Source organism: Carassius gibelio, chromosome A23, assembly GCF_023724105.1.
Source record: "Carassius gibelio isolate Cgi1373 ecotype wild population from Czech Republic chromosome A23, carGib1.2-hapl.c, whole genome shotgun sequence".
Classification (NCBI taxonomy): Eukaryota; Metazoa; Chordata; class Actinopteri; order Cypriniformes; family Cyprinidae; genus Carassius; species Carassius gibelio.
The window spans coordinates 19,572,535-19,716,713 of NC_068393.1; the positions used below are offsets into that span (position 1 = coordinate 19,572,535).

General features: G+C 36.9%; 5 protein-coding genes across 7 annotated transcripts; 1 reads left to right on the forward strand and 4 right to left on the reverse strand.

Moving 5' to 3' along the window:
• Nucleotides 1–17,538: 17,538 nt before the first annotated feature.
• Nucleotides 17,539–45,428, forward strand: LOC127944908 (interferon-induced very large GTPase 1-like). The gene is made up of 5 exons (XM_052541324.1): nucleotides 17,539–17,710; nucleotides 25,000–25,038; nucleotides 37,399–38,016; nucleotides 38,578–39,752; nucleotides 39,957–45,428. The coding sequence occupies exons 1-5, from the start codon at nucleotides 17,695–17,697 to the stop codon at nucleotides 44,670–44,672; spliced, it is 6,564 nt and encodes a 2,187-aa protein (XP_052397284.1). The 5' UTR covers nucleotides 17,539–17,694; the 3' UTR covers nucleotides 44,673–45,428.
• A 5,900-nt stretch (nucleotides 45,429–51,328) lies between these two features.
• On the reverse strand, nucleotides 51,329–53,187 carry LOC127944340 (uncharacterized). Its single transcript, XM_052540218.1, has 3 exons — nucleotides 52,962–53,187; nucleotides 52,023–52,274; nucleotides 51,329–51,507 (listed from the first exon to the last, which is right to left on the reverse strand). The coding sequence occupies exons 1-3, from the start codon at nucleotides 53,185–53,187 to the stop codon at nucleotides 51,368–51,370; spliced, it is 618 nt and encodes a 205-aa protein (XP_052396178.1). The 3' UTR covers nucleotides 51,329–51,367.
• A 3,864-nt stretch (nucleotides 53,188–57,051) lies between these two features.
• On the reverse strand, nucleotides 57,052–64,743 carry LOC127944341 (protein-glutamine gamma-glutamyltransferase K-like). Its single transcript, XM_052540219.1, has 13 exons — nucleotides 64,660–64,743; nucleotides 64,380–64,590; nucleotides 63,331–63,579; nucleotides 63,140–63,258; nucleotides 62,333–62,440; nucleotides 61,970–62,147; nucleotides 61,747–61,885; nucleotides 60,552–60,744; nucleotides 60,310–60,463; nucleotides 58,218–58,502; nucleotides 57,814–57,974; nucleotides 57,492–57,628; nucleotides 57,052–57,334 (listed from the first exon to the last, which is right to left on the reverse strand). Exons 1-13 carry the CDS (start codon nucleotides 64,741–64,743, stop codon nucleotides 57,190–57,192), a joined length of 2,163 nt encoding a protein of 720 aa, XP_052396179.1. The 3' UTR covers nucleotides 57,052–57,189.
• A 6,093-nt stretch (nucleotides 64,744–70,836) lies between these two features.
• LOC127944912 (cytochrome P450 2J6) lies at nucleotides 70,837–74,028 on the reverse strand. The gene is made up of 7 exons (XM_052541331.1): nucleotides 73,676–74,028; nucleotides 73,365–73,524; nucleotides 73,024–73,176; nucleotides 72,321–72,481; nucleotides 71,560–71,733; nucleotides 71,299–71,440; nucleotides 70,837–71,215 (listed from the first exon to the last, which is right to left on the reverse strand). The coding sequence occupies exons 1-7, from the start codon at nucleotides 73,868–73,870 to the stop codon at nucleotides 71,031–71,033; spliced, it is 1,170 nt and encodes a 389-aa protein (XP_052397291.1). The 5' UTR covers nucleotides 73,871–74,028; the 3' UTR covers nucleotides 70,837–71,030.
• Nucleotides 74,029–82,442: 8,414 nt separating this feature from the next.
• On the reverse strand, nucleotides 82,443–113,081 carry LOC127944909 (terminal uridylyltransferase 4). 3 transcript variants are annotated; one of them, XR_008150473.1, is made up of 30 exons: nucleotides 112,816–113,011; nucleotides 110,939–111,390; nucleotides 108,494–108,630; nucleotides 107,462–107,578; nucleotides 104,413–104,590; nucleotides 104,224–104,312; nucleotides 104,082–104,133; nucleotides 102,723–102,792; nucleotides 102,476–102,602; nucleotides 102,269–102,388; nucleotides 99,690–99,875; nucleotides 99,408–99,582; nucleotides 97,805–98,289; nucleotides 96,434–96,584; nucleotides 96,132–96,218; nucleotides 94,743–94,846; nucleotides 94,436–94,493; nucleotides 94,243–94,346; nucleotides 92,643–92,732; nucleotides 90,833–90,946; nucleotides 90,656–90,733; nucleotides 88,999–89,176; nucleotides 88,135–88,182; nucleotides 87,974–88,056; nucleotides 87,772–87,887; nucleotides 87,526–87,680; nucleotides 86,093–86,196; nucleotides 84,673–84,813; nucleotides 83,771–83,923; nucleotides 82,443–82,987 (listed from the first exon to the last, which is right to left on the reverse strand). XR_008150473.1 is itself a non-coding variant. In XM_052541325.1 (30 exons), the coding sequence occupies exons 2-30, from the start codon at nucleotides 111,330–111,332 to the stop codon at nucleotides 82,905–82,907; spliced, it is 4,392 nt and encodes a 1,463-aa protein (XP_052397285.1). In that variant the 5' UTR covers nucleotides 111,333–111,390; nucleotides 112,816–113,081; the 3' UTR covers nucleotides 82,443–82,904. The 3 variants fall into 3 exon arrangements, 2 of the variants coding, with proteins under 2 accessions (XP_052397285.1, XP_052397286.1); XM_052541325.1 differs by having other exon boundaries at nucleotides 84,258–84,813; nucleotides 112,816–113,081; XM_052541326.1 differs by having other exon boundaries at nucleotides 84,258–84,813; nucleotides 88,999–89,173.
• Nucleotides 113,082–144,179: the final 31,098 nt, after the last annotated feature.

A 144,179-nucleotide genomic window follows, 5' to 3' on the forward strand; every position in this document is an offset into this window, starting at 1 on the left:
GCCATGTTAAAGTGCAGTGTGAGGGCATCTTTTTGATCCACAATGCGGTTAATGCAGTCACCCATCACAAGCCAACGGGTACAGCTTGGACTTATTAATTTCAAGGGGCAGCCCCCGTTATTGATAGTCTCATATATGTTCTTGTACTCATACTGCCGCTTTGCTGAATGTGCGAACCAGTTGTAGGTTTCTCTAAACATGTATTCTATGTTGCTTGGAAGAAGCTGCATTGCTTTATTTGCAACAATGTCAAGCGAATGGCAAACACAGCGAATAAGCTGCAGGTTTGGCTGTATTTGTTTAAGTAGGGTAAAAACCGAGTGGTTTTTTCCAACCATTACGCTAGCACCATCTGTGGCAATGCCCATCATGTTTTTAATCTGGAAACCGTTCTTCGATAGAAAAGCGACAACAGTGTCTGATATGGCTTTAGCATCAGCATCTGTCAGCTCTACAAGTCCAAGATATGTACTTACAAACCTGCTGTGTTTTTTTTGAGTGGTATTTCACACAAATGCAAAGAAGTTTGTTCACGGATATTTCAGTGCTTTCATCGAGATACAGGGAATTTGGAGAATCCCCAATATCCTCCACAAGTTATTCTCTGAAGTGTGGCGCGAGGATAGATTTGATGATGGCTGTACACTTTGTTCGGTGCATTTGGAATGTTCCCATCTCATTTTTCAAAAGGTCTGACAAATCGTCCACCGCATTTATTGAACCGTGACAAGCAATGTAAGCAGCGATTCTAATTTCACGGTGCTTTTGGTCATCTTTGATCGGACACTGCCCTGCTGCTCCCACTGACACAGTAAACGTTTTTATACTTGGTGCACAGCGCGATTTGTGTTTTTTTGTATTAGCATGTTCTTTCAAATCATTTAACTGTGCTCTGATTTCTGATTGACAGCATTTACAAAATGCCTTTGTATCATCACCTACCACAGGTGTATTCCATGTTTTTAAAGACTGGTCACTCTACCATTCCTTTCTGTAGGACTTTTTACATATAAAATTACAGTTAAATATGTTTTCATTGCACTATTAAGATACAAATGATACTTTCTGAAAGGTATGATGTCCCTTTTCTAAATAATAATTTTATGACAAATAAATATTTCAGTGAGTAAAACTGGCTGTGTCTAGACGGTTTCATCGGGCACACGCGCCTGGACCTAAGTTAACTTCCGTTCTGTGTTGTGTATATCGGTCTGGCTGCAGTGCCTTCTACAAACACAGTTAAAGCCAAGGTGAGGAGTAGACTGAAGTTGGGCTCAGTTGGTTGTGCTGTGTGATGTGTTTCCCATACATTTATTTATTTTTGGAGACTCACCACAATTTTAAAACTGATTTTTTTTTTCAAAAAGACTTCATTGAGTAACGTTAAGTATTGCACGTTTAATAATAATAATTCCTTACATTTATATGTTTAAATATCAAAGCGGGGCACAGGTGTTTTTATATCGCTGTATTTCTGAAGGAGGACTTGCATGTTATATGCCTGATAAAGCAGCTTGTGAGCGTACCAGCTCTGCTTCGTTTACAGCTGTTACTGGGGAAACCTCTATTTCTCGCGCTTTATGTCTATGCTTTAAAACATCTACTGTTGGCAAATAATGAATTGCATTTTCATTAAGTCCGCCTGATCCACGCAGCAAACATTTTGTTTGTTATCAAAAAATATCTACTCTAGAGGGACTTGGCTCTTGTTATTGATTCTATTTGGAAGTCTACCGGAAGTTAAGTTAGGTCCACAAAAGCGCTCATGCGCAGTAACGTTTGTTTATGTTGTTGCCGTTGAAACCGTCTATAGTAGGCTGTGTCTATAGTAGCATTTTTTATATTATTTTAAAATATTTTTTAATATAATTTAATAAAATAATCTTTTCAATTATTATTTTAAATTATTGTCCCTTGATCAGTACGATACTCTTGTAATAAAGTAGCGGTGGTAGCAGACATATTTTGAGTATCAGTTCTTGTTGAAAAGAAGCGATTTAGAACTGAGTTAGCGACATACGAAGAACAGGCCCCAGCAATAAAGATAAGACTAATACTCACAATAAAAGTAATAAGATCATATAGCCATAAAACTGTCTCGGAGGAAAGTGGATTATTTTTCACCTGAAAAGTTTGCGAGGCAAACTTATTGAGAATGAGAAGTTGTCGTCATAGCACAAAGCCCCTCCCTCGATATCACGTTCTCCTCCATGTTGGAAGCAGAAAAACAGCGGAAGCACAAACAGGATCTTTACATGTTTTGTTAAGAGGAGGTTCTCGCAATTCTGCACTGTTTTACCATGCCTGGAAGTTACTGCTACGTTAAAAACTGCTGCAGTACCTCACACGATACAAATGGAAAACATAGGAACAATGGAATACAGTTTTTTTTAGGTTACACCAAGCGCAAAACAGCGGTATTTGGAGAAGCTCTCAAGCGGCACAGAGACCTGGACCATTTACCTCCACGCACACATATGGACATTAATGGGAATTATATTTTTTTGGTTTAAGTTACTACACAATGCAGGAGTTTAAAAGCCACAAGTCTTTGGAAAGTTACAAGGCTTTCTGCTATGGCTGGGTCCATCAACAGAAGGTGAAGAAAACAGTGTTGTACTGGCCAAAGTAAGTTTATTCACATGCGTTTTAGTGTATTGTAATTACATTGCATTTAGAATGCACTTCTTGACCAAAATGACAAAGTAATTAACTGCGACTGAACACTAGATTGTAACGAGATGTTCAATGTATACGAACGTTTCCAACATGTTTTGATGTAGGCTAAAGCTGTGTATGTTTAGTTATAATTTGATTTTAACCCAATGACACATACTGTACCAGGTTTTTTTTGTTGGGGGCTGCAAAGTGGACAAACCAGTTCTGGGTTAGCTAGGGTAGTTAAATGTGTGATTGCAAGATGTCCGGGTTAGATTAAAGTCATTAATGGAATGCAAAGTGACTTACATCGTAAACAATATAATTCCCAATATCCATATGTGTGCATGAGGTAAATTGTTCAGGTCTCTGAGCCGCTGCAGGGAGCTGCCTGAGAGCTTCTCCAAACACTGCTGTTTTGCGCTTGGTGTGAGCTTGTTCCTGTAAGGTCCCCTTTCTTTCGCCTTATGTTTTTGCATTGCTTTACTTGCTTCCTTTTCTTTCGCGTATTCGTAGATCCGCCTCGATCTGTTCCGCCGACAAAATAAATGCGCAAAAATGAAAGCGCTCTGAAATGTTTAGTCGCGCTTCTGTGAAGTTCTGAAGGCATTACCCCTGGCAACAGATAACATATCCTGCCATCAGGGCCGACCGGCTCAGACCCCTCCCAAATCAACCCAAATAGGCACGTGACTCCTCAATCTCAATAGGAACCACAGTTTCCACAAATCTCTTCACTTGATTAGGATGTTCACTTTTATTCTGGAAGGCAAGGGCAGTGACTGTAACATTGAGTTTGCAATATTAAACACGTATTCATATCGATTTCATCAGCCTCTGAATATTCTTCAAAAACAACACAGATATTGGCATTCTCAGCTGACACAGTTGCATCATCAGAACACCATCATTTCCGTTTTGGTTTTGCACCGTATTTGTCGGGGATGAACACAGCCCAGGTGAAGTGGTGTGATGTAAAGCAGTTCAACTTGTGTCCCCTTCCTACAAGTTACTCCGTGTGAGTTAGGGAATTCGCACTGGTGACAGACTATGAAGACTAGAGATTATCCGGCTAACAATATGAGGTTGTTTTCCAATATGATGTTCCTCCTTGTATTTCTGTGTTTGAATGGTAAGCATGTGCCGATTGATCAGTTACTTATTTATGCTTGTTACATTTGAGATGGTTGCTTATATTGACATTGAATACTTTCTAAAGGCATTGCTGCTGCTGGTGTTGATGAAGATGAGATTGAGTCGCGAGCTGTGTTTGAAGGAGGAAACCTCACCATCTCTTTTCACATTGAGGAGAGGGGTGATCCTCAGGTTTTGGTGACCCATCTCAGATGCTCCTCACAGGAACCGATAGAGCAGATGATCTGTCATAACAGAGACTGTGATAGGAAGTGCTGGAGATCCGGAGATTCTCTCACATCTGATGGACAGAATATAACTCTGATCCTGATGAACCTCAGCTACAATCAAACCGGGCTTTACAAGGTCCGCCAACTGAGCAACAGACATAAGGAAATCAAGATCTACAACCTCACAGTGTATCGTAAGTATTATTGTGACGCGTCGCGCTGTCTTTGATTTCCTGTCACGCGTGAATTATGAAATCTGTTGTAGTAGTTGCATCAGCATAACTTCGCAGAATAGCAAGAGGACAGCAGCACATATTTTGCCAGTTATGAGAGATATTTGTATGTTTTGATGCATTCTGACGCATGCAGGCATTTAAAAAGTTCGGGAACGCATAATAAATACATATCGCGACGAACAGTTTTTGTTTTGCTTGCGGTGAGCAGAAACACATCTGAACCTAGTGTGCTGTTAAAAAGGTGTCCTGCACGGTCATGCACCCAGGCTGGGGCCAACTCGATCTTCATTCATTTCTGCCCCTGCATCCATCCTTCGACCCTCCTCCAATATGACCTCTTCAACCACCGGAACAAAAGCCTGGACACAGGCATGGACCACTGCAGATGCTACATAGCCACCCTCACCACATGGGGCACTCCCATCCTAAATAGTCGGGGCAGAGGTCTCATTCACAGGCCACCTGGAGAGGGCATCATCATTTCCATTAGTCCGCCCCGGTCTGTATCGCACTTCAAACTGAAATCCTGCAAGCTGAGCTGCCCATCGCTGTTCCACTGCACCCAGATTTGCCGTATTCAGGTGAGCTAATGGATTGTTATCTGTGAAAACAGTAAAGGGAGACACAGCGAGATATTCCCGAAACTTTTCCACTATAGCCCATTTCAACGCCAGCAGTTCTAGTTTGAACGAGCTGTAGTTTTTATCACTTCTTTCTGCTGGACGAAGGCTTCGGCTTGCATAGGAAATCACCCTCTCCTTTCCATCTCACACCTGTGCCAGCAGTGCCCCCAAGCCTGTCTGACTGGCGTCAGTGTACAACAGAAATGGCAACTGAAAGTCTGCATAAGCCAGTATGGGTGCTTGTAGGAGATTCTCCTTTAAGTTTTTAAATGCCATGTCCTGTGCCTCTCCCCATACCCAGCAGTCTTGTTTACTTCTGGCCGGTCGGGTGCGTCGTTTTGATGTCCCCCACATCATAGAGTTCAGGGGTGCTGCAATTTGGGCAAAGTTATTAACAAAACGTCTATAGTAACCAGCTAAGCCCAGGAAAGCACGCAGCTGGGTGATATTCTGAGTAGTTGACCAGGTCTCCACTGCTCGCAATTTCTCTGGGTCTGGGGACACCCCTCCTTCTGCAATCACATGGCCTAGATAATGGACTTCATTCTGGAAGAGAAAACACTTAGTAGGTTTCACTTTCAAGCCAAAGTTCTCCAAGCGGCTGAAAACCAAGTCCAGGTGGGCAATGTGGGCCTCAAAAGAAGGGGAGAAGACAATTATATCATCCAAATAGAGCAACAAGGTTTCAAAATTTTGGTCACCTAAGCAACTTTCAACCAGTCTCTGAAATGTTCCTGGAGCATTGCACAACCCCATCAACATTCGATTAAATTCATATAGCCCCATGGGGGTCACAAAGGCGGTCTTCTCCTTGTCAGCTGGATGCACCCCCACCTGCCAGTACCCATGCGCTAGATCTAATGTTGAAAAAACTCTAGATTTCTTCAATGAAGCCAATGATTCTTCCATTCTGGGGAGAGGGTAAGAATCTTTATGGGTATTCAATCTCCTGTAGTCTACACAGAAACGAAGGGTGCCGTCCTTCTTTCTGATGAGCACTACAGGCGCTGCCCAGGGGCTATAGCTCTCTCTAATAATATCATTTTCAAGCATATTACTCAAAAGCCCCCTCATTTCCTGATACAATTTTGGTGGAATTCTATTATACCGTTCTCTAATTGGGGCTGCATCATCTGTTGGTATCACATGCAACACCCTATTCGTGTACCCATAATCCTCATGTTCTGAGAAGACCTTTTGATGCTTAGATAATAATTTAGCAATCCTCTCTTGTTGTTCAGTACTAAATTGTAGTGGGTCTAAAGGAACAGTCACCGGCCGCAACACCTGTTCTTATTCTACATCCTGCACCGTATTCTGCCTCACCCCCACTTCCACGGTCTCATCATCCAATGGTCTTAGCACTACATCTCCTTGCTACCTTGGACACAACTCAACATCAAAAATCTGCCCTATTAAACAGCGCTGAAAAAAAAAAAGAGTCTGGAGAAAGATTTAGAATTCGGACCATAACTCTTCCCTTTGAAACTGTGCTCAGTGATCTAGCTACCAACAGCTGGCCCGGCAATACATCTTTACAAGGTTCTACTAAGCCCACATAATCCTTCCTGTCAGGTCGTAGACGTGCACATGCTTCTATCACCACCTCTGACTGTGCTGGAATGGTCTTTCGTCTTCCCTGCGGCCAGTAAATTGAACTTATCTGTCCTACCTCATCACCAAACTTTAACAGGTCTTCACAAACCGAAAACATCTGATGCCACACCTTAACCTGCACAACTATCCCCAGCCTGTGTCATCAGAAAGTCTCTACACTCCTTAATCACATCCATGCCGATTAGTCCTGGGTACAAAGTTCCCTTTGAGTCTTTAATAATCAACACTCCCCTTTTTGGTATAACTTTCCTACGTATATTCAAGTCCACCTCAATATATCCTATATATGGAATCATTAACCCATTAGCAACTACCAAATTGAACTTTTGTATTGGTGGGTACACTGTTGGTCCGCTAGTCACAATATTTTTTTAAAATAGCTTTCGGTTAATGTGGTTACTTGTGACCCCCTATCAATTAAACAAGGTGTTTTAACCCCCTGTATCACCACCTCCACCACTGGGCATTGTCCTATTAAATTATCTTTCTTTTCCGATTGGCCACTACCCAATGTACCCACTGATCGGAACTGTACAGTGGGTTCTAAAAGTTTAAAGGCCCCTGTCCTCCCTCTACAGCCCCACACCGTCTTTCAATATGCCCAGCTTGTTTGCACCGTCTGCAAATAGGTCTTCCCTGCTGGTCAAATTGATCTGAGCTTCTTCGACCCCTCCTTAACTCATACCTAGGTCTTGCATTATCACTATTAGGCAATAAGTGCTGTACTCCTTCACGAACTTCTTTAATCATTCCAGCAACCATTTCCTTTATTTCTCCTTTCAACTGCAACACAACTTCTTGTTTAATCTCCTCAACCAATTTTGTTGCATCTGGGGCTGGCTTCAACTGGACTGTTGCAGCTACTGCTTGCCTTACCTCCCCAAACTCCTCTGCTCGTAGAATTGCTTCTTTTTTTACTTCTATAAAAGAACTATCAGGGGCTCCTCTAACCATACCCCGAAGTTCCCTACGCAATCCTGCATCACAAAGTCCCAAAATAAATTGGTCACGTAAAACATTACCCATAATGGTACCATCACCCAGATTATCCAAACGATTACTCAATTCTTGCAGTGCCAAGGCAAACTGCCTGACATTTTCATCTGTCCTTTGTTTACGAGTAAAGAATTGGGCACGAAGGGTTGCAAGGGGGACAGTATCTCCATAAATGCTTTTCAAAAAAGACAATATCTGTTCAGCTGTCATGCGCTGTGCTGCTGGTAACGCTAACACTTCCCTTTTTGCTTCCCCATCAAGATTACTTATTACAGCAGATACTTTTTGCACTTCTGAAAAAGGGTAAATATTGAACATTGATGTCTGCATATTATACCAATACTGAAAATTATTTCCCTGCGGCATTTGATCCCCCATTAAACTTTTGACACCAGGGTGACCCCATCATTAATGGAAACATCACCATATTTGCATTTGTTGCTTGATTCTGAGCCATATCAGGTGCACCATCTATTCTCTGCTGCGCCCCACTAGATGTAGAAGGTAGCTCTACTGCTGGTTGTGTAGTTGACATTCTCCTGGTTATTGCCCACAGTCCAAGACTACGCCAAGTTGTAACCCCCACAAACTCTCTCTACACAGGGTTTACAGGTCCTCTATTGGACTGAATACTTTAAGTGGGACAATATCCAAGAAAACACTCAAATACCCAAAACTCCTTCACTAATAGTTTTATTATTTTACAATCATAATATTAAAAACCCAGGGGCAGCAGGTTAATGCAGTCATAACAGGTTAAAGTTAATTAAGAAACAATGAATGATTTCAACAATGGTGTTACGAATGACTAACTAAAAGGTCTACTCAAAGACCTAATAAAAGTAACCCGTAACAATTAACAGGGATCCCTCTAGGAAAGATCCCTGGGGTCCCCGCTCTCATCCCCATTAATCTCAACCACCACACAGGAATTAAAGAGTAAATTTATTCACTTAGATAAACAAAAGAAACATCATAACTTCGGGAGGGGCAATATGCCAAAGTAAATTACAATAAACAAAACTAATTTTATATTCAAACTAACCTGAAAATCAAATAAGAAATGAAACACAAATGCTTACCTCCCTGCCAACATAAACAGGAGAAAACGAACATAACAAACAGGCAGCCACCTCCCTACCAAGCGCCACTTAAACATGGAGGGGGAGTGAAACACCGGACATAAAGCAATATAACAATCAAGCCACTATTTGAGTGAATGGTTGACAACAAATGTCTACAACAGCGATCTATCGCTAACACGGATCACACCGCAAGATCAACTATGAAAACGCCAGGAGAGCGGGGAGCCAACGTTTCCTTCCGCCGGGTGGCTTAAATACTGCCGCGATCCTTCCAGTCACCAACCAGCTCAGTCCCAATCAGCGACACCTGCAATCAATTAAAGAGACAGCGGGAGAAAGAGAGAGAGACAGGGAAACAACCTACACACAGGCTGCGGGTTACCCTGGCAACATGCGAATCTATTCGTAACATAAAGTAACAACCAACAGGATATACTCAGCACAAGATTTCAGTAGTTAGTCAATACATGCATTAAATATATTCTCGTAATCACCTCTCACACAGAAGTTCATTACACTGCAAAACCTAATAGTCATAAATACCACACCAATAAATGCATATCAAATATTAATCACCGCAAACCGTCAATCATACTCGTGCTAAATATCTAGCCGTCGTCAACTGTATAGGAGGCATATGGGAATGGATAACCTGCCCACCCCCTTACACACGCACTCACTTTACACACAAATAGCGCCGGGGGACCATTGGGTTCATACATCAGGGCCTCCCCGGCAAACACAGCAGGAACAGACATTAACATCCAATACAATAATAAAAACAACATGTACTGCTGGCTTTCTTACCCGCTACCGGACGTGGGTTCCGCGTTCAGTGAACTCAACGGCGGCCGCCAAACGTAAACGGGGAAAACCCCAGCAAAATATCCCTCCCGATCGATTCGCACGGGTCGGATCTTAAACCCACGTCCCGGCACGGCAGCTTTGGCAAGGAACTCAGCAGCAACAACCCTCCCGCAACAACAAACACATCATACATTTATAATGCTTCCCTCTAATTACTAATGCCACACAGGTGTTACTTTTCCCCAGCGCATCATGAGGCCGGGTTCACACCGCAAGTTTCAGCAGAGCAGAAGCAGCGCGTTAGCAGCAGGTAGGCAGAGCAGAAGCAGCGCGAGCCTATTTTGCTTTCACACCGGCAGCGGAAGCAGCGCGCAACTGAACAGCAGATTTTGGTCAGAGTGCTCTATAATGGGTACGTTCGCATTGCTTTATTTCCCATTTAAAATACATTTAAATAAAAAGACTAGGCAAGAAGCTTTTTTAATTAATAATGTAATTGTTACTTTTGTTGGATCTTTGTTTTGCTGTCTTTGTTTTCCGTGCAGTACGTGTTGTTGATAGAAGAAAGGCCATCGCGCTATATTTGTTATTAAGGAGAATAAAAAGACCCAGACTTTGGGTTCATCCCATTAACCGACGTAGGAGAGAACATGGTGCATATTACCATCTTGTCACTGGGTTTGTTTGCAATCAAATTTACCAAAAAACACCCTGAAAACCAATTTAATAAACGGTTTTAAATTATGTGTATTGTAAATGGTTCACAGCCGTGACTTCCTGCTCATCTTGAAATCAGAATTTACTTGTTTATTATAGATGCATGTATCACCTGCTTTTGTTATTTGTGTGCTTATGTGTCATTTAGAAATTGTAAATAAATGGTTCCAATTGAATCAATTTTGAATCAAATATTGAGTTGTTTGCTCGTGTGCCAGCGAAAGCGTCAAAAACACTATAAAATTAATTACCATCTGCAATAAGAGCCGCTGCAACTTCATCCCATGCTTTTTCCTTCTCCTGCAAGTCTTTATAAAGTACATTGTGTGGATCATAAAGAACTTGGTATTTCTCAACTTCCACAATGAGACGAATGTCGTCCATTATTGTCTTTCCAGGTGCACTCTGAAGACCACCGCCTGTGACACCACGTGCTGTTGTTTATGATTGTTAGCACGACATCCGTTCTTCTGCCAATACATAGGCCTAGTTAAAAGAATAGGACAACTACTAATAATAAATAAATCTCCAAGCTAAGCTAGCAACATAAATTATTTAAAGTTGTTTTTGTATTTCGGCAAAAAAGTCTATTTTTGGATAGAACTGTAAGTACTTTAACAGATTTTGTAAAAAAAAAAAAAAAAAAAAATATATATATATATATATATATATATATATATATATATTAAAAATAAAATTATAATAAAAAATAGAAAAATATGTGGTTTTAAATATCATACATTTTTTATGTAATTTGCTAAGAACACAGTAGATATCATTAATGCAAATTTTCGTTTAAGTACATGTGTATTTTGGCCATGATCATGATCATTTTGGCCATGGACACTTTATCTTCTATACATATTTTTTTATATTAATTTCCTTTTCGTAACATACTCTAGTTCTTGTTAAAACACCCTAGATGTGCTTTTTGTGTGCAGTTAGAGCACTTTTTGTGTGAAATCATATTTATTTTGTCCATCAAAGGTGTACTTTCACTTTAACTGAGCGTCAGCAGCGCTGCAAAAATAGACCCAGCGCCGAAACGATCGCGGCACTGCTGCTTCTGCAAGGCTCTGCCGCGCAGCTTCTGCGTGCGGTGTGAACGCTCTCATCTGTTAACATAGGCACCGAAAAAAATACGCGCTGCTTCTGCTCTGCTGCAGCTTGCGGTGTGAACCCGGCCTGAGGAACACAGAGGACGCTCTCAGTATTGCCACTCCCTTTCTTTAAGCATGAGCAGCTTACATCTTACTTGGCAAAATCAAGGCGACCAAATTTCACCATTCCGCTAGACTTCTTCCCTTGTGCATAAATGCATTTTAACTATTACAATTATTTGTAAGTATTCACTCTCAGTTTTTGTTCTGGTTGTTTCTTACAGAGCCTCCACTCAGGAGCATCAGCCCTGAACAAGCAGCATCTGCCGTGAACAGTTCATCAGTAACTGCAGCGGTCCTCGCTTTGCTGCTCATCATGTGCGCTGTTATTGGTCTCATTTATAGGAAACATAGAAGGCAAGTATCATTGCAGAGGTATATATCTTAACCTGTTTTATCCTAATTTGATGCTGCATTCAAAAATATCAATAAAAACTTTCAATCATGTACATTTTACAAAGAATGAAGATAGTAAAAAAAAAAAATACACAAATGTATCAGCTTAAATGCAAAAGAACTGAAGCAATCAAAAGTTTAAAATACAAAAATTATATATATATAAAAAAAAAGTATTTAAAATGTAATATTTAACTTACAATCTGCACAAGTGTGGAACAATGTTCAAGTACTCTGTTTAATTTCAGAGAGCTTAACACGGACACAGGTTTATAAAAAATCTGCAATTTGTTGTTGCTGTTAGGATGCAGTAAAACAGCTGTAACAAATCATCTGGCCCATGTTTCCTTATAGTTGTAGCCTTGAAATCATGATTAGGCATCAAATAATGTCTTCAGGATCATTCATACAAGTGAAAACAGCACAAAGGAAGACAAGAATAATTTTTTCTTTTGTTAGAAGTTAGTAAGGAACCAAGTAGGACTACTGGATTTTATCCAGCAAATAAAAAATCCAGCAGGATTGTGTAATTTTATTGTGCACTGACAATGGATTGGTTAACCCTAAAGTAGTTATAGTTTATATTTTGACATCTACATCTTTCTATATTACTGGATTTGCATTGCGTCCTGTAATTGAGTTTTTCTGTTGACTTACAGGAAGTGCCTTAGCCAACACTCTCTAAGTGATCATGGAAGTTACTTATAGTTACTGCATTACTGCAAGCTCATCCAGTGCAGGACTAAGCTGAATGAAATAACAAGTTGGGTCTACTGTAAGGAATCAAATGTTGTTTCACTCACTCAGGAGTGTAACCACTGTGCCTCTTCTGTTACTCTGGTGCTGTTTTACCAAGAGATCTCAAGTGATTGAGAGGCAGCTACTGACACACAGCTGTTCATTTAAACAATGCTTCTCTTTCCTTGAACTCCACAAGACATTTGGGTGTCATGTTTGGCATTTTATGACTCTTTTAGCATGATGCTCAAAGCACAGGAGATTGTCCATGTACAGTACACAGACAATACCTCTTTGTTTCTCAAACATTTTTTATAGCTCATGTTAAATGTTAAACTCACTTTTATTTCCTAATTATACTCTATATGTCACGATCATTACATGGAGTGCCCATGAACTTTTGTAGAGGGCACTCCAATAAGGACAATTCCACACTCACCACCAGATGTCACTCGGACTCTAGCACCTCTTATCTGTTGCACCACACCCTAACTACATTTCCCATGAGTCTCTTCATCACAATCACCCTGCCACACCTGCACATCATTCCTCAGTCAATCTCCTTGCCACACCTGCACCTCATTTACACACACATATAAGCAGCACACTCACTCTCATTCTCTGCGAAGTCTTGATTTGCTGTGTCTGTTATTTCCGAGCGTTTTCCTTGTTTGATCTCTCTGTACCTTACCTTTGGATTGTTTATACTGACTCTGATTCTCTGCTGCCTGCCCCCGACATCTGCTTGTTTCTGTTTTCGATTCTGGTTATCCCTATATACCTGACGCCGTTGCTGATCATTGCCTGTCTGACCATTCTCATTAAAAGTTCTGCACATGGATCCGAACCTCTCTGTCTCATCATTACACCATACATGTTCATCAAGTGGCCAATCATGGTTTGATATAAAACAATACTATTTGTCTTTTTTCAGTATAATGTACAGAATAACATTTCTACAAAAGCAAATTTTTTTATAAAAAGCATACTCATTTAATTTTAGCTTATAAATGGGTAGCTCAAATAAGCTTTTAAGTATTCATACTGTAGCTTATTCTCTTTCTCTACCTTGTCAACAGCTTATACACTATGATTGCACAAGAGTCAATTGCTTTATCGTAGCTTTTGTAATTAGTATGCTATTTCTATTTTTATACATTCAATTAAAACATTTATTTCATTTATTTATTAATATGAAACCAGCTACAATAATTTTTTTTTATTGGATGAATTGTGAGTAACATTGTAATATTTCTTTACTGTCTATTAATTCTGTTAATTACATGGATTATTTGGATTTATTTTATTGTTGTTGTAAAATATTTATATATTCAAAAAAAGATAAATGTATTATCATACAACACAATGCTTTCATATTCCTACAGGACATGTCAAAACTGATTATTAAATTTGTCAATTGATTGGATTGCAAGAAAAAAAAAAGTTGAAAGATTAAAACACTTTTTAAAAAATGTAAATGCTTTGGCTACGTTTTGTGTGTTGGCTCAAACTGATTCTTGTGATGTAACAACAGGAAGTAAATGTACACAGAGAAAAAAAAACATTTGCATCTTATTAAAGAAATGATCAGATTTACATTATTGTCCTTGATTATGATCAATGGGACAAAAAAATGCCACCACACAAATGTAAAAAAAATAAAATAATTCCCAGTACAACAGCAGCTTAATGAAAAGCTGTTACACATACTACATGGGTCATTATACGAAAACGTGCCATTTTGTGTCCCTCAGGAAAAAAAAGCTCTTTAATACTTAATAAAACATAAAAGAAATAGAATATTTTATATTTTAGTTTCCATAATGTCTCATAATATAAGAATAAATTATTTTCTGTTTCTTTGGTTTTTAAAGGATTTTAATCACATTTTTGTACAAAGCATCTTGAAGAAATGTTGAAAATGGCCTGTCCCTCAGTAAGATTTTTCTACTTCTACTTGCTATCGAGGCCAAAAAAGTAAAACTATCATAAAAAAAACATATACTTGTATAAAGCCTTAAGTGTCAGTTCATTAGTCATAAATGGATTTTATTCTTAACGTGTCAAATAAAATAAAAAAACACACAATTTAGTCGGGTCCCTAGGTTCTCGTCAACCCTGTTACTTTTTATAAAAACACCTCTTTAAAGATAATGGACTGTTCCAAAAGTTGCATCAGTTCCAGGAAGTGACATTATCTGACTTTCATGAAGTTGATGGTAGAAGACAAGTAAGTGTTCTCTTCTTTTTAATGAATTTTCTTTGAGGTTATGTAATGTCTGAAAGACAGGGACACGCTCATTGTGTCAGCCCTGTTACCAGAAAAGCATATGTTAAAAAGTTTTTTGTACATATTTAAAAATTTACATATATGATAATATTTAAGCCTCTCATTAAGGCACATAATGTAGTGTCATTACCTATACCTCATGGCTAGTAATGGCCGGCAATAACCTTTTTCGTCAACCCTGTTACCGTCAACCCTGTAACCATTCCAGGGTAAGAGGGTTGACCCAAGTACGCTTTTGTGTGTCTTACCCATGTTGTATACACAAGAAGGGTTAAATCAAGGGCAACTGGACTAGGTACGTCCATATTTGAAGCTATTGCCTCTCATCCAAGGGGTTTCTTCATTTCTAAATGACTGATGGGGAGTGCCAGGCATTTAACCTCTGTGGGGTTGTCACCCCTGAGCCAACCCTTCTTGGATAACTATGACCTGGATGACTGAGAATTTTAACAGACATACTTTTCTTACAAATAGTATACATAATATACATGTTTTTACAGTGTTTATCCCTAAAAATCATGTTTTTTTATTTATTCTACTGATAGATAGGCTAAAATATGTTGAGGTTACTGATCTATACTGATACACACAAGTGCATTGGGTTTTATAAATGTGCTTTATAAATCAAAAGTCATTATTTTTTTTATTATGAGAAGTCAATAAATTAACAAGCTTTTCAGTTTGCATTTGGGATACTCTCCATACATGCACTCCATCCAAATAGTTTGAAAAAGTTTTCTTGTCAAAAAATAAATCTTTTTATTTACTTACAACTACTTACATTTACAGTATGCTACACAATCATAAATAATCAGGGCTGGGGTGTAACGAAATACATGTAACAGCGTTACGTATGTAAAATACAAAATATGAGTAACTGTATTTCGTTAAAATTACATTTTAAATAAGGGGTAATCAGATTACAGTAACATCTGAAAACTATTTTAGATTACCAGTGATTACTTTTATTTTGATGTAATTTATTAATTTAATATTTAAGTTTGGGGATTTCAAACAATACCGCGACTGATTTTTTCCCGTTACAAGCACATAACGACACAAACATTCTCCTAGAAATCACACTATGCATTCAGTCAACAGATCCATACGAAGCATGCATAAAATAAAGGTTTATGAAGTCAAACCATAGCTTTATGTGGTTTACAGATGAACTTCTTTATTCATTCGAAATGTTCAGTATCATCTTTGGCTCGGTAATGCAAGTTCACGATCCAATTCGTGAACAGATGATTCTTATTCGTGAATCTTTTAAAATAATAATTTCCTTTATTTATTTATTTAATGAAACCAGTGTGGAAACCAATGCTTCACTAACGGGATAGATCTGGGTCAGGGTATATTCTGGCAAACCGTTTACCAATCAAGTTTCTCAATTGGCAAAGCAAACTGTGGTACACGCCACTACCAACACAGAATGGGTAAATCTGTGTTTTCTCAGCACAATATCATAGAAAGTATGAGGTTTGAGAAGTAGAAGGAGGGGCAACAGTTAAAACATTTTAAAGTTAAAGTTCATGCAAACAGATAAGTTTCGGTTTTTCATCATTTTTATGCTAAAATATCTCAATAGAGCCGTCTACATAATATGCTGATTAGTCATGTTGAATTAAAGGTTTATGAATGTCCAATTAAGACTCCATTACAACCATAATTGTAACTCAAACAAGCAGTATAATCAATACGGTAGCTGTTGTCAACCCTGTAACTGATGTGTCAACCCTGTTACTTGTATAATATTCTAATATAACTTAAAAAATGTAAATAAAAATGTAATCAATTAATTGTAAATGTTTAGTAAGAGAGGCTAATAATCCACTCAAAATTGAATTGAGGTGTTTAATTTTTGTTTCCATACATTTTTCTTAAAACAGAAGATGCTGGGGGAGTGTAATTTGGAAATGAACGTATTCATCCCCTTAAAAAAATAAAACTTTCAATATTCTCAATTCACAAACACTCTTAATGTAACAAGGGGGAGTATATCTTCCACAGTATATCAGATTTGTTCTATACATGTATTTAAAACCTTTTCAAAAAGTAATTAATATGTTGGTAACAGGGTTGACCAAAAACACACATTTAAATTAGTTAAATGAAAAAAATGAAAAAAAATAAGATAGCCTGAGATGGCACGGCACATTTTCCTGAGAGGTAAGGATCTACTTGATCCAAAAAGGGGCTTAAAGATTTTCAAAACAGAAATTTGAAAATCAAACATTAAAAGTGGGAAATGGCACGTTTTCGTATAATGACCCACATACTATTACTACTGTAAACTTTGCAAATAGGACATCAGCCCCTTCAAGTCAATGAACAATAACAAAGTGGGCTGCAATGAATGTCTGTGCAAAACAGCTTTTAGTGAAAAATTTCTATACAATAACAGTATCACAAAATAACATTTTTAATCTTTTTAAAAGATCAAGTTTTAAATGAACACAAAGTAAATAAATACAAAGCAGTTCCTTACTTTATGGCTTTTTCTGCCTCTCTTTTTTGTCCTTGGGCAAATTTGCATTAAGGAAGACGAGAGCTCTGACCTTTTTGGGCTTAAGGCGACTTCTCATTTGTGTGCATCTGTGTGAAACACGCATAGGAAAAAAGAACGACAGAAAGAACGGCTCCCCTCCAGCCGCGACTCGGCTCCCATCGTTCATGTTTATGAGCCGTTCAAAAGAATCGGTTCGTTCGCGAACGTCACAACTCTAGTCCAGCCACTTTCCGATGTCCACACACTTCAGAGCTCGACGAACTTCATCTTCTGATACAGTGATTGCGTCACTGAAGCCGCTGTTGTTTTCCTCTGTGCATGTTGGCATACTGTTGATATCACCAGAGCGGTTTGCTTCGAAACGTGCACAAAAGGCGTTCAGCTTGGTGGCTAGTGAAGAGTCCGCACTGACCGCGACGTCGGGTTTACTTTTAAAAGAACTGATAGTTACTTTCATAAAATAAAGCATGTTGTTTGTTAAGATATTGTAGGCTTATGGCGTCTTTTCCAGGTAAGACTCAAATCCGAACAAATAAATATGTTTGCTGACATCATAGGGCAATCATTATTTTATTTTATTTTATTTATTAAGGGACACTAAAGTAAATAGTGCTGCTTTAGGGAAGTGCATTTTTCTTAACCTAATGGAGGAACGCAGTGTGTTTGAGTTCGAAAGTTTCAAGTGAACTGTGGTATAGTAATGTGATATCAGCGTTCTTCTATATATATCAGTGGCGGCTCCTGCCAGTTCTCTCGGGGGGGGGGGGGGGGGGGGGGGGGGGGGGGGGCACATATTTGCTCGATTAATGAGGATAGTTCACCCATTCAAAGGATAAATTAACAGCTAATTAAAGATGTAAAGGGAACTGAACTACTATACTATTAATTAAAAATAAACTGACATTAGGAATCCATATCTAGCTCTCATGTTTTTATATGCATGTTAACAGCAGCAGCAAATGAAGACTGACGACAGGACGTGGTTTTCCAAAAAAAACTTTTTACTTAGATTTCAGTTTAATAAGAAATAATTGAAGTCACATAAATCACTGTTTACACAACTCGCTTATATTACTGCTCATTTTTATCACATTCCTCCCTTACATTACACTGCTTACTTAAATTACTCACTTATATTACACTGCTGCCTACTATCCATATGCATCTTTGCTCTTTCGTGTTTTTTCAATTTCTCCGAGAGATGATGCATTTCGGTGACACCTGTAGTTGTCCATGCAATGTCCGTCATGCTCTCGCGATGTAACAAAATGCAGCTGTAAATTAGCAGAATAAAGCGTCAGCAACTTCGCAGCCTATTAGCATAGACAGTAAAAGAAATGGACACAGCGACCCCATTGGAACTCAATTGAGACAAGTGAAGCCCGTTTTTAGCGTTTTTTAGCACTTCCGTTTCTGACGCGCAGACTCAAACGAAGCTTGACGACGTCAGCAACCTGTCTGACAGATGTAAATCTTCTAGTAGCTGTGCGTGCAAACTGCCATCGTTAATCTTGCAGAGACGGCGAGCTTGAGCGGGGAGTTCTTTGTCGTGAGTGAGCAGGAGTAAGCATTCTGATTAATTATTTTGTATAGTATTTTAAAATGTAATGCCAGTACGCCATATTAAGTTAATTGCCTGCAAGCTTCTCCTCCTGTCTGTACGGTAATGCGACAGAGAGCCGAGTGGTTATGACGCAATCGTTAGCCTATTTTTTGCAAAAACTGTTTATACGGGGCCATAATGTAACATAGAAGGTAATGGAGCCCTTTATACATTGTCTTGTATCTTTAGAAATAAATAATGGACAAATGGAGTCTTTAAACGCCTCAGATGTAAAGTTATTCGCTGTCAAAGTCACGCCAAAATGAATGGGAGTCAATGGGAATGCTAACGCAAGTGAAGTTCTGCTACAAGATGGCAGCACGCAGCCGACTTCAACTTCCGGTCGACTTCCTTCCCTGCCTATTAGCCTTTTTCTAAAAAAAGTGATGTTTATCAACTTCAGCAGACAACTGAATTTGCAAAGCTGTCCCCGTCTCTCTGTTTTTTTTTTTTTTTTTTTCACATTTGATAAAGATATTAAATTAGTTTTTAATTTTTTCCTTGTTGTTAAAATTAAAAATAGTTTTTAAATATTATTGGATGTCACTATTCCCACCAGAAGTTGCACAAGTTAAGGTTACGCATGATGATGAAAGCACGTTAGGGTGAGCCCTCCCGGAACTCATTGAGATTGCATTGCAGTGGCTGAGTATTGAGTATTTAGAGGCAGCAAAAACAGTCTAGCGTAACACTGTGGTGGAATGTAGAAGAAAAAAAATCCCTCCCTTGCCTTTGGTGGTGCGTCGCCCAATCGCCCTAATGGAGAAACCGCCACTGATATATATAATTTTTATTTGATGTGATCTCTGAGAAATGACTGCTGTGCATGGAGTGGCATCGTAAGTCAGCCTCGGCCCCCTATGCAAAAAAATCTGTACGCCCCCAAACGTCATAGGTTAATGTAGGCTCCAAAGCTCCTTACTGTTGTCTTTTCTGACGTAAATAACAACAACAACAACAAAACCCTTTCTCTCTTCTACACCCAACTTCTAGTATATATATAAATTCAATGTGATGTATTTTGAATTTTGCACTGCATTGTGTTTTAGGATTAAAATTAACCATGATTTTATTACACTAACATTTTAACCATATTCATCAGTCCATGGTTACTGCACTTTTATTATGGTAAAATCATTGTTAATTTCTGTATTTCCATATAAGAGGAAATTACATTTAGCTACATTTTACTCTTTTTTTTTTTTTCCTAAGTATTATCAGATGCTACAGTTACACAAATATCCTTAAATGTAAAATGTACTTAAAATATGCCTTGATGAACGAAATATTTTACAGGATAATGGAAGTTTCTGCTGTGAATGTGAATGTTTCTGCTGTGAATGTGACTATACTAAATATGTGCTTCGAAGTAGGTAACACAACTGTTTACATGTAGTAATATTAAAATAAATTAAATTTATGCATTTAGCAGACACTTTTATCCAAAGTAACTTACAGTGCATTCATGCTAACATTTTTTACCTAACATGTGTTCCCTGGGAATCAAACCATGGCTGTCGTCAGGCTTTGAAAATTAGTGAGGTCCAGGGGGTTTCTTTAATAATCCCCTTATTATAGAACTGTGCTATAATAACCCCTATACATACAACTAATTATATACTCTTAACACTTGAAAAGAGACAGAAATGTAGATGTTTTTGGAGGGATAGTCATTTTTAAATCATATCCTATTTATTGCATCAAAGTTAGTTAATAATTTATTTTTGGGGTGGATAATTTTATCAGTTGTTTATTATTCATGCAAACATACATATTGTCAAGATTACAAAAGACAACACTTGACAGTCAGCCCATAGACCAACCCTACTTTTGCGTCATCGAAGGGTAATGCCCCTTTTTTGGGGAAAACAAACGGATTCGTACAGGCCTGTCAGACACAATTTCAAACAGATATTGTTTAGTCCTAGCCTGCGAATAATTCAAACTTAAAATCAGTTAACAGCCAAGGTAGCGTGCCTAATGAGAGCTAACGTTAATCACGTAGCTGCTAGCAGCTTCGTATTTCTAACTACATTAAAAATGTCAATAGCTTAAATCAAGTGAAATATGATCCAAGTAAACCACGACTCCTCTTGACATGGCCTCATCGTCTAGTTTATCATACTGTGAGTATGTTAATGACAAAAATAGGCTACTTGGTGATTCCACGAGATAATGGTAACGTTAGATGTCCATATTTGGCCACTGCGTGGGGTTATTAATCCAGTTTTCGACCATTTCAAAGGGAAACCTCTGTAAACACCGTATCCAGTAGCTTCATTAAATACCTCTCACGGTCCTCGGCTGGCAAAGAGAGTGTGTATGTTTCTGCCATTTTTGCTATCAAGAAATTAGAGCGAGTTCTGTATCAGGGGAATCCGTTTGTTTTCCCCCAAAAAGGGGGCGTTAACCTTCGATGACGCAAAAGTAGCGTTGGTCTATGTAGCGCAGAAGGTAAAGCGTGTCATGCATATTTTGACGTGATCGACACGGGTTCGAATCTGCTTTTCTAATTTCAAATTTCAAATCACATAAGAAAAGCATTCATTTTTAATGAAAATTAAGTAAATAATCTTTATTGTCCCAATAAGGTGGCATCCATTAAATTAGACTCAATAAGTTATTATTACATACTGTTTTACAATGTAATACAATACTGAGGTGCAGATGATTCTCACTATTTGCAGAAAGTAGTATAAATAGCAGAAACCCCTGGTATTTTAAAGTAGTATAAACATATTCTATAAATATTTGCACTTAGTGCAGTGGTTCCCAACCTTTTTCAACTCACGGCCCACACAACCAAACACATATGTTTGCGCGGCCCACTTCAAAAAATTAACTGACCCCGCTATTGTTGGGTTAATAACTTAGTACTCAGAAGCTAGATTTTAAAGTATATTTATTGAATAAACTAGGGCTGTGCGATATGGACAAAAAAAAAAAAAAAAAAAACGATCACGATTTTTTTGATCAATTTTGCAATTGTGCTTTTACAGTCATAAATGCATTCAGGATTAATTTGAAACATATTTGCAAAAGAAAACCAATCAGAGCTTTATCAAAAAGTTGTAACATCTCTAGAACAGACATAAGTCAAAATTATCACTATAGTGAAGATGTAAAAAAATTTATAGACTTGTGGCAAAAAAAAAAAAAAAAAATCCTGTATACAGGGACTTTTTTTCTTTTTTGCCATGCATTGCTCATAGAGCTCATTAATTGTAGCGGTGTCTCAGGTGTTTGCAGTGTGTATACAGTATGTGTTTGCGGTCAGCAGTGAGAGCGCATAAATATAACGCGAAAGCACATTAAAATAATGCACGAGTGCGAATCTCTCAGCAGATTTCCTTTGCTCTGTCACAAAACCGCTCGTGCTTGCTCAGATACACGCTGCTTTGCGAGGAGAGAGTATGCACACTTAAAACGTATCTCCTCTCACTTAAACTGCATCCTGTTCACTAACAAATTCACTCTATGCTCATGTGTTAGACCTGAATTATTTTCGCACGTTTTTATTTCTAGCCTTTTACCGCAGTGAGAACGCTCTGATCAGTCAACATTGGCTCAGAAAAAAGGCGCATCACAGACAGTGTGTGAACCTGGAGTTAGGCATATGCGCACGCTCAAATCGTGATTTTAGGACATTTTCTTTTAATCGCACAGCCCTAGAATGGACTGGAAATGAACAGAAAATAATTGGCGGCCCACCTGCAATACCACCGCGGACCACAGGTTGAAAACCACTGACTTAGTGTAAAGCCGCTGGCTTTTTTCATTACTGCCAGACTAATGCCGGCGATGCAGTGATGGCAGATTTCGGTGACGTCATAACTGACTACGGCCATGAATCGAACCCACAATGTTTTACCCTGCTAACCCAATGCTCTACCACTGAGCCACAGGAACACTGACTATGAAAGATAATAAGCGAAGGAAATGTAATGCCTCTTCATTATGTTATTTGCAGGAAAACACAACGTCTGCAGAGTAATGTTCATGTTGCGCTGTTGTAACTGATCAGTGCCGCACTGGTGAGATTAAGGCCCAATCCCAATTCTATTTTATACCCCTAAGGATTGGGACACCACTACCTTGACGTCACACGTCATCATTCGTCATCAAGCTCTTACTGTGCGTTCACACCGCCGGTACCGCAAAGCAAACAAGCTTGTTGATCTCGTGCAGACTAACCCCAAGGAGGGTAACGTTATAAGTTAACCTCATTAAACCTCATTAATTGTTGTGGACGAAATATTAAGATCCTTTACTTAAAATGAACAAATCTCAGACACCTTGGTCCACGTATCACTTTTAATTACTTTTTTTATGTCGCTGTACGCAAACAGGGGCACCTCATAGATTATTGCAAACTTGAAACAGCAATAATCAACCTGTCCTCCATTGTGCTTGGGAACTAATGGTCGGAGCTGCGTTCTCTGGAATCCTCTCAAGCGGTGGACTTCTACATTCCGATTGGTTGCTGCCCAACCGTGTCATAGCTCATTACCATAAAGTTGCCTTGATTTCAACTCTCCTCGATGCTCTCAACGGCCAAGTCGCGCCGCGCCCCTCCTCGCCGCTGGCTTACATTGAGATGAATGACTTCCGGCCGCTTTGACGTTCTCGACGCCGGCGGTGTGAACGCACAGTTACACACACATATGCTGGTGTGCATTAGAGCTTTTAATTATCGTTCTGTATTAATGAGCTGCTTACTGACACACATATTGCAAATCACGCAGCTCACAAATCCAGGAGAAAATAAACTTGTCAACACTGCCCCGTGACTTTTATTAACTAAAGTTTAAATACTGAATCGCTACATTATATTTTCCAGTGACGAGAGGATACAATTGCTGTTTTTAAGTAAACTCACTCTAAGAAGATAAATGCACAGACGCGAATACACGCAACTTCCATTTCTCTCTCTCTCTCTCTCTCTCTCTCTCTCTTTCTGGAATAGGCAATATTTGAGAAAATGGTTTAGCGATTTATAATTATTTGGGGGATTAGCTCCCATCAATGTCTATGGCAGTTATCGCCCTGATCATTTGCTGTGGCACTATCATGCAGTCTGTAATTACGTTAATGTAATGACGTTAGCAAATATTAGCAATTTATAATAAATACAATTTCTTTGAGTAACCTGACCATTAATATAAACTCACAATTTAATCTAACATAAAACAAATTATTATTTTTCGTTAAAATCTTTATTTATGCCAAAAAAGCTTACATTTATGTGTCTTTTTGTTCGCTGTAGCAGCCATGTTGCCGAGTTAATTCATACCACTTCGTTTGAAGTGTGGTCCCGAAAAATCTTAGTTTGAAGGGCTATCTGGCCCTTCCCCTTACCCCTTCCCCTCCAACCAAAAGAGAATCGAGACACCCCTACCCCTTCACGTGAACGCGCGAAACGGAGGGGTAGGGGAAAGGGGAAGGGCTAAGGGGTAGAATTGGGATTGGGCCTAATTCGCGCCACTTAAAGTTCACAGCGTGAACTCTTTTAATACTGCGCTGTTTCATCCTACTTTAGGGTTATTGTGAACATGCAAATGTTTCTCATAGCACTCGATAGTTTCTGTAGGTTATGTGTGTCGGGGTAAAATAATTTACAGAGATCCACCCATGCACAGGCAGCAAAATGTTTTTTAAATGAAATTCCGACAAGTAATAACCAGTAATAACCAGCATATTTAGGATTGGTGACACACGCTGTCTTCAATAAATATCACAATGAATATTTAGTTAATTTACACCTTTAGCTTGATTCAAGTGCAATGCTTATTCATTGTTTATATAATTTATTTATAGTGTTTTTGTACAATTTTGTACACAGAAGGGCCACCATTCAAGTGGGACTTAAATATGGAATTGAGGGATAATTAGAGAAATTATTTATTTAAATGAAGATAATTTGTTAGCACTTTATTTTACAGTCCTGCTCCTCATGTACATACTATGTACTTATTATAGTAATTACAATAACTATGTAATAACTAGGTACTAACCCTGAACCTAACCCTACCCCATGTAGTTACCTTGTATTACCAAAACTTTCTTAGAACTTTCTTAGATACACTGTAAGTACACTATAAGTACATGTTAGTACACGTACTGTAAAATAAAGTGCAACCGATAATTTGATAAAGAATTTGTGAAATTTGAAATTGTGCATGTTATTTTATTTGCAGTTAGAAGAAGGCAAAGTCCAACTTTTGACCGACCTAAAAGTAAGTCAACAATTCAGTTCATAATATTCAATGCTGCAAATGTTTAAAAGTGCACTATGCAGATACTGTCAGTTATTGTTTGTAAACACAACATTGTGATTGCTTGATTGATTGAAGACTGATTCCTTATTTTATTCTTTAAGAAAAGAGTGCTTATTCTTGTATAAAATAAATGTTTATTTAAGAAAAAAGGGACAGAGTAAGGGACGTTCCAAATATTTGTACTGTAGCTACATTTGAGCCAATGAAAAATAAATAACTTGCCCTTTAACAAAGTTGATTGTTTTTCATTGGCTCAAGATGTAAAATATAGACATGAAACATTACTCAAAATGTTTTTAATTGGATGAACCTATTTATGCACAATTATTCTAAAAATGATTTTAATGTCATAGAAAAATTTAATCGCCCTGAGTAAATTGTACCAGATTTGTGGCTTTACACGGGTAATGTACGAGGCGAAAATACAGTGAAATTATTACTGGCAAGAAATTTGGATGTGTTCCCATGGTTCAGTGGTAGAGCATTGCATTAGCAGCTCAAACGGTTGTGTGTTCAATTCCCAAGGACTAAACACACTGGTAAAATAATGTGCAGCCTGAATGAACTGTAGGTCACTTTGGATGAAAGCGTCTGCTATATGTAAATGTTTTGTGAAATTTGAAAGCAACAACTGAAGCGTCAAACAAGCGTTTGTTTTTTTAACCAATGGCACTTATGTTTTTTTACTAAAATATTATTGCAACTATGGCCTCTGAATGAATGAAAATGCATATTTTTCCATTAAAGAAAACTTAGAGATTGTGGGCCGCTTTTGGTGTTTGGATTTGTACATCAATAATAAGGTCCAAGTTTAAGAGTATACGCTATTCTTCTTCCCACAAGTAGATTAAATGTTTTCCTGTCTTGCTGGATATTGGGCTCATATCATGGTCAATAAGTTGTTTGCATTCGCCCAAACTGATTTTGTAAATAAATAAGCGGACGGTGAAGGGTGCAGTTAGTGCGAGTCCCACTCTCTGTGAAGCAGGAGCAGCCTGCAGAGAATTCCCCTTGGTCTTAAAGCCTTCCACCAATGTCTACATACACAAATAATACAGTGGTTTGTTCAAAAATAGTGATTATTTATCAATTAGGACTTTGTTACCGATATGGTCTAGTGAAAATATAATAAGGGCTGAGAGAAAATAATAAGTAAGAGTGCTGCTGTGAATGTGTTTTTGAACAAATCATGTGAGCCAGTGATTTATTGACCCAAATCCCTCCATTACAAGGTCACAGAAAAAAAATAGTTTATAGTTTGAGGCATTTTTCTTTTCAATAAATAAAAACCTTTTTAGACAAATTTTGTAATCATTTTGTAAAATTAGCTACGGGATAAGCCCAGATCTCAATTGATCTCCAGAGCGCAAACCATAACGCATTGTATAGTTTGTTAAATCTGATATAAAATGCCATTAATACAGCTTCAAAGGGGTCATATGATGCAATTAAAAATTTTCCTTTCTCTTTGGATTGTTAGAAGCTCTTGGAGCATAAAGAAAATTTGTAAAGTTGCAAAGACTTAAGTCTGCAATCCAAAGAGATATTCTTCATCAAAGTTAAGACTCACCTGAAACAGCTTTTCTAAACACGCCCACACATCTACATCACTATGTGGGAAGATTTGCATAACACTGCCCAGATGTTTACGCAAACAAGGCATACCTTTTATTCTCATTGTAGTGTTGTTGCTGCCACCGCCATGTCGTATAGAGGCTGTGTGTTTTACTGTGAAAGTGAAACTACCTTTTTTAGCCTTCAAAAAGAGCACGATATCCGCCTCGTCATGCCTAGAGCTGATCCGTGCTGGTCGCTGAGGAAACAAATCAACCTTGCACTGTGGATCGCCGGATCAGCTTTCAATGTGGACCAAGCAGAGTCCAGCCCGGGGTTGTCACATGTGGTTGGCGTGAGTCCAACAGACGCTTCTTCGTCGATTCAGCCAGCCATGCTGTTCACAAGCCACCTGCCTCTGCTCACTCTGAGAAAGCGAATAGCGAAACTACTTTGTTTGGCCTTCCAAAAGAGGACATGACTAGAAATCATGGGTTTATAATGTGTTTTATGTTTGTGTTTCGTTACTCTAGCCGGACAGGGCATCACAATATGTTAAGGTGCCATTTCCATAAATTTCTTTCGTAAAAAAAAAAAAAAAAAAAAACTATGTTTCAGAAGGCGAAACATAGAGGAAACATAATTTTTTTAACCTGCAACCGCATAAACACCTTTTATTACACCAAATATGGTTATTTTTAGCAGCATCATATGACCCCTTTAACTGAGGGTGCTTTTGATTTCTTTGAGGGTGCTTAGTACCCTTTAGCACTTGTAAAACCGGGCCTTAGTATGTGTGTGAGAAAATATCATATAGGCCTATGTTGTTAAAAAAAGACACAGCGAATGATAAGAGCTCCTATTCCTATACGTTGTGCCTAACAACAGCCTTCGGCCATTATTTATTCAAGAGACAGCACGACTTCTTGTACTTTATTGCTTATATATACTGTAGGCTATGTCAAAGTTTAATTAATGTTAGTGGGTACAGTAGATTATATAAAACATTTAAAAAATATGGATTCTTTACATAAAAACAATGAAGTCATATTCTGAAAAACCAAGCCTGGTTTATTATAGGGAATAATATTCAGAATATTTAATAATAAATATATTATTTATTTATTTATTTTAATAACAATTTTATTATACAGACAAAAAAAGTTTACATTAAATCATTAAAGAGACAAGCATAAAAGAGAAAACATTGTCTGCACACATTCCTTTCCAACATATAAATAAATAAGAAAAAGGATCACAGCAACAGCAGAGTAAAGACAAGTGCAGGAAGAGAAGAAGAAAGACAAGTAGCAGCTTCATGAGTACACCAATCAACCTCCGGTGCTTTACACCACAAGAAAATCTGGCAGAGCTAGACCTCCATCACGTTTAATTCGTTGCAAGATAGTTTTATTAGAATTAAACCAGTTAAAAAACACAACAGTTAAAAAAAGATTTTGGTAAAAAAAAGAGGGAGAGACTGGAAGAAAAATAAAAGTTGCAGCAAAACATTCATTTTCATGTTCTTCACTTTCCCAACAAGAGAAAGGTGAGGGCTGTCCCACCGTTTTAAGTTTAGTTTAATTTGATCAACCAAATTCAGAAAGATATTCTTAAGGAGAGAACTGAAAGGGCGTGAAATAGAGGTCTTCACGGGTCCAAAAATTCTTGCCCGAACCCGACAGAGACCCGTAATGTACTACACCGAACCGACCCGGACCCGTCTATTATTTCAAAAGCTGGACCCGGACCCGTGTAGATCCGAGAAATGCCTACCCGGACCCGACCCGGACCCGTATATTACTTGAAATCTGGACCCGAACCCGCTAGGGAAGACACAGACCCGACTGGACCCGACGTTGACATATTCCACCTTAAATTGCTATTACTAGTCAATAAACCTGTTGCGAAGAATACAGCTTTTTGTCTTACCTAATTTAAAGAGCCGTGGTCTCTCTTCCTTGTACCTGACTGCCTGTGATGCATTACAATCCTCCATCAAGAAAGTTATTCATGTTATTCCTCTCGTTATTCCAAATCCAAGCTGAATCCACTCATTATTTCAGCTTCAAAAGTCCACTTGATGTCACAGTGAAGGATGACAAATGCTACTGTGCACATGTACATTCTGACTCGAGTTAATTCGCATAATAACTTACACTGTTTGCCTTTTGAACTATAATAACGATCGCTCGTGCAATGCCATGGCCGCTGACATTATTTATTTGCTATCATCTGATCTCTGTCTGTGCTCTCTGCTCAGCATCGAGTCTGAATCTGAACCACTAAAACTTTAAGATTAAACGGTTCATTTATAATATTATAAAAATGGGAGAAAATATAAAACGCGGTTTGGCGGTCGAAGTGTCCCTCACTGCTTGCCATAGCAAGTCCCATGTTCTCCGAGTCCGATGACTCCGATCGGCGATCGCACGGGTATTACACACAATGTTAAACAGACCCGGGACCCGAGGTAATAGATTCGGACCCGACCCGAACCGGCTGATGATTTAAAATATAGACCCAAACCCGTATGGGTCCCGGGTCGGGTCCGGGGTCGACGGGTCTCGGGTGCACTGTGAAGACCTCTAGTGTGAAATGCATACCCCTAAATATTGAAACCCTGAAGAAGAAAAATTAAAAGCACTCAAAAAAATGGATTTGTGGCACTGTTCATTTCACACAGATATGTTTTGTTAAAACAACACAAATATATTTAGTTTTCCGCCAAAACACAATTGTACTGTGCTTAATCAACTTAAACTGTTTCATTTTAAATTTTACTTAATTATCAATCGACTAACGTAAAATGTTTAATTTCGTAATTAAAAAAAACCCGGAAGTGACGATTTCCAACGCATTTGATGACGGCGCGAAGGAGAGCAAGAGGTACCAGTCAGGTAAGACAATCTAAGTTTTTCTTGTGTTAAGTCAAAGTCTTTAATTTCTCTTAGAGTTTCTGTTTTGGGGTGCTTTTGTTTTGCAGTCTAGTATTGTGTAATCGGTTTACTGCACCGTTAATAGATGATTTTGAGTGGTTGGGAGATGTGAAAGCGCACGACTCTGTGTAACGTATTGACTTGAGTATGTATGTATGTATGTGTATATATATATATATATATATATATATATATATATATATATATATATATATATATATATATACACACTTGGGCTGAAACAATTAATCGACATTATCAACGTCGACGATAAAAAAAAAATTGTCAGCAAATGTTTTTGAGTAACGTTAGTGGTTTGATCTCGTATGCCTAATGTGAAAGCCTCCAATAATGCAGTTTGACCAGAGTGGCGCTATAGCGCAATATTGTAATACACTCTCCTGATTCATTTCAAAAGAAGATGATAGCACTTTAGTTTGAGGAAACCGAGCCGATCCAAACCTTGGATGAATATGTTAATATATACTGCACGCCTTCCTCTCAATAACTGCATAAACTCAACAAAAACTGACCGCGATGTAAAAGCAGCTCTTAAGAACACATTTGATTACAGCGATGTGAATGTTTGCACCAACTCTGAGGTTCTCCAGGCACTCCAGTAAAGAAAAGTCCAGACAGATTACGTTTATATAACAGTCCTTTATGCAATAGATAGCTTTTTAATATTAAACATGAAAATACAGAGTCAGTGTCGCTAGAATTATCACTTGATTTCCTGTTATAAAGCAGCTTTCCAGTGTGGAGCTAGCTAATCATAAAATTATTTTATAATTGGGGGAAATATTTCATTAAAGTTTTAGTTCTGCTGTCATGATTCTGCCCTCGTGTCCTGATTTTCCTCTAGTCTTGAGGCAGGATCACGACAGGCCCATGTGTTGTGTACAAGCACATGGCCTTGTCTTTGGGCCATGTGCTTGTGTTGTCTCGTTCCCTTGCCCCGCCCCCATTGTTATCCTAGTTTTGTCATTATTGCTTTACCTGTGTCACCTGTTATGTTATAATTAGTCTCGTTATTTCTATCCCCTTGTGTTCACTGTCTTGTGCGGTTCATTGTTACTTTGTTACTCATTGTTACCCTCAGAAGATACGTTGTGAGTCCTGTGATAGTTTCTCTGTAGTAAGTGTTCTTGTGTGAAGAGTCTTTTGTTAACTGTTAGTTCCTAGTCTTGTTAGATCATTTTGTCTTTGCCCTAGTCGCTGTTTTCCCCCTCGTGGGTTTTGTTTTCCCCTTTTGTCTAAAATAAACCCTCTGTGTTGTGCATCCTGTCTGCGCTTGAGTTCATCCCTTACCTCCACGTGACAGAATGAACCGCCAAACTAAGAACTCAGCAGACAGGAAGCCATCCGAACTTCAGCGACAACTGGAGCTCCAAAAGCAATGCTGGTTGTCGTCTCCCACTGACAAGAGGAGGGTCTGTCCTCCATTATCGTCCCAGGGTGAGTGGACCCTGCAGAATTATGCCCGGCTATGGGAGAGTTTCTCCCGGGAAGAGCCGCGGGTTTCCCCCTCGAGATCCCCACCTTCTACCAAGCTGCCTGTGATCCCTGAGGGTCGTCTCCTGGCCGTTGCTACAAAGGGGGATCAGGCACATCCCTCCCCGAATCCTGAGGCACCTCCCACACCCATCAGTCTCCACATGAAGTGAGGGAGACGGTTTTCATGGGAATCTGCCTCGGAATCCTCGGCGTCTGAATCAGCCCTGCCGGAGACTGAACTTCCCCAACCAGTCACCGTCCCAGCTGCGGCCTCTGCACCGCGACCAAGGAGAAAGAGGAGGAAGAGGGGTTCTTCCGGTCCTCCGTCTCTGTCTGATCCCGAGTCAGCCACAGGGAGCGCTGATTCCGAGCCTGCAGCAGTGAGCGCAGACCCCGAGCCTGTAGCAGTGAGCGCTGATTTCGAGCCTGCAGCATTGAGCGCTGATTCCGAACCTGCAGCAGTGAGCGCAGACTACGAGCCTGTAGCAGTGAGCGCTGATTCCAAGCCTGTAGCAGAGAGCGCTGATTCCGAACCTGCAGCAGTGAGCGCAGACTACGAGCCTGTAGCAGTGAGCGCTGATTCCAAGCCTGCAGCAGTGAGCGCTGATTCCGAGCCTGCAGCAGTGAGCGCTGATTCCGAGCCTGCAGCAGTGAGCGCTGATTCCGAGCCTGCAGCAGAGAGCGCTGATTCCGAGCCTGCAGCAGTGAGCGCTGATTCCGAGCCTGTAGCAGAGAGCGCTGATTCCGAGCCTGCAGCATTGAGCGCTGATTCCGAGCCTGTAGCAGGGAGCGCTGATTCCGAGCCTGCAGCAGTGAGCGCTGATTCCGAGCCTGCAGCAGTGAGCGCTGATTCCGAGCCTGCAGCAGAGAGCGCTGATTCCGAGCCTGCAGCAGTGAGCGCTGATTCCGAGCCTGCAGCAGTGAGCGCTGATTCCGAGCCTGCAGCAGTGAGCGCTGATTCCGAGCCTGCAGCAGAGAGCGCTGATTCCGAGCCTGCAGCAGTGAGCGCAGACCCCGAGCCTGCAGCAGTGAGCGCAGACCCCGAGCCTGCAGCATTGAGCGCTGATTCCGAGCCTGCAGCAGAGAGCGCTGATTCCGAGCCTGCAGCAGTGAGCGCAGACCCCGAGCCTGTAGCAGAGAGCGCTGATTCCGAGCCTGCAGCAGTGAGCGCTGATTCCGAGCCTGCAGCAGAGAGCGCTGATTCCGAGCCAGCAGCAATGAGCGCGGTTCCAGAGCCAGTTTCTGTCCACGCCGATGCAGGGTCCAGAGATGTTGCTGAGTGTCCTGAGGTCACTCCTGTCATGTCCACGGGTGTTGTCATGTGTCCCGAAGATGTTGTCATGTGTCCCGAAGATGTTGTCATGTGTCCAGAAGATGTTGTTGTGTGTCCAGAGACCACTCCCCACCCTACAACACCCAGACCTGCCCGGACCGCCCTTCATCCCGTCCACCTAAGACTCCTGTCCCACCCACCCACCCACCCTGGACTTCCCCCCATGAACTTTGTTGTCCCGCTGCCTCCCCTTCCTTGTTTGTTTTTTCTGATTTGCCACCCTAACCCTGTCATAGTGTATTCATGTTTACCTTTATTGTTATTTGTCATGTCTTGTTGGTTTGTGTCTGTGTCTCAGTCAGTCATGTCCCGCGTTTGATGTTCCCTTGAGGAGCGTCTGGAAGCCGCTCCTTAGGGGAGGGGTTCTGTCATGATTCTGCCCTTGTGTCCTGATTTTCCTCTAGTCTTGAGGCAGGATCATGACAGGCCCGTGTTTTGTGTACAAGCACATGGCCTTGTCTTTGGGCCATGTGCTTGTGTTGTCTCGTTCCCTTGCCCCACCCCCCTTGTAATCCTAGTTTTGTCATTATTGCTTTACCTGTGTCACCTGTTATGTTATAATTAGTCTCGTTATTTCTATCCCCTTGTGTTCACTGTCTTGTGCGGTTCATTGTTACTTTGTTACTCATTGTTACCCTCAGAAGATACGTTGTGAGTCTTGTGATAGTTTCTCTGTAGTAAGTGTTCTTTTGTAAAGAGTCTTTTGTTAACTGTTAGTTCCTAGTCTTGTTAGATCATGGTCGCTGTAGGTTTGCCCTAGTCGCTGTTTTCCCCCTCGTGGGTTTTTTTTCCCTTTTGTCTAAAATAAACCCTGTGTTGTGCATCCTGTCTGCGCTTGAGTTCATCCCTTACCTCGAACATGACATCTGCGCTAGATCAAACCAAACTATTTTAAATATCATAACCCAATAAGGTATTTTAAGAGAGATTGTATTTATTAGTAAAATGTTTATCCAAAAATAAAACGTCCTATCACTTACCTTTTACTTTTATTATACATATGGCTTACAATAAGAGATGTTAAGAGGCAGAATGATTCGTCATTCAGCTACTTCCTCTTATAGCTAATCAAATGGCGAATAGGAGTTTCTCTCTTATCTCATTTTGTGTGCCAAATATATTTATTAGTATAAATTAATTGTATACTAGTAATACATAATGACTTTCAAAAGCGGAAGTAATTACCTTTATTTGTTAGAATATGTATATTTTAACTAATTGCAAAAGCTAAATAATCAATAAATGTCTAACCATGAGATGCCGACCGAGTTTGGAGAGCCCTGGCTCAGCACAGTGGAAGTATTTGAAGCTTTGTTTATGAACATGGCGTTGTGGTCATACAATGACTTTAAACCGGACACTACTCTGAGCAATTCACATTGTACAAATGCTCCAGATAATGTAATCAGGTCCTCTCTTTAGGAATGGTAAACATGACACTATTCATCACTCACACAAATAAATCACTTAATATTTTGATAATTGGTTTTTGTTTTGTTTCTGTTAAACCTTTTTTTTTTTTTTCATTGCACTTCATGTGTTTACAGATCTGTGCACAATTTGAGACATACAGAATTACCATAGGCCCATTAGAATCAACAATCTTTGCCAAACTGGATCCGCACTACAAAACTTATGAAGATGTTTGCATACTGAAGAAGAGTCCTTGGACCAATAATGAAACCCTCTTGGTGCCCACTACACAGGTAAGAACAACTGCACTCAACACAACCTCGTATTAAAACATTATTCTCTCACTGGCCATTGGAAATTGACAAAAAAAGACAGATAGAATAAGATTAGGTTTATTAATACAATAAATACAAAATATGTGGTATTACTATAAACTGACAGATTATGAATGCATTTGCCTCCCAAAATCCATTCATTTTGATGCAAGGCAGGGGTGTCCAGTTCTGATCTAGGAAAGCCAGTGTTCTGTGGAGTTTAGCTCAACACACCTGCCTGGAACTTCAGGTAAGACTTTATTGCTTTAAAATTCCCAGAGTCATAGTAAGGACATCAGTAAAACAGTTCATGTGGCATCAATGCTTCAACCACACTTTTACAAAGCTACAAGAATACGTTTTTGTGCAAAGAAAACAAAAATAGCGTTTTATTCAATTCTTTTCCAAATCACATATGCCGCCATTATGAAGAGTAACAAGAGGCATGAACATTGCTTTCCTCTGCATGTAATCAAGGCTTAGCTCATGCGTGTTCTAGGTCAGCAGCACCATGTGCATTAATTATATACCTGCTGTTGATAATGGTGGAAGATGCGATTTGGAGAAGAACTGTTGAATAAAGTCGCTGTTTTGGTTTTGTTTGCACAAAAAAGTAGCCTTGTAGCTTTGTAAAATTATGGTTGAACCACCGATGTCACATGACTGTTTAACTGATGTCCTTACTATGTTTCTGGGTCTGGGAACGTTCCAGTTCTGTTGCTTACCGTACAGGGTCCAGATGTGTGTACCATTTTCCACTGTAATGTTTGTGAGAATCTCATCTTGACTGCCTGCCTGTATTTCCCATAAGATGAATGACTGACTTTTTTTTCATGTAATTTTTTTTGTTGTTTTCATCTTCAGACTAATGAAATTCAAGTATCCAAATGAAGACCCTAGCAGTATGGAGTATATGGTGAGTTTTTTGTTTGTTCTCCATCCTTTTAAATACTTTTAGGATACAGAGGTTGGCAGCAATCAGGAGGTGATCCGGAAGACTCGTGGGAATCTATTTGAAGCTGCAGTCATTGAAGACAGTCCAGCAGAAGTTGTAGTTTTAAAGGAAACAGTTCTTCAGGACCTATAGCAGTTTACAGTCTGCAAAACCATGTTGCTGGGACTGATATATGGACTGAACTTGATCAACCCTCCTGATCTCAGGTACACATTTGGAGTACTGAAGAAGTTATTTCTGGAGCCAGTTCCTGTTCCTGGAATAAGGTTTGATTGGTTACCCATGAATGCCAATTAGAAAATGAGTAGTGTGATATTTCTGCTATTTTGTGTAATTTTTGTTATGTGGTTTAAACTGTATTTCACTGTGTGTAATTATTTATTGCTTGTTTAACAAATACACTTTGATCATTTGTGACATCTTGTCTTTTGTCTCATTACAAGACAAATCACACAAAAAATGCATTGTTGAAGTGAGTAACTTTAAATAGAAAATATTTAGTTAAAGTAACTAGAACTAATTGTGTGGAACCACTGTTCATAATTGAAATGAGTAATTTGAAACAAACCTCCATAAGTTGATAGAGTGAAACAAATTTGGCTAGATTGTAATAAACCAAAACATGTTGAGTTAACTTAACCAGTTTAAGTTGAAGCAAAGTGAATAAATTTATTTGCTTGGACATTACTATTTCACATGGATTCTACCTCATTCTATTGTGTTGTCACAACACAAGGAGTTTGCATAGATTAAAAAAATTCCATTAATGTTATCAAAACACAAATTGTGACCAGTCACGGAAACCAGTGACACAAGTCGGCAGCACAACTTTCGGGCAAAATGAGAAAGAAGCGGTTTTTTTTTGCAGAATCTGTTAGTTGAAATCACAAAGAAGCCTCTCCGTGTTTGGTATATTTAAAACCGTACATTTTGAGGTTGAAATCAGGTTGTTTGTCGGAGATTCTAGCACACAGTAGGGGCGTTTGATTGTCTGTGTATTTCCATACTGGATAAGCCGGCTTTTGTTTCTTTTGTTATTGCCCCCGCCCTCCGAGGGACGCGTGGCTACTTATTATGCAGCGCTCTGGCCGGCTCTAGCTGATATCAAAATTCAATGAAGATGTACGCCGCAAAGATGAACGCAGACGAGCTGAACCGTGGCCGTTACACCGAAAATGTTTTGAAGTACCTTTGATAATCCGGATGCTTATGAACAAGTGCTCACTGATTCTGAAGATGATCTGAGCGACGATGAAAGCGGCATAATAAGACTGTATAATATCCCTAATCTACAACTGAGCGAAGATGACGACGAGGAAGAATGTATTGGACTGGCGTCAGACGAGTTGGACCGTAAGATATCAGAGGCTATATCAATAGTAACATTTGATGGGGATAAAGACATAGAAATGGGGAAAATCCGTAACATGTAGAGGCAAACAGACGCACAGTGCAAACTTCGGAGATTTTTTTGAGTGAGGTAGGGTGCTTTAAAAAATTTTTTAGCTGCGTCATTTATGGGGAAACATTCACATCTGGTAAAGTTTAATTTGTAACCTGAAAAAGAGCCAAAGGTGTCGAGCAAGTGCAGAATCTCGTTTCCACAGTCAACTGGATCCTGTACATACAACAACAAGTCGTCAGCATAGAGAGAAAAACAATGTTCTGTGCCTCCCCTCTGGATCCCGTGTATAGACAAAGATGCTTTAAAGGCGATAGAAAGTGGCTCAATAGTTAAAGCAAAGAGCAGAGGAGACAGAGGGCAACCCTGCCATGTTCCACAGGAGAGAGGAAATAATGATGAACTATCAGCATTAGTTTAACACTTGCAGAGGGAGCCGAATATAAGAGGCAAATCCATAAGATAATATTTTGCCCAAAGGCAAACTTTTCTAATACAGTAAATAATTAATTCCATTCTACATGGTCAAATGCTTTTTCAGCATCAAGAGAAATAATAATTTCAGAAGTCTTAGACAGAGATGGACTAAAAAGTATATTTAGCAATCGCCGGATATTAGACATAAAATAAATAACATAAAATAAATTGCATTTCCCATCCTCTCAGGATACCTGATATTAGTGTACATGGGCACATTTTTTTTTTTTTCATTTTTGTAACATTAACACCATCAAACCGATGAAAGCTTCAGATCTTCCAGTGTTTCTCTATGACGCTGAAACCTAAAGATGCCTGAGTACTGGTCCCCATGTAACTGATACTCAACTGCCATTGGCTCATCTGCGTTCAAGGGGAGGGGCTTACCGATAAGTCAATTGACCCACCAAACTAATCTCATGTTTGTTTTTCAGTGGCAGAGGGTTTCAACATCTTGCCAAAGCTGAATGTGGTTCTGTGTGGGAATGACAGATCATTAAAATCCTTCATATCAAACCTCATCCTGAATCAGAGAGACAGAAGTTCAGAGCTCAGAGAGTGTGTGAAGATGGACGGGGAAGTTCATGGACATCTGATCACTCTGGTGGAGCTTCCAGCTCTTGCTCAGATATCAGAGAAGGAAGTGATGCGTCAGACTCTCCGCTGTGTGTCTCTCTGTGATCCTGGAGTTCATGTTTTTCTTTTCATTGTTTCTGATAGTCCACTTACTGATGAAGACAAAAAAGAAACAGAGGAGATCCAGAAAATATTCAGCTCAAAGATCAACAACCACACCATGACCCTCATAATCCAGAAGTCAGATAATGAGACAGAAGAACTAAATGAAGAACTGAAGTCTGTCATTAAGTGTTTTGGCGGAAGACATCATGTTCTTGGTCCAAACACACACACATCTACATTGGTTTCTAAACTGGAGCAGATGGTGGATGAAAATTGTAGAATTTTTTTTACCACAGAAACATTTTTGGATGCACAAATAGAGAAAATTGAAGAAACAAGGACAAAAGTAGTCACACAGATTCAGCAACAAGGTAATGATCAGAAATTGTATGTTTCACATCCACTTAAAAAGATAAAACGTGGACCATGGAGTAGATATGGGGACATTCATCACTGGAAGAGGGGCACACAATCTCAAGCTGACCATTGCACAGACAATCTCCAAAAAGACCAGGATAGGCTGTTGCATTCTCAGACCTAAACACATTATGCTTTTTCTTCTTTTCTGCAGTTACTTTATAGCTTTTAATGCAGAATCTTACAGCATAATTTGGATATGGTCCACCTAAGTTATGATGCTCACCAAAGATAACCCTACACAGTTGGTGAAAAGGTAGATACATTAGAAATGGTTTTGGAAACAAATTGCAACACCCACCAAACAGAGTTTAAAACCAGTTTCAGGAATTATGTGTTAAATATATTTTCTTCATGGCACACAATTAAACATTCACATAATAATTCACATATAATTAAAAATTTCAGTTTGTTTTTAGTTATAATTCAGTCAAATTGTTCCTAAATGTTAGTGGGAAATTACTTTAAAATACTCCTTTCCTAGCAGCAGGACTAATGCAGTTTTCTCTTTTCAGATTTAAGAAAGATTTCAAATGAATTGAGGATTGTCCTGCTGGGAAAAACTGGAGTTGGGAAGAGTGCAACAGGAAACACCATCTTAGGGAGTGAAGTATTTAAAGAAGAAATGTCTCAAGAGTTAGTTACTACAGAGTGTCAGAGAGAGATGTCTGAAATCAATGGTAGACACATTACTGTGATTGACACTCCTGGATTGTTTGATACTAAACTCAGTCCTGAAGAGATCCAGAGAGAAATCACTGAGTGCCTCTCCATGATTCTGCCGGGACCACATGTGTTTCTGTTACTGATACAAGTGGGACGCTTCACTCAGGAGGAGGAAAACACAGTGAAGAGAATTCAACAGACTTTTGGTGAAAACTCATTAAAGTACACCATGGTGCTCTTCACCAGAGGAGATGATCTGAAGAAGAAGACTATTGAAGAATATCTGGGAAATCCTGAATCTGCTTTGATGAAGGTCATTGGACAGTGTGGAAACAGATACCATGTGTTCAACAATGGTGAGACTGAAGATCGAACGCAGGTGTCTGAATTACTGCAGAAAATTAGTGACATGGTGGAAGCAAATGGAGGGAGTTATTACACATGTAAGATGTTCAGAGAGATGGAAAGAGAAAAACATGAAGCAAAAATGAAGAAACTAATGGATAAAGTGGAACAACTGAACAAAGAGAAAGAAGATCTGCTGGCCAAACATGAAGACGAAAAAAAGAAAATGAAGATGGAGATGGAGGAAGAAAGACAGGTTCATGACACAGAAAAGAGGAAGAGAGAAGAAGAGTTTCAGAAATTCGAGACAAAGTTACAAGAGGAAAAACAAAGGAGAGAAGAAGAGTTTGAGAAATGGAGGCAAAAAGAACAAAACATGAGAGATGAATGTGATCAGAAACTTAAGAAAGAGAGAGATGAATTCAAAAGAGAAAAGGAGAAAATAGAAAAAGAAAAAGAGACAGAAACAGAAAAGATTAAGAAAAAGATGGATGAAGAAAGACAGGTTCAGGACACAGAGAAGAGGAGGAGAGAAGAAGAGTTTAGAAAAAGTGAAGAACAATACAAAACAGACATAAAAAGAGAACGAGAGAAATTGACAACAGTGTATGAAGAAGACAGAAGTAAAGAAATGGAGAAGATGAAAATGTGCTGCTTCCAGACAGACTCTTCTCTACAGGTAAGTGATCAATAAATAATGTCAAGGGACAATGGCTTTTGGAGGTTTAGGGACATCGTACTTCACACACAAATTTAGTTTGATCCTGTATATGTGCAATTATTCAGATTTTTTATATCCTCAAATGTTTTAGTCTCTGCTAATATGACACAATAACAAATTATCTTTTGATTTTATTAAGTGTGAACATGTTTCTGCTTACAGAACGAGAACACTGGTCAAAACCCAAATCTTGGACCAAAAACCAACCAACAGGTCAACAAACTCTACCGCAGACTAGATTTGGCAAAATACCTTCAAGATAAAATGAGTACAAAAGACATTCTTGAAATCAGTAAGTCTTCATTTCAGTCTCAGGAACCACAGGAAGAGAATGAACTTGTAAATTCATTCCTACAAAAGTTGCTAAACATGGACTACAGAGCAAGATACGCCATCATAAAACACAGAAAGAAAAATAGCCAAAAAACACCTGCCACTAAAACGGAAGGTGAGGATCACAGTGCAAACTACAACGCTGAAGTCAGTAACAATGAGATTCACCCGATGGATGTTCAGATGGCTGTGTTTCATTGTGCTGATGGTTTCCTGAAGCAGCTGATGGTGACTAAACTCTCACAGTGTCAGTATGCACTGCCTCTGCTTGTTCCTGATCCATTCACACAACAGATTGAGTTTCCTCTCTGGACATTCAGACAAATCAACAAGAGCTGGAAGATGAAGAACAGCAACAATGAGATCATCAGTCAAACCCAGCCGGTCTACAAGGCTGAGACTCCAATGGTGTCTTTCTTCAGGTTTGGCTCTGTGTCTTCATCTAAGTCTCAGCTGATGAACAGCCTCATCAACGAGAAACACAACACGTTCTTCCACAGGAACTGCTCAGGCGGCAGCAGAACCAGATTACTGATGGATGGAGTGGTAGAGATCGCCTGGTACTGTCCTTCTGGGAAACAGACTGACACATTTGATGACTGTGTGGCTTTCTGTAATCTTCACGGCGATGCAGCAGACAATGAGAAACAATATGAGATTCTGACCAGTATGGCTTCAGTAAATGTCCTCTTCTTGCCAGATTTTGGACAGAAGAACTACTACAAGGGTTTGGTAACATCACTCTTCAAATCTCCTCAGCCTCTCATTTGTCTGCTCACCGACAGTGACTCTGCTCTAACTGAACTGGGGAATGGGAAATTCATATTTGGCATTCTGAACAAAAACCAATCTGATGTATCAGAGCAAATAAGAGAGAATATCAGAGAGAGTTTGACCAAGCAAAAAAAGAGCTTCAAGCTTGAAGATGTGGCCAAACACACAGGAATCAGAGTAGATGAGGATGATCAGGAGTGCAAGAGAGGGAAAGAGGCAGCAGATCAGATCATGTGTTTACTGAGAGCCAACGATCCTTCAACAGTGAAAGAAACAAGCCTGCCCTGTCAGGGGAAACTGTGGCATGACAGGTGTAAAATGAACAAAAATCTGCATCGGCTAAGAGGAGAAAATCTAGAGGAAGATAAAAGTACCAAACTGAGGAAAATGAGAGAAATAAGAGAAAAACAGGTGTCACAGGGACTGAGTGACTTTATGAAGACATTTATTGAAAAAATTAAATTGCAGAAAGACGATGAAAAAAAGTATTTCCTTAAATGGATGATGAACCTGTTGAAAGACTTCACTTCAGATGAGCTCTGCAGACTTCATAAGGAGTATGACAAGAAATGGAATAAAGTTTTAGAACTGAAGAAGATGTCTAATAAACTAGACCAACTACAGACTGAACGAACAAGCCTGGAAAACATATCAGACAAAATTAATAGGACCGGTTTTGGCTTGGAGCATATCCTGAGAGAGTTTGGTCAGATATTTGAATCATGGTCATCTTTGAAGAAGAACAAGGAAGATCATCTGCAGTTTGACGTCTGTTCTCTCCCGAGACTTGCAGCAGAGATGATGATCTCAGGTTTCCCCATGGAGCTGATGGATGGAGATGCTGCTCATGTTCCTCTCACCTGGGTCACTGCTGTTCTAGATCAACTTGTTCAGAAACTGGGAGACCAGAAACTCTTTGTGCTGTCAGTTTTAGGGATTCAGAGCTCTGGGAAATCCACCATGCTGAATGCTATGTTTGGACTGCAGTTTGCCGTCAGTGCTGGAAGGTGCACCAGGGGAGCTTTCATGCAGCTGATCAAAGTGTCAGAAGAGATGAAAGAACAACTGAAGTTTGACTACATTCTGGTTGTTGATACTGAAGGACTTCGTGCACCAGAACGGTCTGAAACCTCAACAATGGACCGTGACAATGAATTGGCTACATTTGTTGTTGGTCTAGGAAATATGACCCTGATCAACATCTTTGGAGAAAACCCATCTGAGATGCAGGACATTCTTCAGATTGTGGTTCAAGCTTTCATGAGGATGAAGACGGTCAGACTGAATCCCAGCTGCATGTTTGTGCATCAGAATGTCTCAGATATCACAGCTGGAGAGAAAAACATGGAGGGAAGGAGACGACTGCAGGAGAAGCTGGATGAAATGACAAAACTTGCTGCTAAAGAGGAAGTCTGTGATGCAGAGGGATTCAGTGATGTCATTGGTTTTGATGTTCAGAAAGATGTGAAGTATTTTGCTCAGCTCTGGGAGGGCAGCCCACCCATGGCTCCACCAAACCCAAACTACTGCGAGAAAATTCAAGAACTCAAGCAAACTATTGTAACACATGCTTCAAAATCAGACGGCATAATGCTGAAACACCTAAAAGACCGTATTCAAGATCTCTGGGAAGCTTTGCTTAATGAAAAATTTGTGTTCAGCTTCAAAAATTCTCTGGAAATCGCAACATACAAGAAACTTGAGACCGAATACAGCAAGTGGACCTGGAGCCTTCGGAGTGCCATGCTGGAAATTGAAAACAAACTTCAAAACAAAATAGAAAATGAAGAAATTCATAATGCTGAGCAAGTTGATATTCAAACAGAACTAAAAGCAAAAAGTGAAGAAGTGAAAAAGACAATGTCTGATTTCTTTGAGAAAGACAGAGATGCAAATATACTGAATCAGTGGAAAGCTTCATTTGAGATAAAAATCAAAGTGGTTCAAGAAAACATTGCGAGGGAAGCTAAGAGAAAATTAAATGAGGTTCTTCAGCAGCGTGAACTGAAGAAAGACATTGATGCTGAGAGGACAAAACATGAAAACACTCTGTTTGAAAACAGCAAAGAACTTGCTTTAAAATGTAAAGGCCAAGCAAATTATGAAAATGTCATGAAAACACAGTTTGATTCCTTTTGGGAACAACAGACAGAAAAGATCATCAAAGACACTCCTAAGGTTGAAGCTATAGACATATTAAGAGATGTGGAGAAAATCCTCAGTGAGAACTATGAAAGTCTCCCTTTAGGCCGTACGAGTCAGTGCAAAGATATGCCCTGTTTGCCAAACTATTCAGAATATGTAAAAATAAAGGAATCTGAAGGATTTAGAGGACGTTGTAAAACTATTTACCTAAAAGGTAAAACAATTTTCGTTAATACTTTATCTGAAGATGATGTAGCTCAGATAAAAGCCTTAATCATAGACATCGCTGAGAACACAGATAAAATGATCCAGTCGTATAACATTGCAAAAATGGGCTACAACATTAGCCACATTCAACATCTTGTGGATTACATACAAGCAAGGATAATCCAGCATCAGGAAGAACCAAAAGTGAACTATGTGTTCAAGAGTGAATTCTTCATGGATTTGGTACTTTACACCTTCCATAAAGCAAACCAGACATTCACTGATCAATACAAAACATTCAGGGAAACAAATGACCCTGTTTTCTATTTTGAGAAGAAGAAGAAAGATTACTACAGAATTTTCCAAAAAAACTGTCAAGGAGCTTCATCAACTGCTATTTTTGGTGAATTTGTTTGTGATAAACTTAAAGAGCCCATTCAGCAGAATGTCTACAAAAAAACTGCCAGAGATTTAGCAGATGAAATGAGGACAAACTGTGAATCGCTAAACGGAAACCGATCAAACCTGGAGAAACACATCCTGAGGAAGCTGGCAGAAAAACATGATTTCAAATCATACATGACCTACATTAAAAATCCTAAAGAACACTTCAAGAATTTCATCAGAGATGAAGTTAGTCAGTACATCACAGAAAAATTTGAAGATAGTGTTCGACCGAAGATGAAAGACAGTGTTAAACTGCTGGAGCAGAAGATCATAAACGCAGCTCATGAATCTGCCAAACAGACTAATGCTGATTTGTGGTTGCATCTTTTCACTCAACAGCTCTCTGATGTGCTTGTTTTCTCTAAAAAAGACCTCACTGGAGTAAATCAGGATGACGTTGAAGTCAGCTTCCTTGAAGAAGTGATAAGAAAAGAACTTCCTTCTATAATGTCTGACATACACAGTAAATCCAGCACAGAAACTTTTCCAGTAAAGCTGGAAGAGAAAGACAGACCAGATGAGATTCTGTTCAATCACTTCAGTCAGTGCTGTTGGGTTCAGTGTCCTTTCTGTGCAGCCATCTGCACCAACACCATAGAGAATCATCCGGGAGATCACAGTGTGCCTTTCCATCGAAATATTGGACTGAATGGGTGGCACTACATAGGAACAACAAACCTATCTATCAACATATGCACATCAGCTGTAGCCAGTGATCATTATTTTTATCCAAATAGCTCAGATGATAAATTCAAAGTCCTGTGGAAGAAATACAGAACGGGAGGTCCTGAATACGCTTCATGGAGCATCACCCCAGATCTCTCTGAGCTGCCGTACTGGAAGTGGTTTGTGTGCACATTCCAAAAAGATCTGGAAAATTACTATGAAAAAACCTATGAGGGGAGTGGCAAGATTCCAGATGAATGGAGAGAATACTCTCAAGAAGATGCTATTGAGAGTCTGGATAAATAATAAATACATTTAAGGAAAAAATAAAGACTCTGATACAAAGAAGGTTTAAATGAATATCTTTACCACAGACATTGTTCAGGGACATGCAGCTATGAGAAAGCAATTTACTTTTAAACATATGACCGGAAAGTTGAATACTGCACTTCAAGAGTGGTTGACTTCCATGATTTAGAGAGGATTACAGTCAAACTGCTCCAGGGTTTACATGAACCGAACCCCAGCCCAGCGTTTCAAGCGCACTTGATGGTGAGCACGGAGTTTGGAAGATTACATTCAAAGCATATAAACCAAACTCTTGACAACAGAAAAACAGACTGATGTCTGAACCAAAAGCACCTAATGTAAGAAATGCTGTTTGCCTGGTTTAAACTAAAAACAGATCAAAATAATGCTCTATTTGTGACATAAAATGCCATATAAATAAATGTTTAAATGCTACTGGCTTGGTTTGGACACTGCCTGCAGAATTTTTCTTTTTCTGCAGAACACTGTTGATTATGTAGAATATTTAACAGGTAAATGTTATTAATATAAAACAAATAAAAAAAAAAAAAATAGTGCAAGGTTAACAATCTCCAATACTGTTGGTTAGTGTTATTTAAGGTATTTGGCATATGGTATTTGTACAACCATCAAAGATGTACATCTCTCCACTGAAATGATTTTCGATGTTTTAATAATCAAGCAATGAGTGAATTTGTAGGATGCTTTCATTATCAAAGAAACTTGTAAAATAAATAAATAAATATAAAGAAAATGAAAATTGTGTTATCATTTACTCTTCGTCAAGTTGTTCCAAAGTATGGAAGTGAATAGGTATCAGAAATGATTGATAATCCACATTTTTCAATACACTGTTTAGCAGAAAGGATGAAATTCAATGATGACAGTATTGTAGTTTTTGGGTGAACTATGCATTTATGCACCATGCAAAAAAAAAAGAAGAAAAGTAAACCCTTTCTTTTATGTCTGTTTATTAAATGAGAAGTTATTTATTTACATATAATGTTTCATTTAATAAATTATTAATTCATATAATATATTTTTAAGTGGCTCATCTAGTCCTCTGTTTGTAAGATTGCAGCACTAAAGTGTAGGTGAGTGAAACAATGAACACAAAATTAAACAGAAATAGAAAGGTGACGCTCATTTAGTTAAACATGTTACAGTGTGTCAGGCTCATTAGACATACTGATCATTTTATTATTTTAATGCTACCATTTTTTATTTTTGCAAGATAATAAATTACTCACCACCAGATGTTAGTGTTTGAACATTCCAATGCTCTCAAAAACATTCATTTTTTTTATTTTTATAAATAATATGGTTTTGTTTTCGTCATTTGTAGAATATTTCTGGTCAAGCAAATAGTACAATAACCCATGGGAAATGAAATCGAAGTTTAAGTTGTGTAAATAAATAAATAGTCAGAAAACAGTTTGAGGAAACACCAAACTGAAAAATTTATTTATTTAAAACCAAATGTTGCTAACATTTTTCAGAATAAATATTTTATAACAATCATTTAGGAGTTTTGGGTACCAAATGTATTATATCCAGTCAGCAACTAAAAAATTTTTTCTGAAGCGTAATATTCTTGGAAGCAGACCAAGGGCCTGCACCACATATATAAACCGGCTACATGGTACAGGCCCAAGGTTAAGTGTCTGTGGTGTGTTAGTGTGATGCTTGTGGGCTTGGTTGGGTGGAAGCAGTTCCAGCTTGTCATACTTATCGGTGTTGTGCCGAGTTTTGATTCCCTGCCGGAATCTTGCATTGTCCCAAAGCTAAATGTGCACATTCCAGGCCTCTGAAGTGCATGAAGGATGCTCCGCCTTCCCTATTTGCTCACCAAAGGTTCCCAATTAGCACTCTGCTGCATAGCAACGGTGCAAGAAAAGCTGATGAGAGGACAATCCTGCCAGGATAGGTGTAGCCAGATTTGCTCTTTTTTATTTTTATGTTTTACATCATAATGGAGAAGACAGTGATGTACCTCAGGCTTAGCCAAGACCGAGTCCAGGTAAGTTACACTGGTTTGCTGCGTCCTTTTTCAGATTAAAACATTAAATGCAGGAATTTGTTTGGAGCTTACTTGAATAATATTATGATGCATATGAAAAACTACAAAACACAGACACACGCAGCCTTTGATATAGTTAGTAAAAAATATATATATTCTGAGAAAATGTTGATAATGTCCTTTTCAAAATAATAAGAGGTGGACTGTAAGGAACTACATTTGTTAAGTATATTCCTACAAATATGAAGTACTAAGTTTTCTTTTTTTTCCTCACAGGACAGCAGAAATACAAAAAATGTTTTATTTTACAACATGATGCATTGTTGTAGATTAAACTACCCAATCTAGTAGGCACTTTAATTTAATCATCTTCAACATATTCGGAATTAGGGGTCCCCTAAAATGTAATTATTAAAGGTTCTGAAGACTGCCTTGCTACACGATATATTGTAGGCAAAATTATATGGACCAGTGTTGAAGGTGGGATAATGGTCTCTGGATGTTTTCCCTTGCCCTGCTGCAAATATCTAAATACTTACATTGCCATCAACCCCTGCCATCCCACCCCTACAGGCACATAGAGTAAAATGAAATTCTGAAAAACTATCACTTCTTCTTGCTTTACTACTCTTTACTACTACCTCTTCTTCCTGAAAACCATTTCACCTGATGATTTGATTAGCTTTTTTTGTAAAATTCTAAGATGATTGGGGTAATTTTGTAGGGTAGGCCAAGTGCCTCTGCATAGAAAATAATAAACAAAGTACAAGCATATATAAATGCAATAGAACAAAAATATATGTGAAATAAAGCAGTGCTTTTTGTTTCTCGGGTAAATTAACTGTATTAAGTTACAGAAACCGAATAATCAAATGTAAAATAACACTGCCTTCACTGTATACATTAAATATGGTTCATACTATTAATACAGTTTACCTTTAGCTACAAAAATATGTTTTTTTTCTCTTTCTCTTTTGTTTTTTGATAAACTATGGGGTCACAAACAGCTGCAGGTATATTGGGTTGCTGTCCCTTTAAGACGAATGCATGTATCTAATACTGGTAATGGCACGCATCTGTTTTCTTTCTCTGACTGCGTTTACGAGGAAACTCGTTGAAACAGACACTTTGACTAATTTTTTCGAGCACATCGTGTTTTGTTCAAACACAAATTGATAAGAAAGACAAGGGTATTCGGTATTCACGAACTTCACGTGCTGTCTGCGACTGCGTGGCTCTGTGCGCCGACAGACAGACCAGTCTACATTTGGATGTTTAACATAAATATATAACCTACTGATACAGCAAAGACAACGTCGGCAGTATTGAAGGCAAAATTGGCCAAAATTGGCATATTTCGTTCTGTATTGACAGGGAGTTTCTTTAAGCAGAATTTCATGAGAATTTGATTCAGACACCATAGAGAGTAAAAGAAACACTAGGCGGGAAGCGCCGAAAAGCGCGCTCTTTTTGCATCCCTGATATCTACAATCTCCCCCAACAACAGCCATGTTATCACATAAGCACAATTTACCCTATAAAAAAAGTCGGTGATATTTCTTTTTCCTCTTTTTCTCTCCATGTGCAGGATTCCAAATTAAGAAAAATAATATTAGATTATTTACCAAGCTCTCATGTACATTCATGATCACATTCACTTCAATCAACTCACAGACTTCAATTAAGTCCTGGTTATCTTTCGTAATCACTGACCGGACAAGTAGATTGTTAAGCTAGCTTCGAATAACTTGTCTAGCTGCTCGTTCTGCTGTTAGCTGGCAGATCTTTTGGCTTCATACACATAAGTTACAGCTAGCAAGAAACGTTGACAAACGTACTCTTCTAATCATTACACTGGGTATCTCTAGTTAATGCAACTTTTGATATAGGAACTCGAACTCCTAATATTTTACTATAAGCAATTTTGGAGATATAAACACAATTGAAGCACTTACAGGATTTTCATTCAGGATTTCACTCTTTGTGGTGTCTCGTGTTGCCGCGTTCATCTAGTACGAGATCTAAGAGATCCCAGGTGATTCTGACACACCAGCTGTTAATTATAACAATGCTTATCTTTCCTTAAACTCCACAAGACATTAGGTCATGTTTGGCATTTTATGATTTTTTGGGGGGCATGATAATTAGGGCTCTGAAGATTGTCCACCAGATGATGCCAAAGGTTTAGAAATACTCTTTATAATAATCTAATAATTTAGCATTAGTATGAATGGCCAAATAACTATTGCTTTTAACTGTAGCACCAATGCACACTAAAATACCTCCTTTGTTTTATATAATTAATTTGCAAAGAAAAAGCACACATTTCATTTTGGCATATAAAGGCATATAAATCTTATCCTAGCTTTTGTGATCTCTGAGTAGTGAAGTAAGAGTCCGTTTCATACACATTATTTATTGCTAAGTCTTTCTATTTAAAGTTATATTTATTTATTTTTCTGTTCTCATGTCAGATGTATGTATGTACAGGAGCACCTTAAAAAAAAACAGAACAAATTCATTGTGTATTTGCACACACCTGGCGAATAAAGCTAATTCTGATTCTGATTTGACTTTGGGATCATGTGTGTCATTTTCTGATTTGTTTCTTCAAACCCTAACTCAGCAGTGGAGATTCAAGATTGTTTCTGAAAGTATTTTTTAATCATTGATTTATGCTGTTGGTATTGGACCAAGATAGTTTTTGCATTTGAGAGTTTATTTGTTGTTCCTGTGTGAGATGTGAGCAAGATTTTTGTATTGTTTGTGCATTCTTTTGATTGTTTGTATTTATTACTTTATTTAAAATATATTCTAGTATTACTGAAGACTGCATTTTGTTAAACTTCTCTGAATAAAGAGATTTAAAACAGTGTATTTTCTTAAAATCTGCGTAATCATACAAAAAATGTCTTCAGAGTAAAACTGGTTATGCAGAATTAACAGTTGATTTGATTAAAAGATGGAAGCAGAACCAAAACATCTGAAAGATTAAATAAAAACATTTAATCATCTCAAATGCTTTCCTTTTTGGTTACTAACTTGTGTGTTGGCTAAACTGATTCTTGTGATGTAACAACAGGAAGTAAACCTACAGAGAAAAACATCTGCATCTCATTAAAGAAATGATCAGATTTTATATTAGTGCCCCCAGCTGTGAGATGTGCTGATTAAATAAATAAAACTACGTTTTGTAAACTATTCCTAGTTGTAACATTCTAAATCCCCCCCACAAAAAAATGTGTAAAAAAAAAAAGTGTATAAAAGCATTTTGTGTATATTGTCTAAAAACAAAAAAGTGCAGCAATGTTATGCACACTTAAAGGGGGGGTGAAATTCTCGTTTTCACTCAATCTCCTGTTAATCTTGAGTACCTATAGAGTAGTACTGCATCCTTCATAACTCCAAAAAGTCTTTAGTTTTATTATATTCATAAGAGAAAGATAGTCTGTACCGATTTTTCCCGGGAAAACACGAGCGGCTGGAGGCGTGACGTGTGGGCGGAGCTAAATAATCACGAGCACCAGTAGGCTTTTGCGTTGAGAGCATGTGGAAGCTGTGACATTACCGTGAAGAAAAAACATCATCCAAAACAAACCATGGCTAACAGTCAGATTCAGCCGTTTATTTATGATCCAGAATCAGATCCCGAGGCTGAAATTGAACGAGAGCAGCAGCAGCAACGACTCGCTCTGAGCGGGGCTCGAACCTTCGTCTCTGGCATGGGTGCGGACGCACTAACAAGGAGGCAGAGATATTTGAAGCAGTTTTACTCACCGCCTGCGGTTCCAACACACGATCGTGACCCTTTTTCGTTGGAATTGCATCATCCTTAAGAAATAAACGATGTGCAAATCCGGCGTCAAACTGGGCTTTGTTTGTAAAACAAGCATCTTCGAAATGCAGGGAACAAACACTTGTACAACTCCGTTGATGCTCTGTAAAAATAAACTCCATCCACTGATCCCTTAATGTTTTTTTTTTTGGTAATCTTGCCCTGGCAACCAAAAACACACTTCTTTTGTGACATATTGCGACGATCTCGCTCTGATCAGTGAAGTCTGTTGTGCTCTCAGTGCTCTGCTATACGGGAGCGCGCGCTCTTCCGGCAGAAGTGCCTCAGGACCCATATAAGGAAATTCCGCTCCATCTAACGTCACACAGAGCCATACTCAAAAAAACTTTCCGAAACTTGTGACAAACCGGAAGGAGTATTTTGGGAACAGAAATACTCCTTCAAACGTACAACTTAATTTTTGAAACTTTGTCCATGTTTAGCATGGGAATCCAACTCTTTAACAGTGTAAAAAACTCAGTATGCATGAAATAGCATTTCACCCCCCCTTTAATATGGCACTAGTTACCAGTTAAACACTGCTCAACCAATCAGTTGAGGAACAATTTCTACCTTGACTCTTAAAACTACATTCATTTGTTTAATTCACTAATTAAATAATAGATTTTTACGTACAACAGACCACATGAATAAGCCTCTTTGTTATAATAGAAATACATAATCTAAATATGTCATACCACTGTACATTTTACATAACTTCTTTGTTGTTTTTGTAGAAACTGGTTCACAGTTATAAAATACAACAGTACCAAAATCTATATTTTAAGAGTGAAAATGGAAATAGCAATTACCCAGAATCTCACAGAAGTATCACCATCACACAGAAGCAGCAGCTCTTCTCTGAGATGAGCAGAGCATCAGATGTTCAATAAGAAATAAAACAGCGGTGATTCCCACCAGACCAGACAGAACCAGACGAACCAGAGCCTCAGAGATGCCACAGTGATCCAGACAATCTGAAAGAGATGAGACGTGTTCAGAAACATCTTATGTTTTCCTGACTGGTCTAGGGGAGGAATGAAACAGCAAAAATGCATGGTGGTGAAATGAAGCCACCCGTCTCTCATTGAACAAAATCACATAGTTATCTCATTAAAGAAATCATCAAGTTTAATAGAAAGACTAAAAAGAAAGAACTAAGTAGCGCACACAATATGAGGTAGAGATACACAGTTAACTACTGGCTTCATCAGAGTATCTGATCTGGGGGTGAAGATGGGACTCAAAGCTGCTGCACAGTCAAGCCATCACCAACCATTATTACTGTTTCATTCTCGATCAATCAGGGAAAACAGAACATTAAACGGGGGCTCGTCCGGGATGGAGAGAGAAACAGCACTGCTTGAACACACAAACAGAACCTCATGGTTCTGGACGTAACAATCTTCTGTGCCATTTAGTGTCTTTGTGAAAACGCTGCACAGAGGCTATTGTGGCAGGAAGAGAGATCTAAAGGTAGTATTTCTCATACCTTCCTGTGGTGAGCAGATCTCTTTCTTGTGAAGACGGACGCTCTTATTGCTCACTGGATTCACAGCCGTGCATCTGTAGGTCTCTGAATCATGATAATGAAGATCTAATGATAAACTGAGGTTGATGCTGAGATCAGGATTGCTGTTCTGATTCACTATTTCACTCCCTTTATACCACGAGATAGACACGTCTCGATCATTCTTCACCGAGCAGAACACAGAGCAGAAATCCTCCGTTTCGTGTTGTGTACCTGAAAGACATGAAAGACACTGATATTTCTACTGCTATTATAATAAAAAAAAGAGTCCTAACAAATTTCATTCTATAGAAACTGCTCAAATGATTGTAATGTTTTCTTTAGTGTTGTTGCAGAAGTTCTGGGGTAATTTTACGGAAGCTTATTTCCACCATGGAATAAAAATGTGAGTTTTACATCTCACAATTCTGACTATTTTCCCAGAATTCCAAGTTTATGTCACACAATTCTGACTTTTCACCAGAATTTTAAAGTTACATCTCGCAATTATTATTTTTCTCAGAATCTTAGGTTCACATCTCGCAGTTCTACATTCTTCCTCAGAATTCTGAATGTATATGTAGCATGTTCTGATTTCCCCCCCGTAATTCTGATAAAATCTCACAATTGCAAGAAAAAAAGCAGAATTATAAACTCACAACTGAGAGAAAAAAAGTCAGAATTGTAAGCTACAAGTGTCCCCAGTAAATAGACAGAAACGGGTGCTTTAGGACAAAGGGAAACATGCACATCATGTTAAAGCCATATCTCTCTTAAAGAGGCCAATATTGCAGTGCAATAATCATTATGAAACCAAATCTAAACAATTATTATCCTATAACTTACTGGATGCAGCTGTAACTTACCATAAACATGAACTTTGTATCTCCGTGCTGTGATGTGTGCACTGGTGATGATTACATCGTCCAGACTGATTAGTCCTGATGTCTGAGATGGTTAAAATTCCAGTTGTTTGCTCTAACTGCACTCTGCCAGTGAATTGCGTGTTATAATGAGTGTACATTTTCCCTTGATGTATCTGCGCGACACGTGTATTTTGTCTGCCACTTTCAAAAGACCACAGTATCTGAACATCTCCCTTCAGATCATCAACTCCAGGTTGCAGATTGAGAACCCCTCTCTCCATCACTATAACTGTTTCAGCATCATCAACATCTCCACCCACTGAAACAGTGTGAAGTCAGGTGAATTATACAGGTAAACAAATGACTAATATGGTAATGATAATTACAGTTTCTAAACCTCGGTTGAATTTCAATGGTTTGATGTTCTGGGGAACCGACAGTTCACCACATAACCCCACTGCGGTCGACACAAACCAAAGCTCAGGTCATTTATATTTTCATGCATACATTTCAATACATGCAAATTATTAATTTACAGGATCTTTTGAATCACAAATGTGAATTATTTTATCTATCAAAACATTGCATGGTTGTCTAACCATTTCATGTTGGATTTGCTGAAATCTCCCAAAATCCACTGCAGCATGCATGAAGTATGCAATTACTATTATAGGATTACTGTTTTTGAAACCATAGACTTAGATGCAAGATACTTCAGAGAAGTAGATTATAGAGTTAATTTCATATGAATTGTCTTAACCAGATCTAAACTTGAAGTGTGGTAGAGGGGCTAAAAATCAAGACTCCCTGACCAACAAACAACTGATTGAATGATGAAAAGGTTTTGAATTAATAGCTTGATCTTTGATTTCTTCTTCTCATGATTGTTTGTATTGTATCAGCAGGTCTGTGGTTTGACAGAACATGATCTAAAGATGGAGAAAGGAAGTCTTTTTGCGGTTTCAGACAATGCTGCATGTAAAGGACAGAAGTGGTTTCTTTACTTTGAAAAGTGAAACCAATAGCACAAATGAAAATATGGCACTCTTTAGATTAACACATAAACAGATGAGTGTTTTTTTTTGAGAAATTACCAAAAATATTTAAATTAAATGTCTTTCTTTCTTTCTTTCTTTTTTACTTACATCGTACGTTCAGCTGCACTTTGTTGTTTATCATGAGAGAATTTGAGAGAGCAGAATAAACAAAACTTTCAGCGATGACTCATCTGAAGGCCTCTGATTGGACATTGTATTCATTAACTCAACAGAATGTGTGATTGGTTAAAATGCTCAACACTGTAAAACGCTTAAATATTTCTGCCTGATAGCGATCGTTCATCACAGAGATGTCTTTATGACGTCTGAATTTGCATCTGCAGGACGTAAACTTTAAAGTGTTTGCTCATCTGCAATACATCTATAGATCGTTTCCTATCAGATGTCAAATAGACGTTTAGAAGACATCTTAAAATAGGTCTTTCAGAGCCTCCTGGTTACCATCCGTCTACATTAAACTCCTTCATTCTGTTCTGTAGAGGTTAAAACAGCACAGGACCGTCATGGGATTCCATTAACTTCAGACTGTTGCTTCCAGCTAAAATAGGAGTTCATAATCCATAAAAACGCTTCCTCCAGTGAAAAAGTGGTCTGGTCTGAATCAGGAGAGAAATCTGCACAGATTTAAAAGAGTTAAACAAATATGTGGCTGGATTTTAAAGTGAGAGGCAACAGGAGATGCAATTTTATGACTGGAGAAAGCAAATTATAGAGAATTATGGAATATTTTTTAGCTGGATGCAAAGATTTTATGTTAAAAACATCTTAATGATGGATTCGTTTCTTACAAAAATTATCTTCTGGCTTCACAAGACATTAACTGATGGACTGGAGTGCTGTGGATTATTGTGATGTTTTTATCAGCTGTTTGGAGTGTACTCATTCTGATGGCACCCATTCACTGCAGAGCATCCGTTTATGAGACACTGATGCAATATTACATTTCTCCAAATCTGATGAAGAAACAAACATGAATCACCTGAGGGTAAGGACATTTTCAGCAAATATTCGGAGCGGGTTCACGAATCAGTTTGGGAGCTTGGAGCATGACTCATTTGAGTCAGTTCGGGAGTTTGGAGCGGGTTCGCGAATCATTTGAGTCAGTTTATAATGAGTTCGGAAGTTTGGAGTGTGTTCGAATCATTTGAGTCAGTTCGGGATTTCGTAGCGTGTTCGAATCATTTGAGTCAGTTCGGGATTTCGGAGTGGGTTCGAGAATCATTTGAGTCAGATTGGGAGTTCGGAGCGGGTTCGCGAATCATTTGAGTCAGGTTGGGGATCGCGAGTCATTTGAGTAAGTTCGGGAGTTCGGAGCGGGTTCGAATCATTTGAGTCAGTTTGGGAGTTCGGAGCTTGAATCATTTCAATCGGTTCGGGAGTTCGGAGCGGGTTCGCGAATCATTTGAGTCAATTTGGGGATCGCGAATCATTTGAGTCAATTTGGGGATCACGAATCATTTGAGTCAGTTTGGGAGTTCGGAGCGGGTTCGAATCATTTGAGTCAGTTCGGGATTTCGGAGTGGGTTCGAGAATCATTTGAGTCAGGTTGGGGATCGCGAGTCATTTGAGTAAGTTCGGGAGTTCGGAGCGGGTTCGCGAATCATTTGAGTCAATTTGGGGATCGCGAATCATTTGAGTCAGTTCGGGAGTTCGGAGCAAGTTCGCGAATCGCAAATATAGACTCAGTTCACCTTGGAGATTGAAAATGTTTCTTTTTTTGAGACCCCAGAAGCCCAGATTAAGACCCAGAACAATACAACCTACATAAGAGGTGGGGGTTCAAAGGCGAAATCTATATATTACCAAACTACAGGGAGAGGAAAAGTAGATATAAGTCATGATCTGCAAGATTAACCACAATCTGATGTGATCCGACCACCTCAGAGAAAACCAGTGTTGAGCTGCTGCAAGAGCTTTTGCATCTGCAAGACGTAATCTTTAAAGTGTTTGCTCATCTGAGGCCAGTCTAAAATGATGCTCAGGACATGCTGCGCATCGTCACGAAAGCTTATCTTTTTCACGTGTTTTTAAGCCTTACCGCTTGTCGATTTAAACATTAAAGCATCCAAAAACAAGACACGGAAAAGCTGAACAGAGTAGCTGGTTACTCGCGCGCTGTGTTAGGTGCGCACGATAGAGATCAAGAGCCGCGTATCACGGACAGCGACACTGAACCGAGCTCTCTTCTGCGAAGTTCTCCTTGAAGTCCCTCCTGCACCAGAATGAACAAATACAAATCGCAGTTTGAGCAAACAAAAAGATGTGGAAGAGCCAAATTCAGTACTCGCCGTGTTAAAGTGACCGCGCCTAATTTAGCGACTGGCTGCTGTAATGTTAATCCAAGAAAATGAAAATGAAAATCACTCACTGCTCTTGACTGAATTGCTTACTAGTTTTAACAGTCAAACCAAAAACTATTCAGACACAAGATATAATTTTTTATATATATAGCAAAACTGTAATAATGTGAGAAATGTTGAAGGTGTCTGAATAAATGTAGGTTTGATTGTATATTTCATTTTTACATTGAAGACCATCCAGTGCTATTTTACATTTAATTATTTGGTTTCTGTACCTTGACACCTACAAACTTGAAAAAACGTAAACATTGTGTAAATAGCACAAATAAATAAAAATAAACGAACATACAAATTAAACTATTTCAAACAGGGCCCACTTTTTCAAGCAGTTTGTGATGCATTTTGGAAACAGGAGATGAGCCCCTTTTCTAATGCACCACCTAGCTTGATAAACCCCTTTTCAAAAACTTACAGTTTGTCAATTTTATTTGGGTAACACACATATTCTGAATGCCTCTATATATATAAAAATTGCATTTGGGACTCATGCTAGTAATGACATTACACAATTACAAAATTTACTCAATGACTACTTGTACACTAAAACTAAATATTTCTGATATGAACTCAATATTTGCCACTTCACTAGCCAAAAAACAACAACCAACACAACCCTGTTTACACATGAAGGTGCAGTAAATAATTTCTGAGAAACACTGTTGATTTTTTGCAATCAACACACAAACAAACCCAGACAGATACGATATAAATAAAACATGAAGGATCTTTATTGTGAACTTACATCATGTTCCAAGTGAAAATGCTTAATTATTTTTTACTCTCAATTACCATTTCATCTTGTGAATATTCTTATATCCTCAAGACAACTGAGAGCATCAGAAGGTTTTACAATGACAGTGCTTCTTTACTTTGGTTTGACCACAATATCAGCGACTCCGTGCACCTGAGTGAGCAGACGGCAGTCCATCGATGCCAGGAGCTTCTGAGAGCCGGCGACGGTGGGAACAAACTTCTCCGTCAGTGTAACCGTCGCAAGCTTATCCACATCACTGAGAAACACACATAGATTAGAAACTTTCTGGAAGATTTTCACTCTTTAAATAGAGTTTATCATATTTAATGTAACACAGCTCATGCACATGAAGCAAATTTAAAGTGCATGAACATGTCGAGCCTCAAAATGCTCTTAAACACTCAAAGTCTTACCCGTATGCGATCTTCTTGACATTCTGCATTCCCAATCCCTCTATACGGAACAAGACGTTCCTTAACACTTGTGACAGCGGGTTCTGGAACGTGATCTTGACTGTTAACTCTTTCCCCACCACAGCGTCCCCTTGAGACTGAAACAACAAAAACACAATCAGTGGAGGTAGATTTTGTTAAATAGGGACTCTTAATTCTCAAATTGCATGCATGCGATTCAAATATTGCACATTTAGATGCACCACATTGAGCGTCACTGTGCAAAACCAAGAATGAGATTTGAAGGTAAAAAAGTTTTTTGACTTGTGGATCAATGACGTACAGTGATGATGATGTCTGGTGTGCGCAGTCTGAAGTTGAACTGTGTGGCCAGAATCTGTCGGGTCTCATTGACTCGTCCGGTGACCGCGAGCATCAGAGCGCCTTGGTCCACCAGATGGTTCATGTACTCCTTATACAGCAGAGTCCAAGGAACAGTCTTGGCTTTAGGGACACAAGGGAACATGGCAGTGATAAAACAACTATAATTACTTATTTCATGGTCACTTTGCACAGTACTCCAGTCCTCTTTTGCCCGCTGTTCATGTACTAATATGCACCATTAAGAGGTAAATCAGGCACTAAGATGTTCTTTTAGGGAACACATGAAATGGAACACAACTGCAAGCAGCTCTCATCATCAAGTGATTTTGACACAAGCAGATGCTGATCAACAGCTCCACTCACTCTCTTGCGGTTTGAGGGTGACAGGAATCCGGTCCTTCTTCACGCTGGTTTTCAGCACGCCGGTGTAGTACATGACCATCACCTCACTCAGCAGACTGGCCGTGCGCTGACTTGAGCTTTTGTTCTTCAGGACGATGGAGAGCTTGGCGTCTCCACCGATACAAGGCCCTGCTCCGTCCAGGATGATCTCAACACTCACGTCGCTGCCGGTGGGGGACGGATACAAAGTGGGTTTGGAGCCGAAGCGACTGGCTCTTTCCACAGCGATACGCTCCTCATCCGAACCTGACAGAGGTGATAAAGAGCAGTGTGAGGTTTGGACAGGAGTATTATTCCTGCTGACATAAGAACCCGACTCAAAATGATCAACATAAACTGCTGCTTCCAGTGTTTTCTCATTTTCAGTTTAACACCCTTATGGAAATTAACCATGGTTTTATTATAGTAAAAGTGAAGTAACCTTGTTTTTCAGGTGTATTGATTACCATAAGCACAGTTTTACTACAAATACCATGGGTAAACTATGGTTAGTGTAGCAAAACCATGGTTTATCTTTAGTAACCATGTTTCTTTTGTTTTATATGGTTAATTTTCATAAAGGTGTTTTGTGACCGAGTTATTAATTGTAATATTTTGTCATGAATTCTGTGCATTTTAAGTTCAGTTTTATTGTTACTGGTATATTATCTGTTTTTATGTGAAGAACCTTGTGCTTGCTGTAATGCCTTTTTTATTGTAGATCACTTTGAGCTAGATTTCTTGAATCTGTGATAATATTGTTAACGAAAACTAAAACCAAAACCAAAACCAAATCATTAAACACATTTCTGTTACTTGAAATAAACATTAACTAAAAAATAAATTATCAAGTAGTTATGAAGGCATCATGTCACATATTAGTTTAACTAGAAGTAATAAAAAAGACTATAACTACAATTTCAAAAATAAACAATATATGTATATATATATATATATATATATATATATATATATATATATATATATATATATATATATATATATATATATATATATATATATATATATATATATATATAAAAATGTATACTGTACAGACCAAGAGTTTGGAAACATTGCTATTTTTTATGTTTTTGAAAGAAGTTTCTTCTGCTCATCAAGCCTGTATTTACTGTAATATTGTGAAATACATTAAAATAATAGTTTTCTTTTTGAATATACTTTAAAAAATAATTTATTCCTGTGATGCAAAGCTGAATTTTCAGCATCATTCCTCCAGTCTTCAGTGTCACATGTAACATCAGTCGATCACATGATCATTTAGAAATCATTCTAATATTCTGATTTATTATGAGTGTTGGAAACAGTTCTGCTGTCGAATATATTTGATCAATAAAAGGTTAAAAAGAACTGCATTTATTCAAAATAAAAAAAAACATCTAATAATATATTTTCTTTACTATCAATTTAACACATCCTTGCTGAATAAAAGTATTGATTTTATAAAAAAAAAAAAAAAAAAAAAAAATTACTGACCCCAAATTACTGACCAGTAGTGTATATTGTTATAAAAAAATATATATTTTAAAAACATAGCTTATTATTATTATTATTTTTACTTCTTATTCATCAAAGTATCCTAAAAAAAGTATCACATGTTCTGAAAAAATATTAAGCAGCAGAACTGTTTCCAACTTTGATAATGAATCATCATATTAGAATGATTTCTAAAGGATCATGTGATAATGATCCGAAAAATTCAGCTTTGCATCACAGAAATAAATGATAATTTAAAGTATAATACATTTAAAAACAATTATTTTAAATTGTAATAATATATCACAATATTACATTTTTTTTCTGTATTTTTGATCAAATAAATGCAGGCTTGATGAGCAGAAGAAACTTCTTTCAAAAACATTAAAAATAGTAATGTTTCCAAACTTTTATACAATATACTATACAATTAGTATAAATAGTAGTAGTATTATAACTATTATCAAGTATGCATGAAAGTATGGAACAATACCCATTGGGAGCCTTTCTATGATTCACTAAAATGTTTCTAGGAAGGCAGCTCTAGGTTTTGGACCAGCTGCATTAGTTTTGTTACCTTCTGGGTATTTGTAGAGGTGTGTGATGTCCACACGAGCATCAGATCCCACAGCTTTAGTGCTGATGCGCTGACCGATGGAGTTCTTCTCCACATGAACCTGACTGAAGCTTCCATCAGGTTTCTTCTGCCAGTAGATCCTGTCACTGTTCACCTGAGACGCACAGTGAAACCATTCAGCAGATGTTCTGCATTAACCTCGTCAGACACAAGTGAGAAGAGGTTTATATGAAAGCGCTCACTTCAGCAAACACAAACGGAGTGTCGAATTTCAGGTTGACTTGTCCGTTGCGGACAGCGGAGACCGGGGTGGGACCGCAGCGGTATGAACCCTGGCTGGGCTCCTGAGGGGTGGAGTCCACCACCTGCCACCCACCGTAACCTGCAGGGAGGTCCGGACGGGACATCCAGGACTCGTTCCACACGTGGAAGTTCCTTCAGAGAACGTTTGATTAAAGCGTTTAATGTTGGTCTGCAGTTTACAAAAATAAAGCTGTGAAGGCCTAGAACATGGCCTGAACACGGCCTGTTATTATTATTATTATTTTACAAATAGACAGAAAAATGAGGCACTTTAACTTAAAAAATATATATATATAAATCAATCAATCTCAAGCTAAATATGATTAGGCCAGGTTGCATGACCATTTTTGTTTCTGATTTGTGTCAGATTGTGATGAGACAATTGTTAAATATAAACATTCAATATTCATAAAAAGTCAATTATACAAAATATTACAATTAAATAACAGACTCATGAACAAATATCACAAATAAATAAATAAACAAACAAACAGCTGTGGATCATCCAGGTGACAGCACAGTAATAAGAAATAATCATGTTAACTTTTGAACGGGGTCAATTTTTATAAATTCAACTATGTTTTTCTCATGTGAACTGTATGTAAACGTCTTTTATGTGAAATGTCTTATTTAGGTGATTACTAAATGAAAACTAACATGTATTTTGAACGATCCCTCTTATTTTGGTAAAACAATAGTGCAAAAATTTTATTTATGTATTTATGCATTTTTTTTAATATTTTTTTTTTATAAAGCATATATTTATGCTTTAAATATATATATATATATATATATATATATATATATATATATATATATATATATATATATATATATATATATATATTTTTTTTTTTTTTTATAAAGCAGAGTTGAAGTAGGTTATGTTATCAACATTTGTTTTATTTCAAAAGACGGTTTTATTTTTATTTAATTATAATAGTTCTAGTACCATATTAATGTAAAGTGTCAAGAACTGTCAGATCACTTAGCAAAAAAAAAAAAATAATGTAAATCTTCGAAGCGTAAGTTTTATTGATCGGTGGAGTGACTCTCAATTTAACAGAAAGCAGACACTGCTGATCTGAATGACAACAGAAGGAACTCAAGAGGTGCGGGTGGTTTGTATCGTACCAGACAGAGTCGCTGGTCTTGTCTTTGATGATATCCAGTTTGTCATCAATATAAATGTCCGTGGTCAAGGAGAGGTCCGTGTCGTGAGCAGAGCTGAAGTTGGTCACACACCGGGTGGGAATCCCAAGACATCTCAACACTGAGAGACAAATGTGTTTATGCAACATTTTATTCCTAACAATACATTTTCATTGGAGTGATGCAAAGAGAAATCCGAACGTACCGGAATTGGTGATTCCTGCGAAGACCCAGCACTGGGCGAATTTGACGGGCTTCCCTGAACTTCTGTAGTACTGTCTGAGGATGTCTCCGCTCCCGCTCCAGGCCGTGGGAGACGTCCCGCCTTCATAGCTGTCGTTCCAGTTACCCATCAGAACACCGTAGTCATCGTTCGAGTTCACCTGTCCCAAAACAACAGAAAAGCTGAACAAAACAGCTGCTTTTCAGCTCTTTGATCGCACGCCTTAGTTTTCTGTTCAGAAGACAGTACGTGTTGTTTGTGTCCTGTATGAACGTAAAACGAACACATGGCACCTGCTCGTGATTTCTTATGAATTCATGTCGAGGTCTTGTGAACGTGACTCACCAGAGCAGATACCATTCTGGACACGATCACTGGATCTCTCCATTCGGTCATCGCCACCTGACCTCTCTCCAACAGGAACAGACATGCTTCCAGGACGTCCTGTTCAAACTGATCAAACCAATGCAAAATCATAAAAACCAGAATCATGGAACTGATAATAATGAGTCATTATAAAAAAAAAAAAAATGAAATAATAATTGTAGAATCATAGATAATACTAGAACTTATACTAAACAATTGCATAATATATAATAATATTAACACTAATATTTAATTATATTAATAATAATAACAATTGATTATTAATGTTATTGTTCTTGATGTTAATTTGCAATTTTAATTTTTTGTTGTTGTTTAGCTTCATTATATTTTGATTATTATTGTTGTTGTTAATATTATTATAATTTTCCATTATTATTATTATTATTAGAATTATAGATAATAATAAATCTCTTCAAAATGAAAAAAAGAATTGCATGATGACGACAATGATGATGATGATAATCCTTTTCAAATGTATAAAAGAATTGAAAATGAATAAAAATAATGGAGATAATAATGATAACAACAAAAACAACAATTATAATAATAAAGTGATAAAAATGCATAATAATAATAAAACATTATTTTTATTATTATTATTGCAACAACAAACAACAACAACTATAATAAAATTATAGATAATAATAGAATCTGTTCAAACTGTTAAAATAAATAGCATTATAATAATATTGATAATAATAAACCTGTTCAAACTCTAATAATAATAATAATAATAATAACAGTCGGAATTGTGTGTTTCCACACCTGGGCAAAATTCCATGTTCTGGTTCCAATCTGCTGCTCGGTTCCGTAGTAAATCTTGCCCATGCTGTTCAGAACATACTCTTTCCTCTCCGCTTCGTTATCCAGATACACAGCATCATCTGAGCAAAGACAGAAACATGTAGTGCTACCTCATGACTTCAGATGAGGAAACGAGGAGTGACGGACTGTACCTTCACACCAGGGGTTGAAGAGCATGTACAGGTCGTTCGGGGTGCAGGGGAACAGCAGCTTGCCCTTCGGTGAGAAACACTCGACGGTCACCGTATAGCGGCCGATGGAGGCGGTGGGAAGACTGTTGACCGCCAGCCGCACACGTTTGTCTTTCTGCTCGACGATCTTCATCTCCCAGCGTCCGTCCTCCAGGACGTCCACCAACGGGACAGAGATGAGAATCCCAGCACTCCTGCTGAAGATGGGCTCTGTGTCAGACATGGAAACATTAGTGTCAGACGAACACCCTGCTAATGATTTAACTTGAATCTAATTATCTGTCTGTGACTTAGCTGAGACGAGATTTTAGGAGCAGCTGGATTAAATGGATTAGGGCACACAATCACAAGCACTTTATGACTCACGTCCATCACGAATAAATAGATTCAGCTTTCAGGTTTTCTTTTTTTAAATAAAGGGCAAGGTAATTAAAATAACCGTCAGGATGTCTGGGCATCTTTCTCTCTTTGTCACACACTGATTTGCCTTTTTAAAGAAATGCTAATGCATCTGACTCTGGATTAAAAACATGTTTTCATTTCCATAGCCACTATATGTTTATGTTTTATGAGTTTCTGATATCAAATAAAACACCTGTTAAAATTAGATTGAATTCTTTAAATGCAACTGATTATGATTATGGTTCAGATGTTTTTATTAATTCATGGATTGATTTTGAAGTTGTTCTTTTGATACTGATTTCAATTCTGATTTTTTCTGACATCAATTGTGATTTTTCAGTGTTATTTTGCTATAACTAAGATACTTTTATAATGTTTATAATAGTATCTCTGTCTGATACTACGATAAAATGACTATTGCAAACTTGAATTAGTTTTTATATTTTTTACATATATTGGTCATTATATTATTTGAATTCAATTATTTTATTACTTTAATTATTATTTCAGTTTTAGCTCTAGTTATTTTAGTAAAGCAATCCTAAAAAGCACTCCTCATGAAACGAGGATGGGGAAATAATGACTGTTTCCAGACGGGTGTCCCTCACCTAACTTCAGCTGCAGCTGCAGACGGTCAGATTTGGGGTTGAAGGGTCTGGAGAACTCCATCCACAACTGGAAGGTCTGTCCTCGGCGGACGATCAGCTTGTCGCTGAAGTAAGCTTCTGTGCGATGCTCGCGTCGGTTCGGCCCATCCTTGGATTTCAGGAGGTCGACGGAGAGAACCCTCAGAGGCGTTTCTGTGCATAAGAGAGGAATCTGTTAAAGCATCAAATCTCAGTGTTTTCCCAACAATAGTGGACTATTTTTAATGCAAATGAACTGCACTAGCGTCTCATCGTCTTCCTCCTCACCTGAAGCAGGAGCGATGGCACTGGGACGTCCAGCGGTGTCTGTGTTAGAACTAGACATTTCTACAAGAAGGATCACATATTGAGAGAAAAAAAATATATATATATATGAATTAAATGTTTTTTCAATCAATTCTGTCAGTACAAATGTATATATAAAGAAAATGTAAACAATTCTAATAAATGAATAATAATTGGGGGGAAATTGTATATGTGTGTTTGTGTGTGTGTGTGTGTGTGTGTGATATACAATCTGAATACATTTCCAATAAATAATTAAAATTAAATTAAGTGCTTTTTCAATCAATCAAAAAATATTATACAAAAATATTAAATAAAATTAACTTATATTATTCTAATATTTTCATATATAAAAATAATAAAAATTATGTGTGTGCATATAATAAAAATTTATAAATAAAAATCTGATTAAATAAAAATGCAATAAATACATACATCAACTATTGTAATAAAATTCGAATAAATATTTAATCAATAAATATAATTCTTAAACTTAAATGCATTCAATTTCACATCCTTAGTATAAAAAATAAAAAAAATAAAAAAATAAGATTTGTAAATTTGGATAAAGTGTTTGCAAAATGTGCAAATGTAAATGTAAAATAAATATATTTAATTATTTGTTTAAATTCCTTATTTTTGTATTTAATTCCAGTTTCACATTAGATTTTGAGCCATTAAATACTTGGTTCACCTAAACTAAACTAAAGAAAACTTTAGATATACTTGATTAAATGCAAAAGGTTTCTATTTACATTATTTTTTGTAGATAAATGCAAGCTTTCAAATACAGTTGTGCTAAAAGATGATTTATTTACAATACTGAAATTATGTCAAGCCGGACAGAGAAGTCTTTTACTGTTTTGTTTCCTCATTGAAATGTCATGCTAACCAATTTTTTTTTAAATAATTGACAAATAATTAGTTTTCAGTGAGCATTTTCATTGCACAATTATAAAATCATTATCCAGAGTTTCTTGCTTTTCTGCATCTCCTCCCACACCGAACGTCATTATCATTATCATTATCATATTTGTTCAACAAAAGACGCCTCTTACTCTCACACCTGAATAAGAACCTGCGGGGCAGCTGGATTAAAGTGCATGACATCATCCTGGACCAGCACTAATGTGCTTTCCTCAACATAGACAAATATAGAAATATGAAGTCAGGACTAGTCTGTATGGGCTGAATAAAGCAAACCAGTGTCTCACCAGTAAAGTTTAGATGAATGAAGATTGTGATGGAAGTAAAGATGATTAGAGTGACACACAGGAGGCGTACATTATTAGATACGCGAGTCTGCTGTCTCCGATGGCTTTTTGCACCAGGCAAGTGTTAAAGAAGCCTGTTTTTATAGGAGTTTGCAATGGCCAGGCTATAGAGAACATACTCTTAGCACTCATTAAGTAAGAGCTTATTGAAATTAAGTATGAATGGTTATGGTGACATCACCACCATAACCATTTTAAACCCGGAAGACAAAAACTCCAGGGAAATAAACACTCAAAATTAGCAATAAATGCTCTAACCAATCGTGGCATTATTTTTTTCCTCTGAGTTTGTGCTGTTGCACTAGATATATAAATTGAGAAAAATCTGTTAATTTTAATTCTAATTTTAATTTACCTTGAAAAATCCATGCAGAAAATATAGTTTTAGCGAGAATCATCCTCAAACTTAATTTTTAACTTGTTAAAACAATTATCTTATGTAAAATGTTTTAAGTCGTAATATTTTTCCTTTTGTTTAACACGGTGCCCTATATAGAAAGCTTGAAAACAGCCGCCATGGCATCCAGTGGAAAGGTTTCATGGATTTTAAAGGTCCTTCATGCAACCGTGAATTTTAAGAGTGCATTCTTGAAATAAAGGTTTCAAAAAAGTGCTGCAATAGAAGAACCATTTTGGGTTCCGAAAAGAACATTTCAGTTCTTAAAAGAACCATTTATCTTCTTAGTGCGAATAAATTTAGAATTATCTAAAAAAAATAAAATAAAAAAAAAAAAAATAAATGTAAAAATTATATTTACACTTTGAAGAAGCTTTTATGGATGGCAAAATATTTCCTGGATTTTAAAGGTTCTTCATTTTTTTATTCCATATTTTTAACAGCGTATAATAACTGATTATTAACTCATCAATAGATAAGTCTTAAAGTATTGCATATTTAAATATAAATGCATCAATAAGAATCTATGGATTAAAGTTTAATGACGTTTCAAATTAGCCTGTTTTAAAATTTAACTAAGGATTTCTGTAAAGTCTGACCTAAACACTGAAAAAAATTACAGTTTTGTTCTCATATGTGTTTTTATAGAAGAGTTTGTACATCATTCGTCTTGGTTTTATGCAACAAATAAATAAATAAATTATATAAACATATATATTCCATTATATCATATATATTAATTATTAATGATCTGGAAATAAATGCAAATTAGTGCCTATTTAACTAGATAATGTACACTTCAATATAGCATATTTTAGAAAACTTGTTAACTATAATGTTTGCAATTAATTTAAGCTATACACCTGAGTATTGCCTTAATGCAATAATGGTGCAATATACTACATATTTTCAGTATCTTCATATATTGACTAAATCCAGGAGCTGTAGATCAGTGTTACCTGTGAGTTTGAGTCGTCTGATGAGTGAAGTTCAGCTGCTCTGACAGTGTCTCGCGTCTGCGCTGATGAAGCACCTGCACAGCTCTTATTTAAGCCTGTGTTGACACTCCTTCATTACACAGACACTTACAGTCCTTCCTTCTGTTACTGAACCAGAAATACTCCAAAAACAAATCATCATGAATCATGAGCATCAGAATCAGCTCAAAATCTGTGAATCACAAAAAACAATTAATTCATACAAAAGCCATGATGAATACATTTCTGAGAGGAATTAGAAATCTGTTCAACATGAATATAAGCCTTAAAAATGCCAAATTATTATTATTATATATAAATGAAACTTTATAAATAATATTATACTCATAATCTAATTTTAATGAAAATAATAATAATAATAATAATATATTCTTATTAAACAGATTATTATTAATACCATTATTATTGCAATTTCTGATAACTATTTAATTGTATTATTAATATTATTAATATAAGATAGATTATTATTATTTTAGTCCTTTTCTTTATTAGTAACAGTTATTGAACATGGGTAAGTTTTTGTTTTATCTCATCAGAAAACCTTTTTTATTATGTTGTTTTGTTATCTGTTATCTTATTTATTATATAAGTCAATCGTTTTAAAGTTAAAGCACGTTATTTCCATTCCCACTAGTGTCACTGAACAAAAATCACAAAAAAGAGGTGTGTCCAATTTCACATATTCCTGCACTATTCTTCACCATTTTACAACATATAATGCTGTGTATTAAAGCATATCTAACATATATAGATTTATCTATATTGTGCATTTCTTACCTTTTGAACCTACACATCCAATTAACAAACGCACACATATGGACATATTAATATTAATTAAACATGATTCCTTAAAACTCTCTGACGTTTTACATAAGGTGACACAGAAGATGAGAAACCAGTTTGACCAATTACACAAAAACACTGAAATAGTGAAAAGGAAGAAGGGAGGGATGAGATTAAGATGAAGAAACAGAACATAGGTGTGCGTCTTCTCATTTGGTGTCATTATTGTCATCAGTCTGGTATGATAAGAGCCGAGTCTGTGTGAACGGGTGGGTCGATGTGGGTGATGCTCTTCTTAATTACACTGACCTTTATCAAACTCTTTCAGGCCAAACAATTGACCGGTTACAATTAACAGCACATGTGCTTGAAACAGCCTGGAACAGTGCGGTTTACATATTAAAACAGTAGCATATCTGCATTCAACCTCTTCTTGTGCCAGTGGAGCAGAAGTACACACGTGAACTGATTGTTATAGTAGAGAAAAGACTGGGGGATTTATTCAATGTAAAATAAGATTTAAAGAGTGAAACTAATTTACTGAAAAGCTCATGCACTAATTATTTTATCTGTTCTTATAGAAGTTTAAACAACGTCAGCTATTTAAAGAGACATGTAGATCAAAACGTTTAAACATCAAGAAGTGTACTTAAAAAATAAAAAAATTGGTAAAGTGTCTGCTAAAATGATAAATGTAAAGGAAGTTATTATTGTTATTATACTGTATATATAATAACTGTAAAAAAAAAAAAAAAAAAATATATATATATATATAGGATGTCTTACTTGGAAAAAAATATTACTTAAAAAGTTTGCTTTGAGATCATCAAGGAATATAATATAAACATTCTGTTTATGTATTGAAATGGGGCTCATAGGACTCTGATTTTAGACCAAATACTTAAAATATACCATAAAATACAAAATACTTAAGTATGCAAAAAGACTTTCATTCTCTAAAAGAGACTCAATCTAGAATCTAAAGATTAAAAGTCATTATTGCAAGATGCAAACTCGGATATGTGAGGAAAAAGTCAACCAAGAACTAAAATAATAATCACAGAACTTCAAAATTTAAACTGGCGAAACATACACTCAGATCTGTGAGATATAAACTCAGAAACTGCAAGAAATTAAGTCAATATTTGTGAGATGTGAATGTTAGAAATGAGAGGAATGTTATATGCTTACATTTTTTTTTCCAGTGTTGTAATAAAAAACATATCAAATATATTTTAATCCTATTAAAAATGGATTTAAGTAAATTCTAAACAAGATGCTGGGGAAGGTGAATATGAACACGTCTCAGCATAACTATTTTCATGAGTCCAGACCCGGTGTTTCACCACCAGAGGGCGCTATTTCCCCAGTTTATTAAAGAGGATAAACTTTAACAAATTATTGTGGAATACATGATATTTAACTCTATCAGATATCCTTTGAAATGACGATGGAACAGAATATGTTAGAAACAGCATTCTGCATGTTGGTGGCTCATAGACTTTCCTACATACAGTAGAAACATGCATCAGTATGTCTAAAAAAGGATCTGTGCTTTTATATCCAATCCAACATAAATAGAAATGTGAATTTCATATTCAAAGCATTTGTAAAGAGTCAACCATTTTAATGTCACAAATACAAGAAATGTTTTAGAAAGAGTTCTTGGATGCTGTTTGACCTTGTGCAGCCCGACACTGTGGAATGAGTTGAAATAGAGCGTGAGCATTTCATATCTTCTGCTTTGAGCATTTCAGCAATCAGATAGCGGCTTTCCTCTAACACAATCTTCTACTGATTTCTTCCCCAGGCCAAAATTCCTGAAAGGGTGCAGAACAAGTTGTCTGCCTCCAGGAGTGACCAAATGTGACCATTATTAAACCCGAGAAAGAGAAAACAGACCTTCTAATCTATTCTATTCTATAATTCCATGAAGAACCTTTACAGTTACAGGAAACTTTCTGTTGGTTTATGTAGTGAAAAAAAAAATTCAAACTAAGAAGAAAGTGCTTCTTTTAAGAAATGTGCACGGAAATGTTCTTTGGGGAACCAAAAATGGTACTTAGAATGAAATATTTTGAAGTCATTTCAAAAATCTAAAGAATTTTACTGACCGAGTCCATTAGTTCTACATTCTACAAGAGGCATAGATGGGAAGATGTTCATTCTAACATGTGTTAAAGGTTAAACCCCCACCAAGAAACACAACAAAGTCCATTGGCTTCTTTATAAAATGTGGTATTTCTTTATAAAATGTGTCATCCTACAACGCTTTGCCGTCAAAAAAAAAAAAAAAAGCAGTTACTACAAATTAAAAATTTGTTTTACTCTAAACTGTGACCTCAGACAATAGCTTTATAGTATAACTAGATCTTTATACTTTACATTTGTAATGAGACATAATGTATCCTTTTAAAGCATTTGTGTGTTTCGTCCACTCAAATGAACTGATTGTTGCAGTTATATACATAAAGTGCATATAATGATGTACATGATCCATTAATAAGCCAGTTGTACAATTTAAACATGCACATGAACAGCGTGTGTTGCGGCTCCACATATAATATCAACCATAACAGCAAGATATACATCTAGATTAGACCAGTACAAGCCTGTCTGTAATACTACCAGCAGTCAAATTAGAGATGAAATCACAAAAAAAGTAATACAAAATAAATAAATCAGTGTCACAGTGGTTTTACACCACTAAAGTAATTTATTGTGAAATCGGATTCAGTATCTTACAATGAGTATAGCATATGTGTCATTTTTTTTTAAATCATAACTATTAAACTAGAGTATAATTTCGTCCCAGAGCTAAAACTATTAACATTAGTTGAGTTATAATAGCTATGTAAACTTGGAAAGTGTACTCTTAGGATCCTCTGCTGTGGCAGATGATGTCAAACGGCTCTGGAGAGCGGACTGCACCGACGACCCCATTCATGTCTGGCCACTTCACACCAGGTGGCCAGGAGAAACGAATCCGCTGTAAGAGAGAAGTGATGAAGAGGAACAGCTCCGTCTTAGCTAGGGTCTCGCCGAGACAGACCCTCGGACCTGATAAATGGAGATAAAACAATCGGCATCAACCTAGTTTTGGTCACTTTTGGTCTAAGAAGTCATAGTCACAGGCGACTCACCCAAGGAGAAAGCGAGGAAAGACTCAGGTTTGAAGAAATTTCCACTGTCATCTAAGAAATTCTCTGGGTTAAAAGTGTCTGGGAACTTCCAGTGCTCCTTCTCAGTTAAAATCGCTGTTAAGTTAATTAATATCTGGGTGCCCTAAAAAGACAATGTTTGTTAGCGGAACAATCAACCAGTCAAGGATAGAACTGGGTTACCAACTACCATCAAAGAAAGCATTATACAGGGTTTGAAGTGTTTGGTCAAGATGATCTTACTTTCTCAATCTCTAGCAGGTAGGCATCTATAAAGTCCCGTGGACTGTCTGGATCCAGAGTTTCTCTGTGATTTCGGACCGCTTCCCTGATGAAAGCCTTCAACTCTTCAGCGCTCTGATAGACTTTCTGTTGTGGCCCTGGGAAATATTTGATGATGGGAAGCAAGTTAAACACCTGGAAAAGAGAAAAGCTACTTATAACTATACTGCAGTTCCAACCTGCTCCAAAACAGTTTGTAATAATCATGAAGACGTCAAGTAAGTTTAAGAAGAGTTAAAGTTAAACGGGGTGATGCTCCAGTGACAGCACTGGACATCTCTGGTCAAGTAGTTGCATATCCCTTATGAAACAAAAATATATTGCAGTATATTGGAAAATATCATGTAATATATTAGGCATATATTCTTATATATACATTTATTTTTTTTCCAATATATTGCAATATATTGAAATCGGCAATCATTTGTATATTTTGCAATATATTATATAATATATGCATCATCAATATATTATTAAATGTATTCAAATATATAAAATATTAGAAAATAAAAAGAGAAAATAATATATTACAATATATTTTAAGAAATATATTGGTAAATATATTTTCCTTTCATAAGGAATAGCTTTATTGGTAACATCCAGAAAAGTTTAACACTATTTAAAAGTGCAATTCGTCGACAACCTACAGAACTGCAGACAGTGAACATGCAGCTGGTTACTAAAAAAGAGATATGCTAAAAACATTTAATACATGTTCATACCTGTCCAACAACTGACCCTGTCAGAAAGATGTTTTCATTCAGGATTTTCAGAAGGTATGCAAATCGCTTGTCATCATAGTCGAAACGATCCCCAAACACGATGGAACAGATAATGTTGGAAACGGCATTCTGTGTTGTATGTTGAATGTTGAAAGGCTTGCCTTCATCAAAGAAAGCCATGTGTTAGTCTTTGACTGTTTTAATTATTTAAATAGAATCTTTCCAAGCAAATGAATTCAAGGTGACATTAAAGCTAACTTTTTAAGAATGATACATCTGGTTTAATGGTATTTGAAGCTAGCCTGAATACTACTAAGGCTTGCTACCAGCACAGGAACACATAAAATATGGACAATGGGATCATGAACTTGAAATTCACGTCTGCATACTTGCATAAAGTAGAATTTTTTAAGTATGTTTAAAAAATGGAACATGATTGAGATTGAGGTGAGAGACCGTTGAACTGTTCCCTGGGTGCTGCAGAAATATGGCTGCCCCCTGCTCCGGGTGTGTTCATGTTGTGTGTGTGTGTGTGTGTGTGTGTGTGTGGTCACTACTGTGTTTGTGCACTTAAACAGGTTAAATACAGAGAACATATTCCAAGTATCGGTCCTCGTACTTGGGCACACGTCACCTCACTTTCACTACAATGAGCCTAAACATTGAAAAACACATTAAAACAGTAACTAAAATCATCATTAACCTTCCGATTTGAGCATTTCAAGAACCAGGTATCTGCTTTCCTCTGTCACTCGTTCATTGACAGACTTCTTTCCCAGACCAAAGTTCCTGAGCGTGTGAAGAGCAAACCGTCTCTGTTGCCTCCAGGCGTCACCAAAGGTGACAAATATTATACCTGAGAGAGAGAACAGAGCCACATTTACATTGTCTTGAGACGTCTCAAGACCAAGCCCTCAAGCTATCAACTGATCAAGACCAGCTTCAACCATATACAAAAACACTTTTTCTATTTGATCAAAATGTGGATGTACAATACCAATATTCTACAACACCAATTCATTTTTGGTACAATACATTACTGACCGAATCCACCAGTGATCCAGGATATAAGTGGTATATATGGCCTTCCTGAAAAAGATGAAGCGTTTTGGACCAGGGCTTCTTTCACGAGCTGGACTGTATTGAGGATTATCGCTGGCTTTCTCCCAAGATACACAGTGGCCATCTCTCCATACTGAGATAACTGCTCAGAGAAGATAGCACAGCACATCAGCACAACTACAGTGACTTGAAGTACAATGAAGTCAATGCAGCATTTACATTTCACAGAGTAAAGCGATCTTAAAACAACTTTCCACAAAAACAAAGCCTCTATTCTCAAAGCAAACACTCACCGATCTTATGAACTCCATTGGGTTCTTCAACAAATATGGTATGGTTCCCACAAAAGGCAGAGGTCTGGGACCAGGAGGAGTTCGAGATCTGTAGGAATTCATCCTGAAGATCTCAAACAGAACTACAGAAATTAAGCCCAGAGATAGAGCAATGCCAACAGAGGCCAAGTCTAGCTTCATAAGAGTCGTCCACATGGTGACAGATTCATTCCAAGACAGACATGAGCAGCAGACGACCGTGAGCTTTATAAAAACAGAGCGAAAGTGGGAGGAGACAGTGGGAGTTGGAGTTTGAGGTGCCAGATCATGTTTTTATGTAGTTTTTACTGCTAAGCCAGCAAGGTTCTAAACATTAAAGACATGAATAACACATATATATATATATGTATGCACAACACTCATGTTATCTTTAAAATCACTGAGTAAATGGATATAAATGATTCACTCTCTGCAAAGAGGAACAAACATGGTACAAAAAACAAGTTGTACAAGTTGATTATATAATGGAGATAGATCAATAAGTCAAAGCTCTGTACTACCTTGGCAGAGATTGTGTGCACTAAGTCTCAGCACAACCAATAGGTATTCTACACCCTAATCTTGTCTTTATTAATGGAATTATGCAAGATGCCTGGAAAGGTGTGTAAAGGTGACTATGAAATGATAGCAAAGGGCCCTGGCAAATCTCATCCCAATATTCTATATGCTTAGTCTTAAGATAATATTTATATGATTGTAATTGTATATACACTAATATTTACATATTTGAACCCCACTGGACTTAAAAAAAAAAAAAAAAAAAAAAAAATTGTGACCTTTAACTTTTAAAAAAAATATACTTGTATTGCATGTACACAAAGTAAAATGCATGTATAAAATATACTGTGAAGGTTTGAAATCGTCAAAATTGAATGAAAACTTTTTATATAGCACAATAACACATTAACTCAAGCATGCTGTGATGTCTCAGTGAGCGGTTAGAGTGCAGGTGATTGGCTGACATGGTTTTGCACCTGGACTAAATCAACATGCTTTAAAAAGGACTCGCAGAACAATAGTTGGATGAACAGCTTGTTGTTGGCATCTATGTCTGCTCATGGAGGTTATAGGGTTTGCTGCGGCTCCACCTTAATTCAAGTCATGCCTGTGAGATATAAGTCCAGTTTACACCTGTACAGGCCTGCTTGTTGTAATAATAACAGTCACGTGAGATATTACATAACGAGAGAAAAGCTTTACAGTGGTATTACAACATTTATGTCATTTATTGTGATTCTATAGTTCTAGACTTTACGACAAATAGATACATCCTTTTTCAAAACCATAACGATTAAAGTAGAATATAATTCTTTCAGGGTTAAAATTATTAATAAAAACACAGATGTGAACTTTTGGAAACTCCCAAGGTGTTTAATGCCGATCAGCAGGTGTTGAATGCAACAGTCCAAAAGAAGTTAAATAAAAAGCGTTCATCCATTAAAAAGTCTCACATGGCTCTTGGGGTTGAACAATGTCCTGTAGCGAATTGATACATTTTTGTATGAAAAATATCCATATTCAAAACTTAGTAATCACTTTAATAATGTACCTTGCACCAACAGTTTTACACAGAAGCAGCTCTGGGAGGATGACGTGAGGTCGGTGTTGTGCATGCGCAGGTGAGTCTCTTGAAAACCAATGTTTTTTAACCTGAGCAAAGAAAGCAACGTTTCCTTACTTTAGCAAAAGACAACCAGTCTCATCTTGGCTTATATCAAAATCCTCCGACATTATTCTTTACAAATCCTTGTTTTGTACTTCTAAATATTGACCGTTGTTTTGTTTTGATCTCTCCCCTGCGCTTACGTGTTTGTCACTTCGGAGTGGCGCATACACAAAGCCGATCTCAAACATCATCTAAAGTACCGCAAGCTACTTTAAACTTGATTATTACATTTTGAATATTTAAATTTTTCTTACAAAAACACACTGAATCTCTACGGGAGGCCTTTGTTCAGCTCCAGAGCTGTGCGAGACTTTTTTTTTTTTTTTTTTTTTTATGGAGGAGCTCTTTTTATTTAACTTCTTTTGGATTCATGCATGAAACACTCGCGGAGTGGCATCAAACAAAATCAAAGATTTTTTTTTTATATATATATAACTATGGCAGGTTTCACACATTATCATTAACTCCACCGGCTTTGCGCCGTTCCGGCTTATATACCTATACACCTAGGATGACTTGAGAGTGAGTAATTTATAGCAAATTTTGAGTGAACTAACCCTTTAAGAATTTTGTGTTAATTACGTAAACATTATATAGATATATATATATATATAAAACCTGTTTTTTGTTTCGTTTCCCGAAGCACCTAAAAGCCAATTCACACTGCCATACTCCAACAGGGTTATCACACTGACCAAGCAAAAAACAAGCATAGGCATGTTAGGTGTGAGATTAATTTGACTTGGTTTGCTGATTAAACACGATGAAATATTTGTTCAGAATACTATCGTTGTAAGGGTTAGGTTAGGGTCTATCAGGTGGCTTGGTTATGGTTTTATTTAGGGCTGAAATGTGGAACCCATCTGGTCCAGTGTATAGGTCCAGAATAGGGCCAGCTATGGTCATACAAGCTGAAATATGACTTTGTCATGGCCCGTATTTTGGATGGAGGTTGAGTTCACCAGTGGATTAGGCTTAGGTGTGGCTGTTTTGTGCTCTCTGGTTAAAGACTGGTGTTGATATGGTTTACTTAAGGTTGTGTTTTGATTCCAATGTTACACTTTGATCTGGCCCAATTCATGGACAGTTATGGATAATTAACTTGGCTGAGATTTGGGAATACAGACCTGGCCCCGTATTCATAAAGAATCTTAAGAAAATTCTTAGAAATGTGGGTGTTTACTCTTAAAATTACAGAGAAAATCCTAGTAAAGAAAAAAGTAATTCAGAAAGCATTTTAACCCTTAAAAGAGGTCTTAAGGTCAAACTTGTTAGGAGCACAGACGAGGACTTTTAAGAGGCTTAAGAGTTTCTTTAGCAGAGGAGAAAATGGCAGAGAGATGAAGAGGCAGAAGAAATGTGTTGCAGACAATGGATGACAGTGAGTTGATAAAACGGTATAGATTAATTTATATATTAAATTATAAATTATTATATAAAGTAATCACTACTTTACAATATTTGGCAACGGGGAAAATGCAACAATTCAATAGTGATGATCTGGGTCTGTCACAACCTTCTGTAAGCAGAGTGATCACACAAACAATTACAGCACTTTCAGAACATCTTATTGTGTCGCAGTTTATTTCGTTTCCACTGGACATTCCCACATTGCAGGCTCAAAAAACTGCATTTTTTGAATATAGCAGGCTTACAGGTGCGCACAGGCAGGGGGAATGAACCGTAATAGTTTGTGCTATACGCTCACATGTCTGCTTCTTGTCTCTTGCTCTTATACCCGGCCCGAATCTTCCTTTAAGAATGGCCTTGTGTTCATCCACTAACTGGGCTCACAGTAAACACTGTTCCTCTGTCCAGTTTGGCTTTCTCGTCCTTCTTGGTTTTGATTCCATGCTTGATGCATTAAAACCAACATTCAAACCACCACTTAAATAGGACAGCAATCACTGTAATTAGAAAGAGTGGAAAAAATGTTATCATTCTAAGCCAATCAAATACCTTATAGGAAATTAAAAGCATGGTAAATGAAAAAAAAAAAGGATTTAGATACACACATATAATGTGTGTGTGTTTGTGTGTGTGTGTGTGTGTGTGAGAGAGAGAACGGTCAAATAGGATAAATTATGCATGTAAATTCAAAGTGAGAATTAGAATAGAGCCTCTACTTAAAATCAGTCTTTTTTTCCTTCTTGGACAACCAACCAATCACAGTCTTCAGAAGATTGTGTCATATATAACAACAGGGTCAACCCCGCCTCCTCACGAAGATGAAAGTTTTTGTCTTTTCCTTACTCAGAGTTGCTCTCAGATCGGTCCCGAATCGCTCTTAAGCTAAGACTCCTACGTAAAAGTTTTTAAGCTAAATTAAGAGTTTTCTGAGAGGATTCTTAGAATCTTTATGAATACGGGCCCTGGTCCACACTAGGACCATAATATAATTGCGGTATGTGGGCCATGCAAAAGCTGGTTGTGTGGGCTGGAGCTGAGCCAGAGAAAAATTCCTATGTGGGATAAAGGTTACAAGAGGGTTTGCTGCGGCTCCACCTGAAATCAAGCCATGCCTTCGAGATAGAAATCTGGTTGACATCTGTACAGGAATGACTATTGTAATATTAGCAGTCACATGCAAGATTACATCATGAGATAAAAGCTTTACAGTGTTACAGTGGTAATACAGCGCTAAATTCATTTATTGTGATAGCAGATTCTACACTTTAAAACAAATGGATAAAACATCCTTTTTCAAAACAATAACTATTAAATTAGAAAACAATTATTTCAGGGTTAAAATGATTAATATCAAGTTGAAGAGCTATGTATAAAAACACAGATTTGAACCTTGGAAACTTCTGTAAATGATGGAAATTCTATTGTCAACCTAAAAAGGATTGGGTTAAAAGTGTCTTGGTATGTCAAGTGCTCCTTATCAGTTAAAATTGCTTTAAGTAATTATCTTGTTAGTAATAAAAGTTAGTAAATGTATACAACAAAAGTTCGTAAATCTCTTGGTGCCCTAAACAGACAGTGTTTGTTAGTGGAACAATTAAGAAACGCAACACAGCCATGCTGCATTCGTTACCTTGGGATTGTCGTATCCTCGTAGTTTTGTAGGCTTAGTTGTTTCATGAATCACGCCAGAGGGTACAACCTTGGCACATCACTGAATCTCACGAACAGTGGCATATAGGGATGGACTGGGAGTGAAAGACAGCCCTGGATTTTCTCCCAAATAAGACCATGTAGGCACAACTACAAGCAGTCGCTGCTATCTCATGATATTACAGCAATCCTATGGCATTTATGGCAAATAACATCACATCACATCCCATGGTGACCCTGCTGACAAGAACAACAGTCTTTATCACTGACTTTTAAATGATTTGCACAAAAAAAAAATACAATTACAAACAGACTTCCTTGACTTCCTGGAAAGTTGACACTGTGATGCTTACAAAACCTTGTTCTACAAAAAAATGGTGCATTTGGTATAGGACGACTGTACGTGTTTGGTACAATGGCAATCTATATCCACCTAGTTGCATTTACAGATTTTGTGATTTATTGCAATTAATCCATTACATTCAGCCACTAGAAAATATAGTTACTGGAAATAAAGTGAATTACATACCATGCAAGATATACACATATCAGTTCGCAGATTCCAGAGTAATCGATTTTTCATTGCTGGCACCATGCTCTACTATTTGAGCCACAGAATGCTGACAAGCTTAATAACCTTGTTCATCTGAGCTTTGAGTCAAGAAGAGCCCCATCTGGTGGTGGTTGCTGTGGGGTCAGTTCCAGCCAGGAAGCCAGTTCCTGCTCCAAGGAAAACAGAATCCACCAACTTTCTTGCAGTTTTACATTCGAACCTATTCCAAAAAACATTCTAGGTTTTATCCTGAAGACCTTGCTTAGTTTTTTCCAAGTGAGGCTAAGAAGAGTTTGCGCTAAACTTTGCAAGGAAGTTGGACCTCCAAAAGCAGGACCCCATTGTTACTTGCTGGACCATCATATAATCCTTGATGTTTAAACAAGCAAATATATCATTAAATTGGAGACAGCCTTGATGCAAGCAGTGTTGATGATCTTACAATGCTGATGTCATCAACTTTGATGCAACATGGGTGACCACTGGTAAAGTTTAGTAGAGTTGAACTTTTTGCAAGAGTAATGCTGTTCACACCAAATGCGAATAGAGCGTCAAATTCGCGTCTACCGTGTCTAGTTTGCCGCTTGAACATTTTGAATGCATTTGCGCGTCTAGAGCGAAAAAGACGCGTGTAGAAAGCAAAAGTTTGAAGCGAAATTGACGCGCGTCTGAGGCGAAATCCGCTTCTTGCGGGAGGGGCAAGTGCTAGCGGTTGTCTGTTTGCAAGATGGCTGATGATGATCGAGCACTCGGGTCTTTTCCACTTTTTCCTGCACACAGCCTCTGAATAAACGCATTATCTTGTTAACGAAAAGTAGCTGTAGGCTATATTAGGGGGAAAATAGTTGTATAAAAAAAACGGCGGGGAAGGCCGCGGGTTGATAAACGTGTACGTGACTCAAAAGCACAATTCGCGCGTAACGCGCCTATCACGCCAGACGCTCAATTCGCATCATTCGCGTGAATTAGACGCGCGAATAAGGCGAATTTGCGTCTTCCACGCTGCGCCAAACGCCAAATGGGCCTTTCACACAGGAAGCGGTGCGCATCATTTGCGTGCACGCCGTGGTCAAAGTTCAAAATAGTTCAACTTTTGACACTGCGCTCTGTGACGATTACCAGCACGACCAATAGAATCGGGGGATCCAAACAAGCACGGAAATCAAAATGGATGAACGGCTAGTACTGTGTGTGTGTCAGAATTTCCTGAGCTGTACGATACAAGTTTGAGGTCGTACCCACAGCCTCTTTCTTCGCTTTGCTCTTAATTCTCATCAGCTGGATAGGCGCTATCGCTCGCTTCTTACAACGGGACAGATACATGTTTGCTGCTGACCAAAAGGAGGAACAACAGACTATGAAAGACCTCCCGCTAAAAGTTTTTAAAACTCCGCCTACGCCATAGCACAACACAAATCACGTTGTATCTGAAGGGCAACGCTGAACCCAGCGGCAAGCGGCAAGCATATCGCGTCCTGTGTGAAACCCATCATTCTTGCCGCGAGACCTCCAGACGCGCGTAAACGCGCTTTTGCATTGACTTAACATTGAAATCATTCGCGTCAGACGCTCTATTCGCGTTTGTTGTGAACACAGCATAACAATGCAAAGTGTAGACAACCTATGGGTATGTACACAATAAAGACAGATTCATCTTATGATCCAGTTGGATAATAGCTAAAAACAGTTAGTACTTGTTCATATCTGTCTAATAAGTGACCCAGAGTGATTTTCTCCTTCAGGATTTCCAGAAGGTATGCTAAGCTCTTGTTATCATAGTTGAAACGATTCCTAAATACGATTGAACAGATAATGTTGGAAACAGCATTCAGTATTGCATGTTGGGGGACAAAAGGCTTGCCTTTAACAAAGAAAACCCTATGTTTGATGGCATGGCATGGCATGTTTAGCAGGACATGGTGGCATCTGAATGCATCTTCAACATCTCTGAATATTGAAAATATCAACAGACTCTACAATTCTCAATAGCCTTACAATTTGATCATTTAAGGAAGCAGGTAACTACTTTCCTCTGTCACACGTTCGTCTACAGACTTCTTCCCCAGAGCAAAGTTCCTAAATGTGTGCAGATCATTCTCTGCTGCCTCCGGGATGACCGAAATGTGGCCATTACGATACCTGACAGAGAGAGAACAGACCTTCGAGTTATGAGGAAATGCATAGAAAAGTTGAACAAAGAAAGACAACTTAAATGGATGCATAAGTGTAACAGCCTAAGGTTTTGACCAAGATGCTCTAACAAAGTCGACCTTGGCCACATCCAGATGAGACACTTGAGGCCCAGATCCAGCTACAAAATCAATGGAAGAAACTGGGTTTAGCTTCATTTTCCAGCAAGGTCTCAATTATTATTTGAACTTTTTATTGAAGAGCCATTGGTGATGGCATGCATCAACAATCTTGCAATCAATTTACCTTCATTTTTCAATTTAAAGGAGCAATAAATAGCAATAAATATTAACGGCTAGTTGTTAAAATGGGTACTGTAGTCCAAATTCTCCCAACACACCCTCTCTGGCAGGTTGCCAGATTGAGGACACGTACGCAAAAGGAATGCGTGCAATTGACAAAGGAAGGCAATGAGCCTTACACTATAAATTAACAATTTGTTTTATCCTCATTCTATTATGCCACGGTCATATAATGTTTTAGATGGATCCAGAGGATTTTTAGGTCAGGAAGAATCATTAGCTGGCTTCCACAGCTGCAAAACATTGTGTTTTCCACCAACTGGCAATCGAGTGTTCGAGATACAACTGTGTATATTGGCAGAACTGAACAAAAACAGACATTTCCGACAATAAACACAACTCTCTGAGAGTAACTAGCTGTAGGAAACCAGTATGTGAACAAAGCATGTTTCCAAAATATATGCAAATATATTATAGTAGTAAATGCTTTAGTACAGTTAAAAAAAAAAAACATTTAGCACCTTTCAAATTTGTATGTACATTTACAAATTCAGTGTCAGTACTGTACAATGCATTACTGAACGTGTCCTTCAGTGATCGAGGTATGGTATATGTGGCCTTCTCAAAAAAAAAAAACAACAAAAAAAACCAGGGCTTCCTTCACGAGCTGGACTGTATTTAGGAGTATTGCTGGCTTTCTCCCGAGATACACAGTGGCCATCTCTCTATACTGAGATAACTACTCAAGCATATCAACATAACTAGTGACTTAGACATAGTCTTACCTGTGAATGAAATCAATGTAGAGTGTAAATTTTACAGAGTAAGGTAAATATAAGTTCCCTTTCCACAAAAACAAAGCCTTTAAGTTAAAAAAGACTTATAAACTCCATTGGATTATTTTAAAAATATGGTATGTTCCCACAAAAGGCAGATGTCATCCACATGTTGAGAGTTTCATTCCAAGACAGTATATACCTTCAGTATATAAATACATAAAAGCAACACATCAGCATATTGGTTTGCTTTTTCTTTATTTTTTTTGGTCTTTTCTTATTTTTTTTGCTGGTCTTTTTTTGTCTGTTTTCTTGGTTTGCTATCGGGAAGTTTTTGGCACTACATCATTTTCTTATTTGGTTGTTATGTCTGATTTTCCTATCTAAAGCATTTTCCTTATGCAAGCAAAATAGGAATACAGCTGATAAAAATAGTGAATACGTTTTAAATCCTTATATTACACATAAAATAAAAACACTTTTTTGGACCCCTCCAAAAATAGGGGTAATAAAATATTTGACATTTTGTATCACAAGTCAATGTGATGATACACACAGAAATAAAAGGAAAATAAGACATAAAAACTGTACAAAAAAGATAAAATTCATTTTAAAAAGTTTCAAAATCACCAAATGATGCCAAGTCAGTCTCTTTCTCTTTAAGGACCTTGGGCATTTGTTTACAAAGTAAAGTGTCATTTCTTCATTTCTTCTGCTGAATGTAGTTGAGATTGCCGTGCCTGCCATGTTGAATAAGCGGGTAATGTTGATTTGCCACCAGAGAACCTGCAGAAAGCCAGAATTATGAGTGGAAACGATTTATTTATTAGTGTGCATCTGTGGCCTGTAAATCCATCGAGAGGAATATTCAGTTAAATTAAAGTCCATTAATAACATCTTGAATGAATCAAATGATTCAGTTCAATGCACAGAAACGGCAAATTGAGGGAATGTCATAAAAACAAAACCTTATATTTCATCCTAAAGTCAAAAGAAAGTAAAATAAGCACTATTCTAGAAAGAAGCAAACTTTTAGAACAATTAAATTAGTTTGCAGTGCAACAAAGATAATATATATATATATATATAAAAAATAAAATAAAATAAAATAAAATAAAATAAAATAAAATAAAATAAAATAAAATAAAATAAAATAAAATAAAATAAAATAAAATAAAATAAAATAAAATAAAATAAAATAAAATAAAATAAAATAAAATAAAATAAAATAGAGAAATGCTCTTTTTTTCCCCTGGACACTTCCTAATTGACAAAATTTACCAAAATAACAAATATAATCATGTTGGTTTGCTTTTTAGGTTGCTGTTTTTTAATTTGCTATAGGAGAGGTTTTTGGCACTACATAACTGACTTGTTCGGTCTTAAAGCTTTTGTCTTTAACCAAGTACTACAGCAAAAATAGCATGAATGAAAATAAAATAAAAATTATTTAATTGTTGAGATTAATGGAAAATTCCGTTGTTACATTCTACTTGCAATACAGACATATACACTAGGTTTGAATGTTTTATTTTCCACTTTATCAGACAGATAGAACAGCGCTGGTACCTTGAGAGATGAAGGGTTTGTTGGGCTGCTGCAGGTAGGGTGGCAGACGGTAGGGCATGAAGGATGGAGACAACGGAAACGGAGCAGCACTGCTGTGCTCCCAGGACCGAGAGCCCTGGGTCACACCGCCGAACTGAGACGGGAAATTAGGATCTGAGATGTAGAGAGAGATAGAACAGTGAACACATGACTCTGTACTAACAGAGAGCAAAACAACCAACACTCAACCATTATGAAACCACGTCACTAGACTGTGATTTCAGAGGGTTACAGGTGAAGCAGCTCTAAAAGAGCACAAGCAATCCAGTAAATCAGTTCCCAGTGTTTAAACTAACAGTCACCCAGTGAACCCAAAACACCTGCGAGACCTACCTGAGCTCACAAAGAGACACTGCACTGATTTCACTCATTTCATAAAGCTTAAATCTCCATAAGGATGTTGCCTTAGAAAGCACCATGTGAACGTGTGAGCACCACGTGTGTGTACCTGTTTTGTTTACTGTACCGTTCCCCACTAGTGGCCCCGGGTTGAGATGGTGATTGTGCCAGGGGTGCACCCTTTCTCTGGCCGGGCCGCCGCCCACTCCACCAGCCACCCGTCCCGTCGACGGCTGAGCGAATATGATGCTGGGGTCGTTCAGGTTCATGGGGGCGGGGCTTACCGCTAGCCCGCCTCCATTCTCGCCTCCACTGCCCCGGACAGCGAACTTAAGAGCCGGAGAGGACGGGTGTCCAGGGGCGGTGGAGGCTCCAGAGCCCTGGAGGAGAGGGCCGTGGATGGGCCAGGAGGCAGAGGTGAGGGGTGTCTGCTGGGCGTGGGCGGGTAGAAGGCCCAGCGCGGACAGCCCGGTGTGAAACAGCCCCGGGTGGGAATGGGGGAAGCTGAAGATAGGAAGCTGGACCTGGGGAACCTGCTGCTGCTGCGATTGGGAGGGTTTAGAGGTAGAGGATGTAGAGGAAGGCTTGCTGTTCTGCGGAGAGACGGACGTCTGGCTGTAAGGAGACGGCTGAGGGGAGTATGGAGGAGTCTGATGCGTATCAGACTGGAAGGAAACAGACAGAAAAAGTGTCAGTTCATCAAAAAAAACAAATATATGGAAATAAATTCTGTTGCTGGATGACACTTAATATTTGCTATAAGTTTACAAATTTATAAAGCAAAACCTTTGATATCACAATCTTAATACGTTTTCATGCCAATATCTGAAAATATCAGCGTACCGTGGTACCCTCACAGTAGTTCTTGTAAGATTTCTCAAGTCATCGTGTATAAGTATAACTCATCCGTTTAAATTATATTAAGCCTTAAAGTTCTGCATAATTAAGGGCGTGGCCACTTGAGTGACAGGTGAATTGCGACTGCTGTCACAGCCGTCACGCTAGGTGGGCGTGGCTTCAGCAACCAGCTCCCGCCCTTTTGCCCATTTTCGATTGTCCGGGAGAGTCGCGCGGTGATGTCTCATGCTTTTGAGATTCGCTGTTATTTGTAAAGGTTACTGCTCTCTGAGTTAGCTTATGATTTATGGTTTTATTATTATTATTATTAAAGCAAAATACATGATTGCATTGTAATATCTTTTTTTGCTGGGTAACTGTTTAATTTCTAACAGCAACACTCAACTACAAATAACTCTTCCTCTTCTCTAAAGCAGCCCAACATGGCCTCATCAGGGTTTATGCAAATTTTAGGGTTTGTGATGTCACCAACCCAGGAAGAAGCTTGTTGTAGTCCCAACCAGACGTGTGTTGTAGGCCATAAAAAGTGAATTCTGTAAAATTAAAAAAATCTCCCTTTGCACTGAACTTTGAGCGTTGTACCTTTGCAGATGTTTATGCTCAGTTAAAATTTGCATAAAATTATTTAAATAAAATTATAAGAGGCAAATACAAATATAACTCATATATACAACAAATCTTATTATGAAATAATTGGTTTATTTAGTGAAAATAAATTATAAAAAAATTCCATAATAAATACTATATTTGTATATTCACTGTAAAGTAATTACTAGTATTATAATAAAAAATAAAATATAGTATAATATAAATTGAATAAATACATAAATAGAATAAAACTTTTTATATAGTAAAATTCGGTCTTCATTTTTTTTTATTTACCTGTGCATTATTAGATTAAGTGACAAGTATTTAAAATATACTTGGCAACAATGAATGTTTGGTCCAAATTTTTTGGTCGAAGTTTCAGTTGACTAGCAAAATAAATAAATTTCAAAGCCCACAATAAAATACTGAGAAACATTAACAACTACTTAAAGGCAATGGACGTCTATCCCTCAGAGAGTTGAGAGTTTAGGTCCTTACACATTCAGAGGGCTGTCTGTTTCGTCCGCCCCGATCCTGGACTGAAGCACCTTGAGGAATGGGGATGGACTGAGAGCTGGCCATGGCCCGGACCATGTGAGGCACTGAAGAGAGGAATCACAGTCAAACGCTTTTATATACGGTCTCCTACAGGACACTAACAGACCAAGACTATTAATTATAAAGAAAAAACTATTGCATTATAAAATCAGCATTGACAATACAATATAAAATGACTGTCTGTAAGTCTCGAACGATCCACCAAATAACTGTCTACTTTGTTTCTTAACACAGAGCTAAGCAATTTTCTTTGACTTCCTTTCAACTCAATAGCTATAACAGGTAAACAACTAGCAATAAAGAAAGTATAGAATAGAGAAGTACATGAAAATACAGTAAACGGGTAATTATGCTATGATTATGAATCAAAATAATATGAAAAAATAAGATCAAGCAACATAACAGACTATTTTTAACCAGGTAAAATAACTAGATGAAAGCAGAAGCCATGCATATTTAAGTTGAAAATGCCTGTGTCTATGCTTATGTTAAAAATGAGGTGGATAAAATTAATTAACATTTATCTTTTTGTGTGTGTGTATATATACATACATATATATATAAATTGTATTATTATGGAATGAATGAATATTCATGAACTATTTGGGCTTTTAAAAATACAAAAAAGAAGTGAATAGCAGTTAGTCAATTAAGTATGTACAAAAATAATAATAATACAAAAACTGTATTTTACTGTATTTTAATTCATTACACGTTAAATCTACTCAGAAACTAAATATGGAATAAGTATAAAACTATACAAAAAAAAAAAAATAAAATAATAATATATATATATATATATATATATATATATATATATATATATATATATATATATATATATATATATATATATATATATATATATAATTAATTAATTAATTAATTAATATAGAATATACTAATAAATAAGTAAATATTAGAGGTGTGATGAGACACTAAAATAAACAGCAATAAACAACATGTAAACTAAAAACAGTTTTTGTTGCTCTTTCTGGATTAGCAGCAGCATGAATGATTCATTAACATGGACAGCAACAAAACGTGCTTCTCACTCTCCACTGTCACTCGCAATGTGAAACAGTCATAATAGACACAGCTGAATCGTTGTCATTCTGGAATAAGATCTTGTAGGTGTTTAAATTAAGATTGCCATCTTTAAATGATTAATTGTGCAGCTCTAATGTAACCCCAACGGACTGTTTTGCAAGGATATCATCACGTTTTGGCGAGACACATCAGATCTTGCGCCACGTGTTACATTTATTAAATATATTCATAAACTGTTTGAGCTTATGAAAATGGTCTGAGAAGTTCAGCTCTAGAGGCTTCATGAACTAAAAAATAAATGAGCTAAATTAGCTAAGCTGTACCTGGTCCGGGCACTGCTCTCTGACGGAGGTGTTTGTAATCGGGACAGTCTCTCCTCACATGACCAATATCACCACACTGAAAGCATCGTCTCTCTCTGGGCTCTCTGTCCTCCTCCCTAACCTCCTCCTCGCGCTCGTTCTCCTTTTTCTTCATTCTGAAAACAAACAAGATCAGCTAAGCACTTTGCCTCCCATGCATTACTGCTGTAAAAAGTAATTGTTTTTATGCATGTGTAAACAGGGCACCTGCGCCTCTTTGGACAGTCCTTCATATAGTGTCCGATCTTCCCACAGATCCGACAGCAGCGGTCATTAGGAGCCAGTTCACCGTCCGTCAGCACCTTGGAGTCAAAGAAGTAATCCTGACAGAGAGAGGGAGATATGAAGATGAAATGAGATCTGAAATGAAGGATAAATGGCACTCATGAACAGTTGTAATGTGACGCACAGCCTCTGTTCCAGGGTGAGGGTAAAATGGGGTGCCAAACAGCTTCCTGCCATTGATGAAGGCCTTCATGATGAAGTTAGTCACTGTGTACAGAGAAAACGAGTGAGATATAATCACCTGTACATTTACTGAAAGTTGTGGAACAGGATAGTTTTGCTTACTTTTGCGCGAAACACCAGCTCCAAGATTGTGATTCAAGTCAAAGGGATCTGTAAAAAAAAAATAAAAATAATTATGTAAAAATAGCATATTCAAGGGTCATGCAACGTGTGTTTGGTTGAAATAAAACATCGGGAAATGTCAGAATTCTAAAAAGCATCACACTTAGTGAAGTCACCTCAACTTATGTCTAAATATATAATTGCACACATTTATAATATTAATAAGATAGTTATGACTAGGGCTGTGTATTGCCAACAATCTGGTGATACAGGGGTTGCAATAGGATATATTGCGATACACTGCGATACTGTAAGCAAGGGGATATATTGGGATATTTCTTATTTTAGGAATAGTATATACTGTAAGCAAAGCTGTCATTAAAAACATCGCCATAAGCAATACATAAATAAAAATTGGGACACAGTGGGATCTGCATTTGTAATAATCAGTCCCTGTAACATTTAATGTTATTGAACCACTTTTTGTGCAGTTTGAGTAAAGGGGGACAAATTAAAAGAGCTTGCAGTATCCTTTAATAAAATAAAATATAAAAAACAATAAAGGCATAATCTGAAAAACAAAGCCCTGTGCATTATAAAGAATAATATTCTGTATATTTTACAGTTTGTTTGATACCTTCAGATCAGATGGTGTTGTCGTTTAATGGATTTATATTATCGCATAAATTAAGAGATATAAAATTATTATTAAAAAAATTATATTAATACAATTATTTTTAAATCTGTTTTTATGATGCAAAACAGATCTGGAGAGGCTGAATTAATAAAAATAAATAAATAAAATAATTAATAACCTGAAAAAAATAACAGATTTCTGTGCATTTCAGAATAAGCGTTGCAAACCTTCGATTGCGATGCATTTGGACGTCCACTGTTTCTCAAAGGTGGTGAGGCGTTTGCGCTGGCGGATGGAGATGACATGCTCTTTAAAATCAAACTCTTCTGTGTAGAAGCGCAGCAGGCCGAGCCAAAGCTCCCCGACGGTCTCCTTATTCTGATGGAGCTCCGGCAGACGCCGCTGCTGGACACCAGAAACACACACCTTCACTGATGCATGCTGAGTGCACTTCAAAACGCATCAGGCTGCAGAATTTGTTTACAGTCTCCAAGTGTACAAATGTTAAATACCGTATTTTTCGGTTCAATCACGTGTTCATACTAGAGTCCGTATTATTACGAAAAAAATGGTTGTCAAGTTTTTTCCCCTGACTATAAAAAGTTCATGAAACGATAACTGAGACTAAATCAACATGCATTATCGTTGACGAAAAAAAAAGATGGGACTACCATATTTTTTTGGACTATAAGTCGCACCTGAGTATAAGTCGCATCAGTCCAAAAATACGTCATGATGAGGAAAAAAACACATAAGTCGCACTGGACTATAAGTAGCATTTATTTAGAACCAAGAACAAAGTTAAAACAATATCGTCTACAGCAGCGAGAGCGCCCTCTTGTGGATGTAGATGGTAATGTTTTCTCTTGGTTCATTTCTCTTGGTTCATGTCAAATTAATTTTGATAAATAAGTCGCACCTGAAAAAAGTGCGACTTGTAGTCCGGAAAATACGGTATTACAAACTAAACGCCTGTCATGTTAAGTGAGGTTGGCTAAATATATGTAAATTATTTCTTGTGGTTGTCGTTGTTAACAACAAAACAAACAAAACATACTAACATTTACTGTTTTTCTTTGTGTATTTAGTGACAATTGCAAAATACACAATTATAATAATTAATATTATAATTATAAATAATATAAACAATGTAGTATACTATCAGTTATTGGTTTTCTTTGCATGTTTATTGAAAATTAAAAAAAAAATTAGATTACTTAGTATTATAATTATAACTAACAAATATTTAGTGGCAAGTAATTACAAAAAATAATTGGATTAATATTATTTAAAAATACATATATACTATCAGTTTTCTTTGTGTATTCAGTGACAAGTAATTACAAAAAAAAAAAAGTTTAGTATAATTATAAATAATATCAATAAATACATACTATCATTTATGGATCTTCTTAATTTTTTTGTAATTACTTGTCACTAGATAAAGAAGATCCATAACTGATTGTATGTATTTATTGATATTATTTAGAATTATAATATTAAGCATATTCTTTATTTTTAAAATTACTTGTCACTGAATACACAAAAAAAAAAACAATAACTGATAGTATATATTTATTTTTAATAAATAATATAATTATTATTATTATTTTTGTAATTACTGGTCTCTAAATAACAGAGGATTTATTATTATAAATTATAAATAACATAAAAATAAATGTTTATTTGTGTATTTAGTGAAAAGTAAATATTAAATGGTTTATCTTACATATAAAAATAATATAAATGATATTAATATAAATTCTTATATAAAGAAAATAAATTAAATTAATAACAATTCAAGTCGAATGAAACCTCTTCAACGTTCTATGACACAAACGAAATTGCCTTGCTCAGAAACGATCTCAAATCAATCCCACTCACTAGCTCATCAAGGTCATCAAAGAAGAAAGCGTTCCAGCCGTCGACCATCCTCTGAGGAACAGTGTTCCCATCGAATATCTGCAGAAGAGCACACTCATTCAGTACCATAGTACTGATATCTGATACAATCAGTGCACCATGGTACTGCCACTGTACTTCTGTGTAAGTGCTATGTACCTCTTGTAACACAGGGACAACTGGTGGTTCTCTCTGTTGTAAGAAATACAACACCATGAGGATGTAAGCATAGGAGGATAGACTTCCTCTGGAGGCGTCACCAATATCACAGCGCTGCAAAACACACAAATTTACATTTTCCCCTAGTGTGCATGTAGTCAATACTATAGCATCCAGTACTTTCCAATGCACTGAAAAAAGGATAACGTAATGAAAACATGGTACGACAATGGTATGTGCGGTATTGTGAGCGACAATTCAGGTAACAACAAGCCACAGATATTTATTGGATTGCATAAATCATGTTTACGATGTCTAGCATGGTCTTGAGGCTTTCCTCTGAATAGATCAGCCCTCCATTCAACAGGGTTTTTGGCTCCCTGGATCCAGGAGCTGATTGGCATGATAGATCGAAATCTATCAGATCTCTTTTCGGTACCCCTTTGTAACTCAGTTTAGGCCTTTCAACGGTATGGGTACCTTTCTTGAGCACACTGTGCAGAATTGTGTGGGGAATGTGGGAGGGGGGCATTCTGGTCACATGACATGCCCATCTAAGACGAATACATTTTAGGCGGGAGGAAAGTGGTGCGCTTTTTGTCAATTTACCGTATTTTTCGGACTATAAGTCGCACCTGAGTATAAGTCGCATCAGTCCAAAAATACGTCATGATGAGCAGGCGGTAGCTTACCATGAAATTGGCCCCTCCCCCTCTAGAATGAGGTCCCTAGCGCCTGAGCATCATCACCATTACTCTGGGTTATCACTGGTAACTACCTCAAACTGGGTTTTTGATTTCTGCAAAGTCATATGCAGCCACAGGTTTCCTACTCTTGTTACCACCAGGACAGTTTAAGCTACGTTGTGTGCTGTTAAGGGCCAGCCAAGGTAGCTTAAATTGTCTTGGTGAACATGGTACACAATTAAAATATTGCAAACTTTTATAAATCATCTGCTTTATGAGCTCTTGTTAATTGGAATAAAAATTATTTGTTATAATTATTTTCCCTTCACCATTTTCTTCAAAACGTACTCTATTGTTCGAAAGTTTGGGGTACAAAAAGTAACTTCTGCTCACTGAGGCTGCATTTATTTGATCAAAAATACAGTAATTTCAGTAATATTTTGAAATATTTTTTACAATTTGAAATAACAGTTTTCTATTTGAATAAACTTTAAAATGTAATTTATTTCTGTGATCAAATCTGAATTTTCAGCATCATTCCTCCAGCATTCAGTGTCACATGAGCCTTCAGAAAACATTGTAATATGACGATTTGCTCCAGAAAGATTTCTGATTATTATCAAAACTGCAAACAGTTATGCTGATAAAAGGGTTAATTCACCTAAAAATGAAACAACATAATTAATGACAGAATTTTGTAATTTTTTGGGTGAACTATCCCTTTAATATTTTTGCGATACATTGTTTCTAGATTTGTTGATGAATAAAAAGTTTAAAAGAACAGCATTTATTTGAAATATAAATCTTTTGTAACATTATAAATGTCTTTACTGTCACTTTTCATCAATTTAATGCATCCTTCCAGAATAAAAGCATTATTTTATTTCAAAACATCAGAAAAAAAGATTAAATAAAATTTAATTCATGTAGAATTTACATTTGTCAACAAAAGGTTGAGCTTTTTTAAGAATATGCAATAATCAAAATGAACATGCATGTAACTTTACTACTACTGTAGATGAGCTACTCGTGCACATGTTCTTTTAGTCTTAAATGTTATAGGGAATATTTTATGCAACTGTGTGCATTCTGCAAGTTAAAATTATTTTTTACAAAGGTCTTACCTTGGCAAATACTTTCATAGTGTAGCCCAGAAACTGCACACGAGGGTCTAAAGCAGCATATGTGGCCAGCATCCGGGTGTTGTGTTGGGCCTGACACACAAAAACAACATTCAACTTAAATAAATCAATTTAAATACCTATAATAAAAATAAAGCCAATTTTTCATACATACATAACAGAATGTAATATATAATATAATAAGGGGTGCACATAAGTGGTGCATGCACGATGTGCGGTGTTAAAAAAAATTTTTTTTTTTGAAAAAGATACAAACATATACAAATATATATATAAAAAAATAAGTAAATGTTTGAATTTTATTTTTGAGTTTACTATAAAATAATTGTATTTTTAATACTCCCTTTTTATTTTTAAATATAATAGTATTATCACATAAAATATAAAAAATATATAAATATAATAGTATTATATTTTATTTAAAAAAACTAAAAAGTGCAATTATATTAGACCTGTGCCACTACGCGATAATGCGATATATCACAGTAATTATTTTGCACAAAATTGTTATCGTGGGCACTTCTAAATACCGTGAATAATTATATATAACAAATTATTCAGTATTTGGAATGCATTTAAGAATACTATTCCCATCAGCTGGTCAAAATGCACAACACCGCTGTATGCTGCTTGAAAGACGCTCTGATGTAAACAAGCACGCATGAGAAACACATGGAGGAACACATGAGAGACGTGCTGAATGAAAGCACATTCACTCTCTGACAGCAGATGGCGCTAAACTGCAGAAAATGTCCATACCCTGGAAACCCCATAAATAAAGCAGCTGCGCTACTTTCTGAAACATATTTAATCATTTTAAATAGCCAATCAGATTTGTGTATTTTTTATGATGTTCATCACAGTGCCAAATACTTAAGTATTAAGTCTTAATAGGCTATTTTAATCTGGACTACAACATGACATGGAAATTGTTTGAAACGGTTTTGATTTTTTTTTATTGTTAATTTACATTTTACATTAGGACTTCATTTTTAAAGTTAATTCATTAGTTAACATAAACTGCCAATGAAAAATTCTTCTGAACATTCATTCATCTTAGGTATTCCAATATTTAATAACACGTTGATAAAATCTAAAGTTGCAACTGTATTATTTAATGAGCTAACATTTATTTTTTAACAAAAATTAATAACTTCTGTAGCAAATGTAGCTGTTGCTCATTGTGAATGTTAATGGTGAACTAAAGAGATAATATTTTGCACTTTAATCGGTGCAAAACTTTTAACTTTATATAGTTTCTGTATTGCTTTATTGTATTTAAATGTTCAGTTATTTGTGTTATAAGAAAAACAGTTTTTTAACCTGTTATACTGTATTATGAGCACTTTATCTAAATTTCAATACCGCGATAATACCGTTTTAATAATACCGATAATACCGATACCATATTATCACTATTATAGTTATTATTTTTTGTATAGTTACTTTAATGGGTCACACTTTGTGCATTGTCAGAACCAAAACAAATCTCCAAGTGCTCTTATGAGAACCAGGCTGGAAAAGTTGAATGCAATATAAAATAATATAATAACATTCAATACATTATCAGAGAGTGTCTCACCAGTGTGTTGTAGAGGCTCATGTCTCCCTCCAGTCCGCTCTGTCTGTGTTCAAACTTCACTATAGGCACTTTAGCAGTTGTGATGGGCAAGATATTCCTTAAACCTGAACCACGCCAACAAATGGATCCGTCAGCGCGGCGAAACAATCAACTCACACTGACTTCAGTTTCACAAAATATATCACTCCCGTACCTGTGTGCTTTTTCAGCACCTTGGCTAAACCCTCGATGATCTCCTTACAGTTCAGCTTCTGCGAGGAAAACAAGAAAGCAAAACCAGTAAAACATCAGGAGTCAGGAGTCGATAATTGGCTAAGAAAAGCCAATAATACAAACTGATCTGATTTTAAACACAAAACACCATTTAAAGTAAGTGAAATCAGTCATCGACACATTATAGTTGTTATGAAACTTGGCATTACACAAAAATTTAATTAAAGAAAAACAAGGTATGTTTGTTATATTTGCCTAATCATACAAAAAAAGTAACCAGATTTGACCTCAGCGGTGTCGTGACCCTCCAGTGTCATACAGATGTCCAGGTCACTGTCACGAAAGCCAAAGCCGTTCTTAGAAGAGCCAAACAGACAGAGCTGGGCCTTATCTGACCAAAAAACACACAGAATAGAGATTAATTTATATTAGAAAGTAGTGATACTGCAGTTAACCGATCCGTTTATAATCATTATAACCTTGATTCGTTTTCCCTTGGACGAAACTCAGTGTTTTTTTCTTTCCGAACTGTAGTCGGTGGTTTTACATGCTACTTCCCGTCTAAGTGGGCGGTTCTTGGAAATAAATAATACGCTAATGTGACTAGCATAAGTCAAATCATTTAGAAATGGACTGAAAGCATTAAAACTACTTATTGTTTTCATTCACACAATAGAGACAACAATGCATGTTTAGTTTTTCTTTTTTTCCACAAACAGACCTTTTTCACAGGCTGTGATGGGTTTTTTTTTTATTACCACCATAAGTCAGAGATGCACAAACTTTTTCAGCTGAACCCAAGGTAAATACAACAAAAATAAATAAATAAAATAAACTCGTGTTTTTGTCATATTTTAGTCTTACTTTATATGGGTTAAAATGATACAAATTATAATCTGCGCAATTTTAACTGCAATGACCGTTGTTTATTTGAGAAATCTATTTGTACATTTCATCAGAAGTTGCTCTTTCACTAATCAGAACAGATCTATAGAATATCGACTCATATGCATGGTTTTTTTGACCTCATCTAGTGTACAGATTTATAATGGAGCTGTTTAACAGAGGGGATCTGAGGTCTTGATAAAAGACCTTGTACAGCAGTCAGAAGTGTTTTGGCTCCACTTCTTTCCAACAAAAATAAAAATGTTTGTAGTTTTTTTCACTACATTTTACCATATTTTCCGGACTATAAGTCACACTTTTTTTTATAGTTTGGCTGGTCCTACGACTTATAGTCAGGTGCGACTTATCAAAATTAATTTGACATGAACCGAGAAAAATGAACCAATAGAAAACATGACCGTCTCCAGCCGCCAGAGGGCGCTCTATGCTGCTCAGTTCTCCTGTAGTCTACACTGAACACATAGAGCGCCCTCTCATGGCTGGAGACGGTAATGTTTTAGTCTAAAATAAATGCGACTTATAGTCCAGTGCGACTTATATATGTTTTTTTCCTCGTCATGACGTATTTTTGGACTGATGCGACTTATACTCAAGTCGACTTATAGTCCGAAAAATACGGTAGTCTCATCTTTTTTTTCCGTCAATGATAATGCATGTTGATTTAGTCTCAGTTACCGTTTCATGAACTTTTATAGTGAGGGGAAAAAACTTAGTTGACAACCATTTTTTTGTAATAATACGGACTCTAGTATGAACACGTGATTGCACACCGTTGTACTCTTTTCTAATGAAGCGCTCCAGACTGCCCAGAATCTGCTCCCTCTTCTGCTGCTCGATGAGAGACGGCGATAACTCACCTACAAACACAAACACATCACGTCTCAACCTGAAGTAAACGTCAGGGTAAACCCAAATATACACACTTAAGCTCCTAAGTGACTACTGGGATGATTTGGGTGTGTTGGTGTATTAAAGGAACGGTTCACCCATGAATCACTGATTTAAAATGTTAATTTTTGAGTGAACTATGCCTTTAAATTTGGACGATGGTGCAGTATGGTATAGCACTCACAGTAACACAGCATGCAAAGTCCGTCCAGGATTTCTCTGAAGCGTATGGTCATGTGCGGCAGAGGTTTCAGCTCGACCTTCTTGAAGTCTTCAGGACACTCGTCTTTGAGGTGGCCGTCTCGCTTACAGATGCTGCACACGACCGTTGGAGGCTGTAAAGCACAACAGCAACAAATTACTTACCATAACATGTGATGCACATAGTATTAACCATATTATAATACATACAATATAACAAAATTGACTCCAAATGACTGAATTGTTAGATTCCATGCATATTCCATCGTCTTTAACAATCAAATACTCATTTTTTTGCTGCTGTGCCTTTAGACCTTTTTTTAATCGTGATCAGAAATGTTTCTTGAGCAGCAAATCGGCATGTTATAATGATTTTTTTTGAAGATCATGTGACACTGAAGACTGGAGGAATGATGCTGAAAATACAGCTGCGCATCACAGAAATAAATTACATTTTACAATATATTCAAATAAAAACAACTTATTTTAAATAAAAAATATTAATGTTTCTACTGTATTTTTGATCAAATAAATGCAGCCTCGGTGAGCGTAAAACAAACATTTAACGTTTTGGTTTTAACTTGGCAAATTAAAATGATCAAATAAGGATTGCTTAAAATCCAGATGAGTTTGCGAATGCATCATTCAGGCCATTTTGACTGATTCACTGAAATGACTCGTTTTACTCCACATAAACTATAACATGATCGTAATTAGGGCTGGGAATCGATTCAGATTTTCCAGAGCGATTTGATTTCGATTCAGAAGCTCTCAAATCGATTACGAGTTCGATTCTCGATTCGTTTTTCTATTCACTTGATTCAACTCAATGTATAAAGATTTAATACAAATACTATATTTATAAAAAAGAACAGTGAACATAAGTTCTCTTAAAAAGAAATTAAGAGCCACAAACCTGTATATTAAACTCTTTTATTGTAGGTACATTAAAACAGAACACATCTCTAATTTTCAAATGCATACAATTATGTTAAATAAATACAAGTTTGATGCAAGATGAAAGATGTTGAAAAAAGTCAGAACAGTCACATTCCTTGATCAAACAGGATCAAATTATTTCATTTTTAAGATAAAACAATCATAAAAAAAATATATATATATATATTTTTTATTTTTTTCAATCAACCACATTTTAAAAAACGATTAATCGAAAAATCGTTTTTTTTTACCCAGCCCTAATCAATATCCACCTGTTTTTAGAGCCAAGCGCACATAGAAATGTATATTCACTATAGAAATTCCCACGTCATCTCCAAACCTGGAAATCTGATTTAAAAATGAAAAGTTCTGCAGAGTCAAGCACCACAAATATTTCCGTATCCTGTGCAATTACCTTTCCTCCAGTGAAGATCATCCTGTCAAAGACATAGTGCAGATCTTCTGGTGCGATACTGTCCCGTTTCTCCATGTCTTGCTCTTCATCCTCCTCCTCATCGCTGTCCATCCTCAGGCCGTTGAGGGCGGAGGGAGATGCGGCTGTGGAGTGATCCTGGGAAACGTCCTCAGATCCGGCGTCCATCCCACCGTCGCTCAACAGGAGCTCGCTGAACCCTGCTCTCAGGCTCTCCTCTTCCTCATCTTCATCATCACTGCTGTCTGCGTCCTCCTCGCCGCTCTTCTTTCGGTCCAGGCTGCGGGATCGTGCCATGCGAGAACGTCTGAGTCTCTTTCTCAGTAAGCCACGGCGGGCGTTTGCTCCGTTCCTGCTCTGCGGACAGGCGAAATACTTGTAGGCCGTGCGGAAACGCTCCTGGATGTACTCGAACACCATCTGACTGTTCAGACTGCGAGCCACATTCCTCTTCAACGCAAACGGATCTGAAACGGATGATTTAGTCATTTACAGCTCCTTTTCTGATTTCATCTTAATGTGACAAACAAAGAGCACGTAAAAACAGATGAAAGTGTAAAACACTGTGCTGTTTGATATTGTTTATAAGCGTCAGTTGATATTGGATATAGAAATGTGTTCAGTTTTAGATTACCTGTGCAATAAGACTTAACATGAGCTAACAATTGGCAATAACTAAGCATTTAATTAATGTTACAAAAATGCTTTTATTAGTGCATTTTTTAAATCCAAATGTGTATATATATATATATATATATATATATTTTTTTTTTTTATATATTTTACATTAGTTTTTACCATTTAGGATTAAAAAAAGATGTTATATATATATATATATATATATATATATATATATATATATATATATATATTTTTTTTTTTTTTCTAAATATACAACATTAATCGAAAGTTTGATGTTAACATTTTTTATCATTTAAAAAAATACATATTTAAATATACCATATGAATTGCTATTTACTATAACAAATGTTAGACAGTCATGCTATATAAATATTCTGCATATTAATATTATAATATATATATATATATATATATATATATATATATATATATATATATATATATATATATATATATATATATACACACACAATTAGTATTACTGATATACTATTCAAGTATTTTAAAATTACTGTAATCAAAGTTACTGTAGTATAATGTTTATTAATTTTATGTTTTTATTTGTGTTTATTTGAACTGCTATTAATTAAATATATTATAAATGAAAAATATTGTTTTTAGAGTTATGTTTTTAATTTAGACAAAACAGCACATCATTTTAATATGATACATTATCAGTTTTTATCCATAACATGAAAAAACAGCTTATCAGCTAGAACATATACTGTTCTGTCTATTACACTGTTTTGAGTTTGATTATCGGAGCATCCCTTAAAAAAGAGAGCAACAACCACTCAACCAATCTTATTTGGAACAGTTTTCCAACACGACTGTTGCTGAATGAACAGAAAAAAACACAACCAAGCAAGTGCTCCCTCTTCAGGAAGTCAGCCACTAATGAAGTGTTCACAATGCACTGGATCTCAGACGTCTGCGGTCTCACCCTCGATGGCGAGTCTGCGGCGAGGCCAGTTCTTCAGCTCCCGCGGCAGCAGCTCTTTCAGACGGATGCTGATGATGTGCTCCTCGAGCGCAAACTCCAGCGTGTAAAAGCGCAGGAGCTCGAGCCACAGCTGACCCAGAGACACGCTCACAGGCTCCTCCAGCGTCAGACGAGTCTGGACACACACACACACACACACACACACACGAGTTACTAACAATTCTGATAGTACTCACCTAAGGGCTTCTTTAATACAGTCCTGAGCAGCAGTGAAGCGCTCACCTTGCCCTTAGCGTGTTGGGCCTTCTTCTCTTTCTTCTCAGTCTGAGTTTTGGGTTCAGGTTTGGCTTTGCCGTCCCCGCGGCCCTCACCTGCTGGAGCGGGTCTGTGCTCCCAACCCACGAACGAGTCCGACACGATCCCCGTCAGGTGAAACTCATCCACGCGCTTCTCTTCAAAGCCCTTTATCTGAGCAGACATCAAAGAAGAATAGAGATATGTATTTAGAACAGAGTCTTTTTAATATCATAGATTGTTCCTGTAGCTCAAGTTTGAGCATTGCGTTAGCAAGCACAAGGTTGTGGGTTCAATTCCCAGGGAACATGTTAGGTAAAAAAAATGTTAGCCTGAATGCACTGTAAGTTGCTTTGGATAAAAGCATCTGCTAAATGCATAAATGTAAATGCCACAAATATGATTATCCTCATGTGAGAGCCTCAATCCTAAAATTGAAAAGACTACATATATATTAGAAAATTTTTTTAAAATGTATTTTCATGTATAAAGACTAAATTAATTAAAGCAAAGAAAAATATTCTAAACACACAAAATATTAAATGTATATTAATTATTTATGTATACTTGTTTAAATCATTTTTAATCAATTTGCGCTCTAAAAACATATTACTCTGAATACGCAAAATTATTATTTGGAAAATTATCAGTTCTTAAAATCAATTTATACTGTGAAAATGTAATAATATAAGTATGTTTATTAAATATGATGTTACATCATCAAATTTCACTCACTAGAGCACCATGCTATTAGATGTATTTGTGGATTTAAAACAATTTTTAAATAAATGTATACTGTGAAAAATTATTATAATAAATATGAATTAAATATTACTTTGAAAAATTTTAGTCTATAATCTAGCAATTATTGCCCCCCCCACCCCCCACTCACTTTATTAGTGTGCGGTTTATTTTAAAAACTTTTTAATCAATTTATAATGTTAATGTATTATTATAAACATGCATAAAATATATAGTCTACATTATCTTGCAATTATTATGTTGTTGTTTTTTTTCAATTCTCTATAGTAGTGTGGTGTTAGATGTATTATTTGTCTATTAAAGTCAGTTTCTTAAAACAATTTATTCTGAAAATAATAATTATTATAAATGCATATTATTTGAATATTTAATTTCCATTATCTTACAATTATAACACACTATATTTCTGGACTATTAGTATCACTTGTTTAAATCAAATTATAAAAAAATAAAAAAATCAGTAAATAATTATTATTTAAATAAATTTAATTAACTTGTACTGTGAAAATAATTAAATTAGATAATACATTTAACAGCACAGTCCTATAGTCAACGAAAAAAAAGGTTTCCAAGTAATATTTAAAAATAAAATTGCAATATTTTACTCGTCAACTAAATCATGAATGCAAATGCTTGTTGACAAAGGGTTTTAATGAGTAGCAAATATCCAGGTGAAAGCTACATACAAGTCGAATGTGCATCTCATGTGTGAATATGCTGTTGCCATAATAACATAATACAACACATACTAGGGCTGCACGATATTGGGAAAAAATGACATTGCGATATTTTATTTTTCTGCGATATATATTGCGATATGAAATCTAATCTAATTTTTTCTTACAAACAAAAATGGGGCGAGCAGATTTACATTCTCATTTTAAATGATTTAAACATCGACACCATCGCGTCAATTGATTAATATGCGCGAGGGAGAGAGAGCAAGACAGCGCTCGTGTTGTTTGAAGCGCTCTCTCTATCTCTCTCTCCCGCACTCTCGCTCGCGTGCTCTCTATCTCTCTATCTCTCTCTCCCGCGCTCTCGCTCGCGTGCTCTCTATCTCTCTCTCGCGCGCTCTCTATCTCTCTCTCTCTCCCGCGCTTTCTCTATCTCTCCCGCGCTCTCGCTCACACGCTCTCTCTATCTCTCTCTCGCTCTTTCTATCTCTCCCGCGCTCTCGCTCACGCGCTTTTTTCTATCTCTCTCTCGCACGCTCTCTCTATCTCTCTCTCGCGTGCTCTCTATATCTCTATCTCTCTTTCGTGCGCTCTCTCTCTCTTTCCCACTCTATCTCTCTTGCGCGCTCTCTCTTGCACGCTCGCTCTATCTCTCTTTCGTGCGCTCTCTCTCTCTATCTCTCTCTCGCACTCTCTCTCTCTCCATCTCTCTCGTGCGCGCTCTCTCTCACTCACTCACTCACACTCTCTCTCTCTCCCGCACTCTCGCTCTCTTTCTCGCGCACTCCCTCTCTCTCTCTCTCTCCATCTCTCTCGCGCGCGCTCTCTCTCTCTTTCTCTCTCTCGCTCTCCGTGAATCACATTCGTCAAGGGCCGGGGAGCAGCTGGCCCGTACAATTAATGAATAACGGATCAACTACGACAGCCTACATCACACATCCTGCGATGTGACTATCGTGGATTCGTACATCGCAATATCGATGCTTAAACGACACATCGTGCAGCCCTAACACATACTATTCTGAACTATCTCTGGAATAGAAAACAGCACATTTTTAATGTTAATATATTGATTATATGCTATTTAGGAGCTATGCATTCAGGGTTCACTAGAACATGAGTTGATACCCAGTGTCCTAGATAAACGGGCAGGATGGGCTCGGCTCTCTGTTGCAGGAAGAATATGACCATCAGAGACAACGAGTAGGACGGGATTCCTCCCTCCGTCTGACAGTCGATGTGGCACAGCTACAGATAAACACAATGTCGTTAGACTTCACTGACAAACAGTTAATGTAAAGTCTGGAGAACATGATGGCGCCGAGTCATACGTACGTTGGCCCAGTGACGAAAGGCCAGAACCAAAGGCACGAGCCTCGGCTCCAGTCTGGCCAGAGCTGCAAGGTGATTGGTGGTGAGGCACGCGACATCATTTCCTGCGCTCACTTTGCACATTAACCCACTGTAGAGAAATCAAACAACTCTTATCAGCTATGATGGCTATTGCTGATGTCTTCAGATGTTTATTCTCTGTGTGCAATGACTATTTATAGAAGCGTTTTACTGCCGACGTTAAACTGACCTGGCCACATCTCTGCAGAAAACAACGGGGACTTTGGCATGAAAATCTGACTCCACCTCAGCAAACTCCACTGAAAACAGAAGTGAAACTTCAGTTAATCTTAGCCCTCGAAACTGTAGCATATTTATATATTACAAACCTTCTGATCTTAAGTCTTAAATCACTCAAATTAGTATTGTAGACTTATATAAGCAAAAATATTAGCAAATAAAACTTTACGTTTACACATTTTTGTTTTAAATGAGTTGGACTCGTAGTAACTGTTTTTCTATATTTATATTTAGTAATATTTTACATTTCAGTTATTTTCCCCATTTTTTATGTAAAAGTTATATGTAAATATTTTATATACCAATTAATAATAGGTCAAATGTATACTATTTGTAAAAAAAAATTATATTTATTAATTGTAAAAAAAAAAAAGAAAAAAATCCCATTCAGATTTATTTTTAAGTTACATACACATTTATAATATAAAAATATTTTATACAATATATATATATATATATATATATATATATATATATATATATATATATATATATATATATATATATATATATATATATATATTTTTTTTTTTTTTAACAAATGTTCTACTATGTTTTATATATTTAGTAATTGGACATTTTTGTTATTTTTCCCTTTCAGATTTACTTGTGATGTTTTTAAGTTACATACACATTTATAAAATAAAAACATTTTAAAATTAAGTCTAATTAATTAAAATCAACATACTAACATACTATTTCACATCAATTTAATAAAAGTTTAAGAAAAATTAAGTTTAAGGCCCTATGAAATGTTTTATTTTTTCTCACCATATATTTTTTTTTTTTATTGTTACCAAATTTTGTTTCAGCATTTATAATTATTTGAAGGCATAACACAACTTTTTTTTTTTTTCTTAAAGAAGCCTAATGATTTTTTCCCCTTAAAAAATTCTGTGTGTATTCACATTTTTATTGTTATAAAATCACGGCATGAAACATTAATTTTATTTATCTTTTAATTACTGAAAATTAAGCACAATTTTTTTTAAACTTTCTTTGTCAGCTGCATTTAAATCCGGGTCTCAAGTTTCTCGCTCTGTTCAGCGTTCAGCATTACGTGTCTAGACAAACAGCACGTGCTGTCAGTGATTTCAACCACTAGAGGCCGCTCTCATACTGTATAATGAAAACAGACCCTTCTCAGCCGCTCCAGCAACGGGCGCAACCCGGAAAACTATCGGCATGGATCTTTGCCGATAACCGATTGTTCCAGCAATCAACTATCGGTGCCGATTAATCGGCAAAACCGATACATCGGTCAACCTCTAGTTATAATGGTTTGTGGATGAATTAAAGCGAAACCTACCGTTGTTCTTGAGGATCTCCAGCACCTGGATCAGCACATCAGGCTGAGTCATCTGCACAACACAAACGAGTTAATAACAACACAGTCAAACGCACTGACACATATCCACAGAAGCAGCTCGTGAACGTTTGCTCAGACTCACAGAGGAGGGATAAGAGACGTCGATGTTGACGTCACTCGTTTTGAAGGCGAAGCGGGTGAGACAGGAGCCGTACAGACGGAGAGAGCACGCTAAGAAAGGACGAGTGAAGAATTTAAACATTCAGAGGACTGGAAGAGATTGTTTCATTTTCACTTAAGTTTAGTGCAAGCTTTTAGCTAAGCAGTGTACCTGTGAGTTGTTTGCGTATAATCCCCTCCATCCGGAGCACCACGGCTTGCCTTAGCGCGAAGTCTTCCTCTGAGATGCCATGCACTTCTGCCGCTTCCAGCACGGCCGAGTCTAGCGCCCTCAACTGGGCCGGAGAGGGAGCCGGCAGCGATCGCAACTCATTCTCCTCCTGCTTATCCTGCAAACGTACAAAAACAAGAGGATAAACAACACAAATGAGTCAAATCCGATACAAAAGATCCTATATTTAGCTAGAGCATCTTTCCTGAGAGGGTTTTAGCATGCTAACAGTGACATGCAGTAGGGCTGTTAAAATAAAATAAAAATCTAATTTCAAATATTAGACTTAATATTAGACTTGCGTCTCGCACAAAAGATCCACGTTTAGAAAGCCATGTAAAATTTAAGTTCTACTTTTTAAAAACATCTCAAGACGTGGGTTTTTGTTCCCCATCCCACTGCATCTCATGTTTTAAATGTAAAAAATTATTCTGCATGACTGTCTTTCCGCTTTTGTATTAAACTATGCATGCATACATGACGCCGTTTTGTTTATAGTTTTTTAAGCAACTTAATTAATTATAATTGGTTTATTAATATAATTTTAAATATGTTTTTTTTTCCACAGTCATGTTTTCTTATGCTTTGAATAAACGTGCATTAGTAATATTTTGCTTGATGCGCCCTCTTGTGGCCGCTTTTCTTCACTCTAACTGAAATTATGCATTTTAAATTTGAATATAATTAGACTTTTGATATTTAAGCACAAAATTCGAATTAAGTTTTTCAGCTATTTTGACAGCCCTAACATGCAGCATTCGTTAGCAAACCTGGGCTGTGCGATACTGAAGAAAAATGCAATATGCGATTCCTTGTTAAAAATTGCGATATTTTATATGTCATACGATATTGCTTAAAGTGTGTAAAATCAATTTCAATTCTATTTTAAAATATGTATAAATAAAACTATTTTTCACATTGTTTCTTGGAAAATAAATAACTACTATAACTTCTGAAAGTGACCAGCAATTACAAAACAGAAATACAAGTCACAAAACAGAAAGTCACTTTAACATCAGTGACTCAAAAGTTCAAACATGATTAAAGGCAAGTGAACAATTAATAAAAAAGAAGAAGAAAAAAGAAATACACCGTTTACAAGCATAGATTAAATAGATTTGAGCGTGCTTCAGGTGTGAAACAAGACGGCAAGCCGAGACGACAAAGAGCTGTTTTCTGCAACTTATTGCAAGTTACTCTTTTTGATGTCAAGCAATTCTCTGCTATATGCGTCCAACTAAAACTTTGACTTTTGCAATGTTTTGATTTAAGTAGCCTATTATTAAAATTGAGATATCACATGCCCTTGCGATATGCATATTGCGATATTTATTTTTGCAATATTACGATAATTTCGATATATCGTGCAACCCTACCTGATAACATAACTTATATAATTTCCAATATTTTGGTGGGAAGAAAATTAGAGCATTTCAGCGGTTTGATTCAGAGTTATCATAGTTCAGTTAACCAACTAAAACCATAAAAAAGTCATTACTTGAAATAAAATAAAACATATATAGAAAAAATAAACTACCAAAGTTACCAAAACAACATTTCTTTAACTTGTTCATCAGGTTTAACTTGATGTACTAAATAAATATGACTAAACTGAAATAAAATATGTTTATAAAAACTATATAAACATAAAAAAGAAGGAAATAAAAATCGAGAAAGGCAAAAATAAAACTAAATTACTAAACCTTCAACAAAAAAATTTAAACGAAAGGAGAAAACATCAAAATTTAAAAGAAAATATTAATAAAAACTGCAATAGTATCTCCAAATACTAAAATAACATTGGTTTTCTGAATGTAATGACTGAGACACTTTCACAACTAAAAAAGGTTTGGGTTTACAAAATCAAACACTAACTAATAAAGATTATATATTTTATCTATTTAAATGCACGTCATGTGACTGTTAATCAACAGCAGAGAACATGCAAATGTATCAATAAATGACTGAAATATTAACTTAAACTATCAGAGGACACTTTATGTAGATATCGGCTGACATAAAAGTTTGTCAGCAGAAACTAGCACAGAAAACCTACAGTACAGACCAAAAGTTTGGAAACATTACTTTTTTTAATGTTCTTCTGCTCATCAAGCCTGCATTTATTTGATCAAAAATACAGATTTTTTTTTTTTATATTGTGATATATTATTACAATTTAAAATAATTGTTTTTAAATGTATTATACTTTCAATTATCATTTATTTCTGTGATGCAAAGCTGAATTTTTAGGATTATTATCACATGATCCTTTAGACATCATTCTAATATGATGATTCATTATCAAAGTTGGAAACAGTTCTGCTGCTTAATATTCCAGAACATGTGATACTTTTTTAGGATACTTTGATGAAAAAAACAAACAAAAAGAAGCTATGTTTTTAAAATATAAATATTTTGTAATAACAGTATACACTACTGGTCAGTAATTTGGGGTCAGTGATTTTTTTTCTTTCTTTTTTTTATAAAATCAATACTTTTATTCAGCAAGGATGTGTTAAATTGCTAAAAAGTGATAGTAAAGAAAATATTTTTTTTTTTTTTTTAATAAATGCAGTTCTTTTTAACCTTTTATTGATCAAATATATGAGACAGCAGAACTGTTTCCAACACTCATAATAAATCAGAATATTAGAATGATTTCTAAATGATCATGTGATCGACTGATGTTACATGTGACACTGAAGACTGGAGGAATGATGCTGAAAATTCAGCATTGCATCACAGGAATAAATTATTTTTTTAAGTATATTCAAATAGAAAACTATTATTTTAAGTTGTAATAATATTTCACAATATTACTGTATTTTTCTGTATTTTTGATCAAATAAATGCAGGCTTGATGAGCAGAAGAAACTTCTTTCAAAAACATTAAAAATAGTAATGTTTCCAAACTTTTGGTCTGTACTGTACTGTAGGCTAAAAAGTCAGTGTGGATTTTATAAAAAGCAGCACAGAAAGCAGTCCTCACCATGATGTTCTTCTTGTGACGTTTCTCTTTAATGTGCTTGTGAGCACCCTGGATGTTCTCCACGTGGATTGAACACAGTTTGCATAGATACTGGAAATTCGGGTACTCCGGTGACGGCTGTGGAGATACACAACGACAGAGAAAGCAATCACTAGTGTTGTGTTTGATAGATCGATAGCTAAGAATTTGTGTTCAATTAGACAGCGAAAGTTAAAGCACATATGAACTAAAGAGACTCATATTTGTTTGGCACAAAATTAATCCTAAACACAGCATTAAAAAAAATAATAATTTAAAAAAATAAATAAAATAAAAATATATTAAAATTAACATATCAAATACAAATAAATAAATAACAATAAATAATGCCATAAAAAAACACAAATAAATCCTGAGATAAAAAATTAAAATATATAAACCACATATAAATAAATAAAACCACAAAGAAATGAATAAATAAAACTTACAAAAATAAAACCATAGATAGATAAATTAACAAATAATAAAACCACAATTAAATCAATTAAAACATTAATAAAATTATAGATAAATAAAAGCATGCACAATTAAAACTGTATACAAAAAATAAATATACCTGTAAATAAAACCATAAATAGGTTAATAAAAATAAACACCACAAATGCAATCATACTTAAATATTTATTTACTGTTGTAGAAAATAAATCTTTTTTTTTTTTAACGTGAAAGGTTCCAGGGTCATTTGTTAATGACAGGAGTTAAAATTTACAATATATTTTTTAATAATAATAATAAAACCATAGATAAAAGCATTTTTAAATAAGAAATACATACTTTTTTAACGTGACAGTTACCCACTTCATTACAATTCACAGCAATTATTAGGCTCATTTTAACTCTTGCTATACCTTTAAAACACTAAAGTATCCATGACCTTTACATAACAAAACCTGATAGGGTTAAACTAGTCAAAATGATCTTCAGTGGTAATCAACATTAACAAACAAGTTTAACCGTACTAGTTCCTGATCATGAGTTGAGGAGGTGTCTTACCTTCATCAGCCGGTGGATGTAGTCCCTCTGAAGTCTCTCCTCTGCCTGTTTGAGTCCCAGCTGCTGGTCAGAGGTCAGGTCTCCAAGCTCCACATCCTCTGCTGTGACATCACCTCTCTGTAAGCCCGCCTCCACACCTGAGATTTAAAGAAACAGACACCAATTACATGACCAATCAGATAACCACACAAAAAGACTCAAATATCTTATATACATGGACCACAAAACCAGTATTAAGTGTACGTTTTATTTATTTATACATCATCCGAAAGCTGAATAAATAAGCTTTCCATTGATGACTGGACAATATTTGACCGAGATACAACTATTTGAGTATCTGGAATCTGAGGGTGCAAAAAAATGTAATACTGAGAAAATCGGCTAAATTCTTAGCAATGCATATTACTAATCAAAAAGTTTTGATATATTTACGGCAGGAAGTTTACAAAATATCTCCATGGAACATGATCTTTACATTATATCCTAATGATTTTTGGCATAAAAATTTTGACCCATACATTTTCCTTTGCTATTGCTAAAAATATACCCCAGCGACTTCAGACTGGTTTTGTGGTCCAGGGCAGAGATGCTCACAAGTCTCTGAGCTAGAGTCCAAGTCAAGTCTCTGAGCTAGAGTCCAAGTCAAGTCTCTGAGCTAGAGTCCAAGTCAAGTCTCTGAGCTAGAGTCCAAGTCAAGTCTCTGAGCTAGAGTCCAAGTCAAGTCTCTGAGCTAGAGTCCAAGTCAAGTCTCTGAGCTAGAGTCCAAGTCAAGTCTCAAGTCTCTGAGCTAGAGTCCAAGTCAAGTCTCAAGTCTCTGAGCTAGAGTCCAAGTCAAGTCTCAAGTCTCTGAGCTAGAGTCCAAGTCAAGTCTCTGAGCTAGAGTCCAAGTCAAGTCTCTGAGCTAGAGTCCAAGTCAAGTCTCTGAGCTAGAGTCCAAGTCAAGTCTCAAGTCTCTGAGCTAGAGTCCAAGTCAAGTCTCTGAGCTAGAGTCCAAGTCAAGTCTCAAGTCTCTGAGCTAGAGTCCAAGTCAAGTCTCTGAGCTAGAGTCCAAGTCAAGTCTCTTTATTATATTAAGTCTCTGGTTATAATAAATGTTGCATCACGTACAGCGACCCATCCAAGCTGCTTAGAACACTGCATAGCTATATATAAGGAATTCAAAGCATGTAATATGTTATTATGCCAACTCTAACTATTAGCATACAGTATCAGCTTTGATTTTGGTATATAATCAGTGTAAACAGCCTATTGCAACATGACAAAAACACCAAGAATGCTTTACTTTTAAGTTAATATCTGTATTTTGCATTTATGGATTCAGTAATGGCCTTCTGTCTGTCCTGGCTGTATAGCTGCACACCTCTTGTCTGGCTTAAGAATGAACAAAGCTACGCTGACTTATGTTATTCATACAATACCTATTCACAAATAAACATCAAAAACAAAGCCGGCTGCAATGAATTTCTGTGCAAAACAGCTTTTACTACAAACACTTCCACACAAGAACATTGTTATCACACAAGAACATTTTGATAGAGAACCAAAAATATTTAAAGTAGATAAAATTAGAATAAATAAAATGGAAATGTCTACATACTATTACTACTGTAAACTTTGCAAATAGGACATCAGCCCCTTCAAGTCAATGAACAATAACAAAGTGGGCTGCAATGAATATCTGTGCAAAACGTCATGGCTCCGCTCCTACCCAATGACAGAGGCACGCAGGTTTTTTCCCACTGGAGTACTCACGTGAAGGATGCGTGCACAACTAATAACTAATATCATCACGCTATAAAGGGTTGGCCTGCGCTGGGTGCGCCCCTCCCCCTATAACTGTTCTGTCTCGCGGAGGAGCTCATTTGTGTGCATCTGTGTGAAACACGCGCTCTGAAACACGCATAGGAAAAAAGAGCGACAGAAAGAACGGATCCCCTCCAGCCGTGACTCGGCTCCCATCGTTCATGTTTATGAGCCGTTCAAAAGAATCGGTTCGTTCGCGAACGTCACAACTCTAACAGCGAGCTCATCTGACGTTTACTAAAAATTAACATTGTTCACGAGTCCCGGAGCTCGAGTCCGAGTCGAGTCTGAAGTCTTTCGAGGACGAGTCTCAAGTCGAGTCTGAAGTCACTGTTTGTGCGACTTAAGTCGCACTCGAGTCCGAGTCTCAAACTCGAGTCCCCATCTCTGGTCCAGGGTCACATGTGTGCATATACTAATATATATACACAAATACAATTATGCAGGTCGTATATTAAAGCGTATATTTCACCCTTCATTCATCTCTGAATGTCTTCACAAAGCTAAGCCGAGTTTCTTCTTTTGTTCTCATTGCTTAAGGCTATCAGGGTATTGGCAAACACTGATCATTGTTTAAGGCTAGTTGCTCTGTATGCTAGGCATGCTATATAAGAATAATGGATACAAATATGATTTTTTAACCAGGTGTCTTGTCTTTAGCGGTGATGGTGTTGTTGTGTGTAGAGATCTCTTCTGTTGTGTTAGTCAGCGGCGCTGCTCCTCCATCCTTGATCGGTCCACTGTTTCGAACCGGGGTTTTGTTCTCCTGGTTTTGCTGACGGCTTTCACTCGGCTGGGGCTTCCCTTTCCCTCTCTCGCCAGAGTTAGTTCTGCCCGTTAGTCTGCGGGCTTTGCCCTTCCCCGGCTGCTGAGGGCTGCCAGTGCGGGTCCTGAAAGCGCTGGGGCTGCCCTGGATCTCCTCTTTCACCCTGGGGATGGCATCCTTGCTTCGGCTTGGGACTTTGGAGGACGGCATCTTTCCGCCGCTCGAGTGGGACGCGTTGACCACCTTCATGGGGCTCTTGGGGTCCTCCATGCCACTGCTCTCTGGACGAGACAGAAGAAAAGCCCAAAGGGCTCTGGATTGAAGGTTTCTGGAATGGAAACACGACAGAATCAGATTTTGGGGATGCAAAATATTTGTGCATGTAAAGTTGGAGAAATCAGCAAGAAATTGGCAATATTGGGAAGTGAATACTAGCTAGACTGGGGATGCACAATATTATCGGACTGATATCGGAATCGGATGATAATGGCTTTAAATTTAAATAATGTCAGATATGAAAAATTATGCCAATATGTCTTGCCGATTTTGCGCGGTTGGCATACCTCTAATTAAATTAAAAGTAAAACAGTGTTTTTGATTAAAAAAAAAAAGCAGTACTTGATGTCATAAAAATGAATGTGTTTTGATTTAAAGATCAGAATCTATAAAATAAGCACAAACATGATCCTTTTATATATTGGTCCTACTGATTTATTCATTAATTCGTAATACTTTTTTTTTAAGCAAATCATGAGCTCTAAAAGATTAATCGATGGATATATGGTTTATTTATAGTTATTTTCAAAGCTTCAATGTACTGTCAAAAAAAAAAAAAACTTCATTATTTTTTTTTTTATTTAATTCTAACAAAAAGGTTCTTGTTAAAAACTAATAAAAAAAGCATGCATATACACATATAAAGGTAATTGCGACTTTTTCTCTCACAGTTCTGGACGTTTCTTATTGCATTCACTATATTTATTCAGTGTAAAAACATTTTTTTTTTAAAGTATTTTTAAATAAACAATATCGTTTTAAATTGTTAGAAATATGCAATTATAATTATTACTATTAAATATGCATTTTGTATCTAAACAAATAGTTAAACGTAGCAAGGTGTTATTATTACAGTTAGTGTATGTTCTCAGTTTTAATATGCATATATTTATTATATATACACTGGATATTTTAGTAAAAGCAGTAAAGTCAGATCACATAATGCATACAATATTAAAATTATTACAGAATAATTGCAATCATCATTAATAAATGGTTCCCTGCTTAATTCTTAAGAATCAAAAACATACACCTCAGTAAATCAATTCAATAACTACACATTAAATGTGTAACACATAATAACTACAAGCTTATTAAATTAAGGAATTACATATCACATTTAAAAAGAATTACAGAGTAAAATCTGAAAGCAAAACTAATGCACAAATATTCAAGTTTAATGACCTGTAGGCCAGAACAAACACAAAACTAGTCACACATTAGAGTAAATGTCATTGCTTCCTCCTGATTTTCTACTTCCACTGTAAAAGGTAATTGCATGTAACCTTGCAATGATCAAACACTAATGGATCATCATCTGCATACTTGCATGCTGAACACTTTTGTATGCAACTAATAAACAGCTAGAGCTGTGCTTTATTCACCAAACTATAATTTTGTAGCAATCCCCCAAGTTTACACTTGGCTCGTGCTCGCGGACCTTCTCCTCACCTGTGTATTCACAGCTCGCGCTTACCTAGATTACTAACGTGCAGCAGATCAACAGAACATGCTGAGAGCGATCACGCGGAGCGGCGACGAGTCGCGTTAAACGCCATGAATCCCGGCGCTGATGATGATGTTGTTGTTGTTGTTGTTGTTGTTGTTGTTGTTGTTTTCGGCCCTGCTCGAGACGCTGCGCGGACGCGCCATGTTACCTCTGCTCGCGCGCTGGATTGTGGGCCGCGTCAGTGCTGCGACGCGACGCTTCCGCGCGTCATAACTACGTTGACGCCTACAGTCGGCGCGATACGGTCCAAGCAACAGAAATACTAAATCACAAAAAAAAGAAAAGAAAAAAAAAAAGAATACTCTCGTCACATCTATTGTGTATCAACATAATTATTAACAATAATAACAACTATTAACAATAATTAATCAATTCATCTGTTCCAAAACTAAATAGCACTATTTTAGATATTAAATGTAGTAAAGTCTAGATAAATATAAATAACTAGAGGGATCCAATGAATTGAAGGATTTTACCATGTGTTTTCGTATAAAAATATATTAAGTAAGCTGTAATTAAAATTCATCAGGTTAAAACGCATAATTTCCGTGTTTTGCTAACAGCAGCATGTAGATCGATGTTTGTTTATTTAGTTAATATTACTAATTATTTTGTAGCTAAACTGCTTCAAATAGCTTAATAAATAATTCACTTATTATTAGTAGTATTGCATTCAATGTCTGCATTCAGTGTTAAAATGCATATTAAAAAACACATCTTTAAAATAAATAGCAGTAAAAAATGCTAAGTTATTATACAAAAGAGATTAGGCCTATAGCTCAATAAATAGCTGCTAATAATAATTATTATTATAATTATAAATATCTGCATTTAGTATTAAAATAAATAGCTGCTAATAATAATAATTATTATAATTATAAATATCTGCATTAAGTATTAAAATGAATAGCCTATTAAAAATATATAAACTAAATAACATAATATTAATTTATGAATTTAATTAAAATATTTTTTCCAAAGATCTTATTAAAACAACAGTTATGGTATGATAGTATGTAAAATATTAGAATTTTGTGATCGCTTTTTTTCATAGAGTATCTGAAAACATGCATGTAACTAACGTGCATGCAAGAACAACCGTTAACACTAGTTGCATTACTGTGTGTTTTTCTCATGCATGCTTTCAGTGTTTCCCTTAATAATCTAGCAGTAAGCTGGAGTTGTGCTTCATTCATTCATTCTGTGTCTACGTGGCAGTAAATCTGAGCTCCTGCTGTGGATGTCAGCGGCAAGGGAACACTTCGGAATAACTTTCATTAATGTTAACATGCATTGTTGCATAATACGTCTGAGATAAGTACTGCACATGATTCCAAATAATTGATTTTGAACTGCTGATAAGTCCAGCATTGTTTTTGTTAACTTTACAAACAGTATAATTTATTTTTAAGTTTTACGTGCTGTAAGAGCATTATGGAATAATAAAACGTTTTAATAAAAACGTAATTTATTTATGCAAAAATATTTGAATGTATGGTTACATGTATATGCACAACTCATTTTGAGTCACTAGGTGTCGATGTTGACTAACTTTGAAATGCTGTTCTTAAATCCTCTAAACAATCAACAACACTTTATTATATTATATTATATTATATTATATTATATTATATTATATTATATTATATTATATTATATTATATTATATTATATTATATTATATTATATTATATTAATACTGAAGAAAAGTACATTTTTGTTTCTTAATCAGAACAGAGTTGTGGAAATATAGTATTACGCCACTTGTTCACCAATGGACGCTCTGCAGTGAATGGGTGCCGTCAGAATGAGAGTCCAAACAGCTGATAAAAACATCACAATACTCCACACCACTCCAGTCCATCAGTTAGCATCTATGAAGTTAAAATCTGTGTTTGTTAGAAACAAATACATCATTTTAGACATCACTTCTATCTAAAATATGAGTCCATGATCCATAATAAAGATTCCTCCAGTGAACAGTCCATCGCCTGCTGTTCTTCTCCCATCAAAATCCACCCACATATATTTGTTTAGAACGGTTTCGCTTGTAAACTGTGCTTGATCTGTGCAGATTTCACTTTCACCTTAATGATGGATTTGTTTCTTACAAACACACAGCTTTTCTCTTCACAAGATGTTAACTGATGGACTGGAGTGCTGTGGATTATTGTGATGTTTTTATCAGCTGTTTGGACTCTTATTCTGACGGCACCCATTCACTGCAGAGCATCCATTGCTGAGCAAGTGATGTAATATTTTTCTAGAGACGAGGTGTTCTTCAATCTGTATCAGAAGAGCTGATGTTCTAGTTCAAGGGTTGGTCAGGACAGGAATCATGTGTAGTTTACATTCATGGAAACATCTCATCTACACAAGGACACGTGTACATTTAATTATCATTGAGAAGACTTAAAGAAAGTGGAGAGGTAAAATAAAGACTCAAGGGCAGGAATAGAAAGCCCCATTAATGACGTCACAGTGGCTCTTCACTCATCCAGTGACTCAGAGCTGCTGTAGATTGGTTTTAATGGCTTCCTTTGGCTTTTAGACCATCATTGGTGTTCATTGTCACACGGATTCAAAAGCTTCACACACTTTTACAAACACAGACCCTGTGCGATTATGATCATAAACCTTAAATCTGATCCAAGGACAGCTATTATAAATAGAAGCAGAAATACACTGGAGAACTGATAATCATGATAATGCGTAAGATGTTTTCTACTGTATTTGTAGGTGTCTCTGGTGGTGAATGTGGCCAGTGAGTGTGGTTACACTGAGGAGCACTACAAAGACCTCCAGCAGCTGCAAAAAGACTTCGGTCCGTATCACTTCAAGTCTTCCCCTGCAACCAGTTCGGCCAGCAAGAGCCCGGCAGCGATAAAGAGATGGACAGCTTTGTGCGGCGAGTCTACGGGGTTTCTCTTCCCATCTTCAGCAACATCGCTGTGGAATAGGGGCCAATCATGCTTACAAATATAAATGCAACAGGTTTGTAGATCGCGAGGCCGCAGCTAAAGAAAATATGCTCTTATAAAGTTCTCTGAACATTCCGTTTTTTAAATCCTTTTAAAAGGTTTTTTTTTTCCTTATGCAAAAGTTAGAAAGAACGTTACATTAACATTCCGAATAACATTCCATTAACATTCTAAATAACATTCCATTTGATAATTTTTGCGTGGGAGTATCACTTTTGAATATTTTCTAAATTATGTTTAAATAATGTTTTGAGAATAACTGCAGTGGAATCAAATAGTTTTTTAAACACTTAAATGACTCTTCAAAATGTCTGGATGTAGTTGCATTAAATATGAAAATATCAAATCAAGTGCACACGAACGGTTCATATGCAATGTTCCTTTCTTTTGTCATGTAAGAGACAAAAGTGCTTGAGGAGGCACTTAATTTTCACACAAGATCACGGTTTAATAGCTTATTAATTTGACATGCTGTGCTCTCATCTAAAAGCTGGTAAAACTCTCTTCTAATTTCAGAGGCGTCTCGGAAAGTACCTCATCGACACTGATGGCAAAGATGTTGACGCGTGGGGTCCTGAAGTCTCCTTCACAGAAATCCACCCACGGATAGCGGATAAGGTTCGGAAGCTGATCATTAAGAGGAAAGAGGAGCTGTAGTCCTTTGAATCTTCTTCAGCTCTGAGAACTGTAGACACTCAGATCTCAGAAACGGATCACGTTGAAGAAACACCTGCTAATTTAGGCCTATTCAAAGTGTGAAGTGTGAGTTTACACTTGAAATGATCTCATATACGCTCTCATCCTCCTCTTTCCGCGTTCATAAAGAGAACACTTCATGCTTATACTTAATGAGATACTTTGTCTGAAAGAGCAATACAAAATAATGAAATATGAGCAATATGATGAACTGATTCTGGAGTACAAATATTTATTTTTATACTCCTATTACCTTTCTTTTTTTTCCTGTGGTCTGTCTGAAATCTATTTTGACCCTCCATTAAAAGTTTTTTTTTTTTTTTTTTTTTTTTATGTTTTGTTTATTCACTGAAAATAGTTTTTTTTTACATTATTTTAAAATGAGGTTTAAATATTAAAAATTATTAATAATAATTGATCAATTTTCAAAAAAAGTGTATTAAAATTGTAATTGTTGTTAAAAGTAGTGCTTAAATATTAAGCTTTTTTTTAAATAATGCATCTTCATATTTATCTCAAGAAAATATGAGTAGTGGTGCTTGCACATGTAAAACTAAAATGATCATTAAATTTAATGTTTAAATATTAAGGATTAATAATAAAATATATCTTAATATTTCTCTGACTAAAGCGTGAGTGGTGGAGCTTGCCCATGTAAAAATCTAATTATTATTTTAAATTATTATTTGAATATTATTAATAAATAATAATAAACTAATATATCTCAATATTTTTTGAAGAAATGTGAGTAGTGGCCATGTAAAACTAAAATTAATTAAGTAAAAAAATGATTTTTGAAAAATAAAAATTTAGTAATAATAATAATTCTGAAGAAAAATATTAAAGCCTGACTTGATGATACTTTCCAAGCAGCTCTTGTTAAAATTTAAATATTACCTCTTGTTTATTTGAATCATATCAATGAAAGGAAAAATTTTAATTAAGTAAAAAGAGTGCACATTTCAAATCCATAAAAACATTTTTTTCATATTTTATACAAAAAGGCTGCAACTTAAAAATGACCATGCATGGCCTTCATACATTTTTATTATATATATATAATATATATTATATATATTATTTATTTGTTTTTTTTTTTTGCATAGGTTTGGAGTGCAGAACTTCTTTAAAAATGCCTACACTCATTCATGCATCCTCTAAACTAAGTGCTCAGCCTGATATTGCAGCCAGTTTCAATTTCATATTTCATTAGGGTTATTTGCTGTGTAAATAAGTGTGTAGACACCAAATAAAGAAGAGCAAATTAACTTTTTTATATATTAAAATATAGGTTGGAACATTGTGTAATATGCAGATACCATTTTTGCTTACAATTTTTACTGTTAATCTCAGTCACTTAGGTGCATTTCTCAAATCAGAAATGAAATTCTCAAAACTACTTGTTCAACCTCCACATCATCTACTCAATTGTGCACATCATAAAACCATTTTCTCAATCTTTTGAACAAGTTGCGATTGCTTTGGGCCATTCATGCAATTGATTATCTGCGGTTTCCTACATTATCGGTTGCTAATGTCATGTTGCTCATAAAGAATGATTTTTTGTTTGTATATTGTATTTAATTTTTTTGTCAGACCACTCGAAAAATGAGATGAAAGATTATGAGTAAGTTACAGGCTTTTGCAGGTAATCCATTGTGTGGTGCTGTATGTACGATTTGTTCTGAGAAATGCACGTACCGCTTTGCAAATATTATGGATGATTCGAAAAATGCTCCAAAGAAAAACTGTAATTTACAACATTTAATAGCATCTAAATAAAGAAACTTGAGATGATTCATTTTAAACATAGGTAATAAAGTTCCTTTGAGATAATTGGTGCTTGTTAGTTCAAGAACAATCAGAGTTACCTGATTCAAAAGCCAGATTCATATTAAAGGTTTGATGCAATAGAAAATAATGAAAATCAAGGCCATGTTGTGCTGTGCTTTCTTTAGGCTGAGCTAAACACTTCTTATAGGGCTGCACACAGAATAATATTTCATACTTATTACTGTAATAGGATATTATGGACAGGTAATGACTGAAAAGTAGGTTGACCAATAGCATGCAGGCATTGTACACAATCAACCAATCGTTGTGTGCGAGAAGGCGGGATCTACAGAGAACGACCTCAAAGTGATAAAGTATGAGTCAGTTCTGGATGTTGTGGTTTCATCAGATTCCTTTATTTCAAAAGATCAAGGACAAGTGATTTCACATACGTGATTCCTTAAATACAGAAAACATCTCCTTGGATGATGCGGCTTAAGAATCAATGCATAATCATAATTGTGACATTTTAAGTTTTTTTTTCTAATGCCTGCAGGTTATCTCAAAAGACTGTGGTCTATTTTTTTTTATCAAATTATTTTCTTTCTTCCAGAACTTTAGAAAAGGTTTTCATGACCTCTTCCATAGGTTATGTGACCCTCTGAAGTACATTAATTTGAAAATCCATTATATTTGACCCAAAAAGGTTTTTCAAGGTCAAACTATCAGCCGACTGTGTTGATCATAACCCTATCCATAATATTGCTTTCTCCAGTGATAAACTCATCTTATATGAATCAGGAGAGACATATGCACTTTACAAACCAAAATAGTTTTTAATAAGTGGGTGTTGGGACTCTCATTCTGACGGCACCCATTTACTGCAAAGCATCCTAACATGTAATAAAAACTAACATGTAATACTAAATTTCTCCAGATCTTTTCCCATGAAGAAACAAAATCATCTTGGATGGTCCGAGGATGAGTACAGTTTTTGTTGTACAGAAGTTTTCACTTTTAGGTTAACATTCCTTTGACACACACACACACACACACACACACATGTATTCTTTCAGGCACGTTCCACACAAGACACAAACCCACACAAAAGGTTTATGAACAGCGAAGCAGAGGATCTGGATGGAATATCTGATAAGTTATCACTCTGATTATTAGACATAACAAAACCGTGTAAAGGTTAAAACACTCTTCAATATTCAGAATGAAGCAGGAATTGAAATGTTCCTGATCAGCAAACATGACGTGGCAGCTGTCTTGTTATTCAAACTCACTATTCAAGACCTTTCTGATTCACCGAGTGAATGTCAATTAGCTCAGACTTTTATTTACAAAATAAATAAATAAATAAATAAATATTTCAGCTACTGGCACACCACTTATTACATTAGAGATCAGATTTAGCTTTTATTTTGTTTGTTTTTTCAGTTTTCATTGTACTTTTATTTTTAATAATTGTATGTACTTTTATCATTTTAATTTAGCTTTTGTTTTGTTTTTATTTATTTCCAGTTAGTAATTTGAAGATTTTCATTTTATGAATTATTTCTAATAATAGAAAAAAAATGTTTTATGGCTAAAACTATTTTCAAAAGTTCTTCTTAGAAAAGCTACAAGTATATATTGAATATATCCTGCTCATGTTCGCATCATGTGTTGAGCTCAAAGGTTCATCTCATGAATCTTCATTTGAAAGCATATACTGTATAGACAGAGGACAACACAAGAGTTACACATTCTGAAAATGGACTTATCTTCATCTTTGTGCCCATATTTCTTTTTCCTTTTCTATATCACAATGGCATTGTAAAAGTTTTTTTTTTTTTTTTTTGATTGTTTGTTTTTTTGAGCCACTAGTAAAAGTGTAACTGGGAATTCTATTTAGCCTCTTTCAATCAATATCCCACATACAGTAATGTGTAAATGTGCACTTTTGAAATAAATATATGGCACACATAAGCATAAAGCAACTGTCATCCAAAATGTTGACATGGTTTACATCAGAGCATCTCTCCACACTGTTATATTGACAACATGACTAAGTGATTTGACTGTCTTATCTGTAAACTATGACACAAGGACTTGCCATTCTGTATCTGAATGGAAATTATGCTTTTAAATGTGCTATGACCATCAGAATAGCTCTTTTCTAACGAAATGCCAGTAATAATGACAGTCTGAGCATTTGACGTGTACTGCCAGCAGAGACAGTCAGAGATAAATTAAAATCAATATGAACGAACTGTACAGTAAATTAAATGCCAGGGGTGACTCACCTGTGAAGTGGCTTTTATTAGAGCACTTCTGAAGAAAAAAAGAAAAAAAAAAAGAACTCCCGAACTGACTCAAATGATTCACGAACCCACTCCGAACTCCCGAACTGTTTCAAATGATTCGCGATCCCCAAACTGACTCAAATGATTCGCGAACCCGCTCCGAACTCCCGAACTGTTTCAAATGATTCGCGATCCCCAAACTGACTCAAATGATTCGCGAACCCGCTCCGAACTCGCGAACTGTTTCAAATGATTCGCGAACCCGCTCCGAACTCTCGAACTGACTCAAATGAAACGCGATCCCCAAACTGACTCAAATGATTCGCGAACCCGCTCCGAACTCGCGAACTGTTTCAAATGATTCGCGAACCCGCTCCGAACTCTCGAACTGACTCAAATGATTCGCGATCACCGAATGACTCAAATGATTCGCGAGCCCGCTCCGAACTCGCGAACTGTTTCAAATGATTCGCGAACCCGCTCCGAACTCTCGAACTGACTCAAATGATTCGCGATCCCCGAACGGACTCAAATGATTCGCGAACCCGCTTTGAACACCCGAACTGTTTCAAATGATTCTCGAACCCGCTCCGAACTCTCGAACTGACTCAAATGATTCGCGATCCCCGAACTGACTCAAATGATTCGCGAACCCGCTCCAAACTCTCGAACTGACTCAAATGATCCGCGAACTGATTCAAATGATTCGCGATCCCCAAACTGAAATATATGTACATTTTTAGTGAAAGATATTACTGTGATGGCCTCACTTTAAGGTCACTTTGAGTAAAAACTGGCACAACTCACCCCACTTTCCCCTACCCGCTGATTATTTGCTGAAAATGTCCTCACCCTCAGGTGATTCGAGTTTGTTTCTTCCTCAGATTTGGAGAAATGTAGCATTGCATCAGTGTATCATAAACGGATGCTCTGCAGTGAATGGGTGCCGTCAGAATGAGTCCAAACCGCTGAAAAAAACATCACAATAATCCACACCACTCCAGTCCATCTTTTATTGTCTTGTGAAGTATTAAGATCATTTTTGTAAGAAACGAATCCATCATTAAATCTTTGCATCCAGCTAAAAAATATTCCCTAATTCTCTATAATTCGCTTTCTCTAGTGATAAAAGTGCATCTCCTGTTGCCTCTCACTTTAAAATCCAGCCACATATTTGTTTAACTCTTTTAAATCTGTGCAGATTTCTCTCCTGATTCAGACCAGACCACTTTTTCACTGGAGGAAGCGTTTTTATGGATTATGAACATCCTATTTTATAAGTTGAGAAAAAATCTTGAGTTGATACTTCAACTTCTACTAAAGTCTTTTTAAACCCTGGTATCTATACTTCTACTTGAGTAATAAATGCCAATACTTTTGACACCACTGGTAACAGAATTACATATTTGCAAAATAAATGTAACTATAATCAGCTACAGTTACTGAGTAAAACTGTATAATTAAATTACAGTTACTTATGAAAATGTTAAAGATTAAAAATATTTATTTTTCCCACATGCACGCACACACACATACAGATTTAACTGATTACTTCCCAGATTGCATTGACTGCTATAAAACATGAGACACCAATGTTTCAGGAGTTTAGGACACAGAATAGGGCACGTTTATACGATAGCCGTTTTATTTCCTGGGTTTATGTATATGATTTTTTTTTTTTTAAAGATTAACTGTTGATTAACAAATGATTTGATTACAAAAACAGCATCGTAGCTATTAAACTATTCTTGTTATGGTTTTGAATCATTATTTAACTTCAGTTGAGTACCACTGTAACCAAAGTAGCATACTTCAAGTTTATTTTAAAAAGCTCAATATATTTTAAAGTATATTTCATGAAGTATACAAATATCAGTGTTCTAATATTTAATTAAACCACAAAGTCTCTTTAGAACATTCTCACTTTTGATTCTGTTAGGGATAAAACTGTACATCTGCTGTAACACACAAATACTGTGTTTGACCTGAGAACTGCCCGAGGTTCACAACATTTCATTCCCATAATTCATTTCTCTTGGGACAAAGATATCTACAATATTTCAGGCAAATCACACTTTCACTGTCACTAGTTTGCAGTAAATTTGCTTCTGGCTTTGACTTTTTCAAGTCTCAAGAAGCCCCAGAGCTTAAAGGCTTTTTTGTTCTCTCTCTCTCTCCACAATTCAGGACGTTGCCAGTGCAGTTTTTGATGTTTGTTAAAAGAGAGAACAGTCACACAGAATTTAAATATTCTGCGTACCCAGTTTCAGACCTCGTGTCTCAAAATGAGTTTGACATCAACATCACATGAGATTTAAGAGCTTCAATTTCTCTATAAACTGACTTCAGAAGAGCAGAAATAGAGTGCAGAAGTCATGTGGACTACTGTTATGATGTATTTATGATGCACCCCCCTGCTATTTTGAGCATTTTAAACCCTTACCACAGTTTATCTACTTTTTATTGTTTATTATTTTTTGTTCTATTGAAGAAAACAATTGCATGGGTTTCAAATGAGAATTAAATGATGACAAATTACTCCTTGCTCTGTTTTAATAAAATGATAAAAAGGTGCTTAACTTTTAGAAAATACCCCCTGGTTTTAATTGTGTAACTGTTGCAATTTTAGCAACCCTGTTATGAAAACACAATTTAAAACACTCATTTTTATTTGATTTTATTTTTTCGATCAATAAAATCAACTAAACTAAACTAACTAAATAAAGTGTATAAAACATGTATATTATGTTATAGTGAATTTCATGTTGATGAATGAAGGTTTCTCTAAAGATGATACAATATTAAATATTTTAACATTTAATGATCTGCAGTAAAAAAAAATACATGTAAGTAATTGTTTTTAAGCGGTAGACCACGTGTGCTGTATTTGTGACAAGAAAGTTCAATCTTTCTTTCTAGCAGTTCAAAGATAAGATGAACCATCAACCAGAAATAAATCCTTCCAGGGAATTTAAAACAAGATAAAAATAAGAACTTTTCACTGCAATAAAGCCAAGTCAAGCATTTGTTTTAAGTCTCTCTAAACCCAAAAAGTCAAGGACCTGAATCAATATCTTGTCTGCCTTCAGACCTGCCATAGCTCGCTTCACACACGCTTCCAGTTTCAGAGCCATGTGCTTGACATGTTAATATAACTCTTGGTCATGCAGGTGTACGAGAGGAGAAACTGACTGTGTATTAATTCAGCTATTAGAAAATTCATGATATGACTTGGTATGCTACACATATGTATGTATATGTATTCATTTCTATATACCTCTGAATGTTGTGAGATTTTCTTTGAGGTGTACAGTTTAATCAAATGCATGGGGAATTTTTTTCCTCTTTTAAAAGAAAGGATTGAACAAACAAAACAAACATTTCTAGCAAAGAAACAGCAACAATTACATTTTTCTTGTAAAACCTACTCTGATTTCATTTGAGTATGATTGAGATACTGTTAAATATATATATATATATATATATATATATATATATATAAACTTTTCATTTCAGTTTTATTTTTAGTTATTTTAGTATGTTACAAAGAAAAATATTGCATCAAGCTAAGATAAAAGCTTTTTATAATTTATTTTCCATAAATCCTTCTTACTTTCTTCCTATATTTTATTTGTATTTGTTTATTTGCATAAAGCTGCAGGTAGGGGACTTTTGATGCTGTAGCGGTTAATGAACAGAACTGCTTGCTTCTTGCGGAAGAACATTGTAGCCGGAACTACTTCTCTCTGTTTATGTCTATGAAGAATCACAAAGGTACTGGGTTACTCCGCCGCGGTACCCCGAAGCAATCTAAAATAGTCCGAATATAAACACTTATTATAGGTGCACTCTAGTGATTCAGGACAAGCCAAAAACACGGTTTGGAAAATGGATTCATGGTGTACTCGCTTATTATATACATTTTTCTACATTTTGAACACAAACAAAGTTACGGACCGCAGCTCTGATTGGTTGATTTCTTACCGGGAGCGGTGTATTTCTGCAAATGGCAATAGGACACTGGGAGGAGCCAGAGGAGCTTGATTTTTTCACAGATTATCTGTCTCATATTCTACTGTCAGGACATATTGACAGGTTTAGCAAATATGTAAAAATATATTTTGACAAAAGTTACCTACTGCAGCTTTAACACTATATAATAACACTATAATAATCTTCAGTTCATTTGCAACATTGAATAAACATGTATCAATGATTTTTAGCGTATTAGAGCAAATCTGCAGCCTGCCGTTATTTGTTTCACGAGTTAAGCCAATCAAAACTGAGGCCATTTACATAAAGTCTTAAAGGTACAGTACATAAAAAACACCTGGTTTAGCTTTAAAGGTTAGAAAAAAAAGTGTACAATTGTAGTGCAAAACTAAATGAGCAGTGTATGAGGCAAGAAACCTTCACTAACATCATAAGTGGATGGCATGAGAACAAATAAACTGCTTCAAGTGTGCAATTTGAGTCTTTTGAGTGTCCTATAACTACTAGTTTAACCACTTTGAGCATGTATGTGGAGAATGCGTTAAAAGAGCGACTCAATGCAGTACACTGACTTGAGATAACCATACATTCAAACAAGAAGGGGATAAAAATACATTTAATGGTTTGAGCGAGGATTTCTCAGGATGCATTAACTGGTGTTGATCTCGGATGTGCTCTTGAATGAGAAGTCTTTGATGTAATAAACAATTAATGTGGTTTTAAAGCTCAGAGATGAAGAATCTTGAACTTGTATGGCATCTTGATGTCCTGCGGTCGCTGTTGAATCAGATGCACATTTCTTTACTGACAAGGCATATATAAGCAAAAACACAGAAAGCATCATGAAACATTACAGACAACAGCAGCTCCAAACAAACACACGTCAATGAAAGATCAATGAGTCATGCAGCTCTTTGGAAACACAGCAATCTTCAACGGTACATTAAGTTTTGGAGCACAGAGAATAGTAATCAAATCAATAGGTCAAAGTTGCAACCCTGAAGATCTGAAGTAAATAACAGATAACCAAATGGCTTACAAAGTAGACTTCAGTGCAGCTTCGGCCTTCAGCAGAAAACACACAACAATTCATAAAAACAGAAAGCCAATGATTTTTCAAGCATTTCCTTGCCACTCAAAAAAAGAGCGAGCGGTTATTATACAGTACACTCAGAAAAAAAATAAAAGGTACAAAATCTCTCACTGGGGACGCATCTTTTTGAAAGGTACAAATGTGTTCCATGAATGTAATAATACAGTACACTATTATGTACCTTTATGGTACTTACATGCACCCTTCAGAGGTTAAAATCCTTGGTTATTGTTGCAACTCAAATGCTGGGTTGAGCATTTTTCGGTTAATTTTTTCAGTGTTTTGGGTAGTTTTTGTGCCATCAAACTGATGCATTTCTTTGGTAAAATACAGCTTTGTGTACAGTTTATTTGATCTAAAATAATTATTACAGGTGAATCAATCCATAATGCTAAATTTAAAATATAAAAGTTTACATGTGTTCTGTCCTATTTACTATTTAATATCCCAAATTATGTTTTTTGTAACCCAGTGTTTTTTATGTCTACTTTTTGAAAGGGTACTGCCCCAAAAACAGCTTTTGTACCTTTTTTTTTTATGAGAGCACTCAAAAACGGTCAAATTTTGCAATGATAATATTAGAAATTTAAAAATACATACGTAGCTTTTAAAATGGTACGACCACAGTAATAGTTTGTAGAAAATAAATAGCAACTTTAACAAAATATATATTACTGAGACAATAATGATTGGTGCAACATTTGGTTCTGGCACTTTGCATTAACACAGAGTTAAAAATAAAGCTTGCAAATATAAAATAAAAACAATATTAAAAAAGTCAATTACTGATCTTTTTGACAAAAAGTGGTGCTTAACCTTAAGAAAATGTAGTTGTCAACTTCATATTCATATTCTGAAACCCTGTTATGAAAATACAGTTTTAAAGTGACAAATTCTGATGTGTAAAAATGAAACAAAAACAAATTAATTAAACAACAAATAAAAATGTGAACATCACATAGTAATATAGTTAGTTCATTTGGACCTAGTTCTTTTTTGTAGCTGTTGATTTAAAAACTAAAAGCTACAAAAAAAAAGTATATACTTATACTTTCATGCCATGTTTATTTTAGGTCAGATAATATTTAATACCCAACATGATTTAATGCTATGACTCAGAGTTCAGTTCTGTCTTTGGTTCAGCCTACAGAAGTCTTGATGAATGTAAACGCTTGAATGTTTCTTGCATCAAAAATGCAAACAAACAGGATTTGTAACATTGAGGCAATTCGTCACTGATTTCAGTCTCCAAAAACTGAGAGTTTGTTGAGGCCAAAACGGGGGAGATTTCAATTCCACACTCTTTCTATGGTTCAAAATGTTACATCAGTCACATGTTGGTTGGATAGAGCCGATGAAAAGACTCCTGGGTGATGTTGTTCATGTCGTGTTTGTGGCTCCAGGGCTTTATGAAGGTCCTTCGACATTGATGGTGGTGACCGTGGCCATGAAGCAGCGCTGGAACAGGCGGTCCGGGTCGGGGGGCTGGTTGTCACAGTCTAGTTTTGCCCTTTGGAAATGCTTGCGGAAACCCTGTGGTCCTGACGGGGCACTCGGTTGACTCGGACCCTCCTGAGGACTGGGCCCAGATCCTGAGAAACACACAACAGAAATACATTAGACATTTTTATGAAGAGTTTTCTGCTGCTTGTCTGTGCAAAACACACTGGTGAACACAAGAATGCATTGAAATACTGAAGGACCTACAACTATAAAAATTGCATGCATGATGGGGTCAAACAAAACTGTAAATACCTCCTGGAGGTAAGGGATTTTCGATTTAAGACCAGTTTTATTTGATTATTATTTATAATCCATTACGTTATTGTTTTTTTTTTTTTTTGCTTTTATTTTATATTTTTAATTTTTATTTTAATTTTATGTTTTAATAATTACACTTTGTGCTTTGACATTTTTTAGTTTTATTAATTTTTGTATTTTTTTTTTAATTATTATTTGGTTGCCAAGGCAAATTTTATTTATTAAATTTTTTTGTATCAGTTTTTTTATATTCCATTTTAGTATTTATACAAATTTTTTTATTATTTTAATTTTGATTTAAGTTTTCATAATTACATTGTGGTTTCGTGGAGTAGTATTGTATTTAATATTTAATATTTAAAATTAGCTTTTATTTTTAGTTTACATTTTACCTTTAGTTTAAGTCTTAATAATTAAGGTTTGTGTCTTTTTTATAAATTTTTTGATTTTTAATATTTCTATGTAGCTTTTGATTTTAGTAATTTTAGTACTTCATCTTAATTTCGCTTAAAATTACAGAATTTTTGGTTCAGTTTTTTATATATATATATAATATATTAGTTATATAATTAGCTTTAGGTTTTCATTTTAATTATAATTTATTAATATATTTTTATTTTAGTTTTAGTCATTCAGTTAGTTACCAATGCACCATTTTTGTTATTGTTTTTTAATATTTATATTTTAGATTTATTCAAATTAATGATTGATGGTTTATGATGTGTATAAGTAATGTTTTAATTAGTAATAACAGCTCAGTACAATCACAGTAGTCCAAGACACTCAGAATAGTCTGTAATGCGTCACTGCTTTTAAAGATAACACACACACACACACACACACATAAAAGCCTTTAATACTGCATGGAGAAATCTCACACTGAGAACGTTTCTGAACTATAGCAACACCTTATAAAGACTCAGTGTGATATTTTCCCAGTTTGAGTTGCATGGACTATTGTGTGTGTGTGTGTGTGTGTGTTAAATATGTATCTGGGCATTATGATGCATTATCAAGAGCTTTTTTGCAGAGCTCTCTTGGGACATTTCAGAATTTATAATACAAGGCATAAAAGGTGAAACAAACTTTTAATATTTATATGCTCAAATGTTGTCATGCATGCCAGCAGGAGCTCATTTGCAAGGCTTTATAATTTGTAATAAAAATACCATATAGTCCCTAAACAAAAACATGACTTATCCATGCTAGATGAGTTATTGAGATATTGAGATACTGAATTAACTATCTAAGCATGTTTGATCAATGGCACCCTGAGCTACAGACCAAGGATTTATCCTGAAGTCTTCAAGACAAAGTGTCTCCTCAAGCTTTCACGGATCAGTACATCAATCAAAATCCATGTCTGTCGAGTGCTGAGAAAGTACACATGATATGTTGTTATTTCATGCAAGAGAACAGCTCAATAAATGTCCTCAAAAGTGCTCTTGAAATATTAATAAAACTATAAAACTGGGTAACCGCACAGACTTGTAAAAAAAAAAGCACTCATTTTGGCATTATGCAACACATTTCCAATGTGATGAATGATCCTAAACTGCAATAAATAATATAATGTAAATGTATTATAATATAAAATAGTATGCTTTTCAATATTATCCAAATGCCAAAGGTTTGACACTGGAATGCACATCATAATTAAATATGCAAAATAATGATGTCATGTGACAACTACTTTTCTGTTTGACAACTACTTGCATCATTTTCTTTCTTGGGTGAATCCCTTTTTCTTGTATTGTTCTAATTTGAAAGTCACTTTGCATAAAAGCACCTGCTAAACAGAAGAGATGCAAATACTGTGCTGTTATTGCAGTCAAGAAAATCTCTCTGCGGAGGCTGTCAAGTATTCTGCTCGTCTCTCTAGTCTTACGAAAAAGCCTCCTGTTCGAGCAATTGATCGCTCTGCACCGCAGACTCTCATAAATGACTGGGAGGAACCGTCTTTGATGTTCACTGTATCTTTAAACTTTATGTTTTTTTAGTTTAACCGGTGATCTTGTACAATACATACTTCACTGCTTTGAATGCTTGAGGGTTTGCTTTAGAAAGACCAAAATAATGCTATGAATTCACACTGTTGAGCAATAAAAGGTCACTTTGATCTAAGAGACTGCACGAAAAGTGAAAACGATGAGGGAATAAGAATAAAAATAATAGTTTTAGTAATATTATTTATATCTTACATTTACCAGATTACTCCCTCAATACCAAAAACTCTTCAAAAACCTGGATGATAAAAAAAAACTGCAGTACAAAAATAAAACAATGCCAATATTACAAAATATATTATTAAAAAGTGTACTTTTTTTCTATGTCCTATGGGACATTTTAACTGTCCACTTGGCAAAAACTTTCAAAAACAAAAACAAACAAACTGATTTTTCCTGAGCAATCGATGTAAACACTCATCAGATAAACAAGTCAAACGTATTGATCTCATTGTGATTCGGCACAAGAGCAAAGTCCTTTTGTTTTGCCATCTCTCATAACGACAGTATAAACGGCTCTTATGGGATCTTAAATGTCAACTTAATTAGGTGATCTGATGAAGAGCTGGTGTGCTCAAATGAGTCTGTGTTAATGTCTACACTTTTGGAGTACTGGTGTGCTGACTTCCTCTCATTTTTCTGCTTCAAGCTATTTTTGTCTGAGCACCCACTTTAAAGCCCATCTTTCAAGTTGAAGATCCCTGTGAATGAACGTGTAGATAAATAGTGTAGGAACTCGATTTGCGTGAATATATTAATCATAAATGTGAATTAAAAAGTTTTCTAATAGAAATTGTGAGTAAAATTACTTCCGCTGTCAAAAACGCTCTGACCGAAAGTGACCGAGAGTGAAATCTCATCTCTTCGTAATGGAGTCGGACAGTGAAGAGGTTGCAGTTGGGGTTAATGTCAACTCTTACGATGGGCCATTGCCGTATAATTATGAGCCGTCTAGGCGAGATAGGGGTCAGGCATAGTTAAGGGGAAGGGTAAATGGACAGAGGAGAGAGATAGAGTTGTGGTGTGAGAAGAATCGGTAGAGTGACATGTCATGTCACTTTCACTTTCACATTGCAGTATCTTTAATAAATCATATTTAGCAATATTGCTGTCGACTTTGTTGTTTTTCAAGCATATATATAAAAACATAACTAGGGCTGTGCAATTAATTGTCATCAGCATAGTAGTAATACGAAAAGCCATGTTTCTGAATGACAGAACCTAGTGATGCCATGTGGACAGAAAAGAGAAGTGGTCCAAGAACAGAGCCCTGAGGCACCCCACTAGCTAGATGCTGTGACTTGGACACCTCACCCCTCCAAGTTGCCTTGAAGGAACTGTCTGAGAGGTAAGTCTCAAACCACTGGAGTGTTCCTGAGATGCCCTTTTCCAATAAGGTTGGCAGGAGGATCTGGTGGTTCAAGTGATTTTGCAATGAATGGAAGAAGGGATACCATTGTGTAGTTATCTTAAAGTGCTGGGTTAAAAGTGTGTTTCTTATGTAGTGGGGATATCTGAGCATGTTTAAATTTTGAGGCAAAGACACCAGTGTGAAGGGATCCATTAATTATTAAATCTTTTTATCAACATGTTTTATTAAGCACAAATTGGCTATTTTATTTTGGAAATGACTGATTGTGGACCTCACTGATCTGAGTTCATGCACCTCAGTTTTTGTGTGAACATTGTCAAAATTATCCACACACACACAAAAAAATAAAAAAAAAATAAATAGGGGGAAGCTGTTATAACTTGTGTGAGAAATAGTCACTTTCCTTTTTTTCTTACACCATTTATACAGTTTTGTAAGATTAATAAGGGAATTAAGATCAATATAACTCAAAGGGGATTGAATTACAGTGAATAAGAACCGAATTAGTATGCAAGTTATTCAGAATTAATATTTAACATGTTATCAACTATTCCTCCACCGATAAATTGAGGTTAAGGTATTTTATGAATTCTGGACAAAATATTATCCTGTGGCCTATGGTAATAATATCATAAAATTATGATAACTGATTATGAGCAAGGTAACATAATCTACAGTTTAACCCCTTAACTGTCACTCACGTTTTTGAAGACCTACATTTTTATAATTCATGACTGAAAACATTTTGTAACATGATTTTGATGTGCCATTTACATGGTAATGCAATGTCTGATATTAAAATGGGTTTTAAAGGATACATTTTGAGATTTTATGTTTTCAAGTGATATATAACTTTCTGATTTCTAAAATGTGATAGGGAAAAAGGCAACGAGGAAGTCTTTTTTTTAAACAAAGGTCAAAACTCCTTTTTTAATGTAGATTTCTGAGGGTGCACTCTTGTCATAAAATAATCTATTACTTTTCCTACATAATTTTTAACAAAAAATATTGGTCAAATATATATTTGGGAGTCTTAGACCTTTCCAACGATATATAGTTTGTCAAGATTAGATTAGATTTGATTGTTATATAGTATAGTCAACGTAGGCGTCCCCTTATTCGGGACGGGGTGACAGTTAACAGGTTAAGGCAGTAACTTGTAAGCACACAGCACAAGACACTGGTATGTAAAATCAAACAAACTTTAATAAACTACTCTAATACACACAAACTAAACTAACGAAAACACACAAACATTCATTCAAACAGTGACAGAGAAAAGTGATGTTATTTCTTGACCGCAACCTGAGAGAATCAATCTACTAGCAATTTAATCTTAGTTCCTTTTCTTAATAAGATTTGCACCAGTTTCAGCCTAAATTAGGAGATATTTGGTACTTGATTTTCGATGCTCCTTGTTGGCTTTGGATGCCTTCCCTTCTGTAACTGTCACACCCTCAGCTCGTTCCCTTAGCCCCAGTCACCATTGCCAGTCACCATCCACTCAATCTCCCATGCACCGCTCACGTGAACCGTCACCTGAATACTGATTACCTGCACCTGCACCAGCAATCACCACACCTTTAAATACTCACCTCACTCATTCACTCACCGGCTGGAATCAAGCTTACATGGACGCTCTTTGTGGATCTTCTGCCTGCTTCTTGTGGACCGTATTGTGACTCTGTGGAGATTCAGTTACAGCGATTAAGGGAAGTGACTCTTTGTTGTCAGGCCTAGCTTTGTGCTTGAACTCACCTATTGATCAGTGCTTGAAGATTCACCGTCTGTGACCACACTTACCTGCTCTGTTGAAATCCTATGTTAATAAAGCTTCACGAAAGTACTTACCCGTCTTCTCCTCTCCTTGTGTGGATGTGACAGGATTCCAGCCCCGAAAACAGAACTTCATATCTCCCATGGATGTTAACGCTGCTGCTCAGGGAGCGGCTTCGGACCCGTTCACCGAAATGGTGACTGCTCTCCGCCAAGTATTACAGTCAGTTTCACCACCCACCGAAACTAGTGCTACCACCACCAACAGCACGCCCCTTGCACGTCCCGCGTGCTATGCGGGTGAACCGAGTGGCTGCAGTGGGTTTATTCTGCAGTGCTCACTGTTCATCAACGCAAATACCAGTAAATTCCCCAATGAGGCCACCAAAGTCGCCTTTATGATCTCTCTCCTCACCGGACGAGCGCTACAATGGGCAGAGGCCCTTTGGAACTCCCAGAGTCCGGTTCTATCCTCATTCGACGCCTTCGTCACCCACCTCCAGGAAGTGTTCGGGGTGGCTCTAACTCATCTTTCAACCCATGATGAACTCTTAAATCTCCGCCAGGGAGCCACGGAAATACATGACTACACTCTCCGTTTCCGGACATTAGCCGCCACCAGTGGTTGGAACCAAACTGCCCTGCTAGCTGCATACCGTAAAGGTTTAAAGCCCCAGATCAGAAAGCAAATGGTCATTTACGACGATAATGTCAATCTCGAGACGTTCATCAGAAAAACTATAAATGTTGCTCAACACCTCTCGGCCTGTGCCTCCCCGGCCTCATATACCATCTCTCCATCAGCCAGAACGCCCTCGCCCCAACGAGACCAGGAGGAACCCATGAACACCGACTCCTACCGCCTAGATGCCTCTGAACGGAGACGCCGCATTCAGCAGCGGCTATGTTTATACTGTGGCGAGGCCACTCACCTGATCCACGCCTGCCCGGTCCGTCCGCCTCGCCCAATGGTGAGTACAGTTTCCATTACCCCATCTGTATCTCACATACCTCATATCAGAGCCCAGATCACAATTAACTCACGCAATCTTTCCATCCATGTCCTGGTGGATTCCGGAGCCGCAAGCAACTTCGTCTCATCTCACTTCGTAACCAAGCACCGTATACCCATCGTCCAGAACGAGACCACTTACCGTATCACTACCATCCAAGGATCACCATTGGGCGGTGGCAAAATAACTAAAAGGACACACGAGCTGGAGCTCGTTCTGCCCCACGGACATCGGGAACAACTGGCCCTCCTCGTACTTCCTCGCGCTACTGTTGACGTCGTCCTGGGTAGGCCGTGGCTGGCCCAACATAACCCACAAATCAACTGGAGCACAGGGGAGATCCAGGCATGGGACCCGAGATGCCAGAGTCACATTCACCATCCACCAGTCCAGAATTCACAGTCTGCGCCGCCGCACCTTCAATTGCACTCCACCTCCATGGGTAGACCTGCCCTTTACTCCTCCTACTCCGATGTGTTCAGCAAGGAACAAGCCACCCGATTACCACCACACCGGCCCTGGGACTGTTGTATCGACCTGCTGCCAGGTGCCAAGCTACCACATGGGAAAATATATCCACTCTCCCGTCCTGAGCAGGTGGCAATGGAGGAATACATCCAGGAGGCTCTCGATCAGGGGTTCATCAGGCCGTCCACATCTCCAGCTGCATCCAGTTTCTTCTTCGTCCCCAAAAAGGATGGCGGACTTCGACCATGCATCGACTACCGAGTGCTAAATGACGCCACCGTCAAGTTCGCCTACCCGTTACCACTCGTTCCGGCGGCTCTGGAGGAACTGCGGGAAGCCAAGGTGTTCACCAAACTCGACCTCCGCAGTGCCTACAATCTGATCCGTATCCGAGAGGGAGACGAGTGGAAGACTGCCTTCATCACCCCTGCCGGGCACTACGAATATCAGGTTATGCCCTATGGGCTTGCTAACAGTCCATCCATCTTCCAGAGTTTCATGAACGAAATATTCCGTGATTATCTCCACCAATTCGTCATAGTCTACATAGACGATATCCTGATCTACTCCCGGAACATAGAAGAACACCAAACCCATGTCCGCCACGTCTTACAACGACTCCGAGACCACCACCTCTACCTAAAAGCTGAGAAGTGTGAGTTTCACTGCACTACCGTCTCCTTCCTCGGATACGTGATCTCTGCGGAGGGAGTTCAGATGGAGTCAGCCAAGGTAGATGCTGTGGCCAACTGGGCGGAGCCCACAACGGTGAAAGAACTCCAACGTTTCCTTGGCTTTGCCAATTTCTATCGGCGCTTTATCAAGAACTACAGCCTGCACTCGGCTCCTCTAACATCCCTTCTAAAAGGAGGTCAACGCCGGCTGCGCTGGACACCCCAAGCTCGAGAGGCCTTCAGCCATCTTAAACACCTCTTCACCTCGGCACCCATTCTTCGACATCCTGACCCGTCCAAGCCGTTCGTCGTAGAGGTTGATGCGGCCAATCACGGCATTGGAGCCGTGTTGTCTCAAAGGTCTGGTGAACCTTGCTCACTCCATCCGTGTGCGTACTTCTCTAAGAAACTCTCTCCTGCCGAATGCAATTATGGAATCGGAGACCGTGAGTTGTTGGCCATTAAACTCGCCCTTGAGGAGTGGCGGCACTGGCTAGAAGGAGCTCAGTTCCCATTCACTGTTGTCACCGACCACAAAAATCTCCAATATCTGCAGAATGCCAAAAGACTCAATGCTCGTCAGGCTCGGTGGTCACTCTTCTTTGCTCGCTTTAATTTCCAGATCACGTATCAACCCGGTCACAAGAACACTAAAGCAGATGCTCTGTCCCGTATGTACTCACCAGATCCAGACACCAACAAGCCTGATTCAATTCTACCACCCTCCGTTTTCCTCGCGCCTATCCTCTGGCAGATCGACGAGGAAATTCGAGCCGCCACCCTCGAGGAGCCTGCACCTCCGGAGGTACCCACGGGTCTAATGTACGTGCCCACCAACCAGCGACTCCCCCTACTGGAAAGTACGCACACGTCACCTGGCTCAGGACACCCTGGCAGCAGGCGAACCCTCTCGCTCATCCAGCAGAAGTACTGGTGGCCTAACATGGTTCGTGACGTTACCCGGTACATCCTCGGATGCTCGGTCTGCGCCGTTACCACCACACCTCGTCAACTTCCCGTGGGTAAATTACAACCACTACCCATTCCTCGCCGACCCTGGACCCATCTAGGGGTGGATTTCGCCACTGACCTTCCCCCCTCAGGGGGGTACACTACCATTCTAGTTGTTGTTGATCGTTTTTCTAAATTCTGCAAACTAATCCCATTAAAGGGTCTTCCCACAGCGTTCGAGACCGCCGAAGCCCTCTTCACCAACGTGTTCCGGAATTATGGCACTCCAGAGGACATTGTCTCGGACAGAGGACCTCAGTTTGTCTCCAGGGTCTGGCGAGCGTTCTTCCAACTCCTCGGAACATCCGTCAGTTTATCTTCTGGATATCACCCTCAGACCAACGGCCAGACCGAGCGGAAGATTCAAGAGATCTCACGGTACCTCCGTACTTACTGCTCCCAACACCAGGATACCTGGAGCCAGTATCTGCCGTGGGCTGAGTATGCCCAAAACTCCCTTCGCCAAACCACTACAGGCTTAACCCCTTTTCAATGTGTTTTAGGCTATCAACCACCGCTGTTTCCCTGGTCAGGAGAAGTCTCTGAAGTGCCCGCGGTAGATCACTGGTTCCAGGAGAGCGAGAGGGTGTGGGACTCAGCTCACGTCCATCTCCAGCGGGCAGTTCGGAGACATACAGAGACCGCTAACCGACGCAGATCGCCTAATCCCGTCTATCTACCTGGAGACAAGGTTTGGCTCTCCACTCGGGATATCCGCCTCCGACTGCCCTGCAAAAAGCTGAGTCCCCGCTACATAGGGCCGTTCACCATCCATTCTCAGATAAATCCCGTCACCTACCGCCTGGACCTACCACCACACTACCGGATCTCACCCACGTTTCACGTCTCACTGCTAAAACGTCACACTGATCCAGTTTCTCCTTCCTCCACAGAACCAGAACCGCCTCCCCCTCCAGACCAACCCGAAATCCTCGGAGACAACATCTACCAGGTCCAAGAGATCCTCGACTCCCGGCGGCGGAACGGCCACCTGGAATACCTCATAGATTGGGAGGGGTTCGGTCCCGAGGAGAGGTCGTGGATACCACGCAATGACATCCTGGATCCGGCTCTCCTCGAAGATTTCCACCGACAACACCCGGACCGCCCGGCTCCCAGAGGTCGTGGTCGTCCCCGTCGCCGCTCTAGGATGCCTGGAGTCACCCGTGGGGCGGGGGGTAGTGTCACACCCTCAGCTCGTTCCCTTAGCCCCAGTCACCATTGCCAGTCACCATCCACTCAATCTCCCATGCACCGCTCACGTGAACCGTCACCTGAATACTGATTACCTGCACCTGCACCAGCAATCACCACACCTTTAAATACTCACCTCACTCATTCACTCACCGGCTGGAATCAAGCTTACATGGACGCTCTTTGTGGATCTTCTGCCTGCTTCTTGTGGACCGTATTGTGACTCTGTGGAGATTCAGTTACAGCGATTAAGGGAAGTGACTCTTTGTTGTCAGGCCTAGCTTTGTGCTTGAACTCACCTATTGATCAGTGCTTGAAGATTCACCGTCTGTGACCACACTTACCTGCTCTGTTGAAATCCTATGTTAATAAAGCTTCACGAAAGTACTTACCCGTCTTCTCCTCTCCTTGTGTGGATGTGACAGTAACGAAGTTGCTAGAGAGGGATTCTCTGGCGCTGATTGGCTTGCAGTCGGTCGATGATGCGTTCTGAGGGACAGCAATCGATGGCGAGTGATTGGTTGGCTTTGCCGGGTGGCGCTTCGTTCGCGAGAATTCCTGGACTGCGGGTTGCTATGCAATGGGGTTTCTCTGAGAGGGTTTTCTTTCAACGAATTTCAACGAAGGATCTTATGGAAGAGTTGATGAGTTTTGAGTGAGCTCTTGGTGGTTTGAAGAGTACACACTGGACGATGGAAAGGTCAGCACAAATCATAGGCAAGAGCCCAAGTCACTGCAAGCAGGGCAAAAGCAAGGCACAAAGCTAAAAGCAATGCATAGCTGCTTGTCATTGGGTTATATGCGTGTCCATCTGACCCATCCTTCTTAGTGCGACAGCCAATCAGATATTGTCTTGGGCGGGGCCTACGCCCTGTTCTCCGGTTCTTGCATGTAATAATGTCCACGTGATCGCATGTGTCCAAACTTCTGAGAGTTTAGTTTAAACGCTTTAATAAGCAAACTTAGTAGTTTAAATAAGGTGCATCCTACACACATCTACTTTATATATCAAGTACCTACCAAACTACATACTTCCCATAGTTGAGGTGGAAGTAAATAAGGATTTAGCCGTGATAAGTGTTTAACACACAAAATTACTTGAGTATTATAAAGCATGCATAATACAGCAAATACACATGTATGAGGCAACTTCTGGTGATTAGTTCCTTTAACTGAGGTAGAAAACCCTACGAATAGGCTTTAATGAAAGTTAAACACACAGAAATAATTCCACAGGTTATATAAAACATACATGATACTTAAGAAATGTTTGAGGTAAATACTTGTAATAAATTATTATTGGAAGCAATTTTGAGACCGTTGTTTGTATTAAACCACAAGTGGGTTAGATTTCAGTCTGTTGGTTTTGGGAGACAAAGTATATGATTTAAGGGTTTTGGTGATCTTCTTGGCACCATGAATGTGTTTTATGACACACTAATGGTTCTGAACTGTGGAATGCAGTGTTGGGTTCCTTTGCTGAAATTGACTGTTCAAGGATAATCCTACAGTTTTTGGCAAACATATCTGTAAACTTGTGTCAATATTTTGGCATATTAATTAACTTTAGTACAAATTACTTTGAGTTGAATGGAATATAAATTTTAGCGAATGTAAAGATTAATATAGAGATTAATACTGAGATTAATATTGAGATTAATACTGCTACTCAAAGACTAAATATAAATGTAATTTGCCAAATAAATCAAACTCTCATCAAACAGGCTCACATCAAAGGTTCTAAAAATATACTAAGTGTGTTATTAAGTCCTGAGCTCAAGGACTTTCCTCTGAAGATGTGTTCATATGTAGAAATTGATCTTTTGTTGAAGCTGTTTTCATACCTGGTGCTCGTAAAGGCAGCCCGTTGTCCAGCCCTCGAGGTTTAGTAGCAATGAACAGGTAGCAAAGCACACAAATAGTAATGATGAATGCTAACAGCACAACAGCAGCTATAGATAAACCAACCAGGGCTCCCAAACTAAAGAACAAGAGACAGAGAAAAAAAAGAGACAGATTAAACAGTTTACCTGGATCTTGTCAATATCAAATGCCCAAAGAAATGATTTGACAAGAGCAGTTTTCTTTCTTATTCATGTCACCACCACAAACTTTTAGTTTGTTTCTTCCCTCAAGTTTTCCCCTGACCTAGTTTTCCCTCGTGTGTTGATTAGTTCATTATGTTCACCTGTGTTCTGTTTGTCTAGTCATTAGTTCCTTGTTTGAGTCAGTATATGTACTCTACGTTCTGTTCCTTATGTTGTCCGATATTGTTGATGTTACACTGTGTGTGAGACATTCTTCGCCCTGTGGATTACTATTAAAATTATTTGTTTCTACTATCTTCATCTTGCCTTCATCTTCCTTGCAGCAGTCACATTTACACACCTTGCTGGCAAACTGTTTTTAGGTCTTATTTAAGCTTAAATCAAGAAGTACATTATATTATTATTAATATTATTATTATTGCATTTAGATTTCAAAATGATGTTTTATTAATATATATATATATATTAAGCTCTTGGTGGTATATATAATTTTTTTTTATTTTACATAATATCTTCCGTATCTATCTATTTAGCTATGTGTCATCTATATATGTATAAATAATTAGTCAGACACTTGACACGCTGAACAGAAAAGATATCTAATAAAATCATACCCGTTTTGCCATACACATACAGTACACACACAAAACACATTTGCATATTTCTGACTTCAAAAAAAACATTATGTGATTGGAATAAAAGACAATCATTACTTTCAACAATTTGGTTAGATGTTTTTACACATTAAAACAACTCCCTTCAAACATTCTTCTCCTCCCCCACAAGATCATGGGGTTGAAAACGCAAACAATTTTTGCATCACTTCTGCATGCCGGAGAGCAAATTAATTGGAGCTTTGAAAACAGCAAATGAGTTCTTACATAAATCAATGAATGTTAATGGATGGTTCACATCAGGGACAGTTCTAGCATCTCATCCTAGAGAGACCATTAGACACAAATTACCTAAATAAACTTAACAGTGCATGTGAAACCTCTATTACCCTATGAAGTAAATTTATTTAACATTACTTAGTTAAGACAAGAGAAGTGAGTGATTCTCCTTTTTTCTTTAGTTGTTTGATAAACATTATTAACATTACAAATGCACAGATCTTTTATATTGACTTACATCTGATATTTTCTAAGTGTGTGTGCCACATTGAGATCTCTTTCATGCTGTCTTGTGCTTGAATGGCTTAAAATTCGGGATGTAACGATTCACTCAACTCACGATTTGATTCACGATTTTGATTTCATAATTCCATTCACTATATATATATATATAAAACAAAAGGAGATTTAAGACAAATTATAAATTAAATCTGTACTTTTTATATTGCTTGGACAAAAAGCTGCATGCTTCTTTGTGAAATTGAAATATAACACTATAATATTATATTAATCTAGCACTTGCATATCATTGCTCTTTTGTTGGTTTTGATTGCTTCTATTGTCCTCATTTGTAAGCTGCTTTTGATAAAAGCATCTGCTAAATAACACAATTTAAATATAATGTAAAATGTAAATAACAAAACTAAACTGAAATTTGAAAACAAGCCCAAAATCTAAATTCCTTTTAAATTTAGAGGCAACCAATGGATTTTAAAGGGGTCGTATGATGCGATTTCATATTTCTCTTTTCTCTTTGGAGTGTTACAAGCTCTTGGTGCATGAAAAAGATCTGTAAAGTTGCAAAAACTTAAGTCTCAAATCCAAAGAGAAGGCTTAAAAAAAATCCTGTTCAAACACCCCCCCACATGTCTACATCACCATGTGGAAATATTTGCGTAATTCTGCCCAAATGTTCATGCAAAGAAAGAAGGCGTGGTTTCAGTAACACAGTGTTTAAGCTGTCATGTCAGGGAAAAAAGCAAAAGCACTTTATTTGGCCTTCTGAAAGTAGATGCATTAAGAATCTTTAAGTTTACTTACAACAGAAGCTTGTCAAAAGGAGGGACTTTTTAGAAAATGAGGCGTTTGAGAGAGGCGGGGCATAGAGGACCTACAATAATGTACAGTATTTGAAAAATAATGTGTTTTTTGAACGTTAAAGCATGTCAACATATTCTGGTACACCAAATACACAAAATAATGATTTTTAAAAAAAAGCATCATATGACCACTTTAATCATGATCCAAACAAAGATGCTGCATACAAGCAACATGAGCAGATTATAATCTAAATTAGACTGTATAATTTTGAAATTTGCAGCAAAAAACTGAAAGATTTGACTTCAGTTTCATGTTATATAAAAATATCTGCATGAAACAGAAACAGCAGATGAGCTGAACGAGATGCAGGTTCACTCTCTGCCAGCAGGTGGCACTTAAAGCGTTTCCTTGGTTACCGCTGTAAACAAAGCATGGCTGCACTTATGAACTTTAATGTGCATTTTACAAAGGCAAGATGAAAAGAAAAAATACCATCTAAACTTTTCAAAACACAGTAAGTTACCCTCAGACATACATTCATATAAACTCCTACCCCTAATTGAATCACGATTTGTTTAGCATCTCAACCAATTTGAAACCTCACATATTTGTATCATTACATCCCTATTTAAAAGCACTTAAATGTTTAAATTGACAAGCGTAAAACACACGAGAATGGTAAACTTTCTTGAGGAAGCAGCACTAGCCCAGTTTTTCAGATAGCTGATCATAGTTTCAGGGGGGCTGAGATGACAGCTGAAGCCCACTTAAAAAAGGGTCTAGAACCGTATCTTTCACATTATTTGGAATGTAAACGTTTCCTGATCAGCGGAGCTCACCTTCAGAGAAATTGTAATTAAATAGCTGCGATGGGTATTTTAGACAACTTCACTAATAAAGTGACAAATTAATAGTGAATCGCTCATTAAAGGTGAAGAGTGTCATTTCTGCACCATCAAAACTTAGATCCATGGCAGTTTTAATTGAGCACTGAGTGAGAGAAAATATAAATCTCTGTGTTCATTAAGATTACGAAGCAGAATATTTTGGTGGGTCATTTACACAACCAATAAAGAGACATATTAACAGTGCATCACTCATTAAAGGTGAAGAGTGTCATTTCTGCACCATCAAAACTTAGATCCATGGCCTTTTTAATTGAGCATTGATGCGAAGAATTCCATTTGGAACCTTTATTTCTATGGATCAGAGCTTAAGGTCCTCATCACACTCTCTTAAGACTCTATAAAACTCTAAGAGGGCAGCATGAGCAACCTCCTGTATGTGAATCATCTTTACAGAGTGCCTACAGACTTCTCTGAAATGTCCTGCTGTTAAATGTCATGTCACGCTGAAACATGAAGAAAAGAGTCATCATTGAGTTCCCTGTGAGAGCGATGAAGATGACTTGACCTAACACCTGAAGATCAGTAGCAGCCACAAAAAGCAGCACTAGACAGTTTTAATTGAGCATGAGTGAGAGGAAAGATACTGCATCTCTGTGTTCATTAAGATTGCAAAGCAGAATATTTTGGCCTTGCATCACTGAGAATATATATTTTAATTGCAAAAAGCATGACCGAAGCCTCGCAGAAACACATTCAGATATGTTTTCACCAAAAAATAAAAATAAAAATGGAAATTAGGCCTACATTTTGTTTTGCATGACAAATGGAGAATGATAAATTTTGCATTGAAGTCATGAAGATTTAAAGGGGATGTGATTAAGTCATGTTACTAATTGCACAATGCAAAAAAAAAAAAAAATATATATATATATATATATATATATAGATTTTGGGGGTGAAATCAACATGTTCTCAACAGGAATTGTGAGATTCATGAATATTTATAATGAATGCAAATTGTTGTCCTTATCATCATCCCTCATCAGAATATTCAAGAATTACACATTTCTTATCCGAACATTTGTTAACCGAAGAAGTGACTGTTTACTACTGTCTTCCTATTGTCAAAACACTTTTTCCAGTTTAACGCTGCTTTGTCAGAATCTGTATTTTATAAGGCACTTAATAAATAAGGGTGAATTGACTTGATTTCTGCCATTTGTGACATAAATTGCAGCTTTAAAGTTACTGTAACAGTTTACATAAGAATGGATGTGGACTATGTACATGCATTTATATTGAACCTTAAACTTTTATTCTGACTACTGACATTGATAAGTGAAACAATTTGTATGAATTATTGACTAATTTCAATACAGTTGAATTGGTAAGTCAATGCTCTGGAGTTAATAAATTGATGCATGTTCCATGACAGCATTTCTTCAAGCCTTGTGACATCATTATTAAGTGAAGAAAGTGATCATCGAATTAAGACCTGGAGTGTGATCGTACCACAAAACAGAAACTTTTTGCTGAGATTAATGGCACATCACATCACCTCTGATGAACCTTGATGAAGACCTCTTGTTGTACCCTGTAATGCTATTCTATTATATGGCTTACTAAGCAATATATATACAATTTCTCAGCATCTAGGGGATATTATATTCTTCTTTGCTGTTCATTTTCCTTATGTGTACATGCTTACATTTAAAACAATTATAAAGAGGTTGTCTTGTGAAGATCTGTTGTGTTTTGAATTTCACTGGAAATATTGTATTTAATTAAGGCATGAGCACATATTGTCTGAAAAATCCTGTTCTTAAAAAAATCTAAACATGCTTAAAACAAGATTAGTTTACCTGAGAAGCAGATTACAATGTCAGTTTCTCAGCTTCTCTGGAAAACTTTTTTCTGTTTTACTGCTTTTTCTTCACTACCTTTTGCACTAACATTTTTCCACCTCAGTGTTCGTTTGCCAACATGTTTTTTTTTTTAATATCAAACAATGTTTGTCTTGAGAAGATCTGTATTGTTTTTCATCATAGCTCTGGGAAACACTGCATTTATCTTTATTTTTCTTTGTTTTGCAGAATAATTATTATCCGTATAACACGTGAATTCATATACTGTCAAGAAATAACTATTATGCACTTGTAAAATGGCTTCTGAAGCCATACAAAAAGCTGTGTGCGATGAAGAGAACAAGTCTCATTATTCAGTCAGTTTTCTCTGAAAATCATGCTGTGGATAATGAAGACATGAATGAATGAGACTGACAAGTTTTACTCCAAATATCATATGGCCTTAAAAGGCTTGAAATATAGCATGAACATTTTTAATTTGTCTTTTTTCTGAGCTTGACATTATAAATTACCACTGCTTTGTGTTGTGTT

Coding starts and splice junctions, on each gene's coding strand:
- LOC127944909 (XM_052541325.1), bottom strand. CDS start 111,332: ATGGAGGACCCCAAGAGCCCCATGAAGGTGGTCAACGCGTCCCACTCG. Junction 104,313..104,412: donor TATACGCAAACAACTCACAG/GTACACTGCTTA, acceptor GTCCTTTCTTAG/CGTGCTCTCTCCGTCTGTAC. Junction 102,793..104,081: donor GGAGATCCTCAAGAACAACG/GTAGGTTTCGCT, acceptor TTCTGTTTTCAG/TGGAGTTTGCTGAGGTGGAG.
- LOC127944908 (XM_052541324.1), top strand. Junction 25,039..37,398: donor AACTTTTGACCGACCTAAAA/GTAAGTCAACAA, acceptor TTTGTTTTTCAG/TGGCAGAGGGTTTCAACATC. Junction 39,753..39,956: donor AGACAGACTCTTCTCTACAG/GTAAGTGATCAA, acceptor TTCTGCTTACAG/AACGAGAACACTGGTCAAAA.
- LOC127944912 (XM_052541331.1), bottom strand. CDS start 73,870: ATGTGGACGACTCTTATGAAGCTAGACTTGGCCTCTGTTGGCATTGCT. Junction 71,441..71,559: donor ACCTGCTAGAGATTGAGAAA/GTAAGATCATCT, acceptor TTGTCTTTTTAG/GGCACCCAGATATTAATTAA. Junction 71,216..71,298: donor TTTCCTCGCTTTCTCCTTGG/GTGAGTCGCCTG, acceptor TCCATTTATCAG/GTCCGAGGGTCTGTCTCGGC.
- LOC127944340 (XM_052540218.1), bottom strand. CDS start 53,187: ATGGAGAGAGGGGTTCTCAATCTGCAACCTGGAGTTGATGATCTGAAG. Junction 52,275..52,961: donor GACTAATCAGTCTGGACGAT/GTAATCATCACC, acceptor CATGTCTTTCAG/GTACACAACACGAAACGGAG. Junction 51,508..52,022: donor GATCTGCTCACCACAGGAAG/GTATGAGAAATA, acceptor CATCTCTTTCAG/ATTGTCTGGATCACTGTGGC.
- LOC127944341 (XM_052540219.1), bottom strand. CDS start 64,743: ATGTCTAGTTCTAACACAGACACCGCTGGACGTCCCAGTGCCATCGCT. Junction 58,503..60,309: donor CCTCTACAAATACCCAGAAG/GTAACAAAACTA, acceptor CACCTCTGTCAG/GTTCGGATGAGGAGCGTATC. Junction 57,975..58,217: donor CACCCTCAAACCGCAAGAGA/GTGAGTGGAGCT, acceptor GTGTCCCTAAAG/CCAAGACTGTTCCTTGGACT.